This window comes from Copadichromis virginalis, linkage group LG8, assembly GCF_057382275.1.
Source record: "Copadichromis virginalis isolate Kocher_CV1m ecotype Utaka linkage group LG8, C_Virginalis_male_GT1.1, whole genome shotgun sequence".
In the NCBI taxonomy this organism is placed as follows: domain Eukaryota; kingdom Metazoa; phylum Chordata; class Actinopteri; order Cichliformes; family Cichlidae; genus Copadichromis; species Copadichromis virginalis.
In genome coordinates this window covers 15,593,821-15,710,781 of record NC_140625.1, presented here as the reverse complement: position 1 = coordinate 15,710,781, position 116,961 = coordinate 15,593,821, and the positions used below count along the sequence as shown (strand labels likewise).

Sequence of the window (116,961 nt, the reverse complement as noted above, 5' to 3'; positions counted from 1 at the left end):
GAAAAGCCTAGAAATATGGTATCTAACCAGATTCTTACTGTGGATGGCATTACCTTGGCCTCCAGTAACGCTGTGAGAAACCTTGGAGTCATTTTTGACCAGGACATGTCCTTGAATGCACATATTAAACAAATATGTAAGACTGCGTTTTTCCATTTGCGCAACATCTCTAAAATTAGAAATATCCTGTCTCAGAGTGACGCTGAAAAACTAGTTCATGCATTTATTACTTCCAGGCTGGACGACTGTAATTCATTATTATCAGGATGTCCAAAAAACTCACTGAAAAGCCTTCAGCTAATCCAAAATGCTGCAGCAAGAGTCCTGACATGGACTAGAAAGAGAGAGCATATTTCTCCTGTTTTGGCTTCCCTTCATTGGCTTCCTGTTAAATCCAGAATTGAATTCAAAATCCTGCTCCTCACATACAAGGTCTTAAATAATCAGGCCCCATCTTATCTTAATGACCTTGTAGTACCATATCACCCTATTAGAGCACTTCGCTCTCGCTCTGCAGGCCTACTTGTTGTTCCTAGAGTATTTAAAAGTAGAATGGGAGGCAGAGCCTTCAGTTTTCAGGCCCCTCTTCTATGGAACCAGCTTCCAGTTTGGATTCAGGAGACAGACACTATCTCTACTTTCAAGATTAGACTTAAAACTTTCCTTTTTGCTAAAGCATATAGTTAGGGCTGGACCAGGTGACCCTGAATCCTCCCTTAGTTATGCTGCAATAGACATAGGCTGCCGGGGGATTCCCATGATGCATTGAGTTTTTCCTTTCCAGTCACCTTTCTCGCTCACTATGTATTAACAGACCTCTCTGCATTGAATCATATCTGTTATTAACCTCTGTCTCTCTTCCACAGCATGTCTTTTATCCTGTCTTCCTTCTCTCACCCCAACCGGTCGCAGCAGATGGCCCCGCCCCTCCCTGAGCCTGGTTCTGCCGGAGGTTTCTTCCTGTTAAAAGGGAGTTTTTCCTTCCCACTGTTGCCAAAGTACTTGCTCATACGGGGTCATATGATTGTTGGGTTTTTCTCTGTATCTATGAAGCGCCTTGAGGCGACTTATGTTGTGATTTGGCGCTATATAAATAAAATTGAATTGAATTGAATTGTCAGTGACGTAAAAGACGGATTTAATGCGACATGACCGTTCAAACAGCAGTCGCTTTCTAAAACATCGGATATGTATCGGATTCAGTACCACATACAAAAGTGACCCAGATCGGATTTGAAAATATTGGATTTGTGCCGTTCACACTGTCATACCATGATCGGATATGGGTCGCATAGGGTCAAAAAAAATAGGATTTGATGTGCCTTCGCCTGCAGTGTGAGCGTAGCCTTAGATTGGTTCTATTGAAACAGAGCATAACCTCTCCCCAGTAAGAGTGAGTCAGCCTAATAAATGAAAAGTCAAACTGGACATTGCATGCCTTTCATTGTCCCTCTGATGTTGATTAAATATGATTTTTGTCCTTTGAATGTATTGTATTGTATATTGTGTACATTGGTCCCACAAGATTGGAATTCGGAGAACTGAAATACTAATAATATCTAAAAGCATCTATTTTAAAAGCATCTTTATATATTAAAACAAAAAAATCAACATTTTTTTTTTTTTGTAAAATGTTGTGTATAGTAGAGAAGTAGTAAACTTATCCTTCTCAGTCTTTAGTATATGCTGTTTCTAGCTGCAAGACCATGAAGAAGGCAGGCATAGCCCCTCATAAGTATGCTTAAATTCTGGTGACTCTGGAGGTATAGAGTAAGTATTCGATTGCAGCAGCTATTCTATAGTTTTTCAAGTTTTGTAAGAACAAAGGACAGTCCTGATGCCCTCGTATGTCACAGACATTTGTGTTTTGTGAGTGTATAACATTCTCACTGCGTACTCGTCAGTGAATCCTTGGATATAAGCAGGAAGTATGCAAGTAAATATGGCACCTCAATTATGTGTCAGACTGTGTATCAAATCAAAAGTGACTGAACATTGGCCAAAATGTCCTTAAGATGGAAATCTCAGAGTCAAGTAAAGTCAGTATGCCAGTATTGACACGGCCACTGAATAGAAATATTGATTCATCCAGCGAGGACAAGTATAAGGTAGTCCCTGAAGTGGAAGTTACCTTGGCACACTGATGCACTCCAGGTAGGTGTCTCTTTGTTCTGTATTCCATCCACTGATGAGAGGCTTTTTAATTTCCAGACTGTGCATCCATAAACCAAAGCTTGAAGTTAGTGCTTCTTAACATTGTCTTTGTACTGTACCTCACTGATAACTTCTGCAGTAGGTCCAGGAAATCCACTTAGAGTCAACCTTTTACAGCTTACGTCTGTCTCTCAAGATTACTATGCAGAAACATCACTGGACATTTTAGTCAGTCAACGGACTGCAAAAGAGAAAGTTTTAAAAGAATTGATGCATATAAATTCATTAAAATTTTATTTATATAGCATGAATTCAAAACAACAGTTGCCTCAAGCACATGATATTGTAAAGTAAGGACCCCACAAAAATACAGAGAAAACCACAACAATCAGTTTACCCCCTATGAGCAAGCATTTCTGTAAGAGTGGGAAATGGAAGAACTTCCCTATTCTTCATGCCTTTAGCATATCAGTTATTTTCATCCACATTCAGTGGAGAAAAAGGGGGGAGGAGAAAATGAAATACAGTTGAAAACAAAATTATTAGCCCACCTATGAATTTTTATGTTTTTGTTAAAAAATTTCCCAATTGCTTTCATAAGGGATTTTAAACATAGCATTCCCCATCATACTTCCCCCTGAAAAAACTGACATTTATATTTAGCCAAAACTGCTGATGTGCAATGATGTGCTTTGTAATGCTCTAATCTTTTAAATTCAAGTTAAGACTAGGAGTCATCTTCCAATTTACACACAGTATAATGTTACGTTTCGGTGTTGTCAGTGTGTTGTTTTTGGCGTGACTGTTATGTGTTTCCTGTTTACTTTGAAAGTCTGTGTTATCTTAGTGTTTTCAGTTTACGTTTCCCTGTCTCGTCAGGTCTAATTTGCCCCAGCTGTGTTTCCCTCCTGTTGTCCATTTTCCTGATTGCTCCCTCTATGTATTTAAACCCTGTGTTTCAGTGTGTCATGGTCGCGATCTCCCCCGTGTTGTAAATAGTTTGGTGTTTTGTTGTAAATAAATAGTTTGTTGTAAATAGATTTGTCGATACTTTCGTTTTGGGATTTTGGTGGTGAGCTTTAGTGGGGTTTTTTGTGTGTGTTTTTTTTTCTTTATTTTTACTTTTTTTCGTGTTGCACTCCGGTTGCCTAGGCCGGGGTGTAACAATAAAAACCTCAGTTATGTTTTGTGTTGTCACTTCAGAGAATATCATACCCAAAATTAAAAAAATGTTGATGATAAAGCAACATATCTAATATAGGCCTATTTGACCAACTCACACTGTATGCATAATATAGAATTAGCAAATTATAAGATTTTCTGACTTACAGGAACTGGATGAGAGTGCAAAGGAAGTCAGGCAAAATTACCCTTTTTATTTTTAGGCTTCTTGTAAGGAGGTTGCTTTAAAGGATATCCTGCTGATTTTGTCAAACAAGCATGAAATGAAAACCATGCAAATTCTTTTATATGCATACTATAAACTGGAAATTGATTCTCTACAATCATTCAATTATTTCTTATGTACAATTGAAAGTGACAAAAATGGAGTATCATCTGAGTAAAACCATCTATCAATTTATTTTCACAACAGTTAACAAGAACTGAAGTTAGTTGGTTAGTTATTTTTTTAATTATTATTTATGATTAAAAATAACTTCATATGGGCGCAAAAGTGCTATTAGTGTTTATTTTAAAAAAGGACTGGATCACCCCCTGCCCCCCAAAAAACAAAACAAAAAAAACTGACAATACTGTCAGTATTGTAGCTCAGCCTACATAGGACTTCCTCTGATCATACGTATATGTGTAAATGTATGGGATCAGTCTATCCCTGTTAATGAGGTACATACCACTTGGACTGGCAGTACTATTACTGAAAATACAGTCACTTGAGCCAGCTGTATAGTTAATCTCCAATTCCCTTTTGTCTAAAACATTTTCAAAGAGTAGTTGTTGTTGAGTCTGTGCTTCCACAGACCCTGCTAGTTTAGAGACTTATTCCTCATGAAGAACGAAAACAAGACAGAACATCTTCAACCAGTCTTTTACTCGCTAATGAGGAAAGGCTAGTTCAGAACCAGGCTGTGGAGCTTAACACTCCTCACCTGTCTCCAGCCCAACTCTCCAGCTATTATGTTTGCTGCACAACTTGAATGTGGTCTTTTAAAATCAATACTAAAAAGATGAAATACAATAAAAATCAAATACATTTCAGCAAACTTAAAAAAAACCACTAAAAGAAAAACAGCCTGTACTTTGAACCTCTGCAGAGATTTACAATGACAGTTTGTGTAGCAGACAATGGAAACTTCTCAGGCTCTTCAACTTCTCCATTAACCATTTTTCACAGCCACTTGTCAGTGCTGCTACTTCTTCTTTTATATCCTCTCTTGGGTCCCCTGGGTCTTAAAGCCGTCCCCATTACAGTTATGCTTAACTTGTTTGATTAATATTCAAAACTTAACTTAGCTTTAAATTAGAAAGAGAAAAAAAATAGAAAAAAAGACTTCAAAGAAAAACAATGGGACATTGTGATGTTTTCTGATAATGATTCACCTCATAAATCATGTCACAATGTTCTTACCTATAGTTAAGTTTAAAAAATATTGTTAATGGTACTTTATATATGCACTACTGAACCTGTATTTACTTAGTATTTGATCGATACCAAAATCAACCATATCAACCATACCAAATTCAATATTGCTCGCCAACGCTTCCCAGTTCCAGTGGCAATGATACCCTTACCTCCTTCAAGTAGGAGGGGGCAAGTCTTTCTGACTGAAAGTCATGGCTTCATATTTTGGAGGTGCTGTAATTCATTTTTCTTAATTTCTTTTACAAGAAGAGGCTTTTTTAATCATACTATATGGTCAGTGGGAAAGATATTGTAATCTGGTCAAATGTGGGGTTTTTTTTGGCTATTGATTATTCTAATTATTATTCATGATTACAGTAATTTCATCTTGTGGCTCCAAAAGTAATAAACTTCCAATCTTGTTTGTTATATCTGTTTTTATTGTTTAATTAAAACCAAGTTGATGATTTTTTAGATAAAATGTAAACGACACCACCACAGTGTTGTGTAGCATCAAAGACACAGTGTTATTAATACTGTAGCAACTCCTACATAAGAGTTCCTCTAACTGACTGTCTTAGCTTTGAGAGGTTGCTTTATGAGTTCTGCATTTTTGATTTCAGCTCACACTATCAGCAGAAGTAGGTTCACGTTCATCTATCATTACCCTCTTTCCTTGGGAGTGACAAAATGGACTGGATAATCAGTGCTACATTATTCTTGTCAGGTAAGACAAACTGGTGCCTTCAGATTTATTCTCAATTATTATCAATTATCAATGTCTGCAAACAGTAGAAATATGACTGCTATTTTAATGGTAAATATAGCAGAGACACATTTTAAATTTAAAAAAAGTACAATGAGTAGTATTAACCTTTTCATGCATGAATCGTGACAACTTTAATCAGGATTGTTTTTAAATTATTTTTACCTTTAGGCATAAAAAAAAAAAGACTGTTGAACTTCATTTTTTAAACATGTATTTTTCAAAGAGGTTTTTACATGTTCACTTAGATGAGCAACTGATGTGTATGGAGTGAAACATCAGTGTCCAGTAGAGTGGTTTATGTGCAAGTAAACCATCAACACTGACACAAATACAAGAAAACAGCCTTTGAATAGCTGTCCAGTGTATTGAAATCCACTATGCGTGAAAGGGTTAAGATCTAACATTGATTGTTAGTTAGTGAACCTGTACCTATATTTTTCGGAATACTTTTGTAGAGCTCATTTCCTTATATTTTATCCCCTGTGAACCAAACTACCATAAGCTCAGTGACTGTATGTGTAACTTCTGACTGTAAAAATAGCTTCATTACCAAGATGTTTCTCTGTTATAGAAGTGTACTGAGTGAAAAAGTATTTCATAAGTCATCATTATAAAAAGATAAATTCTTGATTATTAATAAATGATTAAACTTGATTAAAACAAGCTGAAATAATCCAAAATAATCATTGTATGAAGTTATGAAGTCATTATATAGACCTGCCTGTTTTGTTGAGGTCTACAGAAAATGTGAGGCTTACTTACTGTATGGTATTCTGACACTGCACCCAACTTTCCTACTGTGGTTATATTTTATATTTAATGTAAATAGCATATGCAAGAGTGAATAAATGCTGAGGGGATCCTATGAGAGTCTTTTATTTAACTCTTCTAAGGCCATAACAAGAAACAGAAGTTGAGTCTCATGCTGATGAGGTATAAATATTAAATATTTTTAGATTCTGGAAACTACAAAATCATGAAGCTGCTGTTGTTGTTGTTGAATACTGCTGCATGCAAGTTAGCATTATACAGTGTCATACTGACTGCTTTTAACATCTAAAAAAACGGAAGACTTTGTTTAACAGAAATAAATAACTGATACTGAACAAAGACTTTGTTATGCATGGTTGCAGTGGTATGAGATTTTCACTGTACAGTAATCATATCAGAAAATGTTTAAGTTTCTGTATTGATATGTGACTTTGGCGCTTCCTAGTGTTAATGAAAGAAATCTGCAGTTAAGAAAAGAATTAAACCAACTCATCGACTGAATTAGTTGCTTCTTACTCTTATACTGCATATAAACAATTATAATTAGAGATGCTATAATGACATTATCATCCTTTACAGTGGCTCTAAAAATGTTATTGATGCTCTTCCTTCTTTGATTCTCAGTGTTAAAAGCTGCACTTGGTTTCAATATTGATCCCGTGGCTTGGAAGACCCTGAGTAACTCTGCTGCTGGTTTTGGCTACCAGGTGGTGCAAAGACAATCAGAGTAAGTCAGGACATGCATTGTTATGTTGAAAGCGGGTTTACAGCTGCATGTTTAACATTACTGCTATTTCTTTTTTTTTTTATTTACCATCTCTGTTGTGCTATATGGACATATGGAGTTTATTTAATTAGAGTTTGCTTTCTAGACTTACATGATTGACTGGATTTATTTTGTTAGTTTGCTCGTCAGTGCTCCACTGGAACAGCATTCACAAAACGGAAGAGGGAAAATATACAGCTGCAAAACCTCTTCCCAAAACTGCCAAAATATACAATTTCAAGGTAGGTAACCATTCATTTCTAAATGTGCTAAAACTCGGATAGTATTTTGCCATAAAAATAGATATCCATAGATCCTGTCGCATACATTTGTTTAAATCAAATCACAGTTACAGTAGATTTCCATATTAGATATCTTAGTATGTAACGTTCAGCCTTAAAAATGAAATAAACTTTCCAACTGTTTTCTTGATACAAACAAGAAAACATTTCTTAAATTTTGACAATAGTGACGAAGAAAAGTAAAACTGAGTTTTGTTTTGCGTTCCTTCATTTTGAAAATATTTATCATGCCAATTCATGAATTGTGGCACTTTGTAGTTCTCAATTTGAATATTGTTTTCTTCCTTACACAAAGTGTATTTTAGGAGTGTTTTAACACATTTGTAATGCTTTCAATACAGCACCAGAGTTTGCAGTCAACATGTCGCTTGGTTTGTCAATGAAAAGTGACCCGACAGCACAAAACACTGTGGTGAGTTACTTAACTGCAGACATTACCAGTGATTGTATCTCTCTATATCTATCTCTATATCTATATCTCTCTATCTCTCTGCCTCCCTCTCTCTTCTTTAAATAGACTAAAAGTTAGCAGATTTTAAAGAGTTGTGTCGGAATTTCTTGTTTGATTTTATATAGAACTAGAAAAATTTGCATTTCCTGCGAAAATGCAGTGTGGATGCTTAAAGCTGAAGCTGTATGCAAAAAGTAGCTGAAAAAGCTGAAAAGTTGCAGAAATTGTAAAAACTTTGCAGAAGCAAAGGAACATTGCTAAAATGTAATAATTTAGCAGAACTGCAATATCTTAGAGGAAACATAATACTTGGCAGAAATACAATAGCATAGCAGAACTTAGCAGAAATATTGTAACTTACCAGAAACATGATAACTTCTCAAAAATACAAGAATTTAGGAGAAATAGTATAAGATAACAGAAAGAATATATTTAGCCAAAAATACTTAAACATTACAGAAACACTATGATTTAGAAAAATAGTACAACATAGCAGAAATATTGTGATTTACCAGAGACACTGTGATGACCTATGAATATTGTAATTTTAAATTAAGACTATGTTTTAGCACAAATATTATAATTTGGCAGAAATACAATTATATAGCAGAAATGCTATATTTAGAAAGAAAAATATAATATAGTAGAAATACAATGATTTAGCAGAAATACTACAATATAGCATAATAACAATGATTTAGAACAAATACTATGATTGAGCAGAATAGCAATAACTGAAGTAGAAATATTGGAAAAGTTAAATGACAAGATGAAAAAAAAAACAGAATATGGTTAAGTTCCCTCAAAACTAATTGTTGTTCACATGTGGAAAAAAAAGAAATAAAAATAAATTAAAAAACAAGAAGGAACAGCCAACAATTACACATAAAATCAAATATGTATACACAAATGCACAGAGAGAGAGACACACAGAGGGTCTATGCCAGTCAACCAGTCTAAATATATTATATGTTTTTCCAACAATGAGATGCTGCCCTAAAGTTGGTCTCTCTCTCTCTCTCTCTCTGTCACACACACACACACACACACACACACACACACACACACACACACACACACACACACACACACACAGAGTGAGAGAAGTAAGTTTCTAGCTCAGTCAAGCAGCCTGGGAGCTGCTGAATTTGAATCCACCAATCAGAGTGGCTGTGTACTTTTTCCCGCCAAAACAGGTGCTTCTGTTTACACACACAGCACAGAGAGACACTGGATTATTGCAGTCTATTTCTCATAGTGACAACTTCCCTCAAACAAATGACCATAATTTCCTAACCGTAGAGGCTAGAAAGGTCATTCTTACACCGTTTTGTTCAGAAGTGATTGGGGAATCTTCAAGTGTTGACAATTTATCATTAAAATATGAATTTTTAGAGATATATGACATGGATGACTTGTTGACTTAGAAGCCACGAATTCCCCAATATGCAAATTTGAATGCCTGAGCCCACATATATGATTGGCTGCCTGGGAAGCTGTGTAGGCCCTGATTTGTGGATTTGAATTCCTCAGCCTAAATATATTGAATTTGAATCTTACAATGAGATCATCCCATTAAAAGGCTTTCTCTGTCTCTCTCTCTCTCTGTCACACACACACGCACACACACACACACACGCACACACACACACACACACACACACACACACACACACACACACACACACACACACACCACTTAGCACAATAGTAATAAGTTAAACAGAAAAATTGGAAAAGCAAAATGGACAGCTGAAAAAATGCTGAACATGCTGAGGGTCCCTCAAATATACTTGTTAAATGAAAAAAAAATCAGCAAAAAAATATATAACAGCCACACAATCACAAATATGGACACATATGGAAACACACATGCACAGAGAGACACACACACAAGATCCAATTCAGTCAACCAGTCTAAATATATTGAATTTGAATCTTACAATGAGATCATCCCGTAAAAAGGCTTCCTCTCTCTCTCTCTCTCTCTCACACACACACACACACACACACACACACACACACACACACACACACACACACACACACACACACACACACACACACACACACACAGAGAGAAGTAAGCTTCTAGCTCAGTCAAGCAGCCTTGGAGCTGCTGAATTTGAATCCACCAATCAGAGAGCCTGTGCACTTTTTCCCGCCAAAACAGGTGCACGCAGCACAGAGAGACAGGATTTTTGCAGTCTATTTCTCATAATGACGACTCCCCTCAAACAAATGACCATAATTTCCTAACCGTAGGGGCTAGAACGGTCATTCTTACACCGTTTTGTTCAGAAGAGATGGGGGAATCTTAAAGTGTTGACAATTTATCATTAAAATATGAATTATTAAAGATAATTGACTTCTAATGCACCATAACTGAGTAGAGCAAAGCAAAAACTGCCTTGACTTGCCCTCAAACAACGCTTTCTAACTCTAAATCTATTTGGAGTATCAATATCATTCTTTCACCGTAAGAGACAGCACGCTTTGGTGAACAATCATGGAAATTTTCAGGTCTCTGTGGAAATCCATTAAAAAGATATGACGAGAGAAAAAAGTGGTTCATTTCCAGAGTTTGAAATCTGAAGAAATCTGAGCGAAGGACGAATTTCCTACCCTCAAACAAGTCTAACTCATTTCAGAACGGTAATAGGTGAGAAAATAATTCTTGAATTGTGAGCGTCAGGAGTGTCTGAAGATATACCAGGACAAGCCTTATGTCTTAACTTTGCTTCGTTAAGGAGATATGACGATTCGAATATGCCTCTCATTACAGAAATCAAGCGGTGATTTTGAACAAGCTCTCTATTGACTTTCTATGGAGAGTTTTGCGACTTTGTGTTGGTCTGAGGAGATTTGCCAAAATTCTATAAATCCCACAACAATGATAGTGACATTTTCGGAAACCCAGCAAAAATACCTACGTTTTGATGTATAATTTGTGGAAGTTGAGTGAAGATTGAGCAAGTAGCAAGAAGTTGTTCGGACATGAAGAGAAGACTGCAAAACCTTCAGTGGCAGACTGGAAGCCAAGTGCATAGCAACCATAACAACGCATGTATTTTGTGAAAAATCACAATTTTGCAACTCAAAACTTTAAGAGGCATAAAGGTAAAACGGTAAAAGATTTGAAAAAGCTGAATCATACCTGAATAGCCCAATAATTTGAGAACATTTTAAAGTTTGAATGGTTGTTCTACGTGAAAATATGAGGAAGTAGTTAAGTTTCAGAAACAAGCAAATTTTAGCAGAATTGTAGAAGTTTCCCATTCATTTCAATGGGACAAATTAAGCTTAATATTTTAAAAAGTATAATAGTGAAAAATACCAAAAGACATAGCAGGAATTAGCAGAAATAGCAGAATATTTTAAAATTTGAACGGTGAAAATCGGCTGAAAATTGTGGAAGTAGTTAAGTGCCAAAAAGTGTACGGAAGTCCCAAGAGGAACTCAATAGTGTGGATGCTTAAAGCATCCACACAATTAATAATTGTTTAAGTGGCAAAAAATACTCAACCTGCTGAATTATGGCATCTTGGCTTTGTCTCCTCTCAGGTGTGTGGTCCAACCATTCCGAAGGACTGCAGAAGTATCACCATGTACAACGGTGTGTGCTTTCAGATGGAAAGTTTCAAAAGGATCAGACCACCCATACCTTCTTCTATTCAAGGTAACAGTAAATTGTCTTTGCCTCTCTGTCTCTGTCTCTGTCTCTCTCTTACACACACACACACACACACACACACACACACACACACACACACACCATGTATATCATTACTCCTGGTACCTGATTACATTTAGTGATGTCCTCTAAAATGTTCTAAGGGGACACTTTAAAGGGACTATGTTTAAATGTGTGGTATTCACTGACCCTTTACCAAGGTACAAAATCCTTTTGCTTGCATTATATGAGTTTAAAACAATATAATTTTGAATCCATCTCTTTGACAGAGTGTAGAACACAAGCAGACATTGCCTTTCTGTTGGATGGTTCAGGCAGTGTAGATAATACTGATTTTCAAACAATGAAGAAATTTGTGAAAGATCTAATCGAATCATTTCTCTCAAGTGACACACAGGTGAGCAGCTGTTGTCCCTCTGTCAGTAAAATCATGGCAAAGACATAAAATAGCTACATTTTTATTTCTATTAAGTATTTTTTCTCTCTTTTTCAGTTTTCTGTTTCCCAGTTCTCTACTTCACCTGAGGTTCACTTTTACTTTAAGAAACTTTCCTCATCTGGATCAGTGGAGACTGACATCAATGACATCAGTCAACAGGAGGGAGCTACTTACACAGCCGAGGCCATCAGATATGTTGTGTAAATAATGCAGTTATAATAGTGAAGAAGTGCAGATACATTATTGTCCAGTTGATTTTTTTCCATAAATCTGATCACATTAAGTACTGTGTGGACTGTATGACTGAGGGAAGCCTTTTAAAAGACACACTGTACACAAACTTGTGCTTCAGAGTGTCATCTTCTACAGAGAAGATGATATGGCCCCAACTGGCTAAATTCAAATATTTGCTGAGTTTAATTTGAAAAAACAAACAAACAAACAAACAAACAAACAAACAAACAAACAAACAAACTTGTATTAGGTTGATTTGTGCAAAAGTTAAAAAAATTGCCAAAGAGAATGACATGCAGAAATAATAATATTAATGCAGTTTACCTGGTTGTGTATAAGTTACAAGATCAACTGTAAAACAATATTTTGAAATTATTTTGATTTTTTTTTATTTGACAGGAACAATGTTTTCACACCACAAAGAGGTTCCAGACAAAATGTCAAGAAGGTCTTGATAGTAATTACTGATGGACAATCTCATGATCGGACTGATCTGGGAGGTGCAGCACAGCTAGCAGAGAGTAAAAACATTGTTCGATTTGCTATTGGGGTAAGTACTTCCATTATTTAAACCTGCAGTATGTTGAGTTTTATAATAATGAGTTTTATTCAGTTGTCACACTACAGTCACATTATGCTGCACTATAGGGAGAAAAGTCCTGAACCACTCACTCACTACAGCTCCTGAAGTTGCTTGGCCGTAGAAACCAATGTTATGAAATTCCTGTCGCACAGCTTTTGTCTAAATGTTTCCACTTTGGAATAATACCACTTAAAGTCAATCATGAAATATACAGGCAGACCAAATAAAATTTGGTGACTTGTTGCAGCAGTGCGATCATATTACAGTACTACACTTAAATTCAGTGAGCTCTTTAGAATGACTCACTCATTCACAAATATTTGTAAATTCAGACTGCATGGCTAAGGGATTGAATTTTTTTTTGCCTGTAGTGATATGACCGAAGACACCCGAATTCAAAGATTAGGAGTTTTGGTTACATGCTGGCCACACATTTGTATATGCACCATATAATGTACATGTAGTGCATTTATTTAAATCAAAGCCAAACTCACTGACCATGTAAAATTTAAATGAAGTCTCTTAAATGAAAAAGCTGAATTACTAATGGAAACATGAGATATGTGTGTAATACAAATACAGCTAGTAGAGGAAAAAATATGTGTAAAAACTATTTCATAGCATGACATAAATGTTATCATGGATTTAGGTTCTATTCAGTGTTAGAGAGTTTAAAACCTGTTTGTAAATCAAGTGAAGTTTAACGAATGTATTTTAATAAAGTGAGCAAATAATTTTTGTAGTATGAGGACTCAAACATATTTGTCAACAAGGTGGGGAATGCATTTGCTAACCCTGATGCCAAAAGAGAACTGCGCACCATTGCATCGTCTCCCTCAAACAAACACGTCTTTCAAGTGGAGAACTTCGACGCACTTGAAGTAATAAGACAGAATCTGCAGGACAAAATTTTCTCAATCGAAGGTACAAACATAAATTTATTGTTACAACTTTGTTAAAATTCCTGTAAATGTTTCAAAAATTAAAATAATTGCACTGTAATAAATGCTACTTTCAGCCGCTCACTTATTCACAAGGGATTTTTTTCACATTCATTATGAGGATCTGTGTCCTTCTGGAATTGAAGCAGTTAACTTTCATTTGTTGTGTAAAATGCTACAATAAGAAGCAACTAAAATTAGTACATTGTATTAACTTTATTGTACTGTATTCAGTAAAGTCACCTGTAAAAGCAAATGTAACTTTACATTTTGTAAAATGAGCAATAAATGCTCAGTAGTTATATAATAAACTGTAAAAAAAAATTTTAACCTCCTAAGACCAGAACTCTTCCACGACATGCATTTTTAATTTCTCTTTGATATTTGGGCATATTGGGGCCAGATGAATGAAAAAACAAAGAATTGCCAGATTATTTTTTTTTTACCTTATTTTTGTTTTTAAGAAAAATAAGAGCCACATATGAGGATATTTGTTTAAAATTTTGATAGAACAGTAGCAGTATAATGTCCTCGTCAGTGGATATCAGGCCCATGTAGAGCAAAATTGAGTCTAAATAACCCAAAATGTGATGTCCACATATGTGGATGCCAGGTCCTAGGAGGTTAAATAATTACTTGAAGCATAATAAAAGAAATTAATCTTCAAATTGAATTTGACTCATCGTGTCTGTCTTTTACCTTCTCATTTATTTTTCTGTTACAGGATCTCAAAGCAGTGGAGAGTCACTGAAAATGGAAATGTCTCAAGAGGGATTCAGTGCAGTTTATGTGCCCGAGGTAATTAAAACTACCTGAAACTCACCAGACAGTCTAGTCATAGAAAGAAAGATTCACATGTGCCTTTGTGGCAGTTTTTAAGTTCTAATGGCAAATACAGGTTAAACACATTCCAGATTTTAAATGTAAAATAAATTGTATATAAAATGTATTTCCTGTCTGCACTGTAGGGAATTCAGACGTCTATTGTTGGTGCAAACCAGTGGAAGGGAGGCTACGTGCAATACACAACTGGAGGCCAGAAGGTGAAAACATATGAGGATGTGTCTTTGGAGCCTGACAGCTATCTTGGTAAGAATATTACAGCTTTAACAATCTAACTCATACACATGTGATCATGTATATAAACCGCTCTGCTGTAATTCTTTGACACAAACACACTGAAGAGTTTGCATAACAGACATAATTTAACAGGATTAATCAGGAATCTTAATCTGCCTTCTCCTTTTGAAAACCAAAATTCTAGGTTACTCCATGGCGATTGCTAAATCCTGGCATGGCTCTCTGACAGTTGTTGGTGCTCCAAGATATAAACACAGAGGAGTTGTGTTTGCTGTTAACAGAGAAAACTTGAAAAACCAAAAGATTGAGCCCTTTTCATCACAGGTATGCATTTGTATTAAGACAGATATGAATTAAATTATAATTTCCATAGAAATGATCTCAGATACAAAAATAATCATATCTTCCTTACACAGTATCAGACTGGTGCATATTTCGGGGCAGAGGTGTGTACCATGGACATAAATAATGATGACATCACTGATCTGATCTTCATATCAGCCCCAATGTACATGGAGCCTGATAGAGAGGGAAGAGTTTATGTTTGCAGACTAACTGGTTTGGTAAATCACAGTTTTATCTAATCCAATTAAATTAATCGGTTTATTTGTCAAATTTTTATTAACTATAAAATATTCACTCTCCTGCTTTCAGATTGTGGAGTGTAATTTTGATGATCCGTTAATACTAAGAGGACATGCAGCTGTCAAAGGAAGGTTCGGCTCTTCTCTTGCTGTGCTGCCTGATCTAAACTCAGATGGATTCATGGATTTGGCAGTTGGAGCACCTTTGGAGAATAATGGTGAAGGCAGCGTCTACATATTTAATGGTGAAGGAGGAGGAATCAGTCCTACTTACTCACAGGTACACAACATCAAAGACCTCACAAAGATGTCTAAACTCATCTATCAAGTAAAGTCAATATTTTACGAAATCTGATTAATTAAAATATTTCAGAGAATTACTGGCTCTGAGGTCCAGTCAGGACTGAAGTTCTTTGGCGTGTCAATCAGTCAGTCGTCTTTTGACCAGAGTGGTGATGAACTGCCTGACTTAGCGGTGGGTTCAAAGGGTAGAGTTGCCTTACTGAGGTAAGTCCAGGTAATGGTCAAATATTTAGGTACATTCTAAAGTTCATTATTATAAGAATGGCACATTTACAAATATATTTTATTAAAAGCTTTAATGATTTATGTTAAATTATTACACAAATCATTTACAATAATTTAGAGCATTTATATTTTTTGGGGTTTGGGGTATGATTTAGACCTACTTCAATTTTTATTAAGTTTTTAGTTTCTGACTTTCTAGTGCGCCCCAGTGTTTCCCTTTATTCTCATACTTACCTCTCTGAATAATTTGTTTATTATTTTCAGTTGTGTTTTGTTTCATTGTTTCCAATCTCCATCATTATCTGATGTTTTATACTGTCTGAGTCTCCCTCTGTTCCTTGTTGCATATTCCCTTTAAATAAGTCCTGTGATTTCTGGTTTGAATCCCTTGCTTTTTTTTTTGTTTTTGTTTTGAAAGTATTCAGCATTAAAGCTGCCTTTTCAGTTTAGATATCATTTCTCAGGTCCATATTTTCCCTTTCACACAGCTTAACCCAGACAATTAGATAAAATCAAAAGTTCTCTTTCCAAAAGGAAATTCTCCCCTTTAACAGGAAGAAACCTCTGTCTGAACACGGCTCAGGCAGGGGCAGCCATCTGCCATGTCCTTCACACGTGTTCTTTTTACTTTCCAGATCAAGACCCATAGTAATAGTGAGAGCTGAGGTATCGTTTAGCCCAAACAAAATCCCTACACAGAATGTAGACTGCTCAAAACCATTAGAGAATACAGCTGAAATCTGCTTGACTATGAGCAGAGTGTCTACAGTCGGCACAGGTTAATCATCCTTCTCTCTTTTTCTCAATCACTGCACATCATTTTAATTTTATTGTATTGAAACTTGCAACATTAAAATCAAATTCTATTCCTCTATTTTAGCTCGAGCAAGGATTGATTACACTATAACACTGGATGCCACTCGCAAGCCTCCAAACAACCGAGCTTACATCAGTGGGAAACAACGAGAGCAGTCTGGATCAGTTACTGTTGACTTAGGAATAAAAAAATGTTCACCTGTAAAATTCCTCATTGAGGTAAGATCTAATAGCAATCTTAAAATAAAGCCCTTAAAAGTCATTAAACTTAAGATTTTGTTTAATTAACTTTACTTTTAAGACTCCTCCAACATTGAACCTAAACCTCTTCTTGCAGGCTTGCCCCGAAGACGCTCTCAACCAACTTTCCAATGAGCTCAAATTCACGTTTGATGGTTCGGCCTCAAACACCAACCTCAGACCAAGTCTTGCCCCGCAGGCCCAAACAACAACCATTCATCCTGTAAGTAAACCTTTAAAAACCCTATTAGCTGACCAACTGAGGCTAGTCTTTATGAAGTTATGAGAAACTTTTAGGTTTGCTCTTAACTTTACTGAATCAATTTTATTGTAGGCATGCAACTGACTGATACTTCTTTGAGCGACTTCTGTGCAAGTACTTGAAGTAAATGAGTCACCATTAGTGCAGTGACGCCATGTTTTAAGCTGAGCCCATGAAGGCCTTCTGCCTGTTCAGAAATAAATATCAAACAGAAAAAAAATGTGTTTTTAAGTCACACATATGACCTTCCTCTTAGTATTTATGTATGAATACAAAGCTGACAGCAAAAAGCAAATATGAAACCCTGCAAAAAGAGACTTTCAAGCTATCGCCACGGTGATTCTACTTTAGAAACATGAACAGGTAGAAGCAGAGGCTGCAGCCTGACAGCTTATCATTTTGTTACATGTTGAACTTCAGGGTCTTGCTGCTGACCTGAGGTCGACATTCACTCAGCTAACATAACTCTGAGTACTTGTATCAGCATGTTGTCTGTGCAGGTGATTGCAAAGAGCTGAAGTTGTGTTAGCAGCATAATGCAGTTGTTTCTGTCCATGATGCATTTTACACTTTACCATCATGCTCTCATTCTTTATAAATAAAAATTTAAATAAAAATCCTTCTTTTGGTTCATAAAACTCCAGAACAACTGCTTCCTCAGTCTCTCAAAAAACCTCACATCAGATCAGGTGCAGCTTTTTGAACTGTTCCCACAATTAGATTAGAAGTTTGCTAAAGGGAGGGGTTTCTGTTACTGTGGCTCTGTGTTTACAAAACAGACTCAAAGTCCTTTTAATTTGTGCAGGGTTGCAGTTATTAACTGTGTTTTTTGTGTGTATATATTAACTGTACTTTCTGTCTTTGTAAAGTTTTATTTTGTTGATTTTATTGCCCGTAGACCTACATGTGGTAGCACATTGGATCACCATAAAACCACTTATTTAGTCTTTAAATAATTTATAATGTGTACTTTTCCATCATGCTCTCTTCCACAGTTAGGGTTTGAGATCAACTGCGGCACTGATAACAAATGCGTTGATAACCTGAAAGTGGATTTCAACTTCACCAGGTGAGGCACAGTTACAGTGGGATGCAAAAGTTTGGGCAACCCTGTTAATAGTCATTATTTTCCTGTATAAATCGTTGGTTGTTACAATAAAAATGTCAGTTAAATATATCACACAGTGATATTTGAGAAGTGAAATGAAATTTATTGGATTTACAGAAAGTGTGCAATAATTATTTAAACAAAATCAGGCAGGTGCATAAATTTGGGCACCACAAAAAAAGAAATAAAATCAATATTTAGTAGATCCGCCTTTTGCAGAAATTACAGCCTCTAAACGCTTCGTGTAGGTTCCAATGAGAGTCTGGATTGTGGTTGAAGGTATTTTGGACCATTCCTCTTTACAAAACATCTCTAGTTCATTCAGGTTTGATGGCGTCCGAGCATGGACAGCTCTCTTTAACTCACACCACAGATTTTCAATAATATTCAGGTCTGGGGACTGAGATGGCCGTTCCAGAACGTTGTACTTGTCCCTCTGCATGAATGCCTTAGTGGATTTTGAACAGCGTTTCGGGCCGTTGTCTTGTTGAAAGATCCAGCCCCGGCGCCGCTTCAGCTTTGTCACTGATTCCTGGACATTGGTCTCCAGAATCTGCTGATACTGAGTGTAATCCATGTGTCCCTCAACTTTGACAAGATTCCCAGTCCCTGCACTGGCCACAGAGCCCCACAGCATGATGGAACCACCACCATATTTTACTGTAGGTAGCAGATGTTTTTCTTGGAATGCTGTGCTCTTTTTCCTCCATGCATAACGCCCCTTGTTATGCCCAAATAGCTCAATTTTAGTGTCATCAGTCCACAGCACCTTATTCCAGAATGAAGCTGGCTTGTCCAACTGTGCTTTAGCAAACCTCAAGCGGCTCTGTTTGTGCTGTGGGCAGAGAAAAGGCTTCCTCTGCATCACTCTCGCATACAGCATCTCCTTGTGTAAAGTGCACCGAATGCTTGAACGATGCACAGTGACTCCATCTGCTGCAAGATGATGTTGTAGGTCTTTGGTGCTGGTCTGTGGGTTGACTCTGACTGTTCTCACCATTCATCACTTCTGTCTATCCGAGATTTTTCTTGGTCTGCCACTTCGAGCCTTAACTTGAACTGAGTCTGTGGTCTTCAATTTTCTCAATATGTTCCTAACTGTGGAAACAGACAGCTTAAATCTCTGAGACAACTTTCTGTGTCCTTCCCCTAAACCATGATGGTGAACAATCTTTGTCTTCAGGTCATTTGAGAGTTGTTTTGAGACCCCCATGTTGCTACTCTTCAGAGAAAATTAAAAGAGGAGGGAAACTTACAATTGACCCCCTTAAATTATCTCATTATTGGATTCACCTGTGTATGTAGGTCAGGGGTCACTGAGCTTACCAAGGCAAGTTCAATTCCAATAATTAGTTTTAAAGGTTTTGGAATCAATAAAATGACAACAGTTCCCAAATTTATGCACCTGCCTGATTTTGTTTAAACAATATTGCACACTTTCTGTAAATCCAATGAACTTCATTTCCATCCATCCATCCATTGGCTTCCGCTTATCCTTTTCAGGGTCGCGGGGGGCGCTGGAGCCTATCCCAGCTGTCATAGGGCGAGAGGCAGGGTACACCCTGGACAGGTCGCCAGTCTGAACTTCATTTCACTTCTCAAATATCACTGTGTGTGTCTCCTATATGATATATTTAACTGACATTTTATATTGTAACAACCAACGATTTATACAGGAAAATAATGACTATTATCAAGGTTGCCCAAACTTTTGCATACCACTGTACAAAACTTAAGCTTTGCTTGTGCGTCTTGTTTTCTTCAAATGTGTTGTTATTTGCAAGTTGTACTTAATGTCACTTAACTTGTCCTTATACAACCATTATTAATATTTTTGAAACTGATGACACTGTTGTTTTTGTGCTACCCATATGGAAAAGAAATAGAAAAAACTTATAAAAGACTTGCATAAGATGTGGCCTACTTCATATAGTGCATCATATAAGGCTTATATGATTTACTAATGAAAGTGGCCACTTTCTCATTACTTTCATATATTTTTTTAGTAAGTATCCAAAACATACAAGTTTCGTTTATATAATTATTCCAGTGATCTTATATCTGTTTTCACTCTTGTATGCTTTTCATACAAGTTTCACACAAGACAGATACAAATTTATAAGATTTATCTTTTCCATATGGGGTGGATTCGGGAGGACGGACAGCAATAAGACGGTCACTGAGAATGTATATAAATCTTATACAATTTGTATCTGTCTTGTGTGAAACTTGTATGAAAAGCATACAAGAGTGAAAACAGATATAAGATCCCTGGAATAATTATATAAATGAAACTTGTATGTTTTGGATACTTACTAAAACAATATATGAAAGTGTCCACTTTCATGAGTAAATCATATAAGCCTTTTATGATTCACTATATGAAGTAGGCCACATCTGATGAAAGTCTTTCATACGTTTTTTTCTATTTCTTTTCCATATGGGGAACCAGCAAGTATTAGAATGTTAACTCACTAAGAATGGACGAATGTTTTTGTTTTTTTTTTCACTTTTAGCATCAGTATCTTAGCAAAGCCATTTACCTTACTGTTTGAGCTGGAAAATAACATGGTTTATCAAAGCTCAAAGTGCATTACATTTGGAATACTGTGACATTAGTATGGTTCTAGTCTTGTCTTGTTTTGCCTTGTTCTCATCGGGCTTTGTACTCTGTCAGATCCTCAGAGCTTAAAGTGGGTATTGAAGAGCTTTTGAATGTCACAGTCACAGTGGAGAATAGAGGAGAAAACTCCTACAACAGCCGTGTTATTCTCACGTACCCAGCTGGACTCTCCTACAGGAAGTTTACGATTCAGCAGGTAAAGCATCAGGATCAAGTCTGTTTCAGTTCATCACTGATCTGCTGCTCTTCCAATCCATTCAGCAGTCATTTTTTTCCTAATAAAGGGACGAATCGAGTGCAACTCCTTGGACAGTGAAGATGGTTTGTCACAAGGAAGGACAGACTGCACTATTGACAAGCCAATTTTCAAGAGCAAAACTGGGGTTTGTTTCTTTTTTTAATTGTATTTGTACAGAACATCTTTTATCTCTTTCTTTTTTCTGACTTTTGCACAATTTAAAGACAAAGGGAAGTCACTCATTTCTCTCATTCATTTAAGGCTTCCTTAATTGTCTCCTATGGGATTGAACCCAATAGTCAACTTGAGAGGAAGATCTTTGTCACTGCAAATGCCACCAGGTACTGTTGCTTTGGTATAGATACTCTTAATATATGCAACAGCACCACAGATACAGAACAGATTTTTTTTCTTTTCTCTTTCAGTGGAAATCAGGAGCATGCATCTACAAGTGAACTCTACAAAAAGAAATCGATTGATGTAAAATACAGCATTTTTATGACATTTGAAAGGTGTGTGTTGTTATGTTTGTAACAAAAGAAATCACACAGTAACAAATGTTCTATTACATAATGTATATTTAAACCTCAAAAAATGTCTGTTTAGCCCACTCAGCTATAACAATTTCACATTTGGGAAGAACGATTTGAAGAAACCAGTCCAAAAGTCAGTTAAGGTAAAATATAACTTCTATCTGTCTGTGAAGGTTCTCAGTCATCCAGGTCATCGTAGTCTAAGGGGCTTGGAAAGAGAAGCATCTGGACTTCTTTGAGTTTCCTTGAAGACGTTTCACCTCTCATCCGAGAAGCTTCTTCAGTTCTAAGGTCAAATGGTGGAGAGTCCCAGATTTAAACCCAGTGGGAGTTTCCCCCCAAAGAGGGACAAAGGACCCCCTGATGATCCTCTACCTAATCACATGAGCCAAGGTGTGAAAGCGGGTGTGGGTCACAATCAGCCAGGGTTTCAGGTGAGCTCATTGTGAAACCTGGCCCCACCCTATCATGTGATTTCCTGAGGTCAGATGGCCCAGGATGTAAGTGGGCGTTAAGGCGTCTGGGAAGGGATCTCAAAACTGGATTATAGATGGCAGACAGTTGGTGTCGTAAACCCCCGTGTCACTTATTGTAGCCAACCTTTACATGGAGGAAGTGAAAAGCAAGGCTTTTGGCTCTTTTAAAGGGAGAGTACCCAGTACCAACTTTCACACCTTGGGTCATGTGATTAGGTAGAGGATCATCAGGGGTCATTTGTCCCTCTTTGGGGGGAAACTCCCACTGGGTTTAAATCTGGGACTCTCCACCATTTGACCTTAGAACTGAAGAAGCTTCTCGGATGAGAGGTGAAACGTCTTCAAGCAACTCAAAGAAGTCCAGATGCTTTTCTTTCCAAGCTCCTTAGACTATAACTTCTATCCTCTTTAAAAGTTTATTGTATGATTTAGACCTAACTCTAATTCATTTGGTCCTTTTCTTCATTCATTTAGGTCACAAATGATATCAGAGCGCTTAATTTCACTGTGGTGATCAGGGTTCCAGTGAGGCTTGGTGAAAAAGACATTTGGGTGGATTTGAGCAGTCTACAGGTAATATTTATGTAATATATGTTTTAGCTGCTGAAACTACAAATAACTTTATTGTGGATGGATGCATATGGTAAAATTAAGACCAATAAAACTTAAATCAAACATATGTCAGATTCCAGACTGTCAGAAAGGAGATGAGGAAGAACCAAGTGTCAGAGATTTTGTTAGGAAGATACAAAAGGATAAAGTGGTGGTAAGTATGCCTCTGCACTTTACCTGTTCAAATTTAACCTAATTGTAGATTTAAACAAACAAACAAAAATCACATTACACTGGATCACAGCTTGTGTTGCATCTTCTCTTTAAATCACAGGACTGCTCTGTAGCCACATGCAGAGTGTTCAAGTGCAACACGTTCCTGGAAAGACTGCAGAGTACGACGTACAAAATCTCTGCCAACATTAGTTCACGATGGATACAGCAGGTAACTGGAGGGATTTTGGGGTTAAATGAAAGATTTTTTTTTTTTTTACAACTGTTAAGCTTTACATTTTTTCTTAGATTGGACTTCAATCTGCTAAATTCCTCTTGACCAGCACAGCCAGTCTTGATTACGACAAAACCCAGTACATCTACTTTTCAACAGGGTCTGACAACAGTCCTCCTGTTCGCAGGGTGTGTACACATTATTTTCTCTCATTTTACTTATTAAGAGTTTCATTGGTATCAACATCCTGTCACTTCATCTCTCAGATTGAGGCAGAGGTAGAAGTTTACCCTGAGCCAGATTTCACCAAAGAGATCGTTGGAGGCTGTCTGGGAGGGTTGGCTTTTCTGGCCTTACTCACAGCTGGCCTGTATAAGGTGAAAGACTCCTCTTACACTTTTTCAACTAATCAGTTATAAAGGTTTTAGAGAACATATCCTGTTGAAAATAGTTTAATGGTTATTATATTTACTCATATACCTTGATTATTTTTGTTCATTTTTAATGCACGATTGTTACATTTATGTGGGGTTTTTTTTTTCACTCCTAGGCTGGATTCTTCAAGAGCAAATACAAACAGATGATAAATGAAAATGCTGCAGATGGTCCGAGTCCTGGGACTGATGCAGGCGCAACCCTACCAGAGTAAAAAAGATCACATATGTAGTTGTACATTTAATTTATATGAAATCTATAGATCCTCTGGATAGTTTTAGGAGTGAACATGGTACGTAGAAATGTCCATTCTACTACATTTGATTGATCGAATAAAAACAGCTTGCTGTGTCTAATATCACTCATATAGTTCCCTCACTTGTGGTCAAGACATTGAAAACAGGCTCACAATACTGTATTTTGTGAGGAATCCTTCTGCTCATCTTTCAATTTAAATTACTGCAAACATTGTACAGTGAAACTAATTGTCATGCCATCATGTACTGTAAAACTTTTCAAATTCAATAGATACAGTTAAAAAACACTTTGCTTGCTTTAAAAAACTGAACTTGTGAAATGTGACTTGCTTTTTTGAGAAATAATGGACAGGGTATGCAATGTTTTAGCTCTGTGATGTGACTTTGCATAAAAAGTATTTCTCATACGTCAGTGTTTGTCATTTGCAATATGTAAAAAAAAATTGTTTTTGGTTTCATATGATGAAGTTATAATTAGAAAGATGTTAGAGGAAACAATTCGTTAAACAAGTACTTGGAGCAATAAAACACAGAGACCTTAGATCTGTCTTTTCAAACGTGCACGGGTGAGGCCCAAAGGAAACCCATAACAAAAGATAACAGCAGTTTATCATAAGTTTATTAAAAAAATCATTTTTATACAACATATTGTCATGTTGTCTTTGATGCATGGTCAATCATCCAGATAAGAAAATACTTGTAGACATGACAACACGGGCTTGATAACATGAAACACACAGACAAGAAATACAAGTCATACTGACACAGAGAACAAGAGCAGACTCACACAAAGGGACATAGATGAAAACCTAAACCAGAATAGCACTCAACTATAAGAAATCAAAAATACAAAATGAACTCAAAATACTGTGTCACAGACCCAGCCCCTGATACACAGAAACAGCAATTCGAAACAACAGCATTGCAGACGTGGAAACAGAGCAACTGTGGACGAAAGTTTCGGCCTGTCTTAGCAATCCAAAGCACCCAGCATCCAACATCAGCATGGAAGAGAGGAAGGCACTCACCTTGGATGTTGTTGAGAAGATGAGAGAGGTCATTATGGAGGCAGATGAAAGAATGGTCTCGTATGATGTTACATCTCTTTTCACGGAAGCGTTCGAAAGAGATTACAGGATGACCCCAAATTCAGCAACAGGACCACTCTCTGCAGCGACCAAGTGTGATTGCTCTTTGAACTGTCAGTATGAGGGACTTTTAAAAGTTGATGTGTACCATAAAGCAATGCATAGTGATCAGTGTTTTTAAAGTTTGACTCTCATCATCAACTGGAGCACAAAATGGGTGTCATTAGGATGCCACAACACAGAGCGAACACAGATGTCCACAGACACAGCGGCCAGGGAAGCAGAAGAACATCATATCAAGAAGGCCCTGAGTAAATGTGCTTATCCCAGCAGTACATTGGAAAGCACCTAAAGAAAGCTCCAGGTGATCCAGGAGAGAAGAAGGACAACTGCTGTTTAAGTGAAAACCCTAAGTGTCAGGAATATCGATCCAGTTCAATTTTATTTATACAGCGCTAAATCACAACACAGTCGACTCAGGGAGATTTATATTGTAAAATAGACCCTACAATAATACAACAGTTGAGATGCATTTTCTCTAAACGCTGCATCTCTGTGGATTTTAAATCCTAAAACATGCAGCGCCAAAATAGGGTCTACCCCTAGGATCTGGTCCTCCGGCACAAAGTAGAGTAATATAGGAGGATTGCCATGATTTATACATTGTATCATATATACATATATTAAACAACCTCTGGCGAAGCATATGGCACAGTACAGAAGAGCTAACTCGTTAGGCCAAGACTCCACAGTCTATTCACACCTACAGACCAGTAGCCACTCTTTCAACCATGAGGATGTACACATCCTGGACAGGGAGGAACGCTGGTTTGAGCGCAGAGTCAAGGAGGCCATTTACATATCTCTGAATAGAGGAGGGGGCCTAAGGGTACATCTTTCACCATCTTACAACGCTGTGACTGCAGACATTCCCTAAATCTCTGTGAATGGTACTCATGTTCTCAGATCAGTAGTGATTGATCAATGATCAATGAGCTTTTATCGGTGGTTGTTGATCAATGGTAACGATAATTTGCATATTAATCATCTAGAAACTGACCTCACAGCCCATTACTCGCCAGTGGTGCGAGTTTCAGTCATTGTGCAAAGGTACTGTTTATAAAGTTGGGGAAACCTGCAGATAGCTGAAACTGAAGAAGTCACTTGAATGAGTGACAAAATGTTTCTTCCACCGAATTGGCTACATCCAGATGAACAGAATCAACTTTTTGGGATAAAGCCATCTTATTGTAATAAATGTAAAGTCATTTGAGTGGTTAAGCTAGATCCTGTGCTGTGGTGAAGGAGAACCATGGGTAGGACATGATGGAAACCTTCGAGCTATTTTAACTAACACCTATCAAACATTATTGCATCTCACTCTCATAACCTGTATCTCATTGTACAACTGTATAGTGACAATAAAGGAATTCTATTGTATTCTATTCTATTCTATAGCCCATGCCTGTTGTTTAAAACTTCTGACTCTGTTCTTAATGCCTCAGTCTGTCTCTTTTGAAAACTCCTTAAAATGTGTAATACATTTTTGAACTTTTTTATTGGTAAGTTGAGGCTGCCACCAGGCTGATATTTTAGTTTCTGTTTCTGACCTTCTACCTCTCTGTCATTCTGCAGTTTTCAACCATTTTAAAGCCTGTGACTTTGACCCTCCAGTTCTTCCCTTGATGCTGTTACTTCTTGATTTTTTTGAGGAGATTTTTTCCTACAGTAGGTCTGGTGGTTCTTGCCATGATTAATTGCAGTGTGTCTTCTTCTGTGGTCCTTCCATATATTAAACATGCAGTAATATATATATATATATGTATATATGTATACAGTATATATACACACACACATACATATATACACACACATACATATATACACACACATATATATACATATACATACATATACATATATATGCATATACATATATGTACATATACATACATACAGAGGCGGAGCCAGACATTTGAAACACACGGGGCTTAGCCCTAAAGGGTAGTATGCATGTGGAAGTGGACTAAACCCCAATTCAACCAGACCAAGAACTGATCCGGAATTAAAACAGGACTACAACAGTTCAATATCAGGACTACTGAGGACTTAACCAAGACAGAACCAGAATCAGAACTAGATGATAGTAGCACTAAAAATCATCATAGACCTGCACTACACTTATTTTTTAAGTCGACTATTTAGATTGAGAGACGTTTATATAATTATTTAGCCTTGTTGTGCAAACAAGCCTGCATAACTTAATAAATGTAGAATTTGAAAAATAGCAAACCTAAAAAGAAACACTAGGTTCGAGATACATGGAAAACCTATGATATGGTGATACTTTTGGCAAACGACCATTTGACTAACATGTGTGTCTCACCTGCTCTTGTTCCATCTCTGTTCTGTCCTCATTCTCCATCTCCCTCTCTGTTCCTCTCTCTCCCTCTTTGTCATGACAATCATCAAATATACAGTTGAAACCAGATATTTACAAACTCTTCAGATAAAAACACAAACACTTTTTTAATTGTAACATCAAATCAGACTAAATGTTTATTTTTTTAGATTGATAAATATAAAAAACATATTTGTTAACTTTAAGAGTAAAAAGAGAAACTATCTGTATTTCTTAATTGCAAATGGCACCAAATTGTATTCAAAGTTGAGCCACACTTATGGAGCTCCACAGTTCTTTTTCTGGTGTTTTGGTTGACATCTCTTGATTTTCCCATTTCAAAGAAACAGGCTCTGTGTTTTGCCTTATATGCATCCACAGCTGTGCCACCAATTTACTCACATGGACTCTACTAACCTATCAGAAGCTTCTTCAGCTCAGAATGGAATCGTCTGGAGTTTTCTTATTAATTAACAATAAACTTAGTGTATATGTACTCCTAAATTTGATGAAAGTGATAAAAAAAATAGACAGCTCCCTCTTTTTATTCTGACATTTAACTAATTCAAAAGATATTTCAATATTTATTTATCCAAAACAAAACAAGTTTACTCTAAATTGATGTTGTACAGTAAAAAAAATGTTCTTGTGTTTTTCATAAAGTGTATGTAAATATCTGGTTTAAACTTTGAATATACTGCTGTGTATTGAAGTTCCTATTGTTTTGCATAGAAATATACTGAACAACATACAGGGAGTGCAGAATTATTAGGCAAATGAGTATTTTGTCCACATCATCCTCTTCATGCATGTTATCTTACTCCAAGCTGTATAGGCTCAAAAGCCTACTACCAATTAAGCATATTAGGTGATGTGCAACTCTGTAATGAGAAGGGGTGTGGTCTAATGACATCAACACCCTTTATCAGGTGTGCATAATTATTAGGCAACATCCTTTCCTTTGGCAAAATGGGTCAAAAGAAGGACTTGACAGGCTCAGAAAAGTCAAAAATAGTGAGATATCTTGCAGAGGGATGCAGCAGTCTCAAAATTGCAAAGCTTCTGAAGCGTGATCATCGAACAATCAAGCGTTTCATTCAAAATAGTCAACAGGGTCGCAAGAAGCGTGTGGAAAAACCAAGGCGCAAAATAACTGCCCATGAACTGAGAAAAGTCAAGCGTGCTGTTACGACCCGTCTAGGGCCAGGCCATAACATGAGCGAGGCACTCGCTTCCCCCCCAAGACCCAAGCAGTCACACGCAACAAATCCGTTAGATGTGAAGTGATTTATTTACAATGTGAATAAAGAGAACCAAAACGGGAGTGTCAACACTTCAGGGTGAGCCAAGGCCAAAACAATAAACAAAACAAACCTACACAAATCCCGCACCCCTGACCTCACCAAAATAAAGTCAAAAATAAAGACAGAGTCTGACCTCCTTAACCAACTCAAAAACAGGAGAAAACGGGTGATCAAAATAAACGGCAGCTCACCCCTACCCACTCCACTTCCACAATTTTCGCGCGTATACTGCAGCCAGCGGCTACCACAGTACTACTGCTGGGTGATGAGGAGAAATGCGAGGACCTCTCCCGCTGTAGCACTCCAGCCTCCTTTTATTGGGCGGGTCCTCCAGCTGGATCCAATCACGCCGGGGCAGTAAGTCCACGCACCAATCGGAACAGGGCCCTGGCACAGCTAAATTAACATAGACAAAAACACAGCACCTGCACAAACAAACACACGGACATACAAGTTCGTAACACCCCCTTCCATAAGAATTAAACAATCCTTCTAGTGTTTAATCCTAAACTACAAAATTGCTCTCGACAGGGCGTCCGCGATGACATTTTTCGTCCCTTTCTTATGCCTGATCTGCAGGTTGAAGTCTTGCAAGAGAAGGGACCAACGCATAAGTCTCTGATTTGAGTTCTGCATCTGGGAGAGAAAAACCAATGGGTTATGGTCAGTGAACACTTGAACAGGGATAGAGCTGGATCCGATATACACCTCGAAATGCTGTAGGGCTAACAACAAGGCAAGGGCTTCCTTTTCAATGGTACTGTAGTTCATCTGATGTTTGTTGAATTTTTTTGAGAAGTAACAAATTGGGCGATCCACGCCGCAATGGTCTTCCTGCATGAGGACAGCTCCTGCACCAACCGCACTAGCGTCAACCTCGAGCTTGAAAGGGGACATGAAATTCGGGGCCGTAAGAACAGGGGAACTGCACAGTAATGCTTTCGCAGACTCGAAAGCAGTCTGACAAACAGGCGTCCACACAAAAGGCTTCATCGGACTGATCAAATCGGTGAGAGGAACGACGACAGTGGCAAAGTTCTTACAAAACCCTCTATAATAACCACACATTCCTAGAAATCGGCGCAGCGCCCTTCTCGTTTGTGGGACTGGAAACTCAACGATCGCCTGTATTTTCGCGGTCACCGGCAGTATCTGTCCCTGACCCACCTGTTTTCCCAGATATGTGATGGTGGCTCTGCCAAATTCACGTTTGGCTAGGTTCAACGTAAGCGAGGCCTCCTGAAAACGGCTGAAAACGAGGGAGAGTGTTTGTAAGTGGTCAGACCAGGGGCCTGTGCTTCGTACCGTGCTAAGTGAGTTAGCTGGATTAGATTGTTGACGATTTCGCGTGATCCTGGATCGTTCGGTTCCCCGAAGCCCATCCGGGACTTGCTGTCATAGCAACAGAGCCGTAAGCGTAAACCTGCTGGGGAGCAGGTTTACTTTATGTAAACAGGATTAGATCGTGGCCACGCAGGTATGTCCGCGTCATTCATACGAAAGCAACAGCGATATTCCACCACTGTTTCACCATAAATAAATAACATCAATGTAACTAAAGATAATGCAGCACTTGATCCTTTTATTGATTTCACACAGATACATACAGGTCATTCCCTAAAAAAGGGAAATGTACTATTAACATTCTATTACATGTATGTGATTATTACAGATGTAATTCATATTTCAGAGTAGTAATTGTAAATTACTTCGTGTAATCAAGATGAGAGACCACGGCTATAAAAGCGAAGGTGGATTTGGGAAGTCTGTCGCAGACATATCCTGTCCGTTTACGCGAGCAACCCATTGCGGAAGGTGCAAGATTGATAAGGAGAGTCCTCAGAATTCAGCGTATATTGCGGGACAGACAGGATCCTTTAGCTCAGCGCGACAGTGTGCTCATAGAGAGATATCGATTTTCCCGTGAGGGTATTATTCACTTAACCAACTTGTTGACGAGGGGGTGCAGGACCACCACCTGTCTTTTTTTTTGCTCTGCCCTTTTCTTGGTTGCTGTTATGAACAAACAAACAGATTATTTCAGGGTCTCTTTCCAAGAGACGAAAAGCAATATACGTGATAAATATTACCATTCTGTAGAATATTCTTATATTTCACTTTTACTTGTTCCCATGTTCTAGTGGGTCCTGTTGTGGCTCTAATGTGAAAGGGGATATAATATAACATATTATAATATAATATAATGTAATATAATATTGGATAATATGGTGTGATATGATAAATCTACCCTACCGCCTACTGGTGTTGGCCAGAGGGGCCGATGGCACAATGTGGCAGCCTGGCTTCTGTCAGTCTGCCCCAGGGCAGCTGTGGCTACAACCGTAGCTTGCCTCCACCAGTGTGTGAATGTGAGAGTGAATGAATAGTGGCATTGTAAAGCGCTTTGGGTGCCTTGAAAAGCGCTATATAAATCCACTCCATTATTATTGTTATTATTGGATTACTTACGAGTTTGATTTGTCAGCAACTTTCTGCCAGCCCTCTCTCCTTGCTTTTGCAGCCTTTGCAGTGTTCCCTTGCGTTTTAATTAAACTCTGAAACTCCTGAAATCCCTCACTCAAGAGTTCTTGCTCTGCTGCCGAAAAATACCGAGCGCGCTCCTTCGCCATTTTCGCCAACCAATCAGCGGGTTGCCGATCACTGTTTCTGCTATCGATGCGTATCCCCTTTTACGGCACCCAGTGATCGCACATTACTTCATCCAGCTGTACTAATCGTCAACAGCAGGTGTGTTCGGGGAACCGGATTAGCGAGCTCACGGTTAGCGCGATGATTTGATCTTGGATGTTTCATTTGATCTTGGATGTAGTAAGCGACGTACGAAGCACAGGGCCCAGGTGGATGAGTAAATGACAACATCATCCAGGTAGGCATCGCAGTTATTCACGCCCGCCAGTACTTTGGCCATAAGGCGCTGGAAAGTAGCGGGTGCATTACGCAACCCAAACGGCATAACCGTATACTGGAGAAAATGGTCCGGTGTAACAAAAGCAGATATTTCAGAGGCTCGGGGAGTTAAAGGTACTTGCCAGTAACCTTTTAACAAATCAAGTTTGGTTACAAACGATGCCGATCCCACTCTATCAATACAATCCTCCATTCTAGGAAGAGGAAATGAATCAGGTTTGGTAACAGCGTTAACTTTCCTGTAATCATTACAAAACCGAGGAGTGTTGTCGGATTTTGGTACTAGCACACACGGCGAACTCCATGCGCTGGCGCTCGGAAAGGCTAAACCGTGTTCTAAGAGATAGTCAACTTCCTTCTGCATTATCGCCCTTTTCACTGGGTTCACTCGGTAAGCATGTTGCTTAATCGGTTTATGTCCTTCCACATCAATATCGTGGCACAGGACCGCAGTTTGACGAGGGTGATCAGAAAAAAGTGATAAGTTGTTTTCTATCAGATCAGTGATGTCAGCTCGAGCGGGTTCAGACAGGTGGACTAAATATGTGTCTAAATCATTTAAGATCTCCGAATTTTTCAACCGGCCGCTACCCAGCGCTTCACTTTTCTGGAGTAGCCCGTCATCAGAGGGTTCATAGGGAGAAACAGTACTAGCGGCGCACACTGGAGACGGCGCACCCGAAGGACTCCTCGAGTGAAACGATTTTAACATATTAATATGACAAACCCTAGACTTTCTCCGGCGGTCTGGGGTCTGGATCACATAGTTGTTGTCACTGAGTTTTTGTTCCACCACATATGGGCCAGCGAACTGAGCTGATAAGCTGGACCCTACCACAGGCAACAACACCAACACTTTCTCTCCCGGCTGAAAACTTCTGCAAACAGCTTTTTTATCATAGCGAGTTTTCATTTTAGCTTGCGTATGTGACAGATTCTCTCGAGCTAACTGACATGCAAGGTGAAGCTTTTCCCGAAGTCCGCTAACATAATCCAGAACATTATGCTGAGTTTCAGAAGTTTCTGACAACCACCTCTCCTTCAGAAGGCGGAGGGGACCGCGGACCACGTGTCCAAACACCAGATCCATCGGACTGAATCCCAAGGATTCCTGAGTGGTTTCTCTGACTGCAAACAACAATAACGGCAGACCCTCATCCCATTCTCTATCCGACCCCGCGCAGAACTTGCGCAGCATAGCTTTGAGGGTTTGATGGAATCTTTCCAGAGCACCTTGACTTTCCGGGTGGTATGGACTGGATTTTACATGTTTTATGTGCAACTCCTCCACAACCTGTGCAAACATTTTTGAGGTGAAATTCGTTCCTTGGTCTGTTTGAACAACCTTTGGAAGCCCGAAAGTAGAGAAAAATTTAAGTAGTGCTTTTAGCACCGGTTTTGCTTTCAGCGTGCGTAGTGGAATTGCCTCTGGGTACCTTGTTGCTGAACACATTATTGTAAGTATGTATTGGTGTCCGGATTTGGTTTTTGGCAGGGGACCCACACAATCCAATATTACTTTTTCAAACGGCTCACCTATTACTGGAATAGGATGTAACGGAGCAGGTGGAATGGGTCTGTTAGGTTTCCCCGCCATCTGACATGTGGTACAGGTACGGCAATATGCCACCACATCAGCTTTCAACCCTGGCCAAAAGAAGTTGCGCAACACCCGATGATATGTTTTGTTCACCCCAAGATGTCCAGCCATGCTGGCATCATGCGCTAAGCTAAGCACCTGCCCTCGATGTGGCTTCGGCACCACCACCTGCGTAGCACCAGGCAAACCACACCGGTCAGAGGACCACCTCCTCATAAGAACTCCATCTTGCAAAAAATAAGAAGTGGGTGATTCACTTCCTGCACTCTTAGCTGCAGATAGAAAACAGGGAGCCAGTAATGAGTCATTCTGCTGAGCGGTTGTCAATGCATCCCTATTCAATTTCTCATCCAGCTCTGGCATCAGTTTCATCACATCGCTTTTTGTTCTGTCACTCTCACGGCTGGGAGATTTTCTCTCGTCTAGCGTCGCCATAAACGTGTCAGCAACATCCATAACGTCATCAAATTTGCATGACTGCGCACGAGTGATTGCACAAACAGGAAACACATTTGACAAAGGGGCGGCAACCTCAGTGACAGAAGAAATAGGCGTTTCCACCACTTCAGGCGGTGGGAAAACTGTCCCACCAGCCAAGTCATTTCCTAAAATAAACGAAACCCCTTTAATCGGCAACTGGGAACTCACCGCAACTTTGACATGCCCCGTTTTCACGGGCGAATGTAAATGGACTTTGTGTAACGGCGCCCGAAGAACGCTCATCTTAATTCCCCAAACCAACACATCCGAATCACAAGCAGTTTTATCTGACAATGGTAGTACACTATCCAACATAAACGACTGATGCACACCTGTGTCCCGAAGAATAGTAACAGGCACTTTGTCCCCCTCTTCTCCCGTCACAGAAACAAAGCCTTTCGTGATGAACGGTTTAAAACGTGGCTCTATTTCTGCATCCACATGGTGCAAATCACGGGTGAGAGTGGAATGCGATTTAGGCAAAGGGACAACTTTGATGAGACCTACGCCCGCTGGGTTTTTAGAGCCTTTGCGCTGCTCTTTCCTCCGGATCTCAGGGCAGACAGCGATTAGATGTCCGGGTTCGCGACAATAAAAACAGTCGCGATTAACACCATCCTCCTGTCTATCTTTCAGTCCTATCTTTGGTGACTTTATCTTCCTTTCCTGTCCCACCCTAATATTCTGTGAGACAGCGGCTGAAAATATAGTTTTGTGGGTGAGAGTAAACTCATCAGCCATCACTGCCGCTTTAGCAAGTGAGGTCACCTTTTGCTCATTCAGATAAATAACTACTTGGTCCGGCAAACATTTTTTGAATTCCTCTAACAAAAGAAGCTCTTTCAGCCCCTCGAAATCCTGTGCTTTACTGGCCTGCAACCATCGTTCAAACAGGCGACTTTTTTCACGGGCAAACTCCACAAATGTCTGATTGGCGGTTTTTTCACACTTCCTAAATTTTTGACGGTAGGCTTCTGGGACGAGCTCATATGCCTGCAACACAGTCTTCTTCATGACGTCATAATCCAGGCTATCTTCAATTGATAAACTGGTACACACCTCCTGGGCTTTGCCAACCAATTTGCATTGTAACAGCAGCGGCCAAAATTCCTTCGGCCAACTTAACGCGGCCGCTATACGCTCAAAAGCGTTAAAATAGGAATCCACTTCGGCCTCACGAAACGGGGGAACCAGTTTAACGTGTTTGGTGATGTCAAAACCTGTCGGGACCGCGGTGGACGTACTAGGATGACTAGAGGCAGATGTGGAGGGCTTTCGCTCCAGCTCCAAAGCTCTGACACGGAGGTGCATTGCTTGTACCTCAAGCTCTTTAGCACGGGCTTCCACCTCCCTTATACGGAGGGTCAAACGGAGATCTTCCGTAGACCGCCCCGCCAGGGGTTCCCCGGCCGTACCAGACTCAGCTGCTTCAGGCTTCGCCCCAGCAGCATCAGGGTCCGCCTCAGCTGTGTCAGAGCCCGCCTCAGCCGCATCAGAGTCTGCCTCGGCTGGTAGCACGTTAACAGGCCCTTTGGCATCCGACCCCAGCTCAGCCTCCGGAGCCACCTTCACACCCCCGCCATCAGGCTGCTCTACAGCTGCCTTCGGGGCAGGAAGAATGCCTCGCTCCACCAACTCTGCACACAAAGCGTCCCTAACCTCCGCTTTGCGGGCACCATAGGACACTTGAATATCATAACAACTAGCAATGATAAGCAAATCCGCTTTCCTGCACTTCACAATTCTATCCCACGAAGGCGAAGTAACAAAATCATCCAAAGAAAACTCCATAATTCCACACACCTACCACCCCCACACCCAAGAAAACCGCCAACAGACCAAACACACGCAAAAAAAACCACAGAAAAAGGCAGAGGACGAGCCCCCAATTCATGTTACGACCCGTCTAGGGCCAGGCCATAACATGAGCGAGGCACTCGCTTCCCCCCCAAGACCCAAGCAGTCACACGCAACAAATCCGTTAGATGTGAAGTGATTTATTTACAATGTGAATAAAGAGAACCAAAACGGGAGTGTCAACACTTCAGGGTGAGCCAAGGCCAAAACAATAAACAAAACAAACCTACACAAATCCCGCACCCCTGACCTCACCAAAATAAAGTCAAAAATAAAGACAGAGTCTGACCTCCTTAACCAACTCAAAAACAGGAGAAAACGGGTGATCAAAATAAACGGCAGCTCACCCCTACCCACTCCACTTCCACAATTTTCGCGCGTATACTGCAGCCAGCGGCTACCACAGGACTACTGCTGGGTGATGAGGAGAAATGCGAGGACCTCTCCCGCTGTAGCACTCCAGCCTCCTTTTATTGGGCGGGTCCTCCAGCTGGATCCAATCACGCCGGGGCAGTAAGTCCACGCACCAATCGGAACAGGGCCCTGGCACAGCTAAATTAACATAGACAAAAACACAGCACCTGCACAAACAAACACACGGACATACAAGTTCGTAACAGTGCAGCTGCCAAGATGCCACTTGCCACCAGTTTGGCCATATTTCAGAGCTGCAACATCACTGGAGTGCCCAAAAGCACAAGGTGTGCAATACTCAGAGACATGGCCAAGGTAAGAAAGGCTGAAAGACGACCACCACTGAACAAGACACACAGGCTGAAACGTCAAGACTGGGCCAAGAAATATCTCAAGACTGGTTTTTCTAAGGTTTTATGGACTGATGGAATGAGAGTGAGTCTTGATGGGCCAGATGGATGGGCCCGTGGCTGGACTGGTAAAGGGCAGAGAGCTCGAGTCCAACTCAGACGCCAGCAAGGTGGAGGTGGAGTACTGGTTTGGGCTGGTATCATCAAAGATGAGCTTGTGGGGCCTTTTTGGGTTGAGGATGGAGTCAAGCTCAACTCCCAGTCCTACTGCCAGTTTCTGGAAGACACCTTCTTCAAGCAGTGGTACAGGAAGAAGTCTGCATCCTTCAAGAAAAACATGATTTTCATGCAGGACAATGCTCCATCACACGCGTCCAAGTACTCCACAGCGTGGCTGGCCTCTACACTTTTACACATTCAGTGACACTCAGTACATCACATTGCTGCCGGTGTGGAGCAACTATGCCATAAGTGAGTGGCAATTCTGAACACAAAACACTCATAACACAATAGTCAAACTAACTTGTAACCCAGGCCTTTACAATATGATCCGGCGCATTAAACAAGAGAAACATACGATCTTTACAATATAAAACACTTTAAGATTGTTGTGATTTGGCACTATATGTCACGGCTGGCGGCGTGAGCCGTGTGGTGTAGGAGGAAAAGGACCCAAAATGCAGGCAGTTGACTGGTGATGAGAATGAAGTTTTATTTGCAGAAGTGGAGCGACTAAACAGGTAGTGAGGCAAGACGAATGACTGAAAAAACCTAGACTGGGAAAACTAAATAACAAACCTAAGCATGAAACGGGGAGCGGAGAATGCAGAGAGACGTAGTTACACCGAGAAACACAGACGATCCGACGATGAACAGAAGCCAACACACACTATAAATACACACTAGGTAATGAGGAGATGACATGCAGGGGTGGACACAGCTGACACTAATGGACATGATGAGAGGCAGACCTACAAAGTAAAACCGGAAACACCCAGACTGTTTTGCAACAAAAACACAGGGACCTGAACGGAGCACAGAGGGGAGACACAGGTAGGGATAATAAACACGACAACCAACCCAAAGAATTAATACAGAATCAGAATAAACACCAAACACAAGATGAACCCAAAAAGAAACACAAAACGCTGGGTCAACGACCCAGGATCATGACACTATATAAATACAATGTAATTCAATTATGTTGAATGTGAGTTTATAACTGTCTGTTATAGGTCACTGGTATTTATTTTATATTTTTTTGAACTAATATCTTTGTTATATGCATGCCTGCCTATTTATGATTTCAACATGATCAGTAAACTTAATATAGCTTCTTTTTCAAATCATAAAGTCAGAGATCCTCAATTCAGCCTCTCAAGTGTCTCACTCATCCCATCATTCCATCTTAGACCTTGTCTAAGCCCGAGGTCAGCATTAGCACAAACATGCCACTCCACACAGAATCTCAATGAGAGACCAAATGTTAGAATCATTTAATTCATCAGGTTGTATTTTCTTATTCATCATATTGATTAAACTTGAATATTATATTCTGATTAGAATGAAGGATTATTTTCAAAATCACATATAGGTAAATTCTGTTTTAACACTCTAGAGGAAGAGAAGACATTGCAGTAACATGAAGACAATACACAAAGACCAGAAGGATGAAACAGAAGAAGGAACAATTAGACAAACACTGTGGGAATCAAACACAAATAAATCCAAGAAGGAACTGAAACTAAATACAAATCAGCGCTAGGACCCCAAGCGCTTATGGATCCTAGTAAAGCGCTATACAAATACAGGCCATTTACCATTTACCATCAATGAGCACTCACCCAGACCTCACCATCTGCTTTGCCCCCATGTCACAACCTGCCTGCGGACAAGACAGGATAAAACTCTTGCTCACTTATTGGCCATCTCCCCAGTGAACCTACTGACGACGCCAATACAACCGGGAAAACGCTCTCTCCAGAATCAAAACAAAACCCCCACTCTCTCTCTTCCCCAACTCGCGCTCCTTTCCCTGCACACACCAACCAACAAACCTTTTCTCGGTTTCAGTGATTCTATTCACCGGCCCCTGAACAACGACTCCTTTGCCCATTTCCTGTTCATAATTGCAAGCACCTGATCTAGTTTATTGGTCATGTTGTTGTATTCCAAGTGTCAAGTTTCTGTATAAGAAAGCTTTCACGTCTAGCCGCCTCAACAAAGAAGCTGTATACAAAAAGGGACGAGCAATTGCTGTATTTACTGAGAAAGCTTAGATCCTACAATACATGCAGCAAAATGATGGAGATTTTCTGTCACTGTGGCAAGCACAGCGTAGATTGTGCGGCTTGCTGGTGGAGCAGTATCAGAGCTTATGGGCAATGCTGGCCATTCTCGATCAGTGCCACAAGGACATATACAGGGAAACTGTCATATCTTATGCAGTTACTCTCTTTAATCTGTGTCCTCAGTAAACATTTTTCCTAATTACCCGTGAAAGTGATAAACATCTTTATCTTAGTAAAGCTTAAAGAATTTAGTTTCACAGCTGCTAACAAGAAAATATTAGAAACTTTTATTTGGTTATTTTTATTTGTATTAATACTTATGAGTAAAACAATTTAATCTGGTTGCCCAGAAACTAATAGAACATACAGTCTGTTTACTATAAGTGTTATTATTGTTAATTAATAAGTAATAAGTTCTTGAAATACTGGTTGAAAATTAAGTAATGCTTTCATGATATAGTGTGTCTTTGCCATGGTAGTGATCTGTGACCAAGTGAAAGTTTGACATTATGCTGATTGTTTTTGAATACTCTGTGATTCTTAGGTTCATGGTTATTTTTACGTCATGTATTAAGTATGTTTCAGTTAGTCCTGAGCTCTGTTATTTTTCAGTTTCTCTCCCTCAGATTCTAATCTTCAGGACCTGAAAACTCTTCAAATTAAATTGTCTCAGCAGGATGCAACTTTTATCAAACACTTAAATCTCATGCAGGCACCGAATGACAACACCCAGAATTTATTTCTGTGTTACTCAAATGGGGTCAGCTACTAAGCCTTTAGCAAAAGACTTCACATTCACACAGTCAGGTTGAACTACACTTTGCATCTGTTTCTCTAACTCAGATGGCTCATAGCATAAAAAAGACTTTAAAAAAAAGTGAAACTTCGCGCCTCTGATACGCTCACAGCATCAGGTGTAAGGTTGTGGTGGCAAAAATGCACTTTGTCAGTGGTTGTGAAATAGAGGGTGACTTCCTGACAAGATGTTGTAGTGTGAAAAAATAAGTATGCACAGATGTGACAGGGAAAAACACATATAGTCAACTAGTTAGTCATCGACAAGCAATGTAGAGTTCACAAATTTAATATTTTTAAATGTTAAAAGTACAATAAAATTTTTAATCTTTTAATTTTTTTTATTAAATGTTCTAGCAGGGATTGGGTGAGTGCAGAGTGAGGGGAAAAAATAAAAATGTAATTTTCAGCTTTCGCTTTCATCAAGAGGCTTATCTGAAAGATAAAAGTGTTTTTGACATTTTTCTTGTATCAGTAGGAATAGAAAAGCTGACATTTTTTAAATTGGCGTCTTTGTTTGTATATAAACTGTTAAGGGAAACATTTACTTTTCAATTTAAAGTGATTAAATGTTTTTGAGTAAATCCAATTTCAGCATTATAACTCCTCCTACACAAGAGCTCTCTAAATGACTGTCTTAGCTTTGAGCTGTAACCCTGTGCACCTCCTCTGACTTCTTCTTCTTTCTGCAGAAGAAATACCTCACTCTTCTGCCCAATTAAAAAAAAACTTGTAGTTTTAATGGATGTAACACAATGAAATCCATCATTAGTGCTTCATCATTCTTGTAAAGCAAAATAAATTTGTGCTTTCTGATCAATCTGATGAATGTCTGGTATGACCTGAAACCTGTCTTCTAAATACACAGAGCACACAGACATTTTTGATTAAAAAAAAATACAGTACAAAATCAGTAGGGATCAGTGATTAGTAGGTCAACCCATATAATCTAAAATACTTTTGATGTAATTTCCTCATTTGCATTTTTTCCTCTTCAATGAATGAAGTTCAACACAGCCAGTTTTTTTTTGATTATCTCAGTTGGAGATAATAGGATATCATTGTAGTGGTTTACAACTTTCTCTGTTGGCTTTTTGCTTCAGGCTCTGTGCACACTCACAGTTAATGGGTCTTATGACTCTTCTTCTGCAAAAAGTGATCCCTATGAGTGCCACATACTCCAGTCAGACACAACAACATGTCCACTGTAATTTTGTTAACACTTATAAATTCTGCTAACTTTTTCCTTTCAAATGCCTCTAGGGCTGAGTTTCTGTGTGTTCTCTTGTACTCTTGTACTTTTAAGCTAACAGACACAAGGTGGCACCCCTCTGTCCCAGCTCACTGACCTACCAGTGACAGCTCTCTTCCTCTTACTGAAGCTGTTCTTGTCTAAATTGACACCACACTATCTCCATACACTCAAGTCATATGATGATAATGTGGTTATTAAAAATCTGTAAATAACACAAAATAAAATAGTAAAATAATAATGACAATGTGACATACAGTTTGCACTTAATTCAGTAGTTTTAATAGAATAGAATAATCCTTTAATTGTCCCACAAGGGGAAATTTGGTTGTAACAGCAGCAAGAAAGACACATATACAAACAAACAGTACACAAGACACAAAACAGAAATACGCAATTTTTACATATTTACATCAAGGACGATGGTTACCAAAAATAGAGTACTGTACAGTTATTAAAATTAAATAAAATTAAATACAGATAAGAGGCAAACCCAGGTTATAGTGTGAATCGGTTGATAAAATAGTGCCAAGTTACAGCCCTGATGTGAACATCTATGTTTGTTGGGAGCAGTTCTGATTGTATAGTCTGACAGCTGCAGGGATGAAGGACCTGCAGAAACGCTCTTTCATGCATCGAGGATGCAGCAGTCTGTCACTGAAGGAGCTCTGCAGTTCAGCAACATTTCCATGCATGGGGTGGGAGACTGTCCATCAGAGATGTTATTTTGGCCAGAGTCCTTTTGTCTCCCACCACCTGCACTGGGTCCAGGGTGCATCCCAGAATAGAGCTGGCCTTCCTAGTGAGTTTATCCAACCTCTTCCTCTCAGCTGCCGATAAACTGCTGCTCCAACATACAACACTGTAAAAAATGATAGATCCCACCACAGAGTCATAGAAGGTCTTTAAAAGCGCTCCCTGGACTCCAAATGACCTCAGCCACCTCAGCAGGTAGAGTCTGCTCTGACCCTTCCTGTAAAGAGCATCGGTGTTGTGGCTCCAGTCTAGCTTATTGGTACCTTATAGGCCGTACCAATAAGATACTAAAAACTTATACATAAATTGTGGTTTACTTATGCAAAAATGCAAAAATTGTAAGCCAATTTACAATACATAATCTGTATTATACTTAAAACATGCTGTAATTAAACAAATCAGGGAGATTTTAACAGAGTGAATCTCAAACGGACATTTCACAACCTTCACCAGCACATCAACTGCCCCACCCGGGGCACGAGGACATTAGACCACTGCTACACCCCGTTCAAGAACTGTTACAAGGCTCAGCCCCTGCCGGCATTTGGAAAATCGGACCATTCCGCCATCTCCCTCATGCCTGCTTACAAACAAAGGCTAAAGCAGCAACCACCAATCAGGAGGGAGGTCGCTCGCTGGACGGACAAATCGGTGGCCGCGCTGCAGGACGCACTGGATGACGCACTGGATGACGCAGACTGGGACATGTTTCGGCGCAGCTCTGATGACATCAACATGTTTACGGAAGCGGTTGTGGGATTTATCGGGAAACTAGCGGACGACACAGCAGAAAGAACTATCATCCGAACGTTTCCCAACCAGAAGCCGTGGGTGGATAAAAACATCCGCGACGCTCTGAGATCACGCACCGCTGCCTACAATGAAGGGCTTGTCTCTGGTAATATGGACCTATACAAGGCTGCGTCCTACAACGTGCGCAGCGCGGTCCGAAAGGCAAAGCGGAGCTACAGGGAAAAACTAGAGTCACAGCTACGACAGTGCGACTCTAGGAGCCTGTGGAAAGGACTGCGGACTATAACGGACTATAAACGACCAGCTTCTTCAATGATGAATGCAGATGCTTCACTGGCTGATGAGCTGAACACGTTTTATGCTTGCTTCGACGCCGCAGCAATTAAAACAACAAACGGCTGCGCGCGCTCGGAGTGCACCAGTGAAGAAAATGCATTCGTCATCACAGAGCATGCCGTGAGGAACACCTTCAGGAGGGTAAACACCAGGAAGGCAGCAGGACCAGATGCAATCCCTGGCCGGGTCCTTAGAGCCTGCACTGATCAACTAGCACCGGTGTTCACAGAGATCTTCAACCTCTGGCCCAAGCTGTGGTTCCCACGTGCTTCAAACAGTCCATTATTGTCCCTGTTCCAAAGAAACAACAGCCCGCTTGCCACAATGACTACCGTCCAGTAGCACTGACTTCAATTGTGATGAAGTGTTTTGAAAGACTGATGAGAGATCACATCACTTCTTCACTTCCTCCCACCATCGACTCACTTCAGTTTGCTTACCGGACTAATCGTTCCACAGACAATGCCATATCTCACCTGCTCCACACATCCCTGAGTCACCTGGACACTGGCAGAGGGAATTATGTTAGGATGCTGTTCGTGGACTACAGTTCAGCATTCAACACAATAATTACCTCTAAGCTTTTCACCAAGTTGACGGATCTAGGACTCAGCTCATCACTGTGTCAGTGGATCCTCAACTTCCTCACAGACAGACCCCAATCAGTGAGGGTGGGAAAACAAGTCTCCCCCTCCATCTCACTCAGCACTGGAGTGCCTCAGGGCTGTGTTTTAAGCCCCCTGCTGTACTCACTGTATACTTATGACTGTGTAGCCACATCCGACACCACCTCCATTGTCAAGTTTGCTGACGACACTGCTGTTGTGGGCCTGATCTCCGACAACATCGAGACGGCCTACCTGGAGGAGATTAGGAACCTGGAGACCTGGTGCCAGGAGAATAACCTCCTCCTAAACATCAGCAAGACTAAGGAGCTGATCGTGGACTTCACTACAAAGCAGGCGAGGAATTACAAACCCCTCATCATCAGTGGCACGCCAGTGGAGAGAGTGGACAGTTTCCGATACCTGGGTGTCCACATCACTCAGGACCTGTCATGGTCCTGTCACATCAACACCCTGGTTAAGAAAGCCCGTCAGCGTCTCTTCTTCCTCAGAAGACTTAGAGACTTCCATCTGCCACTGAAGGTGCTCAAGAACTTCTACTCCTGCACCATCGAGAGCGTCCTGACGGCAAACATCTGCACCTGGTTTGGGAACAGCACCAAGCAGGACAGACGAGATTTGCAAAGGGTGGTGCACTCGGCAGAACGCATCATTCAATCAGAGCTCCCTGACCTGCTGTCCATCTACACCAAGCGGTGCAAGTCCAAAGCTAGGAAGATTATGATGGACCTCTCCCATCCCAACAATGGACTCTTCTCACTGTTGAGGTCTGGGAAGCGCTTCCGCTCCCTTAAGGCCAAAACAGAGAGAATGAGGAGGAGCTTCTTCCCCCAGGCTATTCGGGGCCTGAACCAGGTGTAGGACTGGACTCTCCCAAACACGTCACTATAAGACTGGACTCTCACACACGTCACCACACGCACCACCATACATTTCCTATAATCCCATAATTCCTATAATTTATAATCCTTATCTTTATAATCTCTTCTGCTATTTGCACATTCTTTACTGTAAATTCCTAAGTTAATTTGTAAATTTTGTAGTAAACTGTAAATTGCAAATATTGTAAAACTTTTCTTCTGTCATTTAATGGTCGGGCATTGTACAGCAACAAGCATTTCACCCCCATGTCATACTGTGTATGGTTGTGTGTGTGTGACAAATAAAATTTGAATTTGAAATCAGTGAAAATGTGAAGATTTTAAATCGCAAATCTGAACACAACCTGCTCCAAGTGAGGTTGTGTTCAGCGTAGGGAACTGTAACCCTGAGCCAGCTCCCACTTCTAGAAGCAGAGTAAAGTCAGTCATAAAATGCATATATTAGGTACTATATACACAGTTTTAGAAAATGAGACATAAGAATTGCATGAAATCTGAAGAGGTGAGTGTGATTTTAAACATTTAAACATATTCAGTGTCACAAATGAATACAAAATATTACTTAAAATATAAAAAGGAAATAAAATAAAGTAAATGTAACTGTCTAAAGCCAGAAACAAGGGTAAGATACACTAGTGAGCGTCAAAACCATGGTCCATGGTCAACCAAGACCATTTTGCAAGTCTGTGTTTTCAAATTGGGTAAAACTCCAAGCTTAGCAAAGGTCATACATTCGCACAGTCAGGCTTGCTCTAATCTGCATCTGTTTCAATTTATCACACTCAGTTCATAAGAAATCACAGAGAGACTTGAAAAAAAGTGAAACTTTGCGCCTCAGATGTGTTCGGATCATTGGGCGTTAGGTTATGTTGACAAAAGTGCACTTTACCGGTGGTGGACTTGCAGACAAAGAGGGTGACTTCCTGAGAAAGATCATAATCTGAACTAGTAAGCATATACAGATATGAAAAGGTGTCAAAAGTAGCAGAGTCAACTGTTAGTCATCTAGCAGGGTTCTGACATTATTTTTAGATGCTCAAAGTATTACTGAATACTGTTTCTTAATCCTAAACTGGAACATACAATGAGTGAGCTATGCCGACACATTTAAAGTAAATGGCTTTAATTTTGACTTAATGTGCACATTCGATACCTGCATAGAACATTTACTTTCATTTACTTTTTTCACCCATAGACATGAAGTACCCACATATTGAATCCAGGGATATTCAACCAACTCATGCTACATGCATCTTTGGGGTTTTTTGAAAGGGAAATTATTAGATTTTATGACTGAGTGAGAGTGTAGAGGAGGTCAGGCTTTGTATACATACAACTGAAACTATATTCACGATAACGAATAGATAGAAGGTTTCATTTGGTTATTTATGTTATGGTTGGACAGGCTTGGGTTTTGTTCCTGCTTTTTTCTCCATCTACTTTGTCTCCTGTCATGTTCATGGTATTTGAGGATCAAATTCCATGAGCTGACTGGATGACTAGTGCCATTGTTCTCTACGTTGCCACTCTGTTGGTAACTAGGGCTTGCTTCTTGCTACTAAAACTTTGTGCTTTCTGAACAGTGTTCCTCCATTAACTCTTATGAGTCATGTAACAGATACTACCTGTAAGACAAACCTAAGCTTAAAAGCTGGGGTAACCCACCACGACCAGACAAACCTACCAGCATCTCTCCACTGATTTCCTCACCACTCCTAAAGAAAGACAGCCTATTAACCAGTTCTCCACAACTCCAGTTGAAGGGAACAGGAAGCCCAGAAACTAATATAATAAACAGAATGGCTTGTTTAAGGATTATTGTTGTTTACTGAAAAATGTAATGCTTAAAGAACTTGATCAAAATTAAGTAACACCACTTAACAGTAGCAGCACTGTGTCTTATCAAACACAGTGCTGTCAACATTGTAACTCCTCCTACATAAGACTTCCTCCTAATGACTCTCCTAGCTTTGATCAGTCGCCCTATAATATCTGCATTTTTGGTTTCATCTCCTCTGATGCTTTCAGCAGAAGTAGTACTTCACTCATCTGTCATTTATTTTTCATGGGAGTAACACAATGGAGTGGACAATAAGTGTTACAACTTTATTGTCAGGTAAGACAGGTTTGTGCATTCTGATTTAGTCTTTTATTCTCTAATAATTAACATCTCCAAATAGTGAAGATACAAATGACATTTAATTAAATCTGCAACCTGTGTTTCCACTAAATAAAATCTATAAGCAAATGGAATTCCACATCTAGCTGTTTTTTTCTTCTTCAGTTCTTTAGAAAAGCAAATGTATGTATGGTTGTTTTTAAGTGAATATTGCTCCAATTCACTATGTTCAGAACTTAAATCAGAATTTCTGACTTTGTTGCTCTTTAGTTGGAATACAAAATGAAATAAACAAAACCCATTGAAGTAAAAAAAAAAGTGACACAGTGTATACATTTTCTTGTATACCTTAAATATAGATAACTATAACTACATAATCATCCATTACATGAGACTATGATGTTCTTTCTTCTTTAATTCTCAGTATTAAATGCTGCACTTTGTTTCAACATTGATCCTGTGGCTTGGAAGACCCTGAGGAGTGCTGCTGCTGGTTTTGGCTACCAAGTGGTGCAAAGACAATCAGAGTAAGACAGAACAAGGATTATTATGTTTAATGTGGATTTGCAACTGCTATATATTTTGTATTTTTAGAACAAAGATCTCTGTTATGGCCAACAGAAATAATTAAACAAGCATACAATATTTCTGAGCTTATTGCTCTCTAGACTTACATCATTCTCATTATTCTGTTATTTATTTCCTTAGTTTGCTCATCAGTGCTCCACTTGAACAGTATTCACAAAATGGAAGAGGGAAAATATATACGTGCACCACCTCCTCCCCAAAGTGCCAAAATATTGAATTTGAAGGTAGGTAACTGTTTGTCTTGACAGGATGTCCTGAAACTTTGACTTTCCACATCCAAGCCCAGAATTAAATTGGTTAAATCAAATCATAGTTTGAGTAGATTTCCAAAACAAATATTTTAGTATGTAACAGTAATGTAGTAAAAATTATATTACTGATGAAGTACACCAAGCAAAGAAAAGCAAATTATTAAGATTATTCTTTTTAATTTTTCAGTTGTTATAGCTGTCATGTCAAAAAGGAAAAAGTTCTTTAATTGTGGTACTTTGGAGTTGTCAAAAGTTTTTTATGAGTGTTATAACAAATGTAGAATACTTTTATTACAGCACCAGGTTTTGCAGTCAACATGTCGCTTGGTTTAACAATGAAAAGTGATCCCACGGCACAAAACACTGTGGTGAGTTGTTGAACTACAGACATTACCAGTGCTTTGTTAAAAATCACAAAGGATGAAATTCTTCTGTCCTCTGCGTCTCAGATGTTTTCTTATAGTTAGAAAATAAATCATGAGTTTGTGGCATGCCCTTATTATTTTTTTGGTGGGGAGGGGTTGAGTTACAATAACTTCAGAATATTTAATAAAGACATGCAAAATTTTACCTTTATACGCTGAAAAGAATAAAAATTAATAAAACTGGGCCTAAAGGTCTTTTTTTTGTAATTCAGGTTTTTACCATTTAAGCTGTGTGAAAAGCTGAATGTAATTTTTTTTTAAGATTTGGTTGATTTTATATGGAGCAAACTATTGCTTAAAAGAAATGGAAATAATCAACTCAGTGTATTAATCACAACTTGACTTTTTCTCCTCTCAGGTGTGTGGGCCAACCATTCCAAATGACTGCAATAGTATCACCATGTACAACGGTGTGTGCTTTGAGATGGATCACTCTAGTACATTTGGAACACCCAGACCTGATTTTATTCAAGGTAACAGTACATGGAGCTTGGAAAAATATACCTCAAATCATTAAAATCCTGCCTAAAAAAAAAAAAAAAAAACACTTGCATTTTATACTTCATCATAGTGTCAAAATCTTTTATGTTTGTGCCTTTCTATTATTTTGTACATATTCCTCTAGTTTATATAGCTCTTCTGTTGGCTATTTATTTCTGATGTCTTTACTATTTTTTTTTCACTTACAACTGCAGAGTTGGGATTATACATGTACAATGACAATAAAAAGCTATTTTTTTCTATTATATTCTGTAAGTAAAGCTTATTTAAGTAAGTTTTACTTAGTTTTTTGAGGCAACAAGTTTGCATAATGTTTTAAGTTCTGGTAACTAATTGGATTTTATAGTGTAATCTCTAAATCTCAGCACAACTGAAACTGTATTATGACTTTATATTTCGTATAACTGAAAGTATGTTGAAACCATTAAAAACATCTATTAACCCATTAAAAATTTATTTCATTTTGAATCTATATCTTGAAAGCGTGCCCGCCCCAAGCAGACATTGCCTTTCTGTTGGATGGTTCAATCAGTGTGTCTTCTAGAGATTTTCAAACAATGAAGAAGTTTGTGAAAGATCTAATCCAGTCATTGCTTTCAATTGATACACAGGTGAGGTGCTGTAATCCTTTAAATACTAGCACACACATAAAATAGTTTCATTATTATTTCCATTTAACTTCACAAAACATGGCTGTTTTACGTGTTTTAAATATTTTTTCCCCTTCCTTTTTAGTTTTCTGTTTCCCAGTTCTCTACTTCACCACAGGTTCATTTTTACTGCACAAAATTTTCATCATCTACATCACTGGATACTACCATCAAAGAAATTAGCAAACTAGGAGGAACTACTTACACAGCGAAGGCCATCAAACATGTTGTGTAAGGGATGCAAAGATATTATTATTTATTCCCTAACTCTGTAAATCTAACCACACTGAGCACTGTGGTCCATGTGTTCAAGCTTTTTGAAAGAGACAATGAAAGACTTGTGTTTGGGGGTATTCTACTAATTGTGAGATGGCCCAAAGAAAACCTCAATTCAAATACTTGCAAAGCTAATTTTGAAAAAAACAAAACAAAAAAAAAAACTCCAATAAATAAATTTGCTAAGTACAAAAATCCGTCTACATCGAAAGGTAATATGAAAAAGAATGATGCATGCTGAAATAATACTCAATAATTCTCAAGATGTTTTGACATTAGATTTTTGTTTTTCATTTAACAGGGAAAAGGTTTTCATACCACAAAGAGGTTCCAGACCAAATGTGAAGAAGGTCTTGATAGTAATTACCGATGGGCAATCCCATGATCGAAATCATCTGCACAGTGCAGCACAGCTAGCAGAGAGTAAAAACATTGTTCGATTTGCTATTGGGGTAAGTACTTTGATTATTTAAGCTTGCAGAATGTGTAAAGTTGTTTGACCATCGGAACCAATGCCATGAAGGTTCTAATGCACTGTTTTTGTTACCAGATGAAATTATTGCGTAAGCAGGGGGTGTCCAATGCATTATGTACCTCAGCACAGCTGTATTTAATTATAGTGAGCATGTAATCATGCGTAGTATCAGAACTAGAGATGGCACGATACCACATTTTTATGTCTGATACCGATATAAATTTGGATATCTGCCGATACCGATATGAATCCGATATAGTGTGTTTTTTAATCAATAAAACTGTTTTTATTAATATCTTGCTGCTTTTTGTATAAGTTCAGACTCAAATTAAAAACTGTGGCTCAGGGGGTTGGGAATTGCATCTGTAACCGGAAGGTCGCTGGTTCGATCCCTGGCCTCTTTGTCCTGGTCGTTGTGTCCTTGGGCAAGACACTTTACCCTACTTGCCTACTGGTGTTGGCCAGAGGGGCCGATGGCGCGGTATGGCAGCCTCGCTTCTGTCAGTCTGCCCCAGGGTAGCTGTGGCTACAACTGTAGCTGCCTCCACCAGTGTGTGAATGTGAGAGTGAATGAATAGTGGCATTGTAAAGCGCTTTGGGTGCCTTGAAAAGCGCTATATAAATCCAATCCATTATTATTATAAAAACAAAACAAAACACTAAAGCTATTCTGTTATAAAAAATGCACTGCACCCAGAATATTTCATAGTTCAGCAATACTGATCAATCTAATAAACCTAAACCTACTCCATCCTCCCTATTCTGGTATTTTAAAGAGTAAGCAACCTAACTAATAGGGTTCTAAAACTCCCAGCAAAAAAATAAAATAAAATAGGGAATCACCCTCCACCTCGTGATGCTTAATCGACGTAATCAACTTTAATTTGATGCAGTGTGAAAAAAAATGCACAGAAATCTATTATTTTTCAAGAGTAATTAAAGAGATTCAACATCTTTCTTCAACAGAATTGCAGACTGCACAGATGGTACCTTCCCAAAGGAAAAAGTACTATAGCTTACTAGGGTATATTAGATTTAATAGTTACTATATACAGTAATGGACTTCTATACATTTTACATCAGATTAAAACTTTGGGTGTAAGATTCGGATAATTATTTATTAAAAGCTAGACATTTTAAATGAGAATAAGAAAGGAAAGTATGTCTTTGTGCCCCCCTTTTCCCTGTTCATGCCCTATCGGCCCCCCTGGCTAAACTTTGCTAGATCCGCCCCTGCACAGTTACCAGCCGTCAGCTACGTAGAAAAGGATCCTGGTGTAGAAAGTAATATTAAATAAATTCTAACAACAGCTTATCAAGGTTAAACGTGCTGCTGTTGTTCAGCCGCTGGTTTCCTCTTTCTGGCGCGAAGTGGGCGATAAACAAACAAGAGAGACTGACTCGCAACAGAAAAGCCGATCAGCTGATCATTAATCAGTTTCACATAGCAGCAGGAGAGAGAAGAGGCAGTCGCTCCATATATCGGTTGTTAAGCTTAACGTGGGAATTCTTTATAAACATTCAGAGATGAACTTACACACTTGCTTTACTTCTCTCTGGGATCACTTCCTCAGAGATGAAATGCCGGATTGCTAGCAAGGCTACAAATACACACAGCCGCTCTATCACATGACGCATACTGCTCCGAGGTGCTACGGTTATGAGCCGAGTTACGCCATGTCGCAAGTTTTTTGAGGTGCTTTTTTGATATTTAATGGATCGGATTACTTTTTTTATTTCCCTCCGATATCCGATCCAGTAATTTACGTCAGTATCGGACCAATACCGATACTTAATATCGGATCAGTCCATCTGTAATCAGAACCCAAACATATTTCTAACAAATAATGCATCATTCCTGTCTGTAAATGATATATTATAATGGGGTGAAAACGTTAAGTTTATGATTGTATTTTGTTAAAGGGACCAAATCATTTTGCATAGCATGACAATGTAAACATAATTTCCCAACAAACCTAGGTGGGGAATGCATTTACTAAAACTGAAGCAAAACGAGAACTGCACACCATTGCATCGTCTCCTTCAGACAAACACGTGTTTCAAGTGAAGAACTTCAACGCACTTGAATTAATAAGACAGAATCTGCAGGAGAAAATTTTCTCCATCGAAGGTACAAACATGAATTTAATGCTAGATTTTTGTTTCCTTTATTGGTTTGTTATCCTACTGATTGACTAAAATAACATACATTGTAAATACATTGTATTAACCTTTTTATTTACTATATTACTTTATTGTGTCATGGCAAAATATCTCATCACTATACATTATTGAAACTGAACACTAATTGCCACTTCAAACCTAATGAAAGGATTGAAAGAATTAACTTGTAAATGTTGTATTGTGTCTCTTTTTTACCTTCTAGTTTATTTTTGTGTTTATAATAAATAGCAAAAAAAATAAATCTTTTGAAACTATTACTTGAAGCATAATGAATTTGTATTTACAAAATTTGCAAAGTGAAATTTGTTTTATGTGTTTTATCATCTTGTTTTTTATGTTACAGGATCTCAAAGCAGTGGAGAGTCACTGAAAATGGAAATGTCTCAAGAGGGATTCAGTGCAGTTTATGTGCCTGAGGTAATTAAAACCACCTGAAACTCACCAGACAGTATAGTCATAGAAAGAGAGATTCCTGTGTGCCAAATTGTGTGACGTAAAGGCAAACAGACAGTTATGCAACTGAACACCATCCAGATTTTAAATGCAAAGTAAATTGTATTTTAAATGTATTTTCTGTCTGCACTGTAGGGAATTCAAATGTCTATTGTTGGTGCAAACCAATGGAAGGGAGGCTACGTGCAATACACAACAGAGGGCCAGAAAGTGAAAACATATGAGGATGTGTCTTTGGAGCCTGACAGTTATCTTGGTAGTTTTTAACAATTGAATTCATATATCTGTCTTTGTGTGTATAGCTCTACTGCAATTAATTGACCAAAACACATGTATCAGTTTGCAAAATGGAAAAAGTCGCAATAAGGAGTCTTTCCCTTTTGATTACCTAAATTCTAGGTTACTCCATGGCAATTGTTATAACCAAAAATGGCACACTTACTATTATTGGTGCTCCAAGATATAAACACAGAGGAGTGGTGGTCGCTGTTAACAGACAAAGCTTTGAAAACCAAAAGATTGAGCCCTTTTCATCACAGGTATGTACTTACAGCAATACAGATCTGAATTACATTGTAAACTGTACATAAATTATTTCCTAAAACAAAAGCTTTTGATTAAAGAAAACATGAATCATTTCATTAATAATATCTTCCTTACACAGTATCAGACTGGTGAATATTTCGGTGCAGAGGTGTGTACCATGGACATAAATAATGATGACATCACTGATCTAATCTTCATATCAGCCCCAATGTACACGGAGCCTGATAGAGAGGGAAGAGTTTATGTTTGCAGATTAACTGGTTTGGTAAATTGCATTTTAACTACTGCCATGGAATTAATCAGTTTATTTGTATACTTTTTAATGATGATAAAAAACACTCTCACTTTCCTCCATTTAGTTTGTGGAGTGTAATTTTGATGATCCATTAGTACTAAGAGGACATGCAGCTGTCAAAGGAAGGTTCGGCTCTTCTCTTGCTGTGCTGCCTGATCTAAACTCAGATGGATTCAGGGATTTGGCAGTTGGAGCACCTTTGGAGAATAGTGGTGAAGGCAGCATCTACATATTCCACAGTGAAGGAGGAGGAAGAATCAGTTCTACTTACTCACAGGTACACAACATCAAAGAACTCACAAGATGACTGAAATCATCTACCATGTAAATCCAATATCTAAACAATCTGCAGCTTAATTAAAATATGTCCATGTATGCAGAGAATAACTGGCTCTGAGGTCCAGTCAGGACTGAAGTTCTTTGGCCTGTCCATCAGTCAGTCGTCTTTTGACCAGAGTGGTGATGGACTTCCTGATTTAGCGGTGGGTTCAAAGGGCACAGTTGTCTTACTGAGGTAAGTCCAAGATACTCCAGTCATGCACTATTGTTGTCTGTCGTAATTCTACAATCTTTGTTGATGGTCCAACTTAATAAATACACTAATTGTATAAAGTTCAGGTCAGTTTGTATGCTCAATATTCTAAGAAGAGTGCATATTAAGTTGGTCAAAAATGATCAGGTTTTTCATGATAAGGGATTATTGAATTTTAATCACATACAGCTATCATATTATATGAAGGTTTGTTTTAAAATCCTCACAGACCATTGGCATTTTTGGAATTGACTTACCACAAGATAAGAAGCACAGATTAAGCACAGCTCCTGTGGGTTTCATTCAAATATCAAAATGAAATATGAAATGCATAACAGTAGCCTTTTCCTAACAAACATGAACAAATGCATACATTACCTAACAGCAGAAGATGTCATTAAAAGGGTGGTTAGTTCAGAAGACCGTAATGTTCAAATCGTTCTTATTTAGTGAGGCTATTACCATGATGAAGTTGCACCACTGGAACATAAGAGTGATAATCTTAAAAAAGCGGTAATGTTCTAAAACTTTGAAATGTTGGTAAAGCAAATATTTGACTGATGCTAATTCACGGTAAAACACCAAAATTGAAGGGCAGCTTTTAGTTTGGTACTATTTAAAGAGCCAAATCTTGTTCTCATTTGTTTTCCTACTCTCCAGATCAAGACCCATAGTACTGATTGAAGCTGACGTGTCATTCAGCCCAAACCGAATTCCTACTCAGAATGTAGACTGCTCAAAACCATTGGAGAACACAGCTGAAATCTGCTTTACTATGAGTACAATATCTACAGTCAACACAGGTTCATCATTCTCCTTGTTTTCTCTGAACTACAAAGCCACTGTACAGCGATTTAACTTTTTATTTATTTATGTACATTTGCAGCATTGAAATCAAACACTCATTTATTCCAGCTCAAGTGAAGATTAATTATACTTTAACACTGGATGCCACTCGCAAGCCTCCAAAAAACCGAGCTTACAGCAGCGGGAAACAACAAGAGGAGTCCGGATCAGTTATTATTGACTTAAGAAGAAAAAAGTGTTCAACTATAAAATTTCTTATTGAGGTAAAGCCTAACAACAAAATATTTTGTTTAATGAATTTTATTTTTAAGACTCGACCAAATCTGAATTTAAACTTAACACTGCTCCCTTCTTGCAGGCCTGTCCAGAAGATGCTCTTAATGAACTTTCCAATTATCTTGAATTTTTGTTTTATGGGTTGCCCTCCAACACAAATCTCAGACCAAGTCTTTCCCAGCAAGCTCAAACAACAACAATTTATCCAGTAAGTGAACTTTAAAAAACAAACACCAGACACCTCTTTGCTGGTGCTTGCTAAAGGATGTGGTAAATGTCTCCACTTGACTCAAAAAGTGAGAAAGAAAATGAAAGAATGTGTACTTTGTATCAGATCAGAGAGCGGCTTTTTGACTTCATAGTCACTATAGGCCACATTACTGGCACCATAGACAGAAAGAATTTGACCCTCTCATGCCTGGGTGTTGCTGCTAGTCCAGTTTCCTCACGAATGGGGAAAGCTAGGAGCTAAGCAAAAAGGTCTGGGTTAGCTCCACACCTAGCAAGAAAGAGCCATGTACTACTGTGGGAAGTTCCATCCTCCTCCTCAAGACATTCTCTATCCTGAATGAGGAGGATTTCCTCAAAATATAAATATGAAAGAAATGACATTTGATTCACCTAAACAATGTTTTATTTTGTCGGTAAATATTATATTTAGTATATGCTCTTTACATCATGTCATCTTTCACAGTTGAGGTTTGAGATTAACTGCAGGACTGACAACAAATGTGTTGATAACCTGAAAGTGGATTTCAATTTCACCAGGTGAGTTGATCTGCTGAGAATCTTCCTACATAAACAGATCACAAGAATGTCTCCTTAATATCCCCTTTTGCACCAATTTATGTCCCCTCAATACAAATTTTAAGTGCTTTGTTAAAGCTTTAACCCCCCCACCCCAATTTCCATAACGTACCGTTAATAAAACGAGAAAAACTGATGACAGCCTCAATGGTTCTTTACGTCAGCAAATTTGAGCATAACTCAATAAATTAGAAAGGTAAAAATATATTCCCACATCGCACCCGTGGCCCTTTGATGCATGTCTTCCTCTTTTCTGTCTACTCTTCATTGTTAAGCTACTGAATAAAGACAAATAGTCTGAAAACAAATCTTAAAATAGCATGTTAGCATTGGGCTCAAAGCTGAATATGATGGCGCTTCAATAACTTTTGTGTTGCAGCAGTCTTATTTTTCCCCCCTTTCTTCTGATCCTCATTCAAACCACCAGATCCTCAGTGGTTAAAGTGGGCATTGATGAGCTTCTGAATGTCACAGTCACAGTGGAGAACAGAGGAGAAAACTCCTACAACAGTCGTGTTATTCTCACGTACCCAGCTGGACTCTCCTACAGGAAGTTCACCATTCAGCAGGTAAAGCATCAGAATCAAGTCTGTATCAGTTCATCACTGATCTGCTGTTCTTCCAATGCCTCCAGCAGTCATTTTCTTTTCTAACAAAGGGAAGAATTGAGTGCAACTCCTTGGACAGTGAAGATGGTTTATCACAAGGAATGACAGGCTGCACTATTGACAAGCCAATTTTCAAGAGCAAAACTGAGGTTTGTTTTTTTTAATGTTTTTTTTTAATGTAGAACATCTTTTCTCACTTTTAGTGAGAGTTTTAAAGACAAAGCACTCTTATCTCTCTCAATAAATTCAGGCTTCTTTCATTGTCGCCTATGAGATTAAAACCAACAGTCAACTTGAGAGGAAGATTTTTGTCACTGCAGATATCACCAGGTACTGTTCCTTTGGCACAAGTACATTTCATGTAAGCATAGATACAGTACAAATGTTTTCACTTTTCTCTTTTAGTGGAAATCAGGAGCATGCCCCTACAAGTGAACTTTACAAAAAGCAATGGATTGATGTGAAATACAGCATTTTCATGACATTTGAAAGGTGTGTGTTGTTCTGTTTAAAAATAAAAGAAGTCAATTAGAAATTAACAAATGTTGTCTTGCATAGTATTTATTTAATCTTTAACATATGTCTTTTTAGCTCCCTTAGCTACAACAATTTCACATTTGGGATGACATTTCAGAAACCAGTCCAACAGTCAATCAAAGTATGAAATAACTTCTTGAGTAAGTTCCTTGATTTAGAATGAACGTAACGATTGGTGTTCCTTTTCTTTTCTTATTTAGGTTACAAATTATATCAGAACACTTAACTTTACCGTGGTGATCAGGGTTCCAGTGAAACTTGGTGAAAAAGACATTTGGGTGGATTTGAGCAGCCTACAGGTAATATATAAATGTTTTGCCATGATGCAAAATCATGGCAAAACCAAGCATACATAAATCAAATATACTGCAGATTTCAGACTGTCAGAGTGGAAATGATGAAGAACCAGGTGCCACAGATTTTGTTCCAAAGATACAAAAGGATAAAGTGGTGGTAAGTATGCCTCTGCACTTTAGCTGCTGAAAATCAGACTAATTGTAGAGTTAAAAACACATTGCACACTACACTGATCTTTATCTAACAATGTAAAGCATCTTGAAGCAACTGTTGTTGTGATTTGGTACTATATAAATAAAATTGGATTGAACTGAATATATCACTATACACTGGATCACAGCAAGTGTACTCTTTTTAAATCACCCACAGGACTGCTCTGTAGCCATGTGCAGAGTGTTCAAGTGCAACACATTCATGGCAAGGCTGCAGAGTAGGACGTACAAAATCTCTGCCAACCTCAGTTCAAGATGGATAGAGCAGGTAATTAAAGGGTAATTGTGGTAATAAAAAAAAAAAAAAGTACAACTGTTACTATGTACTTGTAACTTCATTAAATTTTTCAGACATTTACTCTTAACTCATTCTTTTTTTGTTGTTGTTGTTTAAAAGATTGGACTTCAATCTGCCAAATTCCTCTTGACCAGCACAGCCAGTCTGGAGTACGATGAAACCCAGTACATCTACTTTTCAACAGGGTCCAACAGTAATCCTCCTGTATACAAGGTGAGTACACAATATTTCCTCTTGTTTCAGTTATACAAGAGCTGGAAAGTCATCCACATTCTGTCACCTCATTGTTCAGATAGAGGCAGAAGTAGACGTGTGGCCTGAGCCAGATTTTACCAAAGAGATCATTGGAGGATCCCTGGGAGGTTTGGCCTTTCTGGCTTTACTCACTGTTGGCCTGTATAAGGTGAGATGGTCTACTTTTTTTTCCAGTCAATATCACAATTTTAAAAATGTTTAAAAGAGTTAAAGAAACTGTTTCAAAGCTTATTATCTTTAGTCACTAACTTTTTATTACATTATTATTATAGTATATCATTTATTTTCCTTTGTCATTGCAACTCCATTGCATGATTGCTGCCTTTTTAAATGTTTTTTTTCCTTGCACTCCTAGGCTGGATTTTTCAAGAGTAAATATAAACAGATGATAAATGAAAATGCAAAAGACAGCAGCTAATGCAGGTGCATCCCCAGCGGAATTACCTAAAAAGAAACAAACATGGTGTGTGTAAATGTTCATGCCACCACATTTGAAGAATTATACAAAAAAACAGCTGTGTCTGAAATCATTCCCTCACTCACTCATTCACTATTATCTATAACATAGGTTCCTACCTGGTGGTCATGACCCTAAAAATTGGGTCACAACATAAACCTCAAATATCAAAGAACGTTTATTTTTTTACAAAGTACCTTCAGAAGTGCTTCATAGTCTTTTACAGGATCATACACATTCATCATAATATGAGAAAAAACTCCAAATTAAGATGTCTGAACAGAAAAACATAATTGTCAATTTACTGCTTAGATATCACACATTCACCCCAAGGTAAAGCATCATAAATATATATAATTCAGACTCCTGGAAAAGACTAAATGTAGTGAACTACTGGATCGGAATAGAGGGATTTTGATCCAATCCTGTGGTAGATCTTTTCAAAGTGGCTGTATATTTTTTAGGAATCTTATTGCTCATCTCAAGGGTGTAGATTTGGTTTTGGTATTGGTGGGGACGGATGATTCAACCACACACAACTGAAACGCTCTCACACACACAACTGAAACGCTCTCACACACATTACTGAAACGCTCTCACACACACTACTGAAACGCTCTCACACACACTACTGAAATTTTAGCTCTCACACACACAACTGAAACGCTCTCACACACACTACTGAAACGCTCTCACACACACTACTGAAACGCTCTCACACACACAACTGAAATTTTAGCTCTCACACACACAACTGAAATTTTAGCTCTCACACACACTACTGAAACGCTCTCACACACACTACTGAAATTTTAGCTCTCACACACACTACTGAAACGCTCTCACACACACTACTGAAACCAGAGGCGGAGCCAGACATTTGAAACACCCGGGGCTTAGCCCAAAGAGTAGTATGCATGTGGGATTTTTTTTTTTTTTTTTTTTTTTTGGGGGGGGTGTAGAAATGACTGAAAGATTAATAGGCTCTGTTCAAAAAAGAATGACTTCATATAGGGAAAAATATATATCACATGTGCAGGACACCTTAAACTAGTTTTTTAATTAAGCAGCAAGGCAGAACAAGGTCAGGGCTGTATCAAGACACGAGGACTAAACCCCAATTCAACCAGACCCAGAACTGATCCAGAATTAAAACAGGACTACAACAGTTCAAAATCAGGACTACTGAGGACTTAACCAAGACAGAACCAGAATCAGAACTAGATGATAGCACTAAAAATCATCATAGACCTGCACTACACTTATTTTTTAATTCTACCAAAGTCCACTATTTAGATTGAGAAAAGTTTATATAATTATTTAGCCTTGTTGTGCAAACAAGCCTGCATAACTTAATAAATATAGAATTTGAAAAATAACAAACCTAAAAAGAAACACTAGGTACGAGATACATGAGTACCTATGATACGGTGATACTTTTGGTAAACAACCATTTGACTAACATGTGTGTCTCACCTGCTCTTGTTCATCTCTGTTCCTCTCTCTCCCTCTTTGTGCTGACAATCATCAAATATACAGTTGAAACCAGATATTTACTCTTCAGATAAAAACACTTTTTTAATTGTAACATCAAATCAGACTAAATGTTTATTTTTTTTTAGATTGATAAATATAAAAACATATTTGTTAACTTTAAGAATAAAGAGAGAAACTATCTGTATTTCTTAATTGCAAATGGCACCAAATTGTATTTAAACTGAGCCACACTTATGGAGCTCCACAGTTCTTTTTCTGGTGTTTTGGTTGACATCTCTTGATTTTCCCATGTCACAGAAACAGGCTCTGTGTTTTGCCTTATATGCATCCACAGCTGTGCCACCAATTTACTCACATGGACTCTACTAACCTATCAGAAGCTTCTTCAGCTCAGAATGGAATCGTCTGCAGTTTTCTTATTAATTAACAATAAATTTAGTGTACATGTACTCCTACATTTGATGAAAGTGATAAAAATAGCTCTGTCTCTTTATTCTGACATTTAACTAATTCAAAATATATTTCAATATTTATCTAAAACAAAAATTTACTCTAAATTGATGTTGTACAGTAAAAATGTTTTATGTTTTCTCCCTAAAGTGTAAATATCTGGTTACAAATGTGAATATCCTGCTGTGTACTGAAATTCTTCTTGTTTTGCATAGAAATATACTGAACAACATACAAAGCATAATATATAAAATAACATTTACCTGAGTTTTTTCTTTGAAAGAAGCCTCTAATGTCCATTCTTATGTTTCAGTACATAACTGAAACCGATTTAGTCGGGGAGGGTAAGAACTGAAAATATGAAATAAACACACGTAAGCTAAGACTCTAAAAAAAATAGCATTTGTTCGGCTTTTCATTTCGCCATTTGTTGATTCACTTGAAGAGCAAGTAACGTAATATTGGTCAAGTGATCAGTTTGATATCAATCTTTCGTGATGCACCGTCATATTTACATTATTTGTACGGTACGAATGATTTGCTTTGGTACCTGCTCAAACTTAAGCTCTCCTTAGTATGGCTGGCTCCGTTTCTCCAACAGCGCACTCACGGGCAGCAGCTGCCCCGCCCTCTCGCTCAGTCGCTTAGTGCCTGAGCTCGGATCATACCAATATCAGGGGGGGATTCACGCACAGTCGTAAATTCCCACAGTGTGCACTATGTGCTTCGAATATTGTGTGTACTTTTTGTTTTATACAGTTGTCAGCCAGGCATCTAACTATGAAAAAATTAAACTCCAAAATACCCCGGGCTTCTGACAAAACAACCCGGGCTTAAGCCCCGTAAGCCACCCCCCCGCTCCGCCCCTGACTGAAACGCTCTCACACACACTACTGAAACGCTCTCACACACACAACTGAAACGCTCTCACACACACAACTGAAACGCTCTCACACACACTACTGAAACACTCTCACACACACTACTGAAACGCTCTCACACACACTACTGAAATTTTAGCTCTCACGCACACTACTGAAACGCTCTCACACACACTACTGAAATTTTAGCTCTCACGCACACTACTGAAACACTTTCACACACACAACTGAAACGCTCTCACACACACTACTGAAACGCTCTCACACACACAACTGAAACGCTCTCACACACACTACTGAAACGCTCTCACACACACCACTGAAACCAGAGGCATTTCTGCTGAACAGGAAGTTGTTTCCTGACAAGGAAACTGATGGAAAAAGTGGTATATTTCAAAACACTACAAGGATTTCTACTCAGCAACCTGCTAGTACAGCAGTCCCCAACCTTTTTTGCGCCACGTAAACAATATAAAAAATAAAAAAAACGATAAATACCATGAAAACCATAAATAGAAATGTGTTCGAATTTTTGTGGAGGAATAAAACCCATTACATAGAAAGATCTCAGCTTGTGAAGGGATACAATAAAGGTGGTATCAAAACTCCAGAATTGGAATTTATGGTTGGCACCCTTAGAATTAAATGGTTAAAATCTTGTCTGTCACAGCCAGACTCTACTTAGCTCCACATCCCATGATTCTTGTTTAATAAAATAGTATACAGGATTAGACTTTATTTTGAAATGTGATTTTGCGGCAAATAAAATCCCCATAAAGATATCAAACTTTCCAAAACAGACGTTGCATTTTTGGGAAAATGAGATTTACCCACAACTTCTCCCCATAATTCAACCTTATGGAATAATAGGGTAATAACACTTAATCAAAAATCAATTTTCAAGAGTGACTGGTTTGAACAAAAATATTATATTCATAACAGATTTGTTGGATGATAACGGTGTCATTCTAAGTTACACAGACTTTTCAGAAAAATATTGTCTAAAATGTTCTCAAAGAGAATATAACACATTTTGTGAACTGGTCCCACTGCCTCTGCTTCATTTGATTAAAATTTTTATGATATACAATAATTTCTCATCAGTGCTCCCAAATTTATTGCTAGGGCAATGTCAGCTGTTTGATAAAAATGCAATAAGAAATTTGTTAGTAGTTTCTTCAAAGACAAAATATTTCATAGTTACAACAGAATGGTTACATGGCATGGTTCTAGTTTAGTTATTTCATATACACTGGATAAAGCATACTAAAAATTTATGAAATAGCCTATTCTACCTAAAGTTAAAGAAACACACTTTAAACAAAACTAATACTGTGGCAGAATTTCTAAAAAAAGAGATTTGGCCTTGAGGTGGATCAGTGTTCTTTTTGTACTGATGAAAATGAAACCCTAGAACATCTTTTTTTTCCTATGCCCTATCACACAATGTATTTGGTGCAACTTAAAAAATTGGATTTCCCTAAATATTAATGATGTGCCACTGTTTGAATTACATCATAATTTTTTTTATATGGATCATCTAGCATTGGATGTCTCAGACATTATTAACATCATCATACTTGTTGAGTATTGCAGCATCGACAGCGATCAACTCGAAAGAAAATGACGACGGAGGAAAAAATGTCCTTAATATTTTTGGGAACTTTATTCCTCATCAACATGCGCAAAACTTTTCTCATGGGTGCCATTTTCGTTGTGGTATACTTTTTTTTTTTCTTAGGGGCGTGATGACGCAGCATCCGTGCTCTTACAATGAAACAGTGCCTCCTTGTGGTGGCAACTAAAATACTGTCTCTGTTAAACCACAGTAACCATAATGCAGTTAAACACTGTACAACATGAGTACACACAATGAATATCTTAACAATACTTTTGAGTAAATATAATATCCATTGTGCTAAATGGAGGAACGCTAAGCCTTCTCTCCCTGGTTTTATTGATGATTTTAAGATATTTTTCTTTGCTAAAAAAAAGACAAAAAGCACATATGCCAAAAAAATAACCAGGATAATGCACGTCTCCCGCTATTCTAAATTTTGACTTATGCTGAGGCTAATATATTGTTAAGTAATGCAGCTGTCTCATTAAGGTCCAGAATCGATTTGTTCCACGATTCGATTCAATTCAATTCGATTTGATTATGGGGAATTTTGACAGTCAGAAATATTATAATTCAGATCAGTACATTTACATATTTTTGTATTTAAAAAAAGGAAGCTGACACACGCAAGACTTTATCAAAGGTGTGAGCATCACAGCAGATGCCTTTGTGTCAAAGTAGCTGAAGATAAAACACATAAAAACATGAAGGTGGTTTTCCTGGCCTGGGATTTTATAAAAAATATTCTGCAGTACATCAAAAACGAAAGAAAACCATTAACATATGAACGTTACCTCTGACGTTACAGCGGTTTTATTAGAGACACGGCTAACGTTTTGCATTTTGCATAATTTTAAAAAGTTTAAATTTATTCAGTATTGAACGGCAGAAATTAGGTTTTCTTTTCGGAAGTATGTAAAATGAAAAAAAAAAAAAACAGCGGCCGACTGCGCTGTAAACAACAGTAGACTTGTGCATAACAAGCAAGCGAATAATACAGAAAACAGATTTTTAGACGGGAAACTGTTCTTGAAGTACAGAGAGAGAGAAAGAGAGAGAGAGGGCTGTGCATGACGTGCGATTTTATCGTGGTGGAAGCAAAACAGTTAGGGAATTCATGACGATTTTTATGTGAAGCGCAGTTTGGATCTTCTTTTGCTGCTGGTTCAGTCAATATTGTTTGGAGAGAGATAAAACTAACAGCTTTAGAATCGGCGCAAAAACGGGGTGAAAACAAAGCGCGGACCTGCCGACAGATCAGAGTCAGCGAGCTGTCGGCTTTCAGCCCCGACCGTGTCCGTGCTGTCGGGTGAGAAAGGCGACATCTCACTGATTCTGATCCGCGGGTCCGCGCTGTGTGTTTACGTCTTTGTGCAGAAGCCATGTACCTGCTCTCATTTACTGTCTTAGCTGTTTGGTGGTTGTTGAAATTTTGTGAGGTTTCACCAGAGATTCTGGCATTTCGGGTAAAATAAATTTATATTAAAAAATCGATTCAGGATTTTAATGAATCGATTTCACGTTATCCAAGCCAGAATCGATTTTAATCAATAAATCGATTATAAAAACCCACCCCTAACTAACAGGTTGCTGAGTAGACATCTGTGTAGTGGTTTGTTTGAAATCTAACACTTTTTCCTTCAGTTTCCTTGTCAAGAATTAACTTCCTGTTTAACTGAAATGCCTTCCTGTTTAACTGAAATGCCTTCCTGTTCAACTGAAACGCCTTCCTGTTCGACTGAAACACCTTCCTGTTTAACTGAAATGCCTTCCTGTTCAACTGAAATGCCTTCCTGTTCAACTGAAACGCCTTCCTGTTCGACTGAAACACCTTCCTGTTCAACTGAAACACCTTCCTGTTTAACTGAAATGCCTTCCTGTTCAACTGAAATGCCTTCCTGTTTAACTGAAATGCCTTCCTGTTCAACTGAAATGCCTTGGTTTTTCAGTAGTGTGTGTGAGAGCGTCTCAGTTGTGTGTGTGAGAGCTAAAATTTCAGTTGTGTGTGTGAGAGCGTTTCAGTTGTGTGTGTGAGAGCGTTTCAGTTGTGTGTGTGAGAGCGTTTCAGTTGTGTGTGTGAGAGCTAAAATTTCAGTAGTGTGTGTGAGAGCGTTTCAGTAGTGTGTGTGAGAGCGTTTCAGTAGTGTGTGTGAGAGCTAAAATTTCAGTAGTGTGTGTGAGAGCGTTTCAGTTGTGTGTGTGAGAGCGTTTCAGTTGTGTGTGTGAGAGCGTTTCAGTTGTGTGTGTGAGAGCGTTTCAGTTGTGTGTGTGAGAGCTAAAATTTCAGTAGTGTGTGTGAGAGCGTTTCAGTAGTGTGTGTGAGAGCTAAAATTTCAGTTGTGTGTGTGAGAGCGTTTCAGTTGTGTGTGTGAGAGCTAAAATTTCAGTTGTGTGTGTGAGAGCGTTTCAGTAGTGTGTGTGAGAGCTAAAATTTCAGTTGTGTGTGTGAGAGCGTTTCAGTAGTGTGTGTGAGAGCGTTTCAGTAATAATGTCCCTTACGGCACCTCATACTCCCCCCTCTTCCCAGCGCAAAGCACAAGGCTCACGTGCAGAGTGAAGCGGAAAAAAGTGCGAGAGAGAGGGTGAGAGAAAGAAAAGAAAAAACCCACGGCTTGCGATAAGGAGCCAGCTCGCGTTGTTCACTTCAAAGATCCGGGTCTAAGAGCCGTTTTGTTCTTGACCAACAGATCACTACCACCATCCCTAGAAACCTACACAACTCACACCCGGTACTAGGTGTGGGGAACTCTTTAATCACTGCTACTTTGGCATCAATGGGCCGGACATGTCCACGTCCCACCGCCCTGCCCAAGTACGTCACCGTAGCTTTGGCAAACTCACACTTGGCTAAGTTGAGAATTAGAGTCGCCTGAGCCAAACGGTGGAATACCTGGCGTAGAGTTTCCAAATGATCTTGCCATGTTTCAGCATAAATTACTAGATCATCTAGGTAGGCACTGCAGTTGGACAGGCCACGGAGGACTTTATTTACCAGCCTCTGGAAGGTGGCTGGAGCGTTATACATTCCAAACGCCATGACTGTGTACTGCAAAAAATCATCAGGTGTTACAAAGGCAGAGATGTTAGAGGCACGTTCAGTTAAAGGAACCTGCTAGTAACCTTTAAGAAGATCTAATTTAGTGACATACTGAGCAGTCCCAATACTATGGGGCGCCGTTTGTAAACTGAAACATGCCGAAATTAACAGCAACATTTTTCCACATTTAGCTCTAAATCTTACAAAAACATGTTTTTTCGAGTCATTTTTTACAACATTTAGTAAAATATTTGTAACTTTTCATATTTAAAACAGGATTTTAAATGTTAAATCTAAATGTTAAATGTTAAATCTAAATGCTAAATGTTAAATGTAAATATTATATTTAAATGTAAATGTTAAATGTTAAATGTAAATATTATATTTAAATGTAAATGTTAAATGTTAAATGTAAATATTATATATAAATCTAAATGTTAAATGTTAAATCTAAATGTTATATATAAATCTAAATGTTAAATGTTAAATCTAAATGTTAAATGTTAAATCTAAATGTTAAATATTAAATCTAAATGTTATATATAAATCTAAATGTTAAATGTTAAATCTAAATGTTATATATAAATCTAAATGTTAAATGTTAAATCTAAATGTTATATATAAATCTAAATGTTAAATGTTAAATCTAAATGTTACGGGAAACTAAATATTTAGCTAATATGCAAATTTATTGTACGGGTCAACGGAAATACCAAAATAAAAGCTTCAAGAAAACCTCCCGCGCTAAAGTGTGCCGGTCGCGGTCAGGAACGGTGTTTGCGCTCCTCTTACGGTCACTTTTGACTGCCATGAGCTGCTTCGACTATTCCCTACCAGCATGTCCAGCGATTTAGCTGAAAACATTGGAAGAGCCGTTTTGTCGGCCATCCAACGATTCAGCGGTAATGCACCCTCGACCTCACAAACGCCGCAGCACTTGGTAAGTTTATTGTATAGCATTTTGGACGGGTTGATAGCAGTGTTAGCAAAACTAGCAAAGCTAAATTACTTAGCTAGTCCTCAATTATTTCATTTGGTAGGCAGCAGACAGAGATCGAACATCATACAACTCTATTTATTTATTTGGTAGGTAGGTAACAGTCGTTCTTGATGTAAATGTTTCCTTAGGAATCCAGCAATGCACCTGGACCAAGTAGACCTGCCGTCTCCACTGGGATACCATACTGCTCGGTAGGCCTTCTTACACATATCATTTAGCTGACTAATTTTTGTTTTTTCTTTGGTGTAATATGTCACCTTAAATTAAATCCTGTCAAAGTAATGATTCTGATTCTACATACATTTCATCTTCTTAGGGGTCCATTACTAGCAGTGTCACATCACCACCAACAACATTCACAAGTTTTACGTCATATTTTATTACTGTTTTTGCTGTGAAGTGTCTTTTGATTGCTCACTTTCATATTTTAAAACTATTGATAAAATATTACTCTAGCTAATCTGTCACAGTACAATTGCCTCAAATTACCCATCTTTTGTTATAGAATTGTGCTCATTGAGATTTTCTGTGCCGTGTTCTAGGATGGTTACCAAGGAAGGCTTCAGATTTCCAAAGAGGAATTGGAAAATGTTCTTTCCCTGAAAACATCTTTTACTGAAGCTGCATCTATCCTTTCCATCTCCAGGCCCACTCTGTATAAGTTACTGCAAGACTATAATATCTCAGAGTCAAAATTCAATGTAATCAGTGACCATGAGTTAGATCAGATAGTGTCCCAGATAAAAACTGAACATCCAAATGTTGGAGAAGTGATGCTGATGGGTCATCTGCGTTCCAAAAACATAGTGGTTCAAAGATGGCGCGTAAGAAAGTCACTGCGGAGGGTGGACTCGGCTGGTGTTCTATCCAGGAGAAGAACTGCAGTTGCTCGGCGAGTATATTCTGTGCCTCATCCAAATTTCATATGGCACATAGATGGAAATCACAAACTGATTCGTTGGAAGTTTGTTGTTCATGGTGCAATAGATGGATACAGCAGGATGTTGATGTTTCTTCAGTGCTCCAGCAATAATCGAGCTGAGACTGTGAAAGCCCTCTTTACTGCAGCTGTTGGACAATTTGGCAGACCCCTGCATATCAGGACTGATCACGGAGGAGAGAATGCTCAGATTTGGGAGGACATGCGAGCAAGCAGGGGTGAAAGCTCTGTCTTAATGGGAAGTTCTGTGCACAACCAGAGGATTGAGCGTTTCAACCGAGACTTAAACAACAACTGTAGCCGCATTTATGCACCTATATTTTATGAATTGGAATCACTTGGTATCCTAGACTTAGAAAATGCAACAGACCTATTTTGCCTTCATTATGTGTTTCTACCACGAATCAACCGCACTTTGAAGGAATTCAAAGCTGGATATAACAATCACTCTGTTTCCACTGAAGGTAATAGAACTCCCATCCAGCTTTTTGCCTGCGGAACTCATGTGTCTCATCGTCACAACCCAGAACTTTCTACAGCAGAGGTCTCCATACCCTCCTTGTCAAACTCTGAAAGTAGGTTTGTCCCATTAAATGACAGCGATTTACAAGAGCTATATACAAGCATTCACCCTTTTGAAGAAGACAACAATAATGGTAAAACATTGTTTCAACGAACACAGCAGTATATTTTTAACAAACTTGTAAATGTGTGACCTCAACCACAGGATACCAGTGATGTTCTAAAGAGTGATGACACTTAATATTCTTAAATGCTGTACAGTAAATGCATTTTTTGTACTACTGCAGAAGCCCCTCCCCTCTAGCAGTGATGCCTCCTGCCACATAAGGACTCAGAGTTAATGACTGACAGTGACTCATAGGCTATTCAGAAGGCTACAACCACTTTTAGTTTATGGGTAAAACCAGTTATTCAGATTGAAGTAAAGATCAAATTCACACTGTAATACAGTATAACAGTGAAAATTATCAACACGGAACAGTCAGTCTTTAAATCAATTCACAAGATTATCTACAGTATTGTTTTAATCATTGTAAAGTTGCAATAGTCTTAATAAATGTTGCTGTTAGATGTCTAAGTAATCCTGGCTTGTTCTACAAAGCATGTTTAGTATACTCTGTGCATAAACTGTTTTGAAGTGTCCTTGTTTAAAAAAGAAAAGCTTAATAAAATTATTGTATTACACCAGTGACTTTATTGATTTGTCGTTGAAAATACAAAGTTAGCATTTTTATAAATCTATTGAAGCTTTGAAAATTATTACATTTCAACATTAAATGCAGTCAGAATTTATTTCAACTATCTTGTATGAAGCAAAGTTACTTGAAACTACAATTAATGAACAGGATTAGAGTTAACAAACCCACCATTTTAATTTCACTTTTTTGGAACATGTTTAGATGGTGCTGAATAAAGCTCCATTCATGAGTGCTACTAAGAAGCAGTAATGAAAAGCATCATCATCAGCCATTGTTGTTTCATTCACAAAAAGCTGAAGCTCATTTGCACATGTGTGTGCAATCGGGAGATGTTTGCTTTCATCGTGAATGAATGTTATTTTAGGAGCTGGTTGAAAACCTATGGCTGGAACCTTGCTGCTCCCGGTGGCAAAAGCCAAGATGTGACCAGGCCTCAAAGCCTTCACAAATGCCTCTTCATCCTTGGTAAGAGTCCTTTCTCCAAGTGAGTCTCTCAGCTCTTCATCTAAAAACAAAGAAAAACCACCGTTAACCTGGGGACACTAAAATAGTTAAAGCTTGAGCTAACAACTAAATGATGGCTAATGTTTTTATAAAAAATACAGAGGTTCTGTCTTTGCCTTGCTTGTCAGTTGTAAGCTATCATACATCTTTATTCCTGTTTTGTGTGTGCGCATGTGACATAAAAAGACAAAGTTTTACTTTAGTGTCCCGAATTGTTTCATGGCCAGACTACATTATGTGAATTTCTGCTTAATTTCGACACACTGGAGAAATTCCCGAAATTTGACCACCATCAGCTCCTCTCTAACTCTTCTGTTGCTCCCAAGGACAGAATAGCTTGGCCTGAGAACCCCAGCAATTAAACTGGCTGTCAGATCTTTGTCCTCCCCAGATAGGTCAAGCAGAACACGCAAACTGGGGTTCTGTCATGGTCCTGGGCCATGTGGGCCCAGTATTCTTAGTTTTCATGTATTTTTGTATTTTGTTCTTTATTTAGGCCATGCTTCCTGGGTTGATCTGTTACGTTGTTCCTTATGTGTTTTCCCTTCGTGACTCTTACCCCCTGTGTGCCCCTCCGTGTATTTATGAGCCCTCGTCTCTCTTTGTGCTTTATTCTATGTTTTCCCCAGCCCGTTATGTCTGCGTTCTCCCCGTGCTCTCTCTCCTCCTGTTTGAACCTCTGTGTACTTCCTGCTTTACTTTGCCCATCTCCCATCAGTGTTGCGTTCACTCCTGCCGTGTCTTGTTATGATTATCAGTGTCACCTGTGTTCCCCGTGTGCATCCACTTCCCCTGATCATCCCTCATGTGTATTTAGTCTCTGTGTTTCGTACAGTCTGTGTCGCGTCGTCTGTGTTCCCACCCTCCGTGTTTCCATGCCCGGTCTATTGTATTCCAAGTCATAGCCTTACCTTAGTTTATTCCCAGTTTAGGTTTCTGTTTAGTTATTGCTCTTGTGCTGCCCTTATTCTGGTTTGCTTCTTTTGTATTCATCAGCCACAATAAAAGGCTCGCTTTTGTTTAAAGTTCACTTCCTTATCACTCGTGTCCGCACCTGAGTCCTCCACGCACTCTCCACATGGTCTGTCACAGCGGACCGTGACAGGTTCTCTCTCAGGAGTGATAAAATCTAGACAGAAAAGTTTAAATAATGGTTAAATTCCAGTTTTAAATATAAAAAGTAGCTCACTCTAAATGATTATAAAATAATGACCAATTGATACAGAAAAAATATAAATCTCACTCCATAGTAGGACAAGCCATCAGTTAGTTGATCGAAACAGCTTTGCCGTTGCAGAACTGCAAGGTATAGAGCTGCATTTTTCACAAACAGATCTTTATTGGCCATGGTGACTGTGAGTGGAAGACCTTCAACTTGATATCGCCATGAGTCGCAGCAGCTGACTGCTTCCTCCAAATCATGTTGAGTTGTTGCATTTACAACCTAAATATTTAAGAAAAACACTTTAAATGTTTGTTTTTTACCAGTGTACACAAATACTGCAGATGGTTCATTTTAATTGGACTCGAAACGTTTTTGTTTTGGTTTATTTGGCTGTATTTCACCAATATTTTTTTTTTTAACAAAAAGGAAACAAATTGAAAATATAATACATGGAATTGCCTCTAATAACCAAAAGTGTATTTATTATATATTATAAAAGAAGACCAGAAGACTTGTGAATATAGGAAATATTACAATATTCTTGTTATAATATTGCAATTCACCTTTTTCAGATTCTCTCTTAACTCAGGGTCACCTATATCATCCGGTGTTAGGTGTACTTGAAGAATGTCTCCTGACACAATGTAGTCTACTACATGTGGAGAGAGAAAGGCAGGTGCTTCTCCACCTTGCACTATTATCGTGGACAACATCCTGCCAATGGTTCGATATACTCGATATACTCCATTTTGCAAGTTAAATTTCAGTGTGCATCCATTTGGTGTAGCTGAAAAATAACACACAAAAAAGTATATTCTGTACAGACCCCAAACTGATATCTTGAGATTGACAGACAAAAATGTATTACTTTTTTTTTTTTTACTGTTTCAGACACACAGAACATAACAGATTTATTATCTGTAGTCATTTATTAACTTGTTAATGTTCTGTCAAACAATGTTCAGATCAGGTGGTTGTTGCGTTTGTAACATTATAAAAACGAGTGTCGTCAACAAGCCTTTAGGCCTTGAGTAAGTAAGTTAGTTAGTTTGACTGTGAAATCCTATTACCTTCAAAAGCACCACTGTCCTGAAAGATGGCCTTCACCAGTAAACGGAAAAACTCCCTAAATTACTTAGCTAGTCCTCAATTATTTCATTTGGTAGGCAGCAGACAGAGATCGAACATCATACAACTCTATTTATTTATTTGGTAGGTAGGTAACAGTCGTTCGATGTAAATGTTTCCTTAGGAATCCAGCAATGCACCTGGACCAAGTAGACCTGCCGTCTCCACTGGGATACCATACTGCTCTGTAGGCCTTCTTACACATATCATTTAATTCATTTATCATGAAATTTCCCCTTGTGGGACTAATAAAGGTATGTTATCTTATCTTAGCTGACTGGTTTTGATATACAGTCAGTTTCATAAGTAGTTGGATACAGACACATTTTCTAATGTTGCTTCTGTACATTACCAGAATGAATTAAAAATGAAACTACTCCAATGCAGTTGAAGTGCAGACTTTAAGTTTTAATTCAGTGGGTTGGACTAAATGAATGCATAAAAATGTGAGAGGGAAAAATTAATTTGTAAACACAATCCTATCATTTCAGAGGCTCTAAAGTAATTAGACAAATTAAATAACTGAAAATAAAATGATAATTTCTATTACTTTATTCAAAACCCTTTGTTGGCAATGACAGCCTGAAGTCTTGAAGTCATGGACACCACCAGATGCTGGCATTCCTCCTTACTAAGGCTCTGCCAGGCCTTTACTGCATTGGCTTTCAGTTGCTGTTTGTTTGTGGGCCTTTCTGTCCTAAATTTAGTCTTCAACAACTGAAATGTATGCTCAATTGGGTTAAAATCCAGTGATTGACTTGGCCATTCAAGAATATTCTATTTCTTTACTTTATTAAAGTCATGGGGTGCTTGGACTGTATGTTTTGGGTCATCTTCCATCTTTATTATTAAATGCTGCCCAATCAATGTGACTACTTTTAGCTGGACTTAAGCAGACAAGTATGTCTCTGAACACATTCAGCTGCTTCAGTCCTGTGTCACATATTCAGTAAACACTACCAGTGCCACTGGCAGCCATGCACGCTCAAACCATCACACTGCCTCTGCCATGTTTTACAGATGATGTGGTATGCTTTGGATCATGAGTCGTTCCACCCTTCTCCATACTTTTTTCTTGCCATCATTCTGGTAGAGGTTGATCTTGGTTTTATCTGTCCAAAGAATGTTTTTCCAAAATTTAGCTGGCTTTTACTAGATGTTTTTTTTTTTTTTTTTTTTTTTTTGTTAAGTCCATTCTAGCCTTTCTATTCTTGAGGCTTATGAGTGGCTTGCACCTTGCAGTGAACCCTCTGTATTAGGGCTGTTTGATATGACAATATGAAAACATCTATCATTTCATATTATACGCTATCATTTGTTCTGTGGTGTCGCAAAATAAATTTTACGTCAATATTTTTCATCGTTTTGATGGTCACTGTAGTGGCTGTATTAATTTCTTAATTTTCTTTTTTCTGTTATGTTCTCTTTGACCGCATGTTGTCTGTTCACAGTAAAATTTTCAAAATGCAAACACTACGTCTCAAATCAATTCCAGGCCTTTTATCTGCTTAATTGGTAATGACATCATCATTTTAATATGGATACCCTAAATTAAAGCTGAGTCTGCACATCATGTCCATGATATAATTTTGATTGGAATATGTTTCAGTAAACGGGCAACAAAATAAAACTTGTTAGGGTCCAAATACACACTGACCTAACTGCAGGCCTTTTCTACTCTAATTGAGTGCTCAAAGCACTTTATACAACAGATCTCATTTACCCATTCACATGCACAGATTAATACAAGCACTTTTTCTGTCCAACATTCGCACACAGTCATAGTCGGATAAACTCATTGGGAGCTCTAGATTAGAGCACCTGGGAACTGAATCACCAACTTGACCAACAATCAATGCTAATCTACAAGATACAAAAGGTTCAGTTTTCTGTGTAATGGGTAGACAATAGTAAGATGGTCTGAGTCTACAGTTTGTTTGTTTGTTTTTAATGAACAGATAACAGAAACCTTACGGATGTATTGTAATGCATAGGTGTCTATCTGTATCTGTGTTTGAATTCATTTCAGGTTCCTCTTCCATCAGTTCCTCAAGCTCATGCTACGCGCTCACATTTTGTGAGAAAAAACAAGACCTGCAAACACTATACAAAAGATGTTGTGTGCTTGCCCTTGTCTTCAGCATCAACGTTTCTCATACCGAGAGGGGATTCACGAGCAAAACTAGCACAAGATGGCCTTATTGGGAAGATCTCCTTTACATCTGACTGGTCTGAAGCACAACTTAGAGAAGAAATAGCAGCAATCTTCAGAAGAACATTTGCACTGTCAACTGGCCAGACATTCCCTTTTGAGTATTTGAGTACAATTAGAGGATGTAAACGACTAATGAAACCAAATGTTTCTAGCAGTTTTCTTTGGGGTGGCCAAGAAGTTGGCTCGATTTGTTCCACCACCTGCCTCTATATAATGGCAGGGATACAAAAACCTGCACAGGTAAACATTTTATATTGCAGTGCAGAAATATTTATTGTCTAAAAAGTGAGTCTGTTCCCTTAACATAATTTTATTAATTGTATTACGGTAATTAATATTGCAGTTTCAGCAGGTGTAAACAGTTTTTAGTGCAGCCATGTGCCTCTGTGTTACCAGTGATTTGGTGCAACTGTATTTGATTTTATGTAGAACATGCTTTCTTTTCCCTCAGGAGGAACCAGAAGAGCTGTCTGACAGTGACTTTGAAAGTAAAGTCTGCCGGAGAAGACGAGGTATGTGACGTGAATGAAAACCTAGTGAGGTTCTAAGCTCGATGACCAGTTAGATTTTGTTACTGCAGTGCGTAATAATTCCTGGGGGGTTTGTTTGATGAGAGCATCGTTAATTTGTCCGATTGGGGCGATCGTGGCTCAAGAGTTGGGAGTTTGCCTTGTAATCGGAAGGTTGCCGGTTCGAGCCCCGGCTCGGACAGTCTCGGTCGTTGTGTCCTTGGGCAAGACATTCACCTACCGCCTACTGGTGTTGGCCAGAAGGGCCGATGGCGCGATATGGCAGCCTCGCCTCTGTCAGTCTGCCCCAGGGCAGCTGTGGCTACAACTGTAGCTTGCCTTCACCAGTGTGTGACTGGGTGGATGACTGGGTGTGTAAAGCGCTTTGGGGTCCTTAGGGGGACTAGTAAAAGCGCTATACAAATACAGGCCATTTACCATTTTAATGTTTACAAATTATCACAGGTGATTACAGCCAAGGAGGAATATGTGCCCAACTTTCACTTAAACTAATATAAGGATATATAAAGGCTCTGTTAACATTATGAAGCAAGTCATGCTGACCTTCTTTCCTTTGTTCAGTGCATCATGCGTTGTCTACAACACCAGGTGAAAGTGAGGCCAAGCATCAGAAAACAGAGAGCTGCATTCAAGAGAGTGAAAATGAGGGACAGGCAGAGGGACAGCAGATGTTTCCATATAATGTGGCAGAATTTGTGTAAGCTGTTGTCTAGGGGTTAAAGAAATCCTTCATTTTAGATGTTGTTTAGGATATTGTTTTGATGCAAGTTTCCAATTTGCATGTTTGGGGTTTTTTTTGCTGAATGACTGCAACTTTAGGATTTACATTTAATTTATTTTTTTTTTTTTAATGATGTAGTGTGAGAAATTCTTCAAGGCTGACATGTTTTATGATTTCTAATATCTCTTATCTACTTAGCCCTATTTTTCTGGAGGAAGATGACGCTCTTCAAGAGGCAATTCAGCGTAGCCTCCTAGAAGAGTCTGATAGACAGAGTGAAGTTCATATTTCAAGGTAAGATTTGAAAGTAACCTTTGATAATTGAATATTTTATTTGCATCTTTACTTGCATCATTTTTTTGCAGTTACACAATTACAAAGGTAATTGCTCATTTCTGACTAATTTAATATGGACTATCACAACATAATTATATGTTGTAACTCTGTGCACTTGAGTCAAATGTACAGCAAATTTCCATTTTTCCCCAAGATCTGTTTGTCATTGTCCCTTTTTTATATAGGTCTTTTAAGAAGCTCAGCAAAGAAGAAATTGAAGGTCTTCTTAGAGCTCATAGTGAGAAAGTCATTACACCAGGAACAAGACAACTCCATATCAGTCGAGCCAATGTGTGGTCGACTGCTTTGCGTCAGTTCAAGAGACCCAAGTTTGCAGAAAGCTGTGAGATGCTTTATGTCACATTTGCAAGCGATGAACATGATACAGAGGAAGATGCTGCTGACCTTGGGGGGCCAAGGCGGGAGTTTTTCCGTTTACTGGTGAAGGCCATCTTTCAGGACAGTGGTGCTTTTGAAGGTAATAGGATTTCACAGTCAAACTAACTTACTTACTCAAGGCCTAAAGGCTTGTTGACGACACTCGTTTTTATAATGTTACAAACGCAACAACCACCTGATCTGAACATTGTTTGACAGAACATTAACAAGTTAATAAATGACTACAGATAATAAATCTGTTATGTTCTGTGTGTCTGAAACAGTAAAAAAAAAAAAGTAATACATTTTTGTCTGTCAATCTCAAGATATCAGTTTGGGGTCTGTACAGAATATACTTTTTTGTGTGTTATTTTTCAGCTACACCAAATGGATGCACACTGAAATTTAACTTGCAAAATGGAGTATATCGAGTATATCGAACCATTGGCAGGATGTTGTCCACGATAATAGTGCAAGGTGGAGAAGCACCTGCCTTTCTCTCTCCACATGTAGTAGACTACATTGTGTCAGGAGACATTCTTCAAGTACACCTAACACCGGATGATATAGGTGACCCTGAGTTAAGAGAGAATCTGAAAAAGGTGAATTGCAATATTATAACAAGAATACTGTAATATTTCCTATATTCACAAGTCTTCTGGTCTTCTTTTATAATATATAATAAATACACTTTTGGTTATTAGAGGCAATTCCATGTATTATATTTTCAATTTGTTTCCTTTTTGTTAAAAAAAAAAAAATGGTGAAATACAGCCAAATAAACCAAAACAAAAATGTTTCGAGTCCAATTAAAATGAACCATCTGCAGTATTTGTGTACACTGGTAAAAAACAAACATTTAAAGTGTTTTTCTTAAATATTTAGGTTGTAAATGCAACAACTCAACATGATTTGGAGGAAGCAGTCAGCTGCTGCGACTCATGGCGATATCAAGTTGAAGGTCTTCCACTCACAGTCACCATGGCCAATAAAGATCTGTTTGTGAAAAATGCAGCTCTATACCTTGCAGTTCTGCAACGGCAAAGCTGTTTCGATCAACTAACTGATGGCTTGTCCTACTATGGAGTGAGATTTATATTTTTTCTGTATCAATTGGTCATTATTTTATAATCATTTAGAGTGAGCTACTTTTTATATTTAAAACTGGAATTTAACCATTATTTAAACTTTTCTGTCTAGATTTTATCACTCCTGAGAGAGAACCCCAGTTTGCGTGTTCTGCTTGACCTATCTGGGGAGGACAAAGATCTGACAGCCAGTTTAATTGCTGGGGTTCTCAGGCCAAGCTATTCTGTCCTTGGGAGCAACAGAAGAGTTAGAGAGGAGCTGATGGTGGTCAAATTTCGGGAATTTCTCCAGTGTGTCGAAATTAAGCAGAAATTCACATAATGTAGTCTGGCCATGAAACAATTCGGGACACTAAAGTAAAACTTTGTCTTTTTATGTCACATGCGCACACACAAAACAGGAATAAAGATGTATGATAGCTTACAACTGACAAGCAAGGCAAAGACAGAACCTCTGTATTTTTTATAAAAACATTAGCCATCATTTAGTTGTTAGCTCAAGCTTTAACTATTTTAGTGTCCCCAGGTTAACGGTGGTTTTTCTTTGTTTTTAGATGAAGAGCTGAGAGACTCACTTGGAGAAAGGACTCTTACCAAGGATGAAGAGGCATTTGTGAAGGCTTTGAGGCCTGGTCACATCTTGGCTTTTGCCACCGGGAGCAGCAAGGTTCCAGCCATAGGTTTTCAACCAGCTCCTAAAATAACATTCATTCACGATGAAAGCAAACATCTCCCGATTGCACACACATGTGCAAATGAGCTTCAGCTTTTTGTGAATGAAACAACAATGGCTGATGATGATGCTTTTCATTACTGCTTCTTAGTAGCACTCATGAATGGAGCTTTATTCAGCACCATCTAAACATGTTCCAAAAAAGTGAAATTAAAATGGTGGGTTTGTTAACTCTAATCCTGTTCATTAATTGTAGTTTCAAGTAACTTTGCTTCATACAAGATAGTTGAAATAAATTCTGACTGCATTTAATGTTGAAATGTAATAATTTTCAAAGCTTCAATAGATTTATAAAAAGGCTAACTTTGTATTTTCAACGACAAATCAATAAAGTCACTGGTGTAATACAATAATTTTATTAAGCTTTTCTTTTTTAAACAAGGACACTTCAAAACAGTTTATGCACAGAGTATACTAAACATGCTTTGTAGAACAAGCCAGGATTACTTAGACATCTAACAGCAACATTTATTAAGACTATTGCAACTTTACAATGATTAAAACAATACTGTAGATAATCTTGTGAATTGATTTAAAGACTGACTGTTCCGTGTTGATAATTTTCACTGTTATACTGTATTACAGTGTGAATTTGATCTTTACTTCAATCTGAATAACTGGTTTTACCCATAAACTAAAAGTGGTTGTAGCCTTCTGAATAGCCTATGAGTCACTGTCAGTCATTAACTCTGAGTCCTTATGTGGCAGGAGGCATCACTGCTAGAGGGGAGGGGCTTCTGCAGTAGTACAAAAAATGCATTTACTGTACAGCATTTAAGAATATTAAGTGTCATCACTCTTTAGAACATCACTGGTATCCTGTGGTTGAGGTCACACATTTACAAGTTTGTTAAAAATATACTGCTGTGTTCGTTGAAACAATGTTTTACCATTATTGTTGTCTTCTTCAAAAGGGTGAATGCTTGTATATAGCTCTTGTAAATCGCTGTCATTTAATGGGACAAACCTACTTTCAGAGTTTGACAAGGAGGGTATGGAGACCTCTGCTGTAGAAAGTTCTGGGTTGTGACGATGAGACACATGAGTTCCGCAGGCAAAAAGCTGGATGGGAGTTCTATTACCTTCAGTGGAAACAGAGTGATTGTTATATCCAGCTTTGAATTCCTTCAAAGTGCGGTTGATTCGTGGTAGAAACACATAATGAAGGCAAAATAGGTCTGTTGCATTTTCTAAGTCTAGGATACCAAGTGATTCCAATTCATAAAATATAGGTGCATAAATGCGGCTACAGTTGTTGTTTAAGTCTCGGTTGAAACGCTCAATCCTCTGGTTGTGCACAGAACTTCCCATTAAGACAGAGCTTTCACCCCTGCTTGCTCGCATGTCCTCCCAAATCTGAGCATTCTCTCCTCCGTGATCAGTCCTGATATGCAGGGGTCTGCCAAATTGTCCAACAGCTGCAGTAAAGAGGGCTTTCACAGTCTCAGCTCGATTATTGCTGGAGCACTGAAGAAACATCAACATCCTGCTGTATCCATCTATTGCACCATGAACAACAAACTTCCAACGAATCAGTTTGTGATTTCCATCTATGTGCCATATGAAATTTGGATGAGGCACAGAATATACTCGCCGAGCAACTGCAGTTCTTCTCCTGGATAGAACACCAGCCGAGTCCACCCTCCGCAGTGACTTTCTTACGCGCCATCTTTGAACCACTATGTTTTTGGAACGCAGATGACCCATCAGCATCACTTCTCCAACATTTGGATGTTCAGTTTTTATCTGGGACACTATCTGATCTAACTCATGGTCACTGATTACATTGAATTTTGACTCTGAGATATTATAGTCTTGCAGTAACTTATACAGAGTGGGCCTGGAGATGGAAAGGATAGATGCAGCTTCAGTAAAAGATGTTTTCAGGGAAAGAACATTTTCCAATTCCTCTTTGGAAATCTGAAGCCTTCCTTGGTAACCATCCTAGAACACGGCACAGAAAATCTCAATGAGCACAATTCTATAACAAAAGATGGGTAATTTGAGGCAATTGTACTGTGACAGATTAGCTAGAGTAATATTTTATCAATAGTTTTAAAATATGAAAGTGAGCAATCAAAAGACACTTCACAGCAAAAACAGTAATAAAATATGACGTAAAACTTGTGAATGTTGTTGGTGGTGATGTGACACTGCTAGTAATGGACCCCTAAGAAGATGAAATGTATGTAGAATCAGAATCATTACTTTGACAGGATTTAATTTAAGGTGACATATTACACCAAAGAAAAAACAAAAATTAGTCAGCTAAATGATATGTGTAAGAAGGCCTACCGAGCAGTATGATATCCCAGTGGAGACGGCAGGTCTACTTGGTCCAGGTGCATTGCTGGATTCCTAAGGAAACATTTACATCAAGAACGACTGTTACCTACCTACCAAATGAATAAATAGAGTTGTATGATGTTCGATCTCTGTCTGCTGCCTACCAAATGAAATAATTGAGGACTAGCTAAGTAATTTAGCTTTGCTAGTTTTGCTAACACTGCTATCAACCCGTCCAAAATGCTATACAATAAACTTACCAAGTGCTGCGGCGTTTGTGAGGTCGAGGGTGCATTACCGCTGAATCGTTGGATGGCCGACAAAACGGCTCTTCCAATGTTTTCAGCTAAATCGCTGGACATGCTGGTAGGGAATAGTCGAAGCAGCTCATGGCAGTCAAAAGTGACCGTAAGAGGAGCGCAAACACCGTTCCTGACCGCGACCGGCACACTTTAGCGCGGGAGGTTTTCTTGAAGCTTTTATTTTGGTATTTCCGTTGACCCGTACAATAAATTTGCATATTAGCTAAATATTTAGTTTCCCGTAACATTTAGATTTAACATTTAGATTTAACATTTAGATTTAACATTTAGATTTAACATTTAGATTTAACATTTAGATTTAACATTTAAAATCCTGTTTTAAATATGAAAAGTTACAAATATTTTACTAAATGTTGTAAAAAATGACTCGAAAAAACATGTTTTTGTAAGATTTAGAGCTAAATGTGGAAAAATGTTGCTGTTAATTTCGGCATGTTTCAGTTTACAAACGGCGCCCCATACAATACTGTCCACGCAATCCTCAGTTCTTGGGAGAGGATGTGAGTCAGCCACAGTCATAGAGTTCACCTTCCGGAAGTCTGTGATAAAACGGGGTGAGCCATCTGGCTTCGACTGGGCTTCGCTAAGCCATGTTGCAGCAAATAGTCAACCTCCTGTCTCATGAGCAAGCATTTATGGGGGCTGGCTCGATAAGGATGCTGCTTAATAGGCTTAGCTCCCTGGACATCAATATCATGCTCTAGCACTGTAGTGCGAGTTGGCACATCCCTGAAAAAACAGGTGTATTCAATAATCAAGACAGTTATGTCTTCTTGCTGCTCTGAAGACAGATGCTCGAGCAAGCTAGTTAATGCTAGCTTTCTAGTTTTCTGCCGGTACACAGCGGGCATGACAATCTGCTTGACTTTACTCCATTCTGCACCTTTTGCACCTGGTGGAGACCACTGACGCATTAGAACATCATGTTCTACAAAATAGGCTTGTTGTTCTTTATTGACTTGCTCAGCACTTACCGTATGTTTAAAACAGTTCTGCAGTGTTTCATCAGCTAATTGAGCTGCTGACAGCTGGTCTCTAGTCAAGGGCAGCGAAGAGACCTTTGGAAATGGATCAGGCTCCTCAGGTTTCGCTGAGTCTGGGGGTGACAAAACATTGTTTCTTTTAGTTTATACATCATTCTCCTTGGAACATCAACACCGAATCAGAGAGGGCAACATTAGTATCTTTATGAGCTTTTGCCCGAGTAATCGCACAGGTTGGATACAGCCCAGGGTGCACGGAAACATCAGAAGTCTTCTGATTTAGGGGGTTGTCTAAAACCTCCAGATGAGGGAGCACTAACCCTTCCGCAATATCATTGCCCAACAACATGGCCACACCCTCTATTGGCAAGGCCGGGCAAACAGTAACAGGGAAAAATACTGTGACAATTTCTGGACAAGCCCCCACTTATGTTATGCCCCGGCTCTGCTAGGTGACAGGGGAGGTAACATAAATGAGGTAACTTAAAAAAACACAAGGTTCATTACCACAACTGAAAACCGTTAGTGAAACGACTCACTAGGCAATGAGGCAATTTAACAAACAAAAAACCCTCATATTTTCAAATAACACAAGAACACTAATCATCTCACAGGCGGCAACTCAAAAAGAGTGGGGGGGGGAAAAAAAAGCAGCAGTACAGCGGCAGGAGGGACAACGTCTGTTCAAACCAGTCCCCCACGAGTGAAGAATCCTCAGCCTTTTGTATTCCCAGGTAAACACAGGCAGCCATGTCATTGGTCCACGGTGTCCGAGGATCCCACAGCAGCCAATGGTGTGTGTGGACTGGCACACTCCGATCTGCATGAAGTTGGGCGGGCATAGGTCCCTGACCAGCCAATTACCTGTGAGTCCTGGCACGCTTCAATTTCCATACAGGAAGGCGGGCCCACATGAGGCCAGGGGCCGTAACATTAGCTTCACTTCCATGTGTTCCTCATCCTGAAAAGCAAGCTCCAAGGACGTTAACCTCTCCCTGAAGATGAGAAATGCAGTTCCAAAAGCAACAACATGGCAGGCCGAGAGACAACAGCAGTGTCCTGAGCAGTGAGCAGGTCCAGCAACAGCAGTATGGGCAAACTGCATCAGCAAAGAGAAAAACGCCATCATCATGACTGGATGGATGGAGATGCGATTCCAACAAGCTGCAACTTGACTGTATGTGAATGGACCTTTGAAAAGACTGAGTTTGACATTTGCCATTTCACTCCACGTTTGGAGTGAAATGGCAATGAAAGAGACAGTGGGATTGCACAGGACAAAGCTGAAGGGAAGAACTGCCACTGGAAAGGCTGTTGTTCAGCGTGTGAAATCAAATTGGGTTAGCGAACCTGGGGAGGAAAAACCGACTGCTTTAAGTGGGAAAATTTAGAAGGTGTCTTGGAGCACCACAAAATGGGACAGGTATACAAAATCACACACACAAAAAGAAAATGCATTAATCCTACTAACACAAACTCAGTATACAATAAAGCTCATGAAGACCAGACAATATCTTAAGCATGTTTTTCTGTTCTGACTATTGTCAATGTTGTACATGTTTTGTTTTGTTTGGTTAGTGCGCTGGCCCTTTCAGAGAAAGCTTGGTCTGTGCAGAGAAGTGTCAGAAAGACTCAGACAATTGACTGATTAATAGGGGTGGGGGAAAAAATCGATACTGTGTAGTATCGTGATATTTTGTTTACTAATAATGTATCGATACAGGGACAGCAGAAATCGATATTTTGTTACAAAAAAGGTTTTTGTGCTCTGACTTCAGAGCATGTTGATCCTTTTTCTGAGCAAGAATCCTGACATTCCTTCACTGTCCAAATGTGTTTAACTGTTTTTTGGCAGGAATAAACATGACAGTTTACTTATTTTAATTTAAGACATGTTTTATTTTAATTACGTTTAAAACTTTTTTATTTAATGTAAAATTATATTTTGTTTTAATTTACTTTCAAATTCTTCAGTTGCTGAATGGGCTGCATAGTTTTCATAAATAGCTATAATTGTACCAGATGGACAAGTTGGACTAGACTGTAATACAAACCGTTCAGTTTGTCAACAATAAAACTGACTGAAATGAGAGACTGAGTGTGAGACTTTGATATTAGATAAAATGAATATTGATAAAGTTTACCTTTATGTACCTTTATGACACCATATGGGGTTTTACAATGGGGGTGCTTGTGTGTTCACTGACTAAAGGCTGCGAGGGGACACTGGTTTTTTGGTGTTGTTTGAGTGCAGGTGCAGAGCTTGCTGCTCTGTGATTCCGACCGGGCTCCCCTTGCAAGTTAAAATGGATTGATCTCTGATTGTCTTGCTTCGTTCACGGTGATAAGTCTCTGAACCAGTGAGGCCTGCGAGTGCACACCTAACAGAGACACACTGATAAACAAAGGAATGTTTACTTCCTGCCTTTATAGGTTCACCTGTGCTTGTATATGGTGGACCGTTAAAGGAGTTGAGCCATATACAGGGGTGAGGGGAGTTGACACACGTGCTCGCACATGCATATACACACACATACAGTGCCTTAGCTTACACACCACAGGGGTGTTACAATGGGGGGTTGTGTAACTGTTTGTCACTGAATAAAAGGCTGCAAGGGGACGCTGGTTTTTTGAAGTTGAATGGGATCAGGTGAGGAGCTTTCAGCTCCAAGAGCCAACCAGGCTTCCCTTGAGCAGCAAGTAAAAACCGACTGAGAGGAATTGTCTTGCTTTGTTCACGAGAGTGAGTCTTTGAGTCAAGAGGCCTGCAAGCGCAGACCTAACATTTTCATTATTGTAGCTATCAGAGGAAATGGAACAATTTTGTATGTACTTTAAACTGAAACTATATTCTTAATAACCCTGAATGTATTTCTTATGCTGAATTTAAAGGGAAAATAAATATATTTTTAACTGAATAAAACCAACCTTACTTATGACTGAAATTTGCAGACACGAATAAACTTTCCAATCTGTTTAGTTTAAATGTTAGTAGTATTTACTGAAAAAATTACATTACTAAAGTACTGGATCAAAATTAAACAGTCTCACCACAGTTTAGTGTATCATATAAAACAGTGCTCTCTGTCTTGTAACTCCTCCTACATAACACTTATTTCAAATGACCCTCTTAGCTTTGAGCAGTCACACTATGATTTCTGCATCTTCGGTTTCAACTCCTTTCCTGACCCTTTCAGCAGAAGTAATTCATTCATCTGTCATTTATTTTTCATGGAAGTAACACAATGAACTGGATAATTAGTGCTACAATATCCTTGTTAGGTAAGAGAAATTTATGGCCTTCTATTCTGTCTGTTGTCTGAATTTATGCAAATAATGGACATATTAGTAGCATTTCAGTGAAAATTGCTTTTCTGCTAGCCACAGCACAGCAACATTTTTCAATAAAAAACATCTTTTAGTTTTAAAAACCAGCGGGGATGTTAAATTGATAAGTTAAATAATATCTTCTAGAAACGCTTTTGTGATTGTCATTTCCTCATATACATTTTACCTCCTGTGAATCACACTAGTTGCTGAAATGTGTGATTAGCTCAGTCAGGTCTTGACTGTCCTATGAGTTCATGCAGTCATCATATACACCTGCTTGTTTTTGTTTTACTGACACTGTACCTACTTTTGCAACAGGCATCTATTTTTTTGCATGCAAGACACATTGTCCTGGATTGGCCTTCCACTTGCATTTTTTTAAAGTGCCATGGACAAGCAAATCTGTACAGGTTATTTTTTCATGTGAATAGTTGTTCAGCACCACAGTGTTGAGAACTTTCAAATGTCAGACGTTGATACTTTCAAGTGGTAATGAAAAAAACAATGTGGTTAAAAAAATAGAATGAAAGTAACACAGGGCGTATGCAGTTTCATGCATGTGGTTATACTTAGAGGTGCTGCAAACACATTGTTCTATAAAGTGGCTTTAAGTAAGAATAATGATGATGCTTTTTCTTCATTAATCGTCAGGGTTAAATATTGCTCTTGGTTTCTTTTTTTTTTTTTTTTTTTTTTTCTAAATGACATCAGAAACAGCAGTATGCGACATTACGTGATGGCAGAGCTTCAGTTCATCCTTTGTCATTTTTTTTTTTTTTTTTTTTTTTTTTTTTTTTAATAAATAGGACAGGGGGAATGAATGAGAGAGAGAGGGGGAGAGAAAGAAAGAAAACCAAAGGGGAGAAGAGACGGTGAGAAGGGGGGGGAAGAGAGACAAAAAAAAAAAAAAAAACTCCTGGGTCACCTGTATGGAGAAAAAAAACAAACAAACAAACAAACAAAAACAAACAGAGGAGACAGCAAACAACAAAGAGCAACATAATAATAGAGAAAACAAAGCACCATCACAATAAACTAGCTAGTCATAGATATCAGTATTTACTAAGTAATAAACGATATTGTGCAGCACGCAAGATAGACAGCGCACAGTGTGCTTTGAGGCAGCAGCCAAGAAAGCTTTAGTCCGCGTCTGTGAATACCCATGTGTGCATACCTGTGTGGATCAGCATGCTTGCATTCCAAAGGTTTCTCCATGTAATGATCTGCTAGGGAGTGTGGGGGGGCCACAGCCCCGTCCTCCAGGGTGTGAAGCGGGTATGGAGGAGATCAAAACTCCAGACATCCAGAGGCCCCCAGAACACAAGAGACCATGGAAGACCAACAGAGGGGCAGCCGCGCCACTGTCCCAGTAAGAGCTGAGGAGAGTCCCAGATGAGGGCTCGCCCAGCAGCCGCGGAGCAGAAGTCAGGGGGAGTTGCAGTGACGCGCCCGTGAGCTCCGCCGGCCCCCAGCTGCGCCTGAGTGACCGAGCCCTAGGCCGAGAGGCCGGGGGCACCCCACCTCCAAAGGGGCCCGAGCGAGCCCCAGGCCCCAGGCCCCGACAAGCGGCCGCCAAGGAGTGAGCCGGTGTGTACCCGGACGCCCACCCCCAGACACAAGAACCACCAACACACCGACACCTGAGGGAGTCCGCCACCGGCAGGGGAAGTGGTGGTGGGTGGAGATAGGCCTCCAAACCTTGGAGGGCCTGAGGTGTCCCCAGAGAGGTGGCGTCTGATACCCAACCTGACATATAGACACAGACATACAGGCACACACAGACACAAACATCCATTCCCACCCTCATGCTCTCATATGCACTCACTCCACACTCAACCAACGTAGAGACAGACATAAAGAGACGCTGTACACACAATCACACTCCCCAAGCGTACTCTACAAACCGGGTCTAGGTACCCTTGCCCCTGGAGGGGGGAATTGCACCCAGACCCAGGTGGTGTTACCCTTTTCCCTGCGGTGGGGAGAGGCAGACCACCCCGACTCCGCAGCAGCAGGGAGGCCCCACACCCCAGACCGCAGTCGGACGGCCAACTCCTCCTACTAGCCCTCCCGCTCCAGCAGGCCGCAGAGAATGGGGGTGGGAGAAGACTCCAAACCTCCCTCCACCCGCTCATTGTAGTGTTGATGCATATGTGTTCTAAGGTGCAATTAAAACCCAGGAGGGCATGGAGCTACCTGCCAAGGAGCAGCAGGTAAGCGCATAGTCCCTCCTGCTAACCCTCAATGACTAAGTGTATTTAAAATTGAGAGGTGGGCAACGACGTCAGGGGTGAGGTATACACCCTGATGGTGATTTGGACTCCGTGATTGTGCCCACCCCCAAGATCCTATATGTATGTGTAATGAGAGTGTGAATAATGTGAATGTCTAAGTTGTGGGATAAAATTGAGGCAGAGGCAGCCAGAAGGGGACAGGGGGGGGGGGGGGTAGCCTCCTCTGCACCCTGGTGACATACCCCAACTCCAAGGCCCTGCATGTGTGGGTGGTTGTGGAGGAGCGGGAAGAGGGAGGCAGCTGGAGATGGGGAGGGAAGGAAGGGAGGGGCAGGTAACCCCTCCCTGGGGCCAGCTCCCCCGCTGACCCCAGTAGGCACTCCCACCCTCCGCGACCCGCCAGGGAAGGGGGGCCCAGGCCCATCAGACCGGGGCCCAGTGCAGTAGCGCCCCCCGGCTCCACAGAGCCCTGGACAGTCCACCCAACCCCACCACAGAGAAAACTGCACCCACCCCACCAACCACACATCTTCCAGACTACATAAGACGGTAAACGCCCAGGCTGAGATCTTCCTCCACCTCTCCTGTATCTCCCCCTCCTGCAGAGAGTTCCTGAGAGAAGAAAGCTCCTGCAAGATGTGACCATCCCCCCCACCAGTTGAAGAGCCCCCCAGGCGGCTCGATGCACCGGCGGCACCCTGCTCCAGGGCCGGGCCCCCATGCACCCACCCGCCCACAACCCCGGCAACACACCAACCAGGACCCGAGCCCCCGAGGCCCGGCCCGGGCCCCAGCCCAGAGACGGAGCGCCCCCAGAACCTCACGCCCATCCCGGACCCACCCAGGGGCAGCCAGGTTGCCAGGTCAGTAACCCGCGTCCGTCAGCACAGACCCTCCCCTAGCCCCGCTGCACGCAGCCGCGAGGAAACAGTCACCTGAGAGCCAACAGAGCCCTCAACCGGACGTGACCGCTACCCCGGGTTGAGCCCCCCAAGGAAGATGCCTCCGGGGAACCCCCCGACGCCCTAAGCCTGTCCCTACCCCCTCACCAATCACAACAGTGAAGGCGGGACCAAACTATGACCCCCCACCCCCACTAGGTGATGGAGCTGATAAAAGGGGCCCAGAGCAATTGATCTAATGTGGTGGCAGAGGCTGTGTCAAGACTAATGTAATCTAATAGATAATTTCTATATTGGTTAGAATTAAGATTATTTTTATTTTTCCAGTTCATGAGGACTGTTTTCTTGGCTATGCATAGGGCAGTGAAGATCATATGGGCTATATTCTTTTCTGAAGTGACATTATCTAAGCTGCCCAACAAACACACTAAGGGGGAGGTTGGAATGTTACATTTCAGACATTTTGATAAGTCTTCACATATCTCGCGCCAAAACTTTTGCACTGGTGGACAGAACCAAAGAGCGTGGATGTAATTGTCTGGTGTATTGCCTTGACAGTGTGAGCAGTTGTTGGAATTGTCTTGCTTTGTTCACGAGAGTGAGTCTTTGAGTCAAGAGGCCTGCAAGCGCAGACCTAACATTTTCATTATTGTAGCTATCAGAGGAAATGGAACAATTTTGTATGTACTTTAAACTGAAACTATATTCTTAATAACCCTGAATGTATTTCTTATGCTGAATTTAAAGGGAAAATAAATATATTTTTAACTGAATAAAACCAACCTTACTTATGACTGAAATTTGCAGACACGAATAAACTTTCCAATCTGTTTAGTTTAAATGTTAGTAGTATTTACTGAAAAAATTACATTACTAAAGTACTGGATCAAAATTAAACAGTCTCACCACAGTTTAGTGTATCATATAAAACAGTGCTCTCTGTCTTGTAACTCCTCCTACATAACACTTATTTCAAATGACCCTCTTAGCTTTGAGCAGTCACACTATGATTTCTGCATCTTCGGTTTCAACTCCTTTCCTGACCCTTTCAGCAGAAGTAATTCATTCATCTGTCATTTATTTTTCATGGAAGTAACACAATGAACTGGATAATTAGTGCTACAATATCCTTGTTAGGTAAGAGAAATTTATGGCCTTCTATTCTGTCTGTTGTCTGAATTTATGCAAATAATGGACATATTAGTAGCATTTCAGTGAAAATTGCTTTTCTGCTAGCCACAGCACAGCAACATTTTTCAATAAAAAACATCTTTTAGTTTTAAAAACCAGCGGGGATGTTAAATTGATAAGTTAAATAATATCTTCTAGAAACGCTTTTGTGATTGTCATTTCCTCATATACATTTTACCTCCTGTGAATCACACTAGTTGCTGAAATGTGTGATTAGCTCAGTCAGGTCTTGACTGTCCTATGAGTTCATGCAGTCATCATATACACCTGCTTGTTTTTGTTTTACTGACACTGTACCTACTTTTGCAACAGGCATCTATTTTTTTGCATGCAAGACACATTGTCCTGGATTGGCCTTCCACTTGCATTTTTTTAAAGTGCCATGGACAAGCAAATCTGTACAGGTTATTTTTTCATGTGAATAGTTGTTCAGCACCACAGTGTTGAGAACTTTCAAATGTCAGACGTTGATACTTTCAAGTGGTAATGAAAAAAACAATGTGGTTAAAAAAATAGAATGAAAGTAACACAGGGCGTATGCAGTTTCATGCATGTGGTTATACTTAGAGGTGCTGCAAACACATTGTTCTATAAAGTGGCTTTAAGTAAGAATAATGATGATGCTTTTTCTTCATTAATCGTCAGGGTTAAATATTGCTCTTGGTTTCAATATTGATCCCGTGGCTTGGAAGACCTTGAGGAGCTCTGCTGCTGGTTTTGGCTACCAGGTGGTTCAAAGACAATCAGAGTAAGTCAGAACATACATTGTTATGTTGAATATGGGTTTATAATTGCCTGTTTAAGATTACTGATAATTATTTACTTATTTATTTATTCATTCATTTATTTATTATTTGTTTAACAAAATTATCACCACTTATTCCTGACAGCATTAATAAAACAGGGATAAAATACTTATTAACAGAGAACATATGTAGTTTATTTACTGTAACTACAGTTTGCTCTTTGGACATATCATTCTCATCATGGCATCATTTATTTCCTTAGTTTGCTCGTCAGTGCCCCATTTGAACAGTATTCACAAAATGGAAGAGGGAAAATATATATTTGCACCACTTCTCACCCAAGCTGCCAAAATATAAAATTTGAAGGTAGGTAACCATTCATCTATACATTTCTTTACAGGATTTCCTGAAACTCTGACAGTAAGTATTTTGCCTTCAAAGAAATAAACCACAGTGTCATGATCACTAGGTCTGGGAGGAAGTGTTTTGAGCTTTTCGAGAGCTCTTGGTTCATTTTGCTTTTTGGCATGCACAGTATTTGGCACTAAAAAATACAATATCGGTATTGTTTATGTTTGTTTTTTCCCTTGAGTTTCCTTGAGATTTTTCCTCCATGTTGTCCTTTGCCTTTCAGTGATCCCCTGATGTTCTCTATGCTCACTGTGTCATGTCTAGGTCTTCCCCCTGCTTGTTATGTTGATTGTATTCATATGTGTGTAGTTCCCCACCTGTTTCAGTTTCCCTCATTACCTCTTGTGTATATAATGTTAAGTCATTCTTTGTCCTTTGTTGTGTTGGACACATAGCTGTGTATCCCTTAGCTCTACTTTTCCGTTTCTTCACGGATATGTATTCCTAATGTTCTTTGGGTATTGGCAATACATAGGTTCTCTCTTTTTTATTAGATTTTTATTAATTTCCATACTTTTCAGCATTAAATGCTAACCTTCTCTTTTTTGACTTTAGTCTCCTGAATTCTGCTCTCGAGTCAGCAAAACACTCCACACTAAAATAAAGTAATAGTGAAACTTAATTCTATTTAGAATTCCTTCCTGTTGTATCATATGCACCATAATAATAGATGTCAAAATGTCTGATTTATGCTAGTTTCCAGCCTAGAGGAGATATTGCCCATGCTTAAGTGTTTTAATTTTAGTTATCAATTTCACAGTTGTTCTGTGTTTTTGTATTTTGGTTTGAATACAGCACCAAGATTTGCAGTCAACATGTCCCTTGGTTTGACTATGAAAAGTGATGCTACAACTGCAAACACTGTGGTGAGTTACTGAACGGCAAACATTACCAGTGCTTTGTTAAAATTGGTGATAATCAAAAGCCTCTGTTTTCTGTGTCTTAGATGTTATAATAGTTTGTTATAATTTATAAATGCATGCAGGTCATTCCATGAAAAACAGTGTTGCTCCCACCTGTCACCAATAACATTACTTTCTTTAAATATGCTACTGTTATTTTAAAAAATCATGATTCCCAGTGTTTTTTGTTTTGTTTTTTAAATTTGTTTTGTTCTTTTCAGATTTGGTTGATCTTACATGGAATGAACCAATGTTTAAAGGACTTGGAAATAATCGGCCTACCATATTAATCACAACTTAACTTTGTCTCCTCAGGTGTGTGGTCCAACCATTCAAAAGGACTGCAGAAGTATCACAATGTACAATGGTGTGTGCTTTCAGATAGACGGTGTTACTACATTTGGATCTCCCATACCTTCCTCTCTTCGAGGTAACAGTAAATGGAACTTGTAAAAATGTATCCATAATTATCAGAGTCCTGGTTTGCCATTAATAACAAAGCTTTTCCATTTTACACCTAATGTAGTGTTATAATATTTACCTTTGTGCTTGCATATTTTCTAAATCTCAGATAAATTGAAACTCTATTAAGACTTCCCCTTATATATTCAACCATTTAAGAATTAATGAGAAAAGGCAATGGAGTAAATGGAAAATGATTTTTGTGGAAGATGAGATCACACCAATGGTGGATGAGATTGATGCCATTCTGTATGAATGACTTGCATGATTTGGTGGACTAAAAATGGCACATGAGGCTAAACCTGTAGCCACAGATTTGGGTGCATGTGCATCCCAAATTGCCACCAGAAAAAAATCTCGTACATTAAGTCTACACATTTCTTAGAAATAATTTTCACATCAAAATAAGGTTGTTATAAATAATTAGTTGCCCCCTCTCCGCCTTTGCTTTATTTCAGATAGTCTGTTTAATAAGTGAGCTAATGGAAACCAGCCCACTGAAGGAACAATGGGCTGAAAGACCTAATCCAATCATTTGTCTTCAGTGGGCTGGTTTCACTCATTATGCAAATGTACTGTTTATAAGATTGGGGAAAATGCAGTCAGCTGAGACTGAAGAAGTCACTTGGATGAGTGACAGAACATTTCTCCCACTGAAAACACTACGTCCAGATGAACAGAATCAACTTTTGGAGATTTACTTACCTGGATGATTGAGAATGCATCAAGACATTACAGAAAAATATGATTTAATTACAGTACACAACACTGAAAATCAAAGTATAGTAATATAAATTCAAAAGTGTTAAGGATAACTTAAGGATTAAGGATAACTGTCTATACATTTCCTCTCCTTGTCCAGCACTACTATGTCCAGTTGATTAGCAGGTTGGTTATCACCAGTTCATCTGTATGTATCTGGAAGTCGCACAGGATCTTAGCACGGTAATTCGCGACAACCCTTGGGGGCATGTCCCATTTTGACTTCAGGACTTCCAGGCCGTACTCAGCACAGATATATTACTATATACTATGCCAGCCACTTGGCATTCCATGTATGCCCTGCCTGCTAGCATCTTGCACCCTGCTGTCTCAGCAACATCATTACACAGCCTGCACATGGTGTCTTGCCTGGTGTGGTAGAACTCAGCCTCTATGGATCTTAAACATTCCAGCCACTTCCTCTATCTGCCAATGGTACATACCATGCAGGGGCTTGTCCTTCCATGATGCCTCCTCCCCTTGGTCTTCTTTCTTGGTTTTCTGCTGCCTGAGGCATTTACTAAGCATGCGGTCAGTTATGATCATCTTCCTGATGTACTCATGGATATTCATTGTCTCATCCTGGAAAATGGTTCAGACATGCATTAGTCCTCGGCCTCATTCCTTCCACTTAGCGTTCAGGCTCAGGGTGCTGGACTGGGAGTGAAACCCTCCATGCATGGTAAGGAGCTTCCTTATGTGTGTGGCATTCATTACTGAATACTGTCTTACTGAAAGCCTCAGAATCCTTTTGCTCGCATGATGTGAGGAAAAATGTTAAAATTAGCCCATAAAAATTGATTCGATTTTGACTCCATGTCTTTGATAGAGTGCCCACCACAAGTAGACATTGCCTTTCTGTTGGATGGTTCAGGCAGCGTATCATCTCCTGATTTTCAAACAATGAAGAAGTTTGTGAAAGATCTAATCCAATCATTTGTCTTAAATGATGCACAGGTAAGATGCTGTAGTCCCTCTTCAGTTAATAGTAGCACAGACATAAAACAGTTGCATTATTATTTCTATTTAGATCCATGAAGCATGACAGATTGATATATTTATTGTTTTCCCCTTTTTTTTAGTTTTCTGTTTCCCAGTTCTCTACTTCACCATGGGTTCACTTTTACTTTAAAACATTTTCTTCGTCTGGATCAGTGGAGACTGACATCAATGAAATCCAGCAATACAGGGGAGCTACCTTCACAGCTAAGGCCATCAGACATGTTGTGTAAGGAAAGAAATCACATCACTGAAGCACTATGCTAAATTTACTGTCCAGAGTTCCTGTCCAGGTGACTCTTATTTTCTGGGACTCTTACCAAATTAAATAAAGTGTGGACTCTGATGCCAGTCTTTCAAAAGAGATAATGTACACAGACCTTTGTTTTCAAATATTATCAACAGAGCCGATAAGTATTTCCTAACTGAATAATGAATTGTACAAAAAAATATGTCCATTATCCGTGACTTTTCTGGACTTCCATAGAGATGTTCGTAACAAAGGCTAAATTGAATTTCAATTTGAAAATCTAATATTTGGATTATCTGGATTGGCAGAATAGAAAAATCTGTGTAATGCTAAATGAAAATATAAAAAAAGAAGGATGGATCCAAAAATAACAATCAAACGTGTTACATAAAGCAGTTTCACCCCGGTTCCTTTTTTATTCCTCGGGCCTCCAGAGACGACACAGGACTCAGTAGTCATTTCACAAAACCTTTATTCATCTTCAGTTACGCATGCACCTTCTAGAAGGGGAGACGTACAGGTCCGGTGTCCCTCTGCAAATCTCCACTTCTTTGTTTGTTTCCACCAGTTTTATAGAACCGACCCCATTGTAAAACCCACATGGTGTGTTGTAAACTCTGTGTTTGTGTATGTATGCGCGAGCACGTGAGGGCCTGTGTGTGCGCGTACCAGTGTGTGTATGTATGTGCACGTGAGTGAGCGTGTGTCTCTGTATATGTGACTTCCTGCCGGTCATAAAGTCATCTCCCCTCACCCAAGGTACACCAGACATACAAAACATATTACAAGCACTGAGACCCCCACTCTGCATCCACTGGGCCATTGGCCTCTTGTTGTCTTACTCTTACAGCTAAGCATGTGGAGAGTCTCCTGGAAACCTACTTCTAAGTTATGACAATTATGAGCTTTTATTACATTCAGGGACAAGCATCAGCATCCCCCAACTGTAGCTTCCTATCTCCTTTTATGACAGGTTGACCCCCAGTGTCCATAAATTCCTCTCCCTCTACACAGTTACACACTCTCAGGCCTATGGCTAAACCAAACTAAAACACACAGACAAATCCTTCCCTATTCTCTGATGTACTGCTGGACCCTCTCATCTAAGCAAGTTTAACACATTATATTCTAACAATTGTTTTCTTGTACCCACACATGCAGTCTACCCCATGACCATACGTCCACTGTAAAAAAGATTTATTGACATTATAAATAAAATTATGTGTATATATATATATATTAGGGGTGCAACGATAAACAAAATTCACGGTTCGGTTCGATACTTTGGTGTCACGGTTCGATATTTTTTCAATACAAAAAAATGTTCATGCCTTTTTAATTTGTCATTTATTAAAATTATAAATATATATTTTAACTCAAAAATACAGTTTAAATTTAATGTTGCTGAAACAATAAAATAATTAACAAAAAAAAAAAATCTATCTGATCGAGAAATCACTCATCTTTGGAAAAGAGAGTTTAATACAGAGAAATGGCTCTTTCCAAAATAAAAGCTATACTATACGTTTCTTCTGGGCTATATTCTCAGCAGCATATTAAACGTATCAGGTCCCCATAAGGAGAATCATGTGCTAACGGCTGTCTAAATCAGCGGTCCCTAACCCCCGGGCCTCGGACCGGTACTGGTCTGTGAGTCTTTTGGTACCGGGCCGCGAGAGTTGAGGCTCAGGTGTGAAATATATGGTTTCAGGGTTTTTATCGGTTTTCAGCGTTATTTTGTTATCGTTTTTATCGTTAACTCGGTTTTCCTTGGTCTTTTCACGTGTGTTATGAATAGATCTTCTTTTTTTCAGCACCGGTACTAGTTTTATTTTGTTGTATTTATCCGCGACACCTTAAAGGCCGGTCTGTGAAAATAATGTCGGGCATAAACCGGTCTGTGGCGCAAAAAAGGTTGGGGACCGCTGGTCTAAATGACTCGGATACAGTTTGTAGCATGCGTGCTTGTTGTTTTTGTCTGCTTCCACTTGTCTTTGCACTAGGATGATGTCTGCGTAAATGTGCAGTCATATTCATTGTGTTCCCACTAGTGCTGTCAGCATAATCTCGTTAAAATGACATTAACACCATAACGCGGCAAATCTCCGTTAACGAGTTACTGCAGATCACCCGGTGCGTGGGGCTGGACGGCGTCAACACGTTAACAACAGAGATGGGCAGTAACGCGTTATTGTAATCTGATTACTTTTTTCAAGTAACGAGTAAAGTAAGGGATTACTATTGCAAAAACGGTAATTAGATTACAGTTACTTTCCCGTAGGAACGCTGCGTTACTGCGTTACTAAAACCGTGATTTTTTGCGAGAATGTCTCACGACAGTGACGTAAGCGAGTGCGCCGTTAGTGACAACAGCTGTGTGCAGATCAACAATGGATCACATATCGATTGTGGGAGAGAGTATGAGCGTGCAGCGTTTAAAGCGTGGAAGTACTGACCTTACTTTGAGTTTGATTCCATAAAAAGTGACAAAAACATTAGCATCCATCCTGCGTGGGAAGAAAACTTCTTTTTACAGTGAAAAAAACCCCTAAACTTCCAAGCAAGCACCGAGTGCGCAACGACGTAATGGGAAATTCACAGAGAAACTCGCGGATTCTTCAACTGACCGCGGCACACCTGCACCAGGGTAAACATCCGCCTACCCTAGTCCTGCTTTACAGGTGAAAATAGAGCAACAGGACTGCTGAGTCTTTGACTTTATTTATTTCCTGCTGTGTTTTACTTGCATCTATTTGAAAGAGTGAGTGTAAACACAAAAAATATTTTATTTTATGTGCTGGAATGTGCAGAAAATAGGTTTAAATGTTAAACTAATTTATTCAACTCAGAGAATGTTGCATATAATTAAATTTTTGCTTGATGCATAAAGTTAAAAGATTAAAACTGATAAAACAAGTTAAAAAAAGAGACTTTTCCATTTGATTACATTTTGTATGATGGATTATGTAGAAAAAGTAGAATTGGGCTGAAAGATCTATCGCTTTATCTCCTCTTCAGGTTGTAAATCGTGTTTTTAAAAAGTAACTAAGTAACTAAGTAATTAACTCATTCACTGCCAGCCATTGGCAGTGAATGAGTTAAACCCATTGACTCAGTCACTGCCATTGACGTCTATAGACGTCAATGGCAGTGAATGAGTTAATTACTTTTGAAAATAAGTAATCAGTAAAGTAACAGGATTACTTTATTGTGGAAGTAATCAGTAATTAGTTACTGATTACTTTTTTCAAGTAACTTGACCAACACTGGTTAACAAGCTAACTGCACTAACGCACTAGTTCCCACCAATGTAATTGAGCATTGCGTGGCACATCCGACATACTGTTTTACTTTGTCCATGACGCGCTTACCATCAGGGTCATGCTTCACATGAAAACCAAGATAGTTCCAAAAGCCAGATCTGAATGAGGGTGGGGGAGGTTCAATTTCGGGTAGCATTGAGGCAGTTGCCATGTTGCAACGAGCTTAGCTTCTGTCTTGCTGCTAGCTTGCGCTGCGCTCAGTGGATCTGCACTCGACAGTGCAGCCTAGGCGGAGTGGTCGAACGCAGATCCACTGAGCGCTCAACATAGCCAGCGTTGTCAGAAGAAAAGTTGGTAAATAAATTACAAATTTTGTATTGTTCAATACATATGCGTACCGAACCGAAAGCACTGTATCGAATGGTTCAATACCAATACAAGTATTATTGCACCCCTAATATATATATATATATATATATATATATATATATATATATATATATATACAGTTGTGGTCCTAGCCTGTTTGGAGCCCTGGGCGAACACTACCTCTGCCCCCCCACACACACACACATAAAACATAGGATTGTACATTAACATAAAACGGCTACCACAGCCATCATAATTCGTCATACAATGAGAACAGGACAAATCAACAACTAATTAGGACTAATTAGTATTAAAATCTGTAACATAATGTATTGTTTGGAGTGTAGTCTGTTACTGTTGGTATTTTTACCATTTCTTCTTGGAGCAACTTTAACTCACATAATTTCCTTAGGGATTAATAAAGTATTCTGATTCTGATTGTTTCAGGATGACCTGCTATTATCCAATGACACAACTGCTTATCTGTATCTTTTGCTCGTTTCTCCTCCTCTTCTTTTCTCTTTTTTCTAAAGTGAGGACCTGATTGCTTTGAACTTTTCTTGTCCATCTTCCATTGGTTTTAATTTTGCACTCCAGTATGAACACCCATCCCCTACAACCTACACCTTAGTTCACAGATTCGCTTTGTCTAGGGTTTATTTCTGGGATTTCGCACAACCCAGGATTCAAATCATGAATACATAATGGGCTTGGATTTACATCATTATGAATGAAATGTGCTGTATTTGGAAGCAGCCGGACCCTCCCCTTTCGACGAGTTGTGTGTGAGACTTTAAATCATCGAACTGTAAATTACACATTTTAAATTGTTATTGATCCCTTTACCCCTGGTCCTAAAGTGTATATTTATTTTCTTACTCTTCTTATTGTTTGTTTACTTGCACTGCTGTAACTGGAGCCTCGTCGTCTCGGTCAGAGAATCCCACGCCGCCCCGCCCTCTCCTCCCTGTGCCTCAAGCAGAAGTCGCACCTCGCAAACGGAGGGCGCCCTTACTCCCAGCAAATGGGCGATAGAAAACCGATCGGTGCCTATGCCATTCCCGATATGCGCTGGCATGACGTATGAGCAATTTTTTTTTTTTTTTTTGCCGATGACCGTGCAACCGCCCGTGTCGCCCGTATCAAAAACCGCTACTGTATATATATATATATATATATATATATATATATATATATATATATATACAGTATATATATATATATATATATATATATATATATATATATATATATATATACATATATATATATATACATATAATTTTTATTTTATTTTTTTAATTTCACAGAAACACTGTTTTCATACCACAAGAAGGTATGAGACCTAATGCAAAAAAGGTCTTGATAGTAATTACGGATGGACAATCTAATGACCGGACTTCTCTGGATGGTGCAGTACAGCTAGCAGAGAGTAAAAACATTGTTCGATTTGCAATTGGGGTAAGTACTTCAATTATTTAAACTTACAGAATGTGCCATACTGAAAATATGCTTTGGTCAGCTGTCAGGCTAAGACTGATGTGGCACTATATGGAAAAAAGCACTGAGCCACCCACTTATTACACCTCCAGAAGCTAGCTCTCTCTCTCTCTCTTTTTATATATATATATATATATATATATATATATATATATATATATATATATATATATATATTATGGAATGCCGTTTAGAAAAATATTATACATATATATCAATCAAAGTCTTAATATATAGAATGAAGCTTGAATGTATATAGAATGATCTTCTCAATGTATAGAACGAAACTTGAATATATATAGAATGAAACTTAAATATATATGTAGAATGAACTTTTGAATATGCATGCCACATGCTTCAGTTATTAGTAAATTAAGTTGTGTTCAATAGAAATTTTTATTTTTTTTGCCAGACACTAAAAATTGTGAAATATCACAATACTGAAAAAGTTCCAAGGGTATTATTTAGGTAAAGGTTGATAAGACTGGTTTTATCTTCTTATTCACTTGTGCCATTTAAATCATAAAAGTAGTAAAATAAAGTTTTTAAAGTACACTTTTCTTTCATGACAAACCATACTTGTCGCAGTAAAAAATGTTACACTTTATGTTACATATCATGGTATGATGTACTAATTTATCTGTTAATAAACACGAATTGTGAATTTTATTAAATAAAATATCTGTTATACATTTTCAACTTTAAAACACAGAAATGTTTTATTTAAACTCTTACAGGCTGATATTTGGAAAAAAATGACACATAAAAGGTAGGAACACAGAACACTATGTATTTCCAGAACCCAGAGGAAGAAAAGAGTATTCTGTAGTAATAGAGCAACACTGACCTTAACAAAAAAAAAAAAAAAAAAAACAAAGAAAGAAAGAAAAGAAAAGAATAAAACAAACAAAATACAATAAGCCTGTCTAATCAAGTAAACAAAATCCTTAAACATTCCCTAAAGAATGTAAACCAGGTTATGTTTAACAGTTATTATTATTAGTAGTAGTAGTAGTATCATTATTTGATAAGAATGTAATGTCATATAGTGCGATGATGATATAATGTTCATATTTCAGCTATATATTATTATATATATTTAATGTGTGTCATATTTATAGACAACTTGCTGGCAGTGTTGGAGATACTGTTAGTCCCCCTTTAAATATGTTTTCATTAGTGTTACTGTAACACTTTTCAAAACTTTCCCAAAACCTAACAAAAACTATTATTTAAACCTGTGAGTTAAGCTAGAAATCAAGTGAAAATTAATATGAATTTCTGTGTAAAGCATAAATATTCAAATGGGACACTGAATCGGAGTCCAAACAGAAACACTTCTGGTGGGTGGCTGCGTGGCCAGTGGCTGAGGCGATTGAGCAGGTCCGGAGGCCGACCACGCCGGCGACGAGGTCCAGTCAGCGGCCTGAACGGTGTCCGCCGACGCCAAATCCGACGTGGACGAGGAGAAGGTGATGAAGCAGCAGCTGCAGGTGACAGCGTGGAAGCCGGTGTGACGGAGCAGCAGCTGCAGGCGACGGTGTGGAAGCCGGCAGTGACGGAGGATCCGTTGACTGCACTACAGGAGACTGGATGACAGACAGGACTGGCTGGACTACAGGAGACTGGACGACAGACTGAACTGACTGGACTACAGGAGACTGGACGACAGACTGGACTGGCTGGAGGACCGGCGACTGGGGGACAGGAGGAGACTGAACTGACTGGGCTGGAGAGGTGGATACTGAACTGACTGGACAGGAGAGGTGGAGACTGGACTGAGCTGCAGGTGACTGGACTGACTGAGCTGGCAGCTGAACAGCAGGCAACTGAACTAACTGGACTGGCAAGGCTAATGGCTGAGCTAAAGACTGAGTTAGTGAAGGGGACAAAGCTGCAGCCTGGGCTAGCGCATCAGGTGCTTGAGCTGGGAAGAGCTCAGCTAGCCTGATCAGAGACAGTGCTAGAGCATGGAAAGCTGGATCAGGAGGTGGATGAAGAGGTGGACTAGCAGGTGGACAGGCTAGCTCTTTCAAGCCTCTAGGGAGGTCAGGCTGGGTTCTGGCTGCCCTCAGCCTGAGCACTGGGACAGGCACGGGGGGTGGCTGGACACCAGTCACCCCCACCCGAGAAACATGAATGTGTGTGGAGGTAGACTGGGTCACAGCTGCCCTCGTCCTGGGAGCTGGCACACGAGTGGGTGCTAGCTGGGCCCTAGCCATCTGAGGTGCTGCAGGGACAGGCTGAGCATTAGCTGCCGCCCCCCCTGAGAAGGTGAAACGGGTGGAGGGGAAAGCAGGCTCTGAGCTGCCCTGCTAGGAGAAAAAGGTTGAGTAATGGGTGAGGAAATGGTGATTGAGTGGGAGAAATTATCAGGTTTAACAGTGATAATGTCTTTAGCAGTAGCCTGAGATGGTGGAGCAGTCTGTTCGGAGGCAGGATGGTTAGAATTAATTGGATAATCCAGAATGTAGTCACATTAAACCAGGGGTAGGCAACTCCAGGCCTCGAGTGCTGGTGTCCTGGAGGTTTTAGATGTGTCCATGATCCATCACAGCTGATTTAAAGGGCTAAATGACTCCTCAGCATTTCTTGAAGTTCTCCAGAGGCCTGGTAATGAACTAATCATTTGATTCAGGTGTGTTAACCCAGGGTGCGATCTAAAACCTGCAGGACACCGGCACTCGAGGCCTGGAGTTGCCTACCCCTGCAGTAAACAGTCTTTGGTTTAGGTGGGCGGTGAACAGTCTCTGGATTATGGCGAGGTGAAAGAAAAAAGTCTGTTTCGCTCACCACCGGATGCTGCTGCTCCAAACAGGAAACAGGATGGCGGCGTGAGCCTTGCCTCCACTTAGCTGTGGCAGCAGGCGGATGAATGAGGCGGTGGGTGAGTGAGGAGCGGAGCGGCAAGAGAGGGAGAGGCTGAAGCGCGGCGAGAGACGCCCACTCTCCGAGGCAAATACTCCGGTGCAGGTGAGGCAGCAGGTGGGAGAACACGGCCTCTCTGAGGTCCGCCCAGAGCCAAACGACTCCCCTCGAAGATGTGCTCTTCTTCCGCAAAGAGCCGCTGTTTCCCCCTGAGCTCCTCCGCCCTAGCGGGAGAGCGCTGCCTCCTGCTGCTCGAACAGGACAGTGTCCACTGAGTCCACAGCGTGTCGTCATGGCACGGTTTGTGTCATTCTGTCAGGAGTCGTGGTGTGTGGGTGAGAGGACGACAGGAAGGGACCCAAACGCAGGACTCACGGTGCAGAATGATGATGATTTATTAGAGCGAGTGAGTGAACAGAACAGGAACGGCAGGACTCACTAACTAACTGAAAGACTGAATGGCTGGCTGAACAACGGAATACAGACGGGAATGAAGACAATCACAACATCAATGACAGGACAGTGAACTGGTAAAACTGAGGAACTTGAATACAAAGACTGAATGATAATTGGACACAGGTGAGTACGGCTGAATGTAATGAAACAGGAAATGGAACATGTGGAAGAAACAGTAAACATGAACTGAAAACGCTGGGTCAATGACCCAGGAATCTTGACAGACTTATCTCATTTGAGAATGTAAAGAAAAGTTGCTCTAGGTGGCAGATCGTTCAATGACTACATCTAGCTATAGTATTTCAAAAATAAACAAAGGTATCTGAAATACAAAACATGGCTGATAAACCTCGTATATTATGACATTACCACTGACATTCCATACATTGTGTGGAATAGCTAGACACAGGAAGCATTTGACAAAATTGAATTCTATTTAACAGTGAGGTTGTGGCATATTCTTTTGCTGCCTGCAGGGGTACTAAATAATCGAATGTTACTATGGGTCATATCAGAGAACAGAGACAAAACATGCAATATAGGCAGGAAAACAGATGAACTTCAATCCAAAAACAAAATATGCCTCATATGTATAAACTGAAACCAATTGCATCCATCCATTCTCTTCTGCTTATTTTTATCTGCGTTGCTAGCCTATTCCAGCTACCACAGGATGAGAGGCAGAGTACACCCTGGACAGGTTGACAATCTGACGCTAGGTTAACAACATTAACAAGAAACAAGAAAATAAAACATGCATATGCAAAACAGAAAAACAAAAACAAAATCCTCATCATTTCTACAATCCTTGACATCATTATGCTCTTCCAAATCCTGGTGAATTCCGTATTGCAAAATCCATGTCTGATTTGAAAGTAGTACACTACATGAACTGGTATACGAAGGATATTTTCACAAATATTGGTCACTGGAAATCTGCAGTTAGTGATGAACTCAAGGCTTGGCTTTGGGGAAAAACCCAGGGCTGAAATGCTGTCACATCCGGTGCAGAAAACAAGAATATCTTTCAAAGAGACTTCACTTTCAACTATAAGATAGAAAAATACAAAATCAAAATGAGATTCTAACTAAGACTATTGGTATACTGATACGTTAAAATACCAAAAGATTAATGCAAAAGAAAAACTGATGCATATTTTGAAAATTAAGCTGTACTTTGAAAGTCACACATGAAGCTAATTAGCATTTAGTGAAACCATAGTGTCGAAAAAAGAAGTTAGTGAAGACCACAACAATTTAAGCTTAGGTGGATGCAGAAATAGTCTATTATTTGTACTCAGTAAACAGGATTGGTAATAATGCATTTATCTACGCTTTTAATACACTGAAGTGAAACTGAAATCACATTTGGGTATAATCTTTCTTGTAAATTCAGCACTTGCATTGGTACTTGGTATTCTATACCTACTGCACAATCCACTTTGTATTGTCCATGTTCTGTCTTTGTTTATTGTACAGTTAGTATTGTACAGCTATGATTATAGTATTGTATAGTTAGTAATTAGTATCTTTTTATCCCTTAATTTTACCCAAATTTAGCATGTTATTTATTTGTAATTTCTAGTATTACATCTCTTGGAGATATATATTTTATATACGTATAAATGCAACATGGTTTCCAGTTTATTTGGAGCTACTTTTAGATAGGAATATTTACCGCATTTGTCAGAATTCAACATTTCTGTGAAATCCTGCCTGCTTGTATGGCTACTCTCTCCATCAGAATATGTCTGTAAATATAAACAGATAATACTTTTCAATATACTGACAACAAAATGGCATAGTAAATATTAATATTATGTTTATGTATTATGTATTTAAACATAATACAAGTGACAATGTTTAAGGGAGTTAAACATTGTCCATCTTTACTTTGATTTTATTTTATGAACATACATTCATTTGCTGAAATGCTCAGGATTAATTACTGATTCATTGTCCTCACATTAAATAACCTTTTGAGGTCTGACATAAATTGACTTCTGATGAAACAGTTTTTTCACAAGGTCTCCATTCAAAGTCTGTTTGGAAGTGAGTGATGGCTCAACTAGTTTGGTGTGGCATGTCAGCAAAATCTGTAGCCTAGGGGAGGAAGAAAACATAGTGTATATGAAAGTTTTGTTAATGCTAACAGACTACAATACAATACAATACAGTACATCAAAAGGTTTAATTTTTGTTAACTCTAAAAGATATCAATCCAGTCATCTGATCAGTGCCCACAGATCCTTTTTGGAAATACCCAAAGTTGACCTTTAATAGTATAATAATCTAAGTAACAAAAACAATCTTTTTATGAAAAAGGATCTAAAGCTTACCTGCATCCTTCAACAACTGGCTGGAAGGCAGTCCTTATTGACTGCATTACTTTGTCTGAGTCCCATTCACAGCTAAACTCCAGTGCAGATTGTATATGTCCATTTTCAAAAAGCCAAGCTTTTTTGTTACACCTTGGCACATGTGCAGTTAGATGGTCCTGCAAGAGAATCACTTTGGTGAAAGACTGAGCCAGAGATTGTGACCTACTTAGCTGTGCTCGAAACCTATTAGAGAATAAAGGCAAAGTAAACATTTCTGCATGTAATATACTCCCACTACTCTGATCAATGAAGCACATTTTATTTAACAAAATACACCATGCTGTACACATGTCCAATTTGCATTAATAAATACCCACTAGCCCCATGGTAGCTAGGATAGGCTCTTGGAATTCTGAATTGGATAAGTGGAAGAGAATGGATGGATGGATGAATGGATAGATAGATGATGGAAGATAGTGGGATGGGTGGGTGGAGAAACTTAACAATCACATAAAAAATTTCCTAAATTCACAGAGTACTTTTTGTTGCTTTAGAAAAATGTTTCATTAAATTATATACTGCCAAAAACTATGTATTGTAACAACTGAATGATGTGCTTTGCTTTCACAAAATGTTTGCAGCTTGAAATATTATAGAAATCGCATGTTTTCACAGTTTAGTCTCCACAATCACACGCTGTGAGTCTATCGCACACTGTTTTTTACTGTGATATTTTTGTTTACTTAGCTTAGTCTAGCAATTGAAACTTACGGGCAATTGCTAACCTTCCACTAGTAATTTCAATGTATTTAGTTCCGTTCTTACCTCTTCTGCTTTGGGCCCTTTCGAGTGCAAGGTCTAAGAATGTAGATGGGACACGCTGTGAGGGACTCTTGTGATGTGGAAGGCACGTTCTCCATAACATTAGCTGGATAACCAGGGGCTATCTGACCGGAGAGGTTCACTGCATTTGGTCTTCCACAGTGAATTTATTCAAATTTCTTCATCAGTAGCACGATGCAGTACACTGGTACTAATATTAGGTTGGCCAAAACATGCATTTGCCTGGGTGTTAATAGCTCCTCATTACTTAAAATCTGAGCCACACGATTCTGTGCGGACTGGCTCATAGTGCCTTTCTTCGCAGCTACAAACAAGGAAAACACTAGTGACTTTATACTCAGAAGATCATTCTATATATATAATATTTTCCTAAACGGCATTCCATAATGTGTATATATATGTAAGGACACATATACACACATATGCACATGATTTAAAGGACACACACATATATACATCTCTCTCTCTCTCTCTATCTATCTATCTATCTATCTATCTATCTACATACACACACATATATATGTGTGTATGTGTCCTTTAAATCAAAGCACATCCCAATAAATACACAAAGCTGAAATGAAGTTTTTCAAATAAATGGCAATGCAAAATTACTGATTGGAACACGAATAATGTGTATTCTGGATTTGGATGTAATGAGTTTAACGCTACATAAAACATGTCTGTAAAATGTATTATAAATGGAGATAAAACCTTAAGTTTATTAAAAACTGTGTTTTAATAAAGCAAGGCATCTTGCATAGTATGAGAACTTAAATGTATTTTTTTCAACAACCCTAGGTGGGAAATGCATTTAATAAAACTGAAGCAAAACAAGAACTGCGCACCATTGCATCATCTCCCTCAGACAAATACGTGTTTCAAGTGGAGAACTTCGATGCACTTGAAATAATAAGACAAAATTTGCAAGAAAAAATTTTCTCCATTGAAGGTACAAACATAAATGTATTGTGTTAACTTTGTTACAAATTTCTGTAAACATACAAATTTAAAATGATTATACTTAATAATAAGGAAAAAACAAACTTAATGTCTCATGTCAAGGTAAAATTCCTGTTGCTCTACATGCTGTTTATTATAAAAGTGCTGTGACACATTTATGATGAACAGCAAAAAACTTGAATAATAATGAAAATTTGTCTTTGTAACGTGAAATTGTATTGTCTTTTATCTTCGCTTATTTTTCTGTCACAGGATCTCAAACCAGTGGAGAGACACTAAAAATGGAAATGTCTCAAGAGGGATTCAGTGCAGTTTATGTGCCTGAGGTAATTACAGTTTTTCTCAGTCGATTTGGTGCTTTTCTCAGATCAAAATGAAAATTCTCAAAACCATTAGTGCAACCTCCACATTTAGTCATTTGTGCACATCATAGTAGCAATTTCTCCTTCCTCTGAACAAATTGCAAATGCTCTTGGACATGTATCAGTTGCTTTCATTCAATTCTCTGCCATCAACAACATTATCATTTGCTTATGTCATGTCAGTCAAAATGAACTATACTTTTGGAAGCTAAATAGTGGTTCCCAATCAAACTAATAGTCTTTATTTCATTGAGTCATTAAATACAAAATTGGTGAATTAGTTTTCAAATGCTGTCAAGCAAATGTTATACCTTTTTTTCATAAATTTTTTCCTGTCCCTGAAATTGAACAATTTCTCTCATGCCATAGTCCCTGAGAATGAGAGGGGTGGAGGTCAACTCAACAAGTATGTTGTTGTGTGGGATAATGTCCCTTTTCACTACACACATCTGGTCAGACAGTGGTTTGCAGCACATGACAGAATGTCTGTTGAATATCTCCCTCCCTACTCCCCATTCCTTATTCCGATAGAGGAGTTTTTGGCTGCCTGGAGGTTGAAGGTTTATGACCGGCATTCACATCCACAAATGGCCCTGCTAGCAGCCATGGATGCAGCATGTGATAACACCACAGCAGAGTCATGCAGAGGGTGGATTCGCCACTCCAGGAGACTTTCCTTGCTGCATTGCAAGGGATGATATCCGTTGTGATGTAGATGAGACAGAAAGGAACGTCTGAATGTGCCAGAATGATTTACGTTACAATATGTACTGTTATATTGTTCACATTTGTGCACAGCTCTACCAAAAGGTTATTTCTCATGTTTATTCTAAATACGTGACTGTAGAGTATTTTTCTTTTGCACAATGTTGTAGAATTACAAACATCCTACACAGTAAAAATGTGAAACATATGTATTCAGTGTCTTGTACTCTCTTACTTCCATAACTACTGGAATGTCTAACTTTACTGCAGATTTTACTGTACATGGCTGTGCAAAAAGTGTATAGTGCTGTCTTGAGCATTTTCAGGTAGTGTCACCGACCTGACCCTTTTTTGCACTAAAAGATACTGAGAGAATACTGTACACTGTGAAAACATGACAAAGCCATTTTTTAACTTGTTCATCAAGATGGTGTCAAGACTTCTCATTTTGGTGACACTGACAGTTTCATTGACACGAATACTTGCTTTTGAGGAATGGATTATCGATTTTGAGCAAGTGACCTGCTTTTGCAGGTTATCAACTAGGTTTTGCAGTTTGCACTAATTGTTTTGAGAAATACACTAACTGCTGTGCAAATGTTAATAGTGATGTGAGAAAAGCACCAAAGCGACTGAGAAAAAATCACCAGACAGTCTAGTCATAGAAAGAAAGATTCACATGTGCCTGTCTGGTAGTTTTTATGACTTTCTGTCTAAATTGTATATAAATTGTATTTTCTTTCTACACTGTAGGGAATTCAGATGTCTATTGTTGGTGCAAACCAGTGGAAGGGAGGCTACGTGCAATACACAACTGGCGGCCAGAAGGTGAAAACATATGAGGATGTGTCTTTGGAGTCTGACAGTTATCTTGGTAAGAATATTACAGCTTTAACAATCTAACTTATACACATGTAATCATGTATATACACAGCTCTGCTGTAATTCTTTCACACAAACATCAGATTTTATATCTGTCTTTCCTTTTTGGCCTACCTAAATTCTAGGTTACTCCATGGCAATTGCTAAAACTCAAAGCGGCTCACTGACAATTGTTGGTGCTCCAAGATATAAACACAGAGGAGTTGTGGTCGCTGTTAATAGAGAAAACTTTGAAAACCAAAAAATTGAGCCATTGGCATCACAGGTATGTATTTACAAGACAGATGTGAATGTAACACTGTAAACTATGTATAAATTATTTTCTCAAATAAAAGCTGATGTTTTTTTTCCTAAACCTGAATCCTTTCAATAATAATTTGTTCCTTACACAGTATCAGACTGGTGAATATTTCGGGGCAGAGGTGTGTACCATGGACATAAGTAATGATGACATCACTGATCTAATCTTCATATCAGCCCCAATGTACATGGAGCCTGATAGAGAGGGAAGAGTTTATGTTTGCAGATTAACTGGTTTGGTAAATCACAATATCACCTACTGTAATTAAATTATTCGGTTTATTTACCAACTTTTAATGATCTTAAAATATTCACTCTTCTCCTTTCAGTTTGTGGAGTGTAATTTTGATGATCCATTAGTACTAAGAGGACATGCAGCTGTCAAAGGAAGGTTCGGCTCTTCTCTTGCTGTGCTGCCTGATCTAAACTCAGATGGATTCATGGATTTGGCAGTTGGAGCACCTTTGGAGAATAATGGTGAAGGCAGCATCTACATATTTAATGGTGAAGGAGGAGGAAGAATCAGTCCTACTTACTCACAGGTACATAACGTCAAAAAATTCACAAAGAGTTTTAATTGCATTTATCCTGCAATATGTCTAAACAATCTGCAGCTTGATTACTTAAAATATTTTCATGTACACAGAGAATTACTGGCTCTGAGGTCCAGTCAGGACTGATGTTTTTTGGTCTATCAATCAGTCAGTCGTCTTTTGACCAGAGCGGTGATAAACTTCCTGATTTAGCGGTGGGTTCAAAGGGCACAGTTGTCTTACTGAGGTAAGCCCAAGATACTCCAGTCATGTGTTATTGTTATTTATAGCAATTGATATTGTTCACTTTACAAGGTCAATTTTATGAGAATTGCACATGATTGATTTATGACTTTTTAATCCAATACCGATGCAGGGTAAAAAAAATAAATAAATTGACTTTTTTGAGGTCACATTATATTAATGAATTTTATCATGCTAAAATGGTCGAATCACTAGAAAAAATTTCTTTTCTAATCATCTTGTTACATCATTATAATCATGGTTTCTCTCGTGATTAAAGAAGCAATACATCTGTCAGTTAAGGTCCTGGAAAAACAGCTTGTGTGGATTTGAGTCTCAAAAAAATGTGAAATTATATTTTATTTTACATCTGTTGAACATCAGTTTTACATCTGTTACAATAGCAACAGCTTTGTTCTAACAAATGACTTTGATGCAGAAATGCAAATCATGTGTTACTCAAAACACTAGACAACTGGGTAGTCTTGTTACTAATCCAAGTCAGAACACCAATAATGGAGAGCAATTTTTAGTTTGCTATTGAAGATTAACGTAGCTCACATATATTTTCCTTCAATGTCCATTTACAGATCAAGACCTGTAGTAATGGTTAAAGCTGAGGTGTCTTTCAGCCCAAACGAAATCCGTATTCAGAATACAACCTGCTCAAAACCACTGGAGAACACAGCTACAGTCTGCTTTACCATGAGCAGAGTGTCTACAGTCAACACAGGTTCATCATTCTCCTCACTTTTTTCTAACTACAAAGCCATTATCCAGCAGTTTGATGGTTTCTCTGTATGTAAATTTGTAGCATTGAAATCAAACTCTGATATATTCCAGCTGAAGCAAGGATTAATTATACTTTAACGCTGGATGCCACTCGCAAACCTCTGAACAACCGAGCGTACATCAGTGGGAAACAACGAGCGAAATCTGGATCAGTTGCTGTGAACTTAACTAGCAAACTGTGTTCAACTGTAAAATTTATTATTGAGGTAAAACCGAATAACAACATCAGAAAAAAAATATTATGACCATTTCATGAAACAAAAGATGTTATTTAATTAATTGTATTTTTTTTTGTGTCCTCAAACACTGAATGTGAACCTAACACTGCTCTCTTCTTGCAGGCTTGTCCAGAAGATGCTGTCAATGAACTTTCCAATGAGCTCAAATTCACATTTGATGGTTTTCCTTCAAAAAAACTTAGACCAAGTCTCGCCCCACAGGCTCAAGCAACAACTATTCATCCTGTGAGGAACCTTTAACGACACCTTATTAACTTGGCATCTGAGTCTAGTCTTTATGAAGTTTATGAAGTTACGAAATTTTAGTGTTTTGCCCTTAAATTGTCTGAAATAATGTTATTATTGGTGTCTGTTTGAGCAGTATCTATTGAAGAGACTAGAAGTAAATGAGTTACCATCACTGTAGTTGTAGCTCTCTATATAGTAAACGCATTACAAATTCTACTATGACTTTACTTTCTATGTAACTCTAGCTTCGGGGCCAAGGAGAGACTGTGCATTTCTCAACTGCTTCAAACCTAGTGACAAACTTCAACTTTGAAAATAACTGAATTAAAAATACACAAGCCTTATGAAGGGTATCTCTATGTGGGATCACACCTGATACATAGGTTCCTGTGTGTGCAGAGGATTTTCCAGAAGTGGATTGAGAACAGAAATGTTCTGCAGAAAACTACAGCTAGATGGTGGAATACAAAAAGTGGTGATTTCAAATGTTCAATGTTAAATTTAGTCTGTAAATAATATAATAAAAATATGTTTTATATTATGTTTTCTTCCACAGTTAGGGTTTGAGATCAACTGCGGCACTGACAACAAATGTGTTGATAACTTAAAAGTGGATTTCAACTTCACCAGGTGAGGGTCAGGTGCAAAACTCAAGCTTTGGTGTCTGGTAGCATGTCAAGTTTAAGAGTATGAACACTAAAATTATTAATTAATTTAAAGGAATAAAATGACAAACTTGGAAGTGAACAGAAATAAATAAATTATAAAAACAAACAAAAACAAAATGCTTTTTTAGATCCGAGTTGTATTTACGTCTCACTTCCCAAATCAACAAATATAAGATTTATTCTGGGTGCCAAAACTGTGTTGTTAAATGTAGAATATGTTAGGCTGGAAGGACCAAAGGACAAGGGGGAACTAAGATAAAATACAGAACAGATTTGTCTTCCAGTAATGATAACAGAGAACAAAACAAGGAAGTAGAACTCAAGAAACAAGCTTGTTTGTCCAAACTTGACACACAAAGACAAAAAAAACCCCACTGAGACAAGCCTGGAGGAACACAAAGGGATCAAAAAAGGAATCAACTATCAAGAATAAAAACTAAGCAAGGAACTAACAGGACACAATAATAAAAGCTCATTAGAAATAAGGAACATAAAATCAAACATTTAACAGAAGTCGACAGCGCCTGAACGTTTTTTAAATCAAAAAGAAATCATTAACCCACTAAAACTCAAACACTTGGCTCCATGAAGACAGAAAGAGTGACAGATGATTTAATATAACTGATAGAATCACTAATTATTTAAGTCATCTGGTGAGAATCTTCACATATAAACAGGTCAAGAAAGTTTCTTCTTAATGTCCCTTTTGGCACCAATTTGTGATTTTAATTTCTGCTTTTACTTTTGAATAAATTAGAGTAAAAATACACTCAACAAAAATATAAACGCAACACCTTTGTTACTGCTCCCATTCCCCATGGGATGGACGTAGAGACCTAAAATTCATTCCAGATACACAATATAACCATCCCTCCCAAACAGTGGTCACAAATCAGTCCAAATGTGTGGTAGTGGGCACATCTGCTATATTGAGATAATCCATCCCACCTCACAGGTGTGCCACATCAGGATGCTGATCTGACATCATGAGTAGTGCACAGGTGTACCTCAGACTGCCCACAACAAAAGGCCACCCTGGAATGTGCAGTTTTTTGCACTATTGGGGGTCTGGGGACCCAGAACCGGTCAGTATCTGGTGTGACCACCATTTGCCTCATGCAGTAAAACACATCGTCGCATGAAGTTTATCAGATTGTCAATTGTAGCCTGTGGAATGTTGGTCCACTCCACTTCAATGGCTGTGCGAGGTTGTTGGATATTCGTGGGAACTGGTACACGCTGTCGTATACGCCGGTCAAGCACATCCCGAACATGCTCAATGGGTGACATGTCCGGTGAGTATGCTGGCCATGCAAGAACTGGGACATTCTCAGCTGCCATCTGCCCTGAACAATGTGAACCATGATTCATCCGTGAAGTGCACACCTCTCCAACGTGCCAGACGCCATCGAATGTGAGCATTTGCCCACACAAGTCTGTTACGGCGACGAGCTGGAGTCAGGTCAAGACCCCGATGAGGACGACGGGCATGCAGTTGAGCGTCCCTGAGACGGTTTCTGACAGTTTGTGCAGAAATTGTTTGGTTGTGCAAACCAATTGTTCCAGCAGCTGTCTGGGTGGCTGGTCTCAGACGATCTTGGAGGTGAACCTGCTGGATGTGGAGGTCCTGGGCTGGTGTGGTTACACGAGGTCTGCGGTTGTGAGGCCGGTTGGATGTGCTGCCATATTCTCTGAAACGCCTGTGGAGACGGCTTATGGTTGAGAAATGAACATTCAATGCACGGGCGACAGATCTGGTTGACATTCCTGCTGTCAGAATGCCAATTGCACGCTCCCTCATTGCTTGTGGCATCTGTGGCATTTTGCTGTGAGACAAAACTGCACATTCCAGGGTGGCCTTTTGTTGTGGGCAGTCTGAGGTACACCTGTGCACTACTCATGATGTCAGATCAGCATCCTGATGTGGCACACCTGTGAGGTGGGATGGATTATCTCAATATAGCAGATGTGCCCACTACCACACATTTGGACTGATTTGTGACCACTGTTTGGGAGGGATGGTTATATTGTGTATCTGGAATGAATTTTAGGTCTCTACGTCCATCCCATGGGGAATGGGAGCAGTAACAAAGGTGTTGCGTTTATATTTTTGTTGAGTGTAGTATAGCTGTAACTTTATTTTTTCCTTCCATTTTCCTTGTGCTTCCTCATACTCTGACAGATCCTCAGTGGTTAAAGTGGGCATTGATGAGCTTTTGGATGTCACAGTCACAGTGGAGAATAGAGGAGAAAACTCCTACAACAGTCGTGTTATTCTCACGTATCCAGCTGGACTCTCCTACAGAAAGTTCACCATTCAGCAGGTAAGACACCAGGATCAAGTCTGTATCAGTTCATCACTGATCTGCTGCTCTTCCAATGCATCCGGCAGTAATTTTGTTTCTAATAAAGGGAAGAATTGAGTGCAACTCTTTGGACAGTGAAGATGGTTTATCTCGAGGAAGGACAGACTGCACTATTGACAAGCCAATTTTCAAGAGCAAAACTAAGGTGAGCTTTATACTTTTTCTCTGTATAGAATATCTTTTCTCACTCCTTTATTTTCACTTTTACACAGTTTACAGACAAATAGGAGTCATTCTTATCTCTCTCATTCAATTAAGGCTTGCTTCATTGTCTCCTATGGGATTGACACCAACAGTCAACTTGAGAGGAAGATCTTTGTCACTGTGAATGCCAGCAGGTACTTTTCATTTTGCTACAGGTACTCCTCATTAAAACAATAGTCCAATAGATACAGTACAAATAATTTATTTTCTCTCTTTCAGTGGAAATCAGGAGCATGCCACAACAAGTGAACTCTACAAAAAGAAATCAATTTATGTGAAATACAGCATTTTTATGACATTTGAAAAGTATGTGTTTTTCTAACTGTAATGGGGAAAAGTTTATTTTTTTTACATGGCATTTAATATTTCAAATATACCTGTTTAGCTCCCTCAGCTACAACAATTTTACATTTGGGATGAACGATTTGCAGAAACCAGTCCATCAATCAGTCAAGGTGAAATACAACTTCTGCATATGTCTGTAGTTCAAAAGTTCATTGTATGATGTAGACCTAACTATACTGCTGGGTTATACTTTTGTTTTTCAATTTTAGGTTACAAACGATATCAGAGCGCTGAATTTCACTGTGGTGATCAGGGTTCCAGTGAAGCTTGGTGAAAAAGACATTTGGGTGGATTTGAGCAGTCTAAGGGTAATATGTGTTTGAGAATTGATAGTTACAGACTCAAAAATGACCTATGCTTGTGTATGGATGATTGGGTTTAGAGAAATTAAAATAAAACCAAACGTATATAAATAAAACATATATCTCAGATTGCAGAATGTCAGAGAGGAACTGATGAAGAACCACCTGTGAAAGCTTTTGTTCCTGAGATACAAAAAAATAAAGTTGTGGTATGTATACTACTGCACTTTACCTGTTGAAATTTAACCAAAGTGTATTGTTAAAATTAACATTACACTGGATCAAAACTTGTGTTGCATTTAGTCTTCTTCAAATGGCCCACAGGACTGCTCTGTAGCCAAGTGCAGACTGTTCAAGTGCAGCACATCCATGGGGATACGGGAGAGTAGGACATACGAAATCTCTGCCAACCTCAGCTCAGGATGGATAGAGCAGGTAACTGGCAGGAATTTTATGTTCAATTATTCATTAATATTTTTTATTTTTACAGATGATTATGTAGCAGTAACTTGTTAAATCTTTTGATAAAATCATTCCTTGTTAAATCAAGCAACACCTAATTTATCCCCAATTTATTTCACTTTTTTTTTTCTTAGATTGGACTTCAGTCTGCCAAATTCCTCTTAACCAGCACAGCCACTCTGGAGTACAACAAAAACCAGTACATCTACTTTGCATCAGGGTCTAACAGTAATCCTCCTGTTCGCAAGGTGATTGGAAATTGCTTTCTATTGTTTTCTCGTTTCAGTTATATAATAGTTTAAATTTATTTACTTTCTATTAACTTGTCTGTCAGATTGAAGCAGAGGTAGAGGTGTATCCTCAGCCAAATTTCACCAAAGAGATCATTGGAGGATCCCTGGGAGGGCTGGCTTTTCTAGCTTTACTCACTGCTGGCCTGCATAAGGTAAGTTCGATTTTTTTTCAGTCAGTGTCACAGCCTCACAAAGTTAGTATAGAAAACATCTAGTTAAAAATAAATTATTATATTCACTCATGTAGCTTGGTTATTTTCATTCCTTTTTATTGCCACAAATGACTGATGCATTTTTATGTTTTTTTTTACTCCCAGTTGGGATTTTTCAAGAGCAAATACAAACGGATGATAAATGAAAATGAAGAAGACAGTCCAGGTCCAGGGACTGATGCAGCTGCAAAATCCGCTGAATAGCAAGGATCACGTTTGTAGTCTTGATGCTCTAAATCTTTCATTACATTTTATTAATAAAAATGATGCCCGGAAATGTCCAAATGCTTGTGGTGTCTAAACTACATCACTCCTTGACTAATTGACCAAAATAAAAATGTTTCTACCTAGTTGTCAGGACCATCAAAACAGGATCCCAAAAATGAACCTAAAGGCAAAAACTTTTTCAGGACTTGAAACGTGTTCAGATTAAACCTGTTCCAAATGACAACTACAATTTTCTTGAGCAGAAAAAAACCATTCAAATGATCATGTTTTGGAAAATGTGTGAAATTCAACTGAGATGCTTAAAATTGTGTAATGTTGCTTGTTTTATTCGGGAATAAAGATATTTTCAGCTTTGTGTTATAAAATTACACCCCTGTCCACTCAATGTAAATGAGGGTCTTCCATCCATTACTCCATTATTCATATTTCACAGTACTCAACACAGTTATAGATCCAAATGGTAGATTCCTAATCATTAAATTATCTATACTTAACAAAAAAGCTATGTATTGTAAGTGTACATGGCCCAAATGTTGTTGAACCCTTCCATGTTTTTTTAGTGCACTCTCTGAACACCTAGATTGCGCACTTGTTCCTGGTGGCAACCTCAACTTTGGACTAAATGAAGAAATGTATATGCTCAATACAGCAGGAACTGAGGATAACTGGGAATCCACAAATATAATTAAATCTCACATGAGCGATTTGGGACCTTGCAATGCATGGCGCTTCCTTCACCCCAACCGTAAAGAATATACTTTCCTCTCACATGTCCATCACTCCTACTCTCATCTGGATTATTTCCTAGTCAGCAGCTCACTGTTGAGTGACATTTAAGACACTGAGATACACCCTACAGCTGTCAGTAATCGTGCTCATGTATCTTTAATACCAACACATAAAAAAACATTCTGCCAAGTAAAAACTGGAGATTTAATACATGATTGCTAACCCTAACCTCAATAATAAGGCTCCATGTCCAGATGGATTTCCAGTAGAATTCTACAAAGAATTCTGGTACCAATATTCCACAGAACATTGAAGGAAATCAAGAAAAATGGCAGACTACGACCAAATAAGAATTCTGCCAACATCAGTCTCATGCTAAAACCAGCCAAAGACCCTATATTTCCCCTCAAACTATCGCCCAATATCCCATATTAATTAAAGAAGAGATTTAAGATATTAAAGAGATAGAGAAGATAACCCCCTTCTTAAAACAACCTGATCAAACCGCTTTCATAGAAGGTCAGCACTCACCACCTAGATTACTTAATTTAATAGACTACTCATGTAGTAAAAACACTGAAAGAACAATATTGTCTCTAGATGCAGAAAAAGCATTTGACAGATTTGGAAGCTGAAAATTTTTGTTTAATTATGTGGGCTAAAGAAAATAAAGTTATGGACTATATTTATATGAAACATGTGTATACTTACTACATGACTACATTTGAAGTATTTTAACCATTTTAACCATTAATCATTAAGCATCCAAAACAGCTTTTTTGAAACACTGCTCTGAAGTTTGCTTCAAAACACCCAGGTCACATGACCACGACCAAACCACAGTGTTTCCACCCAGATTTGACAGGTGACGTACCCGCTGCTTGTAGCCATTGGCTGGCACCAGGACTTTTTTTACTAACCAGAGTCATTTGCCATGACTGAAATAATGTTTTGGATATGACTGCTTCTATTTCTTACACACGCATTACCAGAAAATAATAACTTCTCTTTTATTATTCTTTTTGCGGTGGATTGCGAAGACCAAGAGCCATGGCTAATCCAAAGATTTAAACACTGTAATCAAAAGTGTAATCGACTGAATATTATATAGATAGAATAAGGCATATATATGAGAGAAAGTGCAACATTCCTGGGTGAGCTCCATTCACTCATTTCAGAACAGAGAGAGTGGTACAATAAATTCATGAAAATCTCTCAATAAAAAACAGCCTCCACT

General features: G+C 38.9%; 7 protein-coding genes across 7 annotated transcripts; 5 read left to right on the top strand and 2 right to left on the bottom strand.

Annotated features, from left to right (window-relative positions):
* Positions 1–6,882: 6,882 nt before the first annotated feature.
* LOC146703042 (integrin alpha-X-like) lies at positions 6,883–24,486 on the top strand. Its single transcript, XM_085466156.1, has 29 exons — positions 6,883–7,002; positions 7,180–7,283; positions 7,685–7,755; positions 11,359–11,473; positions 11,758–11,885; positions 11,982–12,127; positions 12,561–12,711; positions 13,518–13,668; positions 14,410–14,483; positions 14,654–14,774; positions 14,950–15,089; positions 15,182–15,328; positions 15,420–15,629; positions 15,723–15,856; positions 16,513–16,655; positions 16,758–16,912; positions 17,031–17,156; positions 18,191–18,264; positions 20,981–21,122; positions 21,211–21,309; positions 21,426–21,505; positions 21,590–21,676; positions 21,771–21,840; positions 22,648–22,746; positions 22,859–22,939; positions 23,060–23,170; positions 23,248–23,361; positions 23,440–23,550; positions 23,724–24,486. Exons 3-29 carry the CDS (start codon positions 7,705–7,707, stop codon positions 23,820–23,822), a joined length of 3,159 nt encoding a protein of 1,052 aa, XP_085322282.1. The 5' UTR covers positions 6,883–7,002; positions 7,180–7,283; positions 7,685–7,704; the 3' UTR covers positions 23,823–24,486.
* Positions 24,487–46,021: 21,535 nt separating this feature from the next.
* Positions 46,022–58,331, top strand: LOC146703041 (integrin alpha-M-like). The gene is made up of 30 exons (XM_085466159.1): positions 46,022–46,093; positions 46,521–46,623; positions 46,805–46,908; positions 47,233–47,303; positions 47,719–47,833; positions 48,345–48,472; positions 48,597–48,742; positions 49,089–49,239; positions 51,243–51,393; positions 51,790–51,863; positions 52,035–52,155; positions 52,299–52,438; positions 52,564–52,710; positions 52,805–53,017; positions 53,121–53,254; positions 53,933–54,075; positions 54,188–54,342; positions 54,438–54,563; positions 55,050–55,123; positions 55,590–55,731; positions 55,821–55,919; positions 56,021–56,100; positions 56,176–56,262; positions 56,362–56,428; positions 56,508–56,606; positions 56,680–56,760; positions 56,974–57,084; positions 57,214–57,327; positions 57,407–57,517; positions 57,725–58,331. The coding sequence occupies exons 1-30, from the start codon at positions 46,057–46,059 to the stop codon at positions 57,785–57,787; spliced, it is 3,387 nt and encodes a 1,128-aa protein (XP_085322285.1). The 5' UTR covers positions 46,022–46,056; the 3' UTR covers positions 57,788–58,331.
* Positions 58,332–66,092: 7,761 nt separating this feature from the next.
* LOC146703040 (uncharacterized) lies at positions 66,093–68,458 on the top strand. Its single transcript, XM_085466144.1, has 3 exons — positions 66,093–66,252; positions 66,441–66,503; positions 66,855–68,458. Exons 1-3 carry the CDS (start codon positions 66,151–66,153, stop codon positions 67,965–67,967), a joined length of 1,278 nt encoding a protein of 425 aa, XP_085322270.1. The 5' UTR covers positions 66,093–66,150; the 3' UTR covers positions 67,968–68,458.
* A 1,545-nt stretch (positions 68,459–70,003) lies between these two features.
* On the bottom strand, positions 70,004–71,474 carry LOC146703039 (G2/M phase-specific E3 ubiquitin-protein ligase-like). The gene is made up of 5 exons (XM_085467310.1): positions 71,410–71,474; positions 71,212–71,267; positions 70,705–70,928; positions 70,220–70,420; positions 70,004–70,105 (listed from the first exon to the last, which is right to left on the bottom strand). The coding sequence occupies exons 1-5, from the start codon at positions 71,472–71,474 to the stop codon at positions 70,004–70,006; spliced, it is 648 nt and encodes a 215-aa protein (XP_085323436.1).
* Positions 71,475–73,697: 2,223 nt separating this feature from the next.
* On the top strand, positions 73,698–76,859 carry LOC146703038 (G2/M phase-specific E3 ubiquitin-protein ligase-like). The gene is made up of 8 exons (XM_085467309.1): positions 73,698–73,724; positions 73,936–73,996; positions 74,576–74,711; positions 74,934–75,029; positions 75,257–75,549; positions 75,828–76,051; positions 76,335–76,535; positions 76,650–76,859. The coding sequence occupies exons 1-8, from the start codon at positions 73,698–73,700 to the stop codon at positions 76,857–76,859; spliced, it is 1,248 nt and encodes a 415-aa protein (XP_085323435.1).
* Positions 76,860–77,610: 751 nt separating this feature from the next.
* On the bottom strand, positions 77,611–79,976 carry LOC146703037 (uncharacterized). The gene is made up of 3 exons (XM_085466145.1): positions 79,817–79,976; positions 79,566–79,628; positions 77,611–79,214 (listed from the first exon to the last, which is right to left on the bottom strand). The coding sequence occupies exons 1-3, from the start codon at positions 79,916–79,918 to the stop codon at positions 78,102–78,104; spliced, it is 1,278 nt and encodes a 425-aa protein (XP_085322271.1). The 5' UTR covers positions 79,919–79,976; the 3' UTR covers positions 77,611–78,101.
* Positions 79,977–88,428: 8,452 nt separating this feature from the next.
* Positions 88,429–115,324, top strand: LOC146703036 (integrin alpha-M-like). Its single transcript, XM_085466138.1, has 30 exons — positions 88,429–88,465; positions 89,165–89,267; positions 89,528–89,631; positions 90,472–90,542; positions 90,894–91,008; positions 92,632–92,759; positions 92,885–93,030; positions 97,994–98,144; positions 105,470–105,620; positions 105,884–105,957; positions 107,452–107,572; positions 107,706–107,845; positions 107,973–108,119; positions 108,210–108,422; positions 108,527–108,660; positions 109,247–109,389; positions 109,500–109,654; positions 109,790–109,912; positions 110,472–110,545; positions 112,766–112,907; positions 112,996–113,094; positions 113,208–113,287; positions 113,373–113,459; positions 113,539–113,608; positions 113,708–113,806; positions 113,929–114,009; positions 114,125–114,235; positions 114,397–114,510; positions 114,597–114,707; positions 114,873–115,324. Exons 1-30 carry the CDS (start codon positions 88,429–88,431, stop codon positions 114,969–114,971), a joined length of 3,423 nt encoding a protein of 1,140 aa, XP_085322264.1. The 3' UTR covers positions 114,972–115,324.
* Positions 115,325–116,961: the final 1,637 nt, after the last annotated feature.

Excerpts from the sequence above, each read along its gene's own strand:
- LOC146703042 (XM_085466156.1), top strand. The coding sequence starts at position 7,705 with ATGTCGCTTGGTTTGTCAATGAAAAGTGACCCGACAGCACAAAACACT. Across the intron at positions 16,913-17,030 it reads CTGTAAAATTCCTCATTGAG|GCTTGCCCCGAAGACGCTCT; the intron begins GTAAGATCTAAT and ends CTCTTCTTGCAG. Across the intron at positions 17,157-18,190 it reads AAACAACAACCATTCATCCT|TTAGGGTTTGAGATCAACTG; the intron begins GTAAGTAAACCT and ends TCTCTTCCACAG.
- LOC146703041 (XM_085466159.1), top strand. The coding sequence starts at position 46,057 with ATGGAGTGGACAATAAGTGTTACAACTTTATTGTCAG. Across the intron at positions 47,834-48,344 it reads CAGACCTGATTTTATTCAAG|CGTGCCCGCCCCAAGCAGAC; the intron begins GTAACAGTACAT and ends ATATCTTGAAAG. Across the intron at positions 48,473-48,596 it reads TGCTTTCAATTGATACACAG|TTTTCTGTTTCCCAGTTCTC; the intron begins GTGAGGTGCTGT and ends CTTCCTTTTTAG.
- LOC146703040 (XM_085466144.1), top strand. The coding sequence starts at position 66,151 with ATGTCCAGCGATTTAGCTGAAAACATTGGAAGAGCCGTTTTGTCGGCC. Across the intron at positions 66,253-66,440 it reads CACAAACGCCGCAGCACTTG|GAATCCAGCAATGCACCTGG; the intron begins GTAAGTTTATTG and ends ATGTTTCCTTAG. Across the intron at positions 66,504-66,854 it reads CTGGGATACCATACTGCTCG|GATGGTTACCAAGGAAGGCT; the intron begins GTAGGCCTTCTT and ends GCCGTGTTCTAG.
- LOC146703039 (XM_085467310.1), bottom strand. The coding sequence starts at position 71,474 with ATGTGTAAGAAGGCCTACAGAGCAGTATGGTATCCCAGTGGAGACGGC. Across the intron at positions 71,268-71,409 it reads GGCAGGTCTACTTGGTCCAG|GGAGTTTTTCCGTTTACTGG; the intron begins GTGCATTGCTGG and ends TAAGTAATTTAG. Across the intron at positions 70,106-70,219 it reads ATGGCTTGTCCTACTATGGA|ATTTTATCACTCCTGAGAGA; the intron begins GTGAGATTTATA and ends TTTTCTGTCTAG.
- LOC146703038 (XM_085467309.1), top strand. The coding sequence starts at position 73,698 with ATGGCAGGGATACAAAAACCTGCACAG. Across the intron at positions 74,712-74,933 it reads TATAATGTGGCAGAATTTGT|CCCTATTTTTCTGGAGGAAG; the intron begins GTAAGCTGTTGT and ends TTATCTACTTAG. Across the intron at positions 76,536-76,649 it reads ATGGCTTGTCCTACTATGGA|ATTTTATCACTCCTGAGAGA; the intron begins GTGAGATTTATA and ends TTTTCTGTCTAG.
- LOC146703037 (XM_085466145.1), bottom strand. The coding sequence starts at position 79,918 with ATGTCCAGCGATTTAGCTGAAAACATTGGAAGAGCCGTTTTGTCGGCC. Across the intron at positions 79,629-79,816 it reads CACAAACGCCGCAGCACTTG|GAATCCAGCAATGCACCTGG; the intron begins GTAAGTTTATTG and ends ATGTTTCCTTAG. Across the intron at positions 79,215-79,565 it reads CTGGGATATCATACTGCTCG|GATGGTTACCAAGGAAGGCT; the intron begins GTAGGCCTTCTT and ends GCCGTGTTCTAG.
- LOC146703036 (XM_085466138.1), top strand. The coding sequence starts at position 88,429 with ATGAACTGGATAATTAGTGCTACAATATCCTTGTTAG. Across the intron at positions 113,288-113,372 it reads GTCACTGTGAATGCCAGCAG|TGGAAATCAGGAGCATGCCA; the intron begins GTACTTTTCATT and ends TCTCTCTTTCAG. Across the intron at positions 114,511-114,596 it reads GTAATCCTCCTGTTCGCAAG|ATTGAAGCAGAGGTAGAGGT; the intron begins GTGATTGGAAAT and ends CTTGTCTGTCAG.